Source organism: Callionymus lyra, chromosome 4, assembly GCF_982586985.1.
Source record: "Callionymus lyra chromosome 4, fCalLyr1.hap1.1, whole genome shotgun sequence".
Lineage (NCBI taxonomy): Eukaryota > Metazoa > Chordata > Actinopteri > Syngnathiformes > Callionymidae > Callionymus > Callionymus lyra.
Window position 1 is genome coordinate 25,752,022 of NC_141821.1, and position 144,179 is coordinate 25,896,200.

The 144,179-nt window shown below is 39.5% G+C and overlaps 2 protein-coding genes across 4 annotated transcripts; one reads left to right on the forward strand and one right to left on the reverse strand.

Annotated features, from left to right (window-relative positions):
- Positions 1-224: 224 nt before the first annotated feature.
- On the reverse strand, positions 225-85,927 carry arhgap21a (Rho GTPase activating protein 21a). 3 transcript variants are annotated; one of them, XM_087789428.1, is made up of 26 exons: positions 85,637-85,927; positions 83,790-83,994; positions 41,263-41,451; positions 37,964-37,985; positions 27,314-27,406; positions 26,410-26,488; positions 25,265-25,319; positions 23,859-23,882; positions 18,424-20,299; positions 14,416-14,562; positions 14,052-14,154; positions 13,230-13,266; positions 13,024-13,143; positions 12,315-12,614; positions 11,111-11,175; positions 10,875-11,023; positions 10,673-10,815; positions 9,301-9,459; positions 8,770-8,848; positions 8,624-8,697; positions 8,471-8,560; positions 8,279-8,404; positions 8,165-8,206; positions 7,978-8,083; positions 3,802-3,833; positions 225-2,256 (listed from the first exon to the last, which is right to left on the reverse strand). In XM_087789428.1, exons 2-26 carry the CDS (start codon positions 83,865-83,867, stop codon positions 811-813), a joined length of 5,634 nt encoding a protein of 1,877 aa, XP_087645554.1. In that variant the 5' UTR covers positions 83,868-83,994; positions 85,637-85,927; the 3' UTR covers positions 225-810. The 3 variants fall into 3 exon arrangements, with proteins under 3 accessions (XP_087645554.1, XP_087645552.1, XP_087645553.1); XM_087789426.1 differs by lacking the exons at positions 83,790-83,994; positions 85,637-85,927 and adding an exon at positions 45,681-46,240; XM_087789427.1 differs by lacking the exons at positions 23,859-23,882; positions 83,790-83,994; positions 85,637-85,927 and adding an exon at positions 45,681-46,240.
- Positions 85,928-100,511: 14,584 nt separating this feature from the next.
- Positions 100,512-117,436, forward strand: adgra3 (adhesion G protein-coupled receptor A3). The gene is made up of 18 exons (XM_087789429.1): positions 100,512-101,284; positions 103,812-103,883; positions 106,679-106,750; positions 107,131-107,202; positions 107,317-107,388; positions 107,480-107,640; positions 108,202-108,415; positions 108,497-108,661; positions 109,105-109,306; positions 109,381-109,530; positions 109,902-110,060; positions 110,141-110,308; positions 111,723-111,930; positions 111,996-112,204; positions 113,111-113,359; positions 113,960-114,105; positions 114,248-114,343; positions 115,574-117,436. Exons 1-18 carry the CDS (start codon positions 101,115-101,117, stop codon positions 116,997-116,999), a joined length of 4,011 nt encoding a protein of 1,336 aa, XP_087645555.1. The 5' UTR covers positions 100,512-101,114; the 3' UTR covers positions 117,000-117,436.
- Positions 117,437-144,179: the final 26,743 nt, after the last annotated feature.

Sequence of the window (144,179 nt, forward strand, 5' to 3'; positions counted from 1 at the left end):
AATAATATAGTTTTCACACTTCTTCAAACATTTAATTTAAAATAACTTATTGTTTGTTTAGCTGGTCGACCAGTGACCGTTTTACTGTAGATGAAATGCAACTTTCCTGGAATAGAGATGATGATGTTGCGACCAAAGAAGCTTATTATTCTAAAATCAAATCTGATCCTTAAAAAGCCTGAATAATGAAACATCTGGTTTGGCACAACAACAAAACAGACACGTTCGAAAAGAAGATTTATTTCCAGTGTTTTTTTTTTTATTAAGAGGGTTTTGAACCCATGTTCTGTTGGACACAAGCGGGAACATCGTCTCATGCAGTCGTCTCTGGTTGAAAGGACCTGTGCTTTCTGGCTGAGGGTCTGGAGTAGAAACTGAGTCTAAGAAAGAGGAGATGGAATGCTGTGAGGTGAGACTTTTCTATGTCTTAAAAAAAAAAAAAAATAGGCACTTTTTGATTCGTCAGATAAAAACAAACGCATGGAAAAAGAGTCTTGTACCGAATAGTTGCTCGTCTCTCAGTCCCTCCAGCTAAAGTCTGGCTGCTGTGGTCGTGCGGTGAAATGAGAGGTCGTTCCCACCGCACGCAGCTCAGAAACGCAGCCTTCAATCGTGGCCATTCAAGTACAGGGACAATTGCAGGAGTTAGTCCACGAGGAGGCGACTCTTCCTTCGCTCCGTCTTCCCGTCGGCGTCACTCGCTTGGGTCTGTACAGGGTATTTACAGTAGGTACAGGAAGTAGCAAAAATATTGCGCAGTTAAAATATAGAAACATTCGATGCACATTCATTCTCGGAGGCGCTCGCGGGTCACAGGTACTGGTAGAACCGCGAGCGGACGACGTGCGCGCCGGACAGTTTCTGCGGGTGGGCATCGTCCGCGGGGGAGGGTTTGTTTTTGCCGTTGACCGAAGGAGTGGGAGGAGCCGAGGATTGTCCCGGAGCGACTTCCTGAGTGTCTTCCGGGACGGCGATGGGCGCCGACTCCGAGCCCCGGCACCGCTCCCGGCTGACCCAGTCCCTCGTGGAGAAGTCCTGCGAGGAGCACCTGGGCTTGAGGCGGTCGACGGGGGTCAGCTCGGCGGCCTGTTCGGCGCCGCCCTGCTCCCTCCAGTCGTGGATGACCGTCAACCCGGCGAAGTCCCTCTGTCCGCCCATGGTGTGGCGCCGCCGGATGTTGCTCTTCTTGCTGCGAGTCTCCAGCGCTCGGCTCTTCTGGGCGAACATGTCGTCGGCGGACGAGCGCAGCCGGAGCTTCAGCCGCTCCGTGATCTTCAGGTGCCAGGCCTGGTCCGAGCGCTCGGACTCGCTCCTGGACGAGGAGCTGATGCTGCTGGTGCTCCGGCCTTTCTTCATCACCTCCAGGACTCGAGACAGTCGGTTGGCGGCGTCGCCTCTGCCCTCGCCGCGCTCCCCGACGCAGACGGCGCCCTCCACCGACGACTCGCTGTCGGTCTTCTGCCGCAACGACCAGCGCCTGGACAGCGTGTCGCACTCGATCATCTTGTGCGTCGGGAAAAGACGCCGGGCTTCCATTTTGACGGCGGCGGCGGCCGAGTTGGGTTCCGGACACGGCGTGGACTGGCTGCTGCCGCCGCCGGGGGCGAAGACGGGGAAGTCGCTCTCGCTGTCCGTCTCCATGGGCCGGCCCTCGCTGACCAGCTCGCTGCGCTCGTCGTCCGCCTCCTCGCCACACTGCAGCTCGGGACTCAGAGCGCTGGACTCGGGTCCGGTCAGGAAGGTGATGGAGGAGGTGGTGGAGTAGTCCGAGGTGATGGAGCTCACCTCCGCCCCGATGCCCGTCCCTGCCGGTGGCTCCGGAGACGCTCCTGCCTTTTTCGAAGTCCCGGAGCTCATGGTGCCGAGGTCCGAGGTGTTCCCGTCCAGCTGGGACGGCGGGCCGGACAGAGAGGGCTTTCCCTGAGGGGCCGCCTGAAGCCTCAGGTCGGGGGAGCCTGAGACCTTCAGGTGTCTGGAGGCTTCTCTCTTAGACTTGGGCGTCAACTCCACGGCTCTCCCGTTCTCTTTGCTCTCCTCGGTCCAGACCTGTTGCCTCGCCGTCGGACTCGGGCCCCTGGGCGTGTTGACCTTCTGACCCAGGACTTCTTTCTTGGCAAAAACGGAGTCCAGATCATCATCCGAGCTGCTGGGCTGATGCTTCTCCTTTGACTTCTTTCTTTTGCGGCCCGCTGCAGCAAAGATAGAGGAGACCAGCAGCTCCCGGCTGCTCTGGTCCTTCCCCGAGCCCCAGGAACCCTGCGGGGGAGGAAAAAAAAACAAATCAGCTGCTAGACGTGGAAGAGAGCCCACATCAAACATGGTCACCAGGCTGACAAATCTAGATCTTTGTGACGCAGCTGCTCCTGTGAAGCAGCACACAGAGGAACATTAGAGTCGCGGCGGTCATGCTGGCTGAGGCAGAAGCTGATGACAGCAGCGGGTCGACCGCGAGACACTCGGCTCTGATACGTTTCCTCAAAGCTGACGATGAAGGAGCTGATGATTCAAAACTGTTCACAGCAGGACTGAACAAGCGTCACTTCTTGAAGGTATTTAGAGATTCATGGACACCTCAGTGCACCTGTGAACCTTGAGCTCATGTTTTCAATGTGCTTTTCATTTCAAAGTTTCTTCTCGTCTTCACACCATCAGCTGCTGATTGTTCTAGAGGTGTTTTAGTTGCCAAATATGTTGGGTTTTTTTTAATTCAGCATTTCTATTTTTTTAATCTCCAAAAAATCTCAAATCTGTATTCATAAAAATATTAATTTTGTCTACTTTACCTCAAATGTTTTACTGCATTTTTTTTAAACTTTTTTCATTTCTGTAATTACTTGACTTTTTCTTTTCTTTTTTTTTCCTAAAAAGTCAAACATACTTTAAAAAAATAAATTATTTTAGATTTTGTTCATGTTCTGTAGCTTTTTTTTATTGACATTTAAAATGTAATTCTTCTTGACTCCTTTAAGAAACATCTTAAGACGTTTTTATTTGTTCAGGCTTTTCCTTGATTTTCTGGAACTCCTGTTGTGTTATCAGTTTTATCTTGATCTTTAAAGTATATACTTTATTGAATATTGTTTTGTTTGTTTAAGCGCTTTGTGACCCTGGTCTGGAAAAGCGCTATATAAATAAAAATAACTTACTTACTTACTTACTTTATACAAGATCAAGCTTCACTTTGATTTTGTCTTTCACTAAAGTTAACTTAAATTCATCTCATACTTCTTTAAACTTTAATAATCAAACCACATAATTATTATTGTGTTTTTGGTCTGTAGAACGTTTTTAACCGACCAACTCAAATGTTTAAACCTTTTGTTAAAACACACACTTTCATCTGTCGCACAAGATTTATACATTTAGTAAACTTGATTATTGCTCAAATAAATCTTCTTTTCCTTTGACCTGCTCCCTTCAGGGGTCACCACAGCGAATCAGCTTCCTGCATCTAACCCCGTTCTCTGTATCCCCCTTTCTCTCACACCAACTCATTTCCTCCTTCACTACATCCATGAACCTCTGAACAATAATAATACATAATTGCATTTTTTCACCACGCTGCTTGATTCCGACAAGTCATCCATTAACAGTTTTTTAACTTTGGGAGGAAACCTGAGTTCCTCAAGTAAACTCACACAAGCACAGGGAAGAATAAACCAGCCAGAATTGAACTTGTAATTAAAAAAGTACAGTGTTATAATTGTTATTATTAGTCTATTAGTTAATGATCCTCCTGTCCTGCTGTGATCAGTTCCACTCAAGCTGCTGATCAGCTGACTCCTCCCACTTCACACTCACCTTCGACTTTGCTGAGTCACTAGTTGGAGAATCTGCAAGAGAGAGAGAGGAGAACGGAGTGAGAGGTCGCAGGGAGGTACAGGTTCACCACATCAACATGAGTCGGGGAAGGGGTAAAAAAAAAAGGAAAAGGTGGAGAAGCATGTTGATGAGCAGCGACGCACAGAAGCAGACGACGGCCATGCTGCGCTCACGGATGACGCCGCGTCACTCATGCAGGCCACATTCTGACCCGGCTTAGATCCCTCAGGGGGTTTCAGTTCAAATTCTGCGGTTCGGACGGGTCAGAATGTTGGGCTCGTAAAGTCAGACAGATATTTTTTCCGGACGGACAGAAGTATCACATGTTTCTGGTTCAACACGTACAGACACAGAACAACACAGGCAGCGACAGGTGATGACGGTTTCTGAGATGAGACGCGTGATTATATTAGTGAGTTTACAGCGACACCGATGCTTCTTCCTCAAACTATTGTTCACTTCCTGTCAAGATTTTTTACCTGATTATATTTCAGAATATTTTTTAACTCATAACTTAGACTTCCTGTCAAAGCAATTCTATTATTCTATTAACTTCTATTAAAATGAATCAAGATTAACGTAATTTATTGATTCCACACTGGGAAATAACATCTTATATCTTCATCAATTAAGTAAGTAAGTAAGTAATTTTTATTTGTATAGCGCTTTTCTAGACCAAAGTGCTTAAATAATCAAAACAATATTCAATAAAGTATATACTTTAAAGGTCAAGATAAAACTGATAACACAACAGGAGTTCCAGAAAATCAAGGAAAAGCCTGAACAAATAAAGATGTTTCTTTAACACTTTCTAATATTGTATTTGATTATTCTATTTCTTTTATGTATCCAACCTTGTTTAAACTTAAAAAAATATATTTAGGCTTGAACAGGTTCTGTTTTTCTCATAATTCACTCTTTAATTTTGATCTTATTAAACCTACTCTGCTACATTGACTCAAATCCAACATAATCCACTTGTTCACGACTGCAAGACTTTTATGAAAATAAAATAAACTGAAATAATGTTTTCTCATCCATATTTTAAAAAAAACCTGGCAGATGGTCGTCATGTTATGAGCATCAGGGTTACAGTTTCCCTTCGGCTGGGGATGGACACAGAACGGTTCACGGTGACGGGAGTTGCCATGACAACAGTGACACACGGTAGTGACGATGAACGGTGACAGAGGCGGCTATGGTTTGGTAGGAAAAAGAAAATTAAAGAGAGGTGACAGGGGGGGTCACAGAGGGGCTGGCTTCATGAGAAGAGAGGGCACTACATCAGAGAGTGGACCAGGAAACTTGCACCTGAACTAATCTCTACAATGTGTCATACATGTGTCTACAAAAAATACATGTGTCATGCAAAACTACATTATTATTATTATTGCCAAAGACTTTATCTCTATATACAACTTTTTTTTTAAACATTGAGGGCACGACGTTGACATTTAGATTAGCTCAGTTTGTTCAGGTCTTCAGCCAAACAAGTTTCCAATCTAAATCCTCTTAAACATTTCAAGTGGTTTGAATTTTAGTCAATATATTTAGTTTTATATTTAAAATTTTGCATTTTAGCTCAACTTCTTGTAAACAGTCAAAAGCTGTTACATAATAAAATAAATAAAACTATTGCGTTGCACTCAAAATAGTTATTGACAGGTTTCAAATCAATGGTATAATGACGTTTATTTTGGGGTATTTTAATCTCTATATCTATATTGTGTAAAGTGTGCAAGCTAATGCTAAACATACTAACGTGAAGCTACTGACAACTTTATTGTACAAATGCAAAGATGTCAATTCCTCTTACAGGTAATATTTAGGAAATAATAAATATAATTTATATAATGTAATATAATCTATATGTATAAAGTCATTCTTAACTGGTGGATCGGGACCCGATAGTACTTTTTCTCCAGCAAAAAAATAACCTTTTAATTGAATACGCAATAAATGAATGTTTTGTATGAGGTTATAATCTCAACATATCTTTCTTTAAAATAAGTATAATATTAAACTGTAAAACCAGTTCTTGATTGGTCAATTAACCCTTGTGTTATCTCAGGGTCAACGTGACCCAAAGGCCCGAAAACAAATGTGTTTGTGGTATCCCTTGTGTTGTCTCTGTATACAACCTCCACCACTGCATATCTATTTCTGGAACACACAAAACACATTTGATTTCGGGACTTTGGGTCACATTGACCCTGGGATGACATAGAGTTAAGGTATGGGTATCAAAGTCAGACCAGTTGAGAACCACAGGGCTGATGAGGTCATAACCCGAGGTAGATCAACCAGTTTTTTCAAAACTTGAAACTCAAAAATTGTTCAAATGTATTTTGTGACAACCCTAAAACACACGCGTCAAAGCTCTTTAAACCCTTAAGTTGTCAGTGCAGCTCTGGGAACAGCCTAAATTTTGGCGGGTGTTGACCGAGCCCCCCTATACACCCCTGAACAATACAGATGAGAATGTGCGTTGGGCGACTGGTGGAACCATACCATGCTATCTCTCCCGCCGGGCAGCTTGCGAGAACAGTGAGGAGAGACAGCGAGAGCCTTTCAGACAGAAACACCGGCCTGCGACAGGTACGTTCTGACACAAAACCCACCACGGGCGGGACCCTCGACTGTACCGTGTAGCTGCTCCGAAACATCCCGGCGTCTATCTACTTAACAGAACTGCGGGTTCCTGCAGACTAGGCAGCTACACTGCGGGCAACAGTCCTCCTTCTTCCTACAGTTCCAGCTGTCCATCACGGACATTATAGAGTCCATCAGTGACATCACGGCGTGATAGACCCCGCCCACTTGGCCTGTGTCAAGATCAGTATGTGTGAATGCTGGGAAAGCCTTTAGGACACCCGACAGAGCCTCACTAGAGACAGAGGAATCAGAGGTCGCCTTTCACTGGAAAAACATCTATGTGCTCAAGAACATGGCGCATTAGTCAGAACAGCAGGAGCAGCAGAGGAGAGACGGCAGCTCTGCCATGAACCCTCTGAACCATCGTGCTCAGGAGAATGATATCAGCAAACAAGCAGGACTTTCAGTTTTCAGTTCATGCTTAATCTACCAAACATGTAAGCAATTTAATGTTTTATGCTCATGTCATGCTTACATTTTAACAGTCACTGATATTTTTTGTTTCATTATTCAGACTTTTTTCTGGTTGTAAACTTCTATATTATGACAAAATATTATCTTAAATTAACTTCTTGATATGTTCTGTAACACCAAGTTTTGGTTTTAATCTATCAATACAAATTCTATTGTGTGTAAAAGGATCACCGCTCATTAACACTAGAGGTCGGTGTTTCGGTACAACTTCAGCACCAAGAGATGTTGGCATCGAGTAAAACGTAGTTGTACAAATATTCAACAAACTTGTTTTAGTTATTGAAATAATAGCACTAGTAAACAGGACTCCAAAGTTAAGTGTTGGCTATCTGACCACTTAAAAAAAGAAGTATATTTTCATATTATAATGATAAAAATATCCAATGACAAATTTAAAATGTTGAAAAATAAGTGAGTTTCTTACACTGATACTTCTGATAAATAACATGTTTAAATGTAACAATAAAATTACATTAACATTACTCCTTTATTTTAATTGAATGTTGTTTTAATTTAATAATTATGCTACCAAAATATATTGAGAACTCAACAAAAAAAATGTTTCTCTCAGCCTTAAAAAAAATCATATTAAAAACTGTGCTGTATCTGTAAGTGCACGTTGTTTAAAAAAATTATATTGTGTGAATCGTAACCTGGACAAGTTTTCTTTAACGGAAAACGAAATTCGAATTCTAAGATGCAATACCGATACTGCCCATTAGGTGTCAGTGTTAGCTGATATCTACAGCACAGCTGGAGTTCAGAGGGTTCACGGCTTCAGTTAATACTGTGAAGAAGGGAATAAGATATTTGAGAGCGAAATGAAGAAGCCCAACAATTTATCGCACCACGAGGATGCAGATAAATTGCCGGCCGAGACCCCAGACAGCATCTGAGAAGCGTCTGACGGTCGCGGCCTGAGAAGCAGAGGGCAAGTTTCAGGGGAGGGAGCAGCGACATCATCAACATCTGTTAGTAGGAAGTGACCACGCCCGGACAGGTCACTGGTTGATGACCGCGTGTTACCTGATACTTCGCCCTGCGACGTCCCTGTGCGCCCGATGTTGGTGAGCAGGTGGTCGATGTTGGGCACCGGCTGAGACTCCACTGCGCTCTCGTCGTGCGACACCGTCTGCAATATTGCAGTATTAGTTAGTGTAGGTTAACTAAATAAATACAAATAAATAAACTATATCTTAGGTCAATGACTCACCACTGGGTCACCGTTGCTCTCGTCAGTGAAGAACCAGTCGTACTGCAACAAAGAAATCATTGAGGAGTCAGATGTTTGTTTGTCGTCAAGGGGGAGGATGAGTTTCCGAGTTACGTTCTGTATCAGCGTCTCCACGATCTTATACTGGTCGGGCATGTGCGTCACCATGTGGGTCATGTTGTCCTCGGTGGTCCGCACCAGCGTGGGGCCGAACACGATGGCCAGGTTCCTGGGCTCCATCTGACACAATCAGAACATCGTTGAGACCTTTCGGTGGGTCACCCGAGGCCCGGGGGATGAACGCACCTTGTTCTTCTCGGAGTTCACGGCCACAGTCTTGAGGTGCGCCGACAGGAACTTGAGCGTCTCGTAGTGATGGTCCGGCAGCTCGTGGAGCTGGAGGCGGGGCTTGCGTTAGAGCCGTCGCTTAAATTCGCTGGTTTACACGACGAAACTCACCAGCCGCTTGATGACCTTCAGCCGTTCCACTGGATCTTCCACTCGGTTGGCGTCGATGAACTCTGTGTACTTATCTGCAGCAACACACGCCACATTAGCCTGAAACTCCCACATGTGACCACTAGGGGTTGCCAAAAACCACCCACCGTTCGTGAATAACGGCTCCGGAAGTTTTCTGAAGAACGACTTCAGTAAACTACTGATCACGTTCAGGTCCCTCCACTTCTGCTTGACATGAAAATAATTACACAAATACATTATGTATTAGCAATACAAGAGGTATTATATATTATATACACCATTCATTTCCCCCAGGGGCTCAATTGAATAATGTAAACGTTGGCCCTGGAAAAATAAACTAACATGAAAAGGTCAAAAACTTTTTTTATTTTATAAACACTTTAAAAACTGATGATAATAATAATAATAATTAAAGAAAAAAAAGGATGAAGATTAAAATGTGATGTAAAAGCAATTTATTAGTAACTAAATCTATTCTAAAATATGTTTTCAAAGATGCCCAGCTACTTAATAAAAAAAGGTAAATTCATAAAATAATATTTTAAAGTTAAAATAGTGAAATACTGCATCAAAGAAAAAAGTATGACTATTTTTCTTCTACATCCTAAAACATTTGACTTAATTTGTAGTAAGAATTCTAGGTTAAAGTCGCTCACGTCGTCCTGGACGTCGATGTCGTTCATGCCCTTGTTGTTCAGCTCCTCTTGCATGTTGGAGATGGCTGCGTTGTTGCCAGGAACTCTGTAGATCCCAGTGTACTCGAGTCCACGCTCCTCCACCAGATTACAACAAACCTCCACGATCAGAGGAACAAACTGCGAGAGAAACACGTACAGGTTAACATGAGCTACATTTTCTTTGTGTGTGTGACCTTTAGGCATTGTGTGGGGTCAAAGGTGATCGTGCAAGAGGCTGAAAGTTCAAACTCAACAATAGAATATTTTCTATGTGGCCAGAGGAATTTTGCCACAAAAATACACACAACTACACTCTTGTGTACTTGTTGTTATTGTCACCAATGAAGACGAAAGTGTAAGAAAAGCTAGCAAACATTAAACAAAGAGTTTTTTACTTTTTGTGTACAGTATGTCAATCTTATTAAAACTTAACACAGACATGATTATGCTAAACTAATACTAAACAGATGAAGACGCTTCTGGACACTCAATCTGAAACTTATCGCTTTGAAACCAACATCAAGTTGTAAACTGAATTGGCATCAATAAACTTAATATAAATGATAACAATATAAAAAACTACTGTCTTTGGCGTGCCTTGATTTTACAATGTTGGTTTAAAATTTGGTTTAGGTTTGAAAAAACCTTTTATGACATTTTAATTTGATGTTAACTTAACCCTTGCGTTATCTCAGGGTCAAGTGGACCCGGAGGCCAGAAAACAAATTTGTTTGTGTTATCCCCTGACCCTGAGATAACACAAAGGTTAAGAGACTTTCAGGTTCGTAAAAATGTTATGATTTGAGTTACATTTTTTCTAATAAGCTTTACTTTTAATACTGTTCAACAGCTTTTCAAAAATGATTCTTTAAAGGATAAAATAATTTATAATATTTACCAATCGTGTCAATATACAAGCTTAAAACACCTTTTTATTATTTTATTTCTTCACATTGTCGTAAAATGTATAAAATACTTTTGTGTACAAAAGTTACATGCAAAATGTACGCTATTTTGTCAGCTTTAAACTTGAAATGTAGTATGTAGTTAGGTTATCTTTATTATTTATTTACCCTTATTTTTTTTTAAACACACAAATGGTTTAAAGTGTTTTTGGCTAAATTTTCACATCTGTATGGCCAGACATCTTTTGAGAATGAAAATATTTAAAATACATTTTCTTTTCATTCACAGAATAAAATTACAGTTTTTTATTGAAATGATGTCATTTTCATTTTCTTTATTTTTTTTAATTAACTTTGAATCCATGTATTTAACTGTTCAAGTTGTGACTACACTGAAGATAGTTTGATTTCGTCACCACTGAGAGAAAATGAGAAGGTTTGCGGACCTTGTTGTTCTGAGCAGGAGGACAGTCATCCAGTCGGACTCCGAATGTGACTCCCGGGGAAGGCTTCTTCTCAAAAGGTTTCCTCATCAGTCCTGGAATTCCTTTCCTCCAGGTCCCTTTGTCTTTGGGCGGGCTGGTGTCGTCTGCACACAGTGGACCGGGTCAGGATGATGAAGCAGGATTGTACAAGTCAGCAGCTCACCTTTGTGCAAGCTCTTCCTCTCCTGCTCCGGCCTCGGCGAGTGCTGGTTGGGACTTTTTCCTTCGCCTTTTCCTCCCAGCAGCGTCTGACGGATGCTCAGGGACTGACGGGAAGCTCTCGGCGAGGGCTCCGTCTTGCTGCCGGACGGACTGAGGGCGACACAAAGACAAGGCGAGCTCTTCATCTGCACACCAGTGGAGCCTTCACCTGAACTGCGACCCCCACCCGACCCTCACCTCATTAGAGTGTTGTACTCCCTGATCTTGCGGCTGATGAGGTCATGGCTGGTGAAGGCAGCGTTCTAAAGAGAGAAAACACGATGGTTAAGACCCTGACCCGGCCTCACACCCTGTCTTTTGGGGTCATAGGAGAACTTAATGTAACCGTCTCAGGTGTCGCAGGTAACAACTTGTCGTCACAGGCTCGTGTTTCTGATCACTGTGACGATGACGTTTAAATGACAGCTCAACAAACACGCAGGTTTATCAGGGGGACTCTGCTGCCTCAGCCCGAGGGCCACGATGACAGCAGGCCTGCTCCTGTTCTGCTTATGTAAAGTTGAAATGACCTCACAGATATTAACATTTCAATATTACTTTTTATTTGTTACACATGTTCTTCAATCATGAAAGAAATAACGTTTTAGACTTTAGATTTTATCATGTGATGAAACACATCTATATTATCAATTAAAAACATTGCAATGTAATCATACATTACGTAAATCTATTTAGCTTTTTATGATTCTTTTTTTGAATATTAAATATTTTTTTAATCATGATAATGATAGTATTGACAATTTATTCATGAAAGAATTATTCTTAAATAATAAATATAATTTTTAGATCTGCTCTGTCTCTATTTTTATTTATTTGGAATAATCATGCCACTTTCTTATTCTACTAACTCTTACTTTTATTGCATTTACTGTATATATAGAAACAGGGTTTTTCCATACATTTAAGGTTTTTTAATCACTTAAAGAAATATAGTTATTTTTTTAATTATTATTATTATGTTTCTTTCTGAAACCATTAATGATGTTAAATATAAATAGACCAATATATAAGCCTGAAGTTATTTAATTAATTAATACTCTGGTTACAATACTTGTAATACAATACTACTTTGTTGCTGTTTTTGTTGTTGTAAATCTCTGTATAATTCGACTTTGGTTTCTTTTTTTTTAATTTGGTATTTTCTCTACATTATAATAATTTCATTAATATACATTATATTCTATATTATAGAATATCAAAATTAAATGCAATAAATATTCATGTTTTTAAGAAAATCATTTACATAAAATATAATCATTTATATCCGGTGACGTCATAGAGACTAAATAATGCTGAAACAAATGCCTTCTTTTTTCTATAATACTTTCAAAGTACAGTTACCAGCTCTGATTAAACAATTTCGAAATAACGAAACCGTCACCTCCTCGTCCAGACTGCTGGTCTCCTGGATGACCCTGATCCAGGACAGCATGTCCTCGCGGTCCTCGGCCTGGAACAGGTACTCGCAGTCGGAGGTGGTGAGCCGCAGCACGTTCTTCCTCTTGGTGTCGCTGTAGGAGATGTCGATGAGGCAGGACTTCACGCTGATGGGCACGGGCTCGTCGATGGTGTGGCAGTTGGCGATGGCTTGACCCCCCTTCCTGTCTTTATACAGGCACAGGTAGTGACCCCTCAGGACGGCGTACATCTGCTTCCAGGTGCGAATCCCTCCTCCAACGCGCTGCAGGACAAAGATGGAAGAATTAGCGATAAACTTGGGAGAGAATCATCACTATTGTGGATAAAAAACACAAGAGACGACCGGAGAAAACCCCCCGGCGGGTCCAGGAGGGATCCCTGACACATGTACTGCGATATGTTTCCGAGAACAAGGTGACCTAGTACAATGTCACGCAACACTCTAGTTCACCGCTGGAGATGAAATACTGGAACAGATAAATGAGGTCACATGATCTGCTGCTGGAAATCACAACCAGGAAGTGATGAGAAGAAAAGAAAACGTACTAAATATGAGCATCTCTGACTCACATCAAGGAGTTTATTCATGACGATTGATTTGTTGGAATGTGTTTGGATCAAATCTTTTTCAGTGTAGTCACTTTTCCATGGTGTGGTCCTCGCACTCTTACCTTCCCCTTCTCAGTGTTGAGCTGCTTGAAATGTAGGAATCCTTCCTTGATGGCGTCACAGAACACGTCCGAGGAAGAGTCTCTCCTGGAGCCGGAGTCTTCTGAGCAGCGGTCCACAGCCTTCATATCAAGTCGGAACAGAAATCATCAGCATCGGCACAAGATCTGAGCAAACAGGTCTGTAGTTTGTAACCTTAACTCCTTACCTTTCTGAGACCTTTGAGACCAGGAATCATTGACCTCCTAATATGACAGGAAGAAAACAGATATTAAAATATCTTCTTTTATATTTTGAACTGATGTGTTTGTGTTTGTGCATGTGTTTTCATAACCATTGTTATCATATCATATACAAGAGGTTTGATACAAACAGGTCTTTGTACTGTAAGGTAGCCCTCGGTCACAAAAAAGGTTAGTGACCCCGGCTCTATACCCTTTTATGTCTTGTGTGTATGAATCTATTTGTGTGTCATATGTCCACTTGTGTGCGACTATATGTATGTGGATGGTTGATATAAGGTTTGTGCGTGTAGGTCTGACTCTATCTGAGCCTTTGCCTTTTATCCATGCTTCTCTTTGTGTAGGGTTGTGTTAGATTGTGCACCCTTTTGTGTATCAGTTTATGTGTGGGGTTCTCATTTAGTTGAACTGTTCCATTAAATGTTAAGACTGAATAATGATATTTTACGAGGAAGGTGAAGTACACGTATAGTATTATTATTGAATAGCTTTAGTTTTGTAACACCACCATGTTGAATATACACAATTCATATATTGAAAAATATATATTGTGATGATCATTTAGGAATGTTAACAAGATGTGCTTGAGAAGGAAAAATGCAATATAAAAAAAACCCCAAATGTTATGTAAAACTAATAATAGTCAACAAAAACTAGGTCTTAGAGGTGATTAATACATTTGACATTGCTTGTGTTGCACATGTTTTTTCATTATATGTCAACCATTTTTCCTCATATTAGATCCTCGTTGGGGATTTTGCAGAAATGTTAAAAATGTCAAGACTCACCCTCTGCTTTGCTCCCGGTAGTTATCCAGACCCTCATCATAAGACTTGGATCGCTCCGTCTTCGTGCCTGAATCTGACTCAATGATGGTGAGACGCAAAGAGTCTGTCAGAGGAAAGGGTTTCAAAGTTAGCATCTATATAACAATAGTGTTGAGCCGATGAAGCTTCGTTAATGAGTGTCGTATTTTTAGAGACCAGTAGGTGGCGCCATCAAATGATGTGAGGTTTCAAAAGAATAGCTGTTCAGAGCATTAGATTATAAAGCAAAGAGCGACATCTAGAGGACAATACAAAAGACATTGTTTCATGAAGCTTCATCAGCCCATCATTACATATCAGTGTCCATCATTCCTGTGGAGCGTACCTTGGTCATGTGACATTTGTCGCCGAATCAGTGGCGAGGGAGACGGCGGGCTCGGGGGGATGGTGGTGATGATTGGTGCCACGGAGATCAGGGAGGAGGCAGGAATGATGGAGCTGTCCTGCTCGATGCTGGGACTGGACGGTTCATCTGCACAGGTGACATTTAAATAAAAGCAAGTTCAAGTTTGTCATTAAAACTACAGTCAACATCAAGAGCCATTTTCAATAAAATCTAAAGAAAATGTTGATCTAGACATGAGGAACAAATGCATTTGCGTTTCTTGTTCAACAGTTTTGCCTGTAAAATACATCCGGACGAATACCTACTAATGAAATTACTCTTTGCTATCTAGGATTTTCTTAGTTTTTGATTATTCCGCTATTAAAAGTCACTTCAAGGTAGCTGTATTTGTTTTCTGAATGCCAGCATTTGTCTTTCCCAGACTTCTGCATGCTGTCAAGTTTACCATGTGGGCAAAAAAACGGTTTAATTTTGGACATATTTTACTTTAAATATCATAATTTGTAAAAAAAAATATTCATTGCTTTGACTCGAGACCATTCTGAAAACCAAAAGGAAACAAATAGGTTTATCTTTTTGTTTAAAAGTTTCAAAACTTTTAATGAACAACACAAAAGTTGTAAAAGAGAATCCTAAAGAGAAGCATCTGGAGCATACATCACATTACCATCTGGAACAAGGAGTGCTTATAAGTATCTCTCAGCAGCACGCTCTGCTTCCCTGTGTGCATATTGTGCAAACCTTCTCCTTAACACTTCTGCCATCTGTTGTCTCATCAAGCTTTTAGCTTTTTAGTTTGAATCCTATACTGTCAACAGATAAAGCAATTGTAGGACAATAACATTAGTTTAAAATCATACAAAATGATTATGGCAGTCTAGTAAGGAGTCCAACCAGGAAGCTGGTTGATGAAAAGGAGTTGATTGTGAATCACATTTTGTTTTTGTGAGAATAATCCTGGGCTGCAATGTTCTACATACCACAGCTAGTTATGGGAGAACGAACCTCCCTGCCCTCACGTTAGGGAGGCAAAATCAACTCTGCTTGAGCAAGCAGATAAAATGAAGAATCAATCCCTCTATCTTGATGGAACGCAACTCATAAAATTGGGTCATAAAAGTGGTGCCGACACACATGCAGGTGAGTCTGTGCTTCTCACACAGCAGAACATTACAGCATCTGTTTGAGGAAGACGACACACCTTCCATTACGAGAACAATCATATCACAATGTTGCGCAACAATGTGATGCAACAGAAAGTCCCTTTCATTTCGCTAATGTTTGATCCAAGGAGGCAGATATTTCATTATCAGAAACTATTTATGACCTGCAGAGAATAAAATACCGCTGAGGTCACACAGTCCGTGTCAGTCGTGTCTAGACTTTTAAATAAAAGGCGTAACACAACGATTGTATCACTGATGGAGCTGAGATTGTTTTATCTTCCCACTGACGCCTTCAAACTGCTCAACCTTGAAGTGTCTTCAGTGTTGTCGCTATCATCCTCACCGGCTTATTATCCTCATCAATACTTTCAACACCGTTTAAAAAATGTTGGAGTATCTTCTCCATAACAACAACGTACATTGTCAAATCATTACTTTGTACCTATATAAATATTTAACATTCATTACTGTAAACAAGTATCATCAATATGTTTGATTATACTTCAATAAAAGTTTCAGGGATGGTTTATTATGAGAGAAGAAATGGTCAGGTGATCGGAGTTCTGTAGTTTCATGATGATATAGGAGGTTTTTTCGTCATCGACTCGTATTAGTACTAACCACCGCTGCTTTGTTCACAGCTAGCAAAACAGAGCCTGACACAATTGAACTACTTAAATAATAAAGTTTTATGTTTTCATTAAAGTTAAAGATATAGGAAGTTAATAATTACTACGACAATAAATAGTGGTTTAGTGGTAAATACTGGCATTGGTTCAAATCCCAGTAGAGGACTTTCGTTTAGTTGTCTTTGACATTCACATCACATGAAATGAGCTCATTGGGAGAGGCAAGAACAGTTTCAGTCCTTTTTTTATTTTATTTTATTTTCCATTAGAATCACCATCCTTGTCATTACATTATTATTGTCATTGTTTTTTTTAGCAAAATTACTGTTTATGACAGAAGGAAAGTGGAATCAGTCGGAAAACATGTAAGTAAAAAGAGAGGATAAGGTTTAAAATATTAGTTTACAGTTCCTCTACTGTTTAATTTTAACTTGTCATGAACCAAAACAAGAGAAAGTACCATGATCGGATGGTCCTTATTTTGGCCATGGTGGAAATAAGTGTAAGCACGACTCCCACCCATTGAGTAAAACCATTTTGTGGTCAAAGTTATGAAGTGAGGAGCGAAATAATATCTACTGAGAAGTCGTCTATGCATTAAAGTTCATTTGTTGTGTCAACTGGAAAAATATACTACACAAAACTACAGCTGTCAATGATATTGACAAGCATCACAATTAACAGTCACATTCTAATGTTACACTTTGGATTCTAAACAAGTCTTTAAGTGGTGATGGACACAAAAAGAAAAGGTAGTGACATGAATGGCTTGAGGCTCAATAACAGACCTTCCATGATGAAGCAAACAAAAGAGATCCAACCAACCACTTTTCACAACACTATTCTGAGGACCATAAAAAAATAGCATCCTTGTTTAGTAACTTTATCTGGATCCATTAGTGGTTTATGAAAAAAATCAGGAGGAAATATGTTAAAATGATGTTGATGATTTTCAGATTTCCCTTTATTATCCATTCGACTGATCAAACCACAGAATTGATATTAGTCAACAAATGACAGACAACAAAAGAGTTAAAGGATCGGATCCTGGGTCATCAGACCTGAGAGCCAAATTAAACATGTGTATGTGCGGTAGGAGAATATTTTGGTTTGGAACACAAAACCTCCAGTTTATAACATCTCCCGGGGAGAGGAACTGACACAAAACCCTCTTTTTGGTTCACCCGGCCAACTGTGACGCTATTTTCAGCAGCGGTTCGGGATATCTGGCAGCGGGCGTTCCACGTATTGTTTGGGATTTTGCTACTAAATTGAATTAAAGCAAACTGCTGCAGGAATGTTCCATCTCTGTGTGTTATGTCACAGTCCAGCAGGACAGCGGGTTCAGTTTCTGCTGCCCCGAACAGTGAAAGGATACATGAGAAGCAGCAGAGAGGTGTGTGTGTGTGTGTGTGTGTCTATGTGTGTGTGTGAGGGTGTCTAACCTTCCCTACAAAATAATGAAACTTTTGTTTACATGCAGTTTGTTATTTAAACTTTAGACCAAACTAGATGTTTGGAAGAGAGTTTATTTGGCTCATTGCTTGTAAGACTTTAACATCAAAAATGATGGTTAAATATAAAAAACCCTATAAGTAATATATCAAGTGACAAGTATAATCCTATTGGATTAAATAATATGTTTGCTTCTGGTTTCCTCCAGAGTTCAATTATAAACAGTCTTGTAAATTAAAGAGTTTCTATAGTTTGCTCATTTAACTCTAGTTAAGGTTTCGAGTTTGTTATAAAAACATGCATCTGACTTCCTCTCTCTTCAACCAATCATTTCACAGAGCACTAAAAAACACTTCAACAGGTTTCATGAACTTCATTGTTTTTTAACCAGTAATGTAGAATTTTCAACCTATTTTCCTCGGACTGGATTTTTCAAGTCCCTTGAAAGGGACTTTTGTGGCATGAAGATGGCATAATTGATTTTCTGTTCCACTGCTGGAAGGGTTTCTAAAAAAGATCCGGGAACATTTTAAGTACTTCTAAAAGCAGACGTCTCACACTTCATGTTCATTAATATCACAAGATAAAAATATGTGATCACAATCAACAGTTTTTTGGTTTCGAGTGCAGAAGGTTCAATGTTGATAAGTTGCTCACAGTACACATCAGACAGACAAAACAATTGGAGGGAAATTGGAACTAAAAAGAAAACAATGGGAAGAAATGTAGAATTTTACCTATGAATGGGATGGAATCCAAGGAGTCATTCGAGCGTTTGGTACGAGATTTGCGTTGAGAATCCCCCAACTTCTTCAGATGTGTCTCCCTATAGTTGTCGCTGGAAGCCCAGCTGGCCACTTGATCAACAGAACCAGCCTTTACTAAAAGGGGTGTATTTTGCTTGTCAGTCACAGCCTGAACGTAGGACGGAGGTCGAACATGCACAGGTCCTGAGTGTTTGTCCCTTCTAAGGACCACCACTGTGGCATCAGGCCCTTCAACACCTTCCACAAGACCCCCGTTAGTCCTTAAAGGGGTATTATTGCAGCAACCAGTTTCCTTTGGCTTTTGGTTGGTGGCTCTGTCAGAAGAAGAGCTTGATTTTTGTGATTTGGATGGCCCGGAGCAAGAAGAAGATCTGGCCGCCAACCCAATTCCTGACTTACATTCCAGTTTCAAGCTGTCAGCCCTGTTTCTCAGCTGCAGGTGCAGAGGTGAAGAGTAGCCCAGGTGGGTGCCGATGAAGTTGGTTCTTTGGTCTCTTAACAAGTCTGTGTTTTTGGAGGAGCATAAGGCAGGAGACTGGTCCATGATGGAGGTTTTGACAGGCAGACGAGACGGCCTCATGATGACCCCATCTGTCCTTGGTGGTAAAGGGTCAACTAGACCTTTAGAAATCGCTGAGGATGTCAAAGATGTGTTGGACACACAGTTTCCTAAAGCTCTTGTACCCTGCCTGCTGGCTTTTGCTTCTTCCCCTCGGCTGAGCATGAGTTTGTCATCAAACCCTCCACTATCTCTGGAGATTATTCCACATGGCTCTGTCGCCTGCTGGCCAATGTAGTCACACGACTTTGCCCGAAGCCTTGAGGGCCCTTTTGGGCTAGAGAAAGGAAGAGCATCTTGGGACGAACTCCGAGACCAGTTTCTCGTTACCTTTGTATTTTCAGAACTTCCTCCAAGCCTCTCCTGAGAAGTACTTCGTGAATGATCCATTAACATATTGTCCTTGCTGCTAGCGTCGCCAACATGATCATTGGATGTACTCTTACGCCTCGATTGAGAGCCCGCTAAGCCTCTCTGACAAGAGTCGGGCGTAGATTGTGTGCGTTGTTGACTGTACGCAGAACCAGATTTAGCAGCAGCACGCAAACTGTCTAAGCGTTCCTGGATGGTGCGGCAGCCGTAATTGTGCAGTCTCTTGGCATCGATGTAGTCCTTGTATGTAGTGTAGGTCCTCCAGTCAATGTTCTGGTGTGGTGACGTGCTAGGGGTGGTTTGAGAAGGTGAGTAGTGGTTGCTGTTGGGAGAATTGGCAGTGGATAGAGCGTCTGGGGAAGCGACACCCGGAACACCCCGCACCGGAGAGGAAACTGCGTATGGAAGGATAGGAGAGGGTCTCGTACTGGCAGACGGGGAGAAGGCGGGTGTCTCTACAGGACAAGCAGAAGGGTTCTTCAACTGCGCCACCCCAGGCACAGAGGGAATGATGGGTCTGGGTTTCACTGCTCCAGAGTGCACAACAGGACAGGGCCGGTTCTCCTCGGTCCTGTGGCTGGGACCAGCCCGAGCCAACCGAGACCCCTTATCTACTGGATCAGAGGACGTGGGGACAGTCCTTTCATTTTCACTAAAACACACCACCGTTTGCGATTTCGAAGCCTGTTGTGAAGTTTGTACCGGGACCTCTACCCGGTTTTCAGTTGCTCGTCTTCCTGCAACCTGGCCCGCCGCTCTGGCTGCATCCCTGACTACGGTGGGCTCTGAAGTCTCAGCCATGCCAGGTCCTTTGATTTCTATGCGAGGGTAGCATATGGGAGGGGGCTCTGGGATGTTCTGGGCATTTCCACTGTACGCCTCATTGCCTTTGAGGTATGCATCTTGCGAGTACGCCTGAAAGAGATGACAAGACATTGCGTCAGTTTCGACTGGAGACGGAATCACTGAGACCTTGAAGGCTCCATCAAAGTCATCAAAATGATGTAACCTTAAAAGAGTCAGAATCTTAGGCGTAACAAAACCATAAAATGAGGAAAACTGTCTGCCTTTTTCTATTTATGGCTAAAACCCTCAATTGATGTATATCTTTATTTATCTTCCAAGAAACAAAATCATCTCACTAAATAAATACAATCAATCAGTCAAAATGTGAGATAATCTTCATAAATGGAAATCTGTTTTGACCTTTGATCATGTGTCTGGAAAATAAAAATGACACAGCTGTCGTAGAAAACCAATGAAACAATGTGTCAATCAGTGACAGAGTACCCGGGATATACAGTGTTCATAGATAAGACACAGACAGGAATTTAGGTTCGAACTATTACACTCGCTATTTGAAACATTGTGCCTTGTACAAGGTCAAATGATTCATATTCTTATTTTTACTTGAATTTTATAATTATTTTTTGGTATAAAGAGAGCACTTTTTGATTTCCCAAACTTCACTTTTCCATTCATTTAAATAAATTCAGCTGAACAAAGACTGGAGCACAAGAGCAACAGCACAAGTAAAGAAACCCAGATAACCTGCTTTTCTTCTGCAGGATTATGTAGTATTCATGCATAATCTTTTCAACATTTCATCAACAACTTGTACCTACAAAGGTCACAGCAAAAATCTCAAGTACAATCACAGATCAGCTCGAAAAAGAGGCAGGTTTGCCTTTTGGCTAAGCTAATTTTTACACCAGAGCAACTCCCATATTACCAGGGTTTGGTCCAAGCTGACAATATTCCCAGGGAGAATTTGACTCGACCATGCCTGCACTTTGTCATCTGTTGAGTTCATACATTTTATGGACATCATTTCTCACCGTCAGGGTGGAGAGGGACTTCTGGATTTCATCACTAACTGGGTTAAGTCCAGCATATACATTTTACTGGAATAGCTCATCCATGGTATTCAGCATAAATCTTGAAATACTTTGGAATTATTTTAAAATGAAATTATTTTTCTTTTCTCCTCGCAATAAACACTGCTATAACGAGTAGTGTTACTACTACCAATACTTTACTACTACCCCTTTATTACCCCTACTACTACTGCTACCACTATTAAAAAGTACTACCAGTGGTACGAGGACTATTGGTGCTACAACTACTACTGGTAATACTAATGGTTCTGTTACTACTTATAGTTATACTTAGTTATTTGTGTCTTCTCGTTCAGACTATTGTAAAAGTTTATTTTCGTGTCTAAACAAGAAGGAGCTGTCTCGCCTGCAGTTAATACAAAACTCTGCAACAAGAGTTCTGACCTGCTGTAGTAGAAAAACTAAAAATATTTTTGAGAAAAAGAGAAGCAAAGTCGCAAAGTCTGTGAAGAGCTACAGAATTCCTGGAAAACATATTAGATAAAGCTGTTTTAAATCTAAATGTCTAAATCTTTGTATCCAAAAACAACAAAATTCCAATAAGGTTTGTGGGATAATATGTGTCATGTGGTAAATTCCCTTAATTCAATCAGATTTCAAATGTAATGTAGAGTTCGTGAACGCACCTAAGATCTTCTAATATATACATTTATGTTCATATTGTAAAACACAAGATCATAACATTGAATATTTCCATTAGCTAACACTGACAAAACACCTGCTCTAAGGAACTATGGAAAGTTGGATAGAAAGTGTTAGAAAGCCAAGTCTGTGCTTTTGCTACAAAAATGTGGAAAGTATGGAAAGGGAGAGTCAGATTAGAGATAAGACTTATTTCTTCCAAAGATCTAGTCACGTTCGTATTTTTTTCCACAATGCAATCAGATGTTGTAGTTTTTAGTCTAGAAAAAGAAAAATTCCGGTGCTGAGTAGTGTAACAGTCAAGCACAGCTACAGTAGATGTGAATGACAGCAACTGTCGTCCTCTATTGACAACCTTCTCTGTGAGCAGTGATGAGATTATCCCAAAAACAAACAGCGTCACTCCCTCACAGAAGCCGCTGATAAGCTGCTGCTGGTCTTCCACAAACGGAAAGTTGTTTTTATATATTTGAGGAGCAAAACGTAATGAATATTCCAAATCCACAATAATATGAATAATTTAGATTTAATTCATGTAGAATCAGCTCAGCTGTTTCCAAGTTCACAAGTCTGGGCGGTGACGGATCAGAGAGGTAGGATGTGACCCACCTTCGGTACCGGAGAGTGCGCCCGCAGGCAGGAGAAGGAGGTAAAGGAGGGTCGCCTGTGCTGCCTATGTCGGACGATCACGGCTACCTCTATCAACACGGCTCCACCGCAGTCAAACTCCATTTCTGGTTGTTTAACCACTAACTTCTCAGGAGCTTCGTCCACCTCCTGTGAAGGACGGCGCCAGAAATAAATCCCTGCTGCATATTGATCCGGCCACATCGTCTTCCTCATCCCACAGCAGCACTTGGGAAAATGAAAGGGAGAGAGCCTCTGCGCTGGACTTTAATCGATAGCTCTCAACCCCTGGTGTCAGGTTACGATTGTGCAAACAGGCTGCTGAGAGCCGCCCTGTGGAGTCCACCTGGGTGGACCAGGATAAAACTGACCAGGATTGGAAGAGGATCCAGGAACCCTCACAGAGGATGACATCAAGTTTGGAACTACAGTATGAATTTTATGATAATACTTATGATCATAAACGATGGTTGTGTGGTAAATGGAACTCCTCAGGTGTAAAATACTTTTCATGCTCTTAGGCAGAAGCATCTGAATCAATTACCAAAATACAGCCAAGGTCAGGCACTGCCTAATACTAGCGTTGCTGCAGCACATTATGGGATTTGTAGTGCGATTGTGCATTTAAAAAACATTGTCCTGATGTCACTGTTGTTAAATAAGCTGAAGTTTGAGAGAGAAAAAAAACTCATGAAGAGACTGAGTCTGTAAAAAATGTTATAAAAAATAGCAATTTAGAGTTCAGAGTTCCTTAACAGACAGAACCCAATGAGAAATCACAGCTCCAAGAGCATCACAGTGGAATTGGTGTCAGTGTTTCCAGTAGTGTGTTATCTATGATGACTTTGATCATGGACTAGAGATGTGTCCGGGTCGTCCCCAGAATCTATTCTCCATGGAGGCCATAAGCCAATAACTCACCACCATGTGCAAAGGGACCAAAAGCTGTAATATATGTACTTTCACAGGAGTCAGTATATAGGAGATAACAAAGCATTTAAAAAGACTTCCCACTCTGATAAACCTTTCCCTAGCTCTCCTTTTCTTAGACTGTCACAGTTTACAATAAGACAGCCTCTTCCTACGGCCCGTAGACTCAGTGCTAGAAGATGTAAAACATTTGACTGACGTCCTTAAAACAAGCCCACAATTTTACTGACAAGAACACAAATAAGTAATATTGTTTTATTGTTGTTAAAGAGTCAAACAGTAACCTGATGTTTCAGGTATCTGATCTAATAACCTTTATGATAAATCAAACAGGGAAGTGTGAAGAATGAAAGGTTTAAGATAGATTCCCTTCTTACCAGAGCTGTGATATCCCGGGTAAACTGCAGTCCGGATGTTTAAGAGGCAGGGAGAAGCAGAAAAGAAAAGGTGAGTCAGAAACAAGACAGTGTGAAAGATTGGAAGTGTACGATGAAAATAAAAGAGTTGGAAACCATCTGGAGTCAGCTTTTCTATGTTTTCTCTGTCACTCTCACCTGCTGGCTGTTGAACCTTCACCCCCCGCCTCTCCCTGCTCCTCTTGTCTAGCTTCTTCATCCCCCTGAACACCACCCCTCAAGTAAGACTCAACCTCATCTATGTCAGCCTTCTTCCACGTCAGCCTATCAAGGCCCGTCAGCTGACTCCTCCTGAGTCAAGAAACGCGCTCAAGTTTTATCGTGTCGCAGCTTCATCATCCCTCGATAAATCTGAAGAAACGAGCTGACGATATTCAATAGAAAACAAATAATCAGTGTTGTGTTTTTAAACTATTTTTTTAATGTTTGCGATCAAATCTTTCACTGCAACTGTTATTTCTGGAAATGGAGAACTAGTGACGCTTGTCCGAATGAATCCGGTCTGTGTTTAGATGGTCTACTGTAATGGTTTTCTGCTTTGAAGAAACAACCTTTAAGGATTTACTGCCATTTAATGAAAACACAATGGATGGATCCTTAAGGATCATCAGGAGGATCAGGAACTATAAACCCGGAATAACATTTTTAATTCAATTCCAAAATTGGCGACAGTATGAATCTACATAGACGATTAACTGTGCAACAATTTTGTGAGTTTCAGAGAGTGAAGACGCTGAACTGATGAAGCTGACCGTTCAATGAAAGCCTACATAGTGCTAAAAAAGATCAAGGTGAAGCCTAAGAAGGAAAATGTGTTTAATGAGAAGACCAAAACACACATGTAAATAAGTATACAAACTATTATATACTGTATACCTTCCAGGAGGTTTACACATAAAACACCCTCTGTTCAATGGCCTACTTTCTGCTCATGAATGTCTCAGCTGAATTCTGAAGAATTGCAAGTGACACAAAGAAACATTAAGTTGCCAAACAAATCCTTGTGAGTCCTCCGAGAAGTTCCAATTGCCCCACGGCTGGTTTTTGTGGCTTTTGCTGATCCGTGGCCATGCTAACCGGCTATGTTTGGAATCTAGCTGAAATCTGGCTCCAGGAGGAACATTCCAGAAAGTAAACATACAGAGATGTGGCTCGACGCGGTGATGAACATGGAGCTCTCCGGCTTGATTCGGAGATAAAACTTGAATACGTTTCAATATCTGTGCTCTGACAGCTCATGTGTGAAATGACAATCTCTAACTCTGGCTTTCTTGAGCAGAGGCAGTAAACAAACACTTTCTGGACCACTGAAGCATATTCCACTAAATGTTTCAATTCAACATGTATATGTTTGTGAATCAACTCACCAGCTGCAGAATGTCTTCGTCCTTTGGCATCACACAGAGCTCCAGACAAGCGTCGCTGTCGGACGAGAAATGATACACTCATGTAGCAGATGAAAGAATACTAGCCAGCAATACTAGAGAAGTTGATGTAGCAGAAGTCGTAGAAGTGGAATTCATTTTGATTGTGTCAAAGAGGCGGATGTAAATATAGTCACACCTCAGTTGTTGTAGCAGTAAACTAATGCGGTAATATTGGTTATATAGCACTACTGTAGTAGTGGAAGTGGTGTTAATGGTGATCACAGGTTATCGCATTAATAATTAGTTATTCTTAGCAGTAGTTAGAAGTAGTAGTATTATTCATAATCATATTAGCATTAGCAGTAGGAGTAGTATGAGTTGGATTAATAGTACAGATTACTTTATTATAAGATAAAAGTAATAGGGGTCGTAGTAAGTAAGTAAGTAAGTAAGTAAATGTTATTTGTAAAGCACCTTTCTAGACCAGGGTCACAAAGGGTTTTAACAACAAAACAATACAGAGTTAAAATATATACTTTAAAAGGTGACGAGACATTAAACAAACAGAGGAGAAAATCAGATCACTGTTGTAAGGAGTAGCCTGACCATGAATAGCTCTGAAAGTAAGAACCAGAATTTAAAAGTTGATCCTGAAAGAAACTGGCAGCCAATACAGAGTTTTAAGGAAATGATTAATCGGGGAAATGTGAGTTCTTCTACTAGAGCAGGTCAGAACTCTCGCTGCAGAGTTTTGTCTTAACTGCAGGCGAGACAGCTCCTTCTTGTTTAGACATGAAAATAAACTGTTACAATAGTCTGAACAAGAAGACACAAATAACTAAGAATAACTATAAGTAGTAACAGAACCATTAGTATTACCAGTAGTAGTTGTAGCACCAATAGTTCTCGTACCACTGGTAGTACTTTTTAATAGTGGTAGTAGTAATAGTAGGGGTAATGGTAGTAAAGTAATGGTAGTAGTAACACTACTCGTTATAGCAGTACTTGAGCTAGTAGAACTACTAGTAGTGGAATCAGTAGCAAAATAATAAATAGCACTATTGTATTATTTGTTCTGATTTGAAAGTGCCTTCTTAGTTATTAGAGCAAGTATATTTTTGGACGGCAGCTCTGAGAGTTCATACCTGTTCTGGATCAGAGCGATGACCTGAGAGTAGGTCTTCCCGATGATGCTCTCCCCGTTCACCTTCACGATTCGATCCCCTGCAGAGAGTTAATGGCATGTAGTCAATCCCTTACAGACGTTGACACATTAACTCCACTGAGAGCGCCTCACATGCACCACTGGCTGCAAGCTAACGCTCCTGCAAGCTGCCTCACACGAAGAGGGCCTCATGAGTCACAAATCTAGAGGATATAATGGTGGAATAATCAAGTCTGCCGATCAAATATAGTTAATACCCAGATGTAAGGGTCCATGTACCACCAAAAAGATTTATTTACATAATAAACTATGGATTTAGAAAACGAGCATTTCTTTCCGCTGCTAATAATTGATTACATGTTCATGACCATCAGTTCGAGAGACTTCTTGCTTAATTCTTCACACTTTTCACAGATATTCTTTTTAGTTTTACTGAACTTAAAATATTTTGCTTTTTTTTTGTATGCATGCATTTGTATGAAACTGATGGATGACTGAGATGTCAACTGAGAAACATCATCTCCATCTCAATAACAGTTAGTTCCCAGTTATCTTTCACATGATGTTTTCATTTAACACTTACACACATTGGACAAACCTGAATCATTAGCGATCAATTAAACTCTATTTTTTAGTGTGTGAGTGTCAACAACAGCTCTTGAATCTCTCCAACACTTTCAGGAAGTAAATGAATCGCACGTCAACCACATCTGAGGTTCAACTTTTGGTCGTATCACTCCGGGACGTTTCGGGCCAAGAGACCTCAGTGAAGAGGAGAACCAACAGAACAGTGTTGTACTTTCTAACTTGTGTGTTTTGCCTGGCGGGACTCCTGAGACGAGTGGAGATACCGAGAGACCCCGGCCTCAAGTTTGTGTGTGTACCTGTGCAGAGTCCAGCTCCGTGGGCGGGGCCACCTTCTTTCACTTGCTTGACAAATATAGTATCCATGGGCTCCAGACGGTTCCGCTGTTTCCCTGGAAACAAAAGCACACCCAAGCATTAGTCACATGGTACTTTTAAACACTCAATACTTGATCATTATTTCCAATACAAGAACAATTTACATAAAAAGGAGAAAGAAAGAAAACCGACAAATACCGAGACAGAAAAAACAGATTGAGATAAAAAGGTTGGATTAATTAGATACACAGTATTAGAACTAATGATTACAAGTATTAGAAGATGAAAAAAAGGCTAATTTAAAAAAACGACATTAACTAAAATAAAGTAATAACACGCGTGAAAGAATGTGCAAACATAAAAAGTTATGATATATAAAATATGCATGATATAAATAATAAGATTATAAATACTATTCTAAAAAGGAATATACAATCACAGTTTAAGAGAAAAAAAGAGGGGATTGAGAAATCAATTATTGATTATTTTCATCACTTCATTGAGATATCAATAGCCATGTTAAGATTATATTTTTAAATTTATAAATAATAAATAAATATATAAATACGCTAATAAAATATGCACAATGACAATAGGTTTATTAAGAATGCACAAAATAATTATTTTAAATTAATTAGATGTTAAAAAATGTCAAAATATATACATGTATAGGACATAAAAGAAAAGTTACATGGATAATAAACAGCTAATAATAAAAATTTGAAATTACAGACAATAAAACACAAGTGGTAATTTTACATGAAAAAATTTGTCTACTGAGAAGGCAAAATGGACAGATATAAATACTGTCAAAATTAATATTGGAATAAGTGAACAAAATTCAGAAGTATCTGTAAAGGATAGAGAAATGCTGTAGCTGAGCAGAATGTCCACTAGACGGCACTGCAGTACACATAACTCACACGAGGAACATAATTTATATGGTTTATTCCCTTTAAATGTTCATAAAAACCAAACAACTAACAAGGATTTTTAATACACACATATAATCTTTTGATAAAAAAACAACAACATTTAAGTCATGTTAAAAACAAAATGATCCATTAAATAATAGAAAAAATGATGGAAAATTAAAAAAGCAGGAAACTTGAAGAGTCCAGTACGCATTTATAAAGAGAAACGTTTAAATAAACATGATATTGAAAAGTGAAGTATATAAAATGAAATTATTATACAGTATTTTATGTGTTCATTTTGTTGAGAGAATCTACAGTTACTATTAATGGTTCACTCGAGGTCGCATCACTCCTGACGTATTTCTGACAGTTGTGTCGTCTGTTTGGGTTTCAGTCGGGCCATGTTTTGTTTTGTTTATTGGATTTGACTTTGGCACAAACACCTAATCCCGCCCTCCCCCATATTTGGCCGGTGCCGTTATGCAATTTGGATAAGATTAGAGCGAGCGCTGATCCGATGATTGTTTTGTTGCTACAACCCCCAGTCCGGGACGCTGAGCGATCCAGATACCTGGCGGTCTGAGGTACATCTGATGAGTTCAGGTGCACAAGTGCTCACAGATGTCGACCAATACAGCCGGAAACACGTGCAGATTTATGTGTGTATGACTTTTAATCTGAGCTCCAACTCTGGATTCTGGAAGTCTCCCTGCAGCTGGATGAACGGGATTAAGAAGCTTTGGATACAGTTTAATGCTCCCAACTGTCTTAGTAAAGCATTAACCGCTCCGTGGATTTATAGAGTACATCATCACTACTTTAAACTCCACGGTCACAGCTTGTTGAGTGGGACTCGTCCTGGAGTTTTGACAAACAGATTAGAAATATTTGGTCCCAAAAAAAAAAAAATGTGATTGCAACCAATAATTCTAATTTCCTGTAAGGACAGGCCTTTCTTTTACTAGGCTTTTCTAATTCAATTCGTCGAGGCAGCAGCATGAGCCCAAACTTGCCTCGCTATAGAAATGTCCTTCAGTTCTATGGGTAAATAATGAAGGGGATCCAGGACAACCGAGAGACACCATATGTTTAGAATTCACTTGATCTAAAATAGTTCAATTATTACGAAATATCACCCCACATCAAGTGACCAAATAATTTTTAAGAGTTATAAATGACAACCAGAATTAATTATTTCATCATTTGAAATGTTAAAGATGCCATTTTAGGCCGACTTTTGTCTTCCCAGGGACTTCCTCCCACCAGGAACGTGTCCAGGAGACATTCTGACAAGATCATACTAGTAACTTCAACTTGTTTCCATCTATCTGGTACAGCAGCTGTTCCATTCTGAGTTCTTTTTAGATGACTGAGCTCTTACCGAGACCCCCTGGAGTTTTGGTCACTAAAATTCTGACCCTAGCGACGAGAAGTCTACTAGTAAAAGAAGAACTTTAGCTCCTAAGTCTTCAAGATCCACTAAAATAACAGGAACGTAAACCTGAGAGAAAATGATATTTTGTGTACTGATGAACGACTGTGAAATGTAAATGTAAACACATCTACATCACGGATAGTCAGCTTTAAGCATCCTAATCTCGCAGTGGTCAGTGCATATTTGTGGTTTGGCAGCCATCCCCGTCGGCGCAGCTGGACCTGGTTGTGTGGGCCGACTCCCCCTCTTTGTTTTGGGTTAGATAATGTTATTCTACAGAGGTCCAGGCATGCTGCCCGCGCTCCTATTAGCTCTGGAGTTACGTCTTTCCGTCCTCTTTACCGTCAGCGTCGCTCCAGCATGCGCAGGCCCTTTTTTTACAGATATACGAGATTATAAAGATGCTCTGATAAACCAATACGCTACATCAGCATCTTTTATGAGCAGCTTAGCTCTGGAGTCTTCACAGCAAACATTTGTCACATGCACAACAAAGCCATCCACTCCGAGAGGAACTCATCAAGAACCTTTACCTCCATGACTGTGAAACCCCCTGCTGAGAACACCGGACAAGAGCTGTTTGGACCACCTGAGCTGTCTTCTATGTGCAGCAGCAGATCTACTTTTATTTTGGCCATTATCTGTCTAATAAGCCAATGAAACTGCAGGACTAAAAAAGACAGGAGGAGGTCAGAGAAGAAAAAGAACAGAGAACAAAACAAGAAGAAGAACAAGAACATTTAGAAGAGAAAACAAGACAAATGACAACATGGACAAGAACAACAGAAATAAATGCAGGAGGAGAAGGTGAAGAACATGAAGAGATGTCAGTAGGAAAGATAAGAACAAGAACAAGACCGTGAAGAACATGAAGAACTGGCAGGAGTACAGACACAACAATAATGAGAGGAACAATGTGATGAGCCAGAAGATGAGGCAGAAGAAAGGGAATAACAAGAGGAATTAGAAGAAGAACAGGATGAAACAAAATTACAAGAAAGTCAACAAGTAAAAGAATGAAGTTGCAAAAGAACATGAACGAAATGAAAATGAAAAAAAGGGAGACAACACAAAGATTTAAGAATGAAATGGAAAATAAGAATGAGAAAGTGAATGAAAAGAACAAGGAAAAGAGAGACAAAAGACAAAAGAGGAATAAAACAACAAAAAGAATGTTGATGGGTTGATGAAGCCTCATAAAGCAGCTGATGATGTATCATGATACAGTTGGAAAGACCACTAGGTGAAACCCTGAGTGAATTAGTAGATCAGAGCAAGTTTAGAAAGCAGATAGTGCCATCTAGTGGTCTATTCAAATGAAGCCACCGTGGCAGCAACAACCAATCACAATAAAAGAACAATAGTAACGAGAATAATAAAATGGACACCATCCAACCGAACCGACCTCCATGACCATGAATGTCTGATGAAGGCAGCAATTTTCGAGAGAAAGAAAGGTGGTCATAATGTTTCACGAACATTGAATATTTTCTCCACTCAGGTCACATGTTTTGGCAACTTTAATAAAGACAACGTTGCTCAGTGGTCTCCCGGAGAACATGTGAAGCCAGCAGATCAAGACCTGCTGATCGTGGGAGGGCGGCAGAACAACACTCACTTAGCATAAATCCACAAACTCGATCATCCTTCAAAAGCACCGTGTGCTGGAGCTTGCGTCAAATGAGCGCCGAAGTAAAACACTTTTGGTTGAACATGGCAGAAGAAGCGGCTGAGAAAACAGATCCTGTAATTCGGTCTCGGATCTTCTTTTTCCCATGAAAGCCTGGAGACCATCCAAACACCACTTTTCTCTGAGAACCTGAGAAACTCGGGTTGGTCAGACACCTGTAAAGCCCCGTCCTTAGTAGAACAACATACCCTTAAGATTAAGGACGGTGGACCATTGTTCCACAACCGGAAATATTGTTTAAGAACACGATGATTTCGCTGAAACAACATTTGGGCTGCATGCTATCGTTCAGTCAGAAATTGAAACAAACACAAAGGTCAACTTTGGATTAAAGTTTATCAAGAATGACTTCTGCAACTGGCCAAATTGTTTTCCTTTCCAAAAGATCCTTCAGGCATAGCTTCAAAATCGTCTGCCGAAGACAAATCTGACAAGTATGAAGCGATGTGTTTAACAAGAACAAGATGAAGAACAAGATCTGGAGAAAATCAAAAAACACAATAAAATAAAAAGGAAAAGTAAGAATAATAAGATAAGATAGAAAACAACAACAGCAACAGAAGGGGGAATTGTAACAGAAAAAAACAAGAAAAACAAGCAAGAGCTAAAGTGAAGAATGAAAAGAACGAAAATGAGGACTCAAATTAAAGAAGTCAAAGAAGAGCAACATGTACCAACATTGAAAAAAATCAGGCAAAAGAAAACTAACAAGAACAACAAAAGACAAAACGGTGTGATTTTTGAAAAGAGAAGAACAATAACACCAAGAAAACTAACAAAAGGAAAGAACAACAAGAGAACAGAAAGGAAAGAACCAACAAGGGGAGAAAGAAAAGGATGATGATGAGGATAAAAAATGATTAAGAAGGAGAAAACTGAACAAAATAAAAAAGTACAACAAGGACAAGGCAAATATCAAAAAGGAAAAGAAGAGAAATGAGATATTAAAGAAGACTAATAACAGGAGGAGAAATGAAAAGAGTTAAGACAACTTCTTAATTAAGTGTCTTTGTATAAAGAAATGTCTGTTTATTCACATAAAGGGACACCTTAAACAAACCTTTATTCTCCACCATCAATAAATGAATCATCCAATCTTGACAAACCCTCAATCTGATAAAGCAAAAACATAACTAAGGTAAATCCTGATATCACAAGACACTCGATCAAATGTGATCAAACCAGTTCTAACTGAAAGAGAAACAAGGAATACATAAATTGTCCAGTGACCGGTCGGTTCATTCAAACCCCTCACACTTCTTTTACTTGCGAAGTTAGGCAAAGTGGGCTCCTTCTAGCCTTTAGCTCGACAATACTTTCAAGCTAAATGCTATGTTAGCATTAACTCAAAACTATGAGCGAGTTCATGTGCAACAGCCCAGCTATCACCATGGTAACGACACAAACCAAAGAGTATCTCCGGGACTTTAGCATTTTTCTCTAAACCTCAAACATCCATGTGATATCCATACACTACATGTTTTGTGCAACGTCCAGCCGGGGCCAAGATTCCAAACCGGCTGAGATCATGTTCTTGACGCAGACCTACGAATCAGACAAACATCTGTCCGCTCATCAAAATAACGCACAAACATACACAAATGAATTTTTTTTCAAACCACAGGCGGGGATGTTGAAGCACAGAAATTCCCCCTCAGGGGCCACAAGTTTAGCGCTACACTCTCTTTGTTGATTTAGAGTTTTGTTTTCCGACGTTAAAATAAGCTCGACATTCTTTCAAAAAAAGGGGTTTGATTACATCTGGTCGAGAGGAGGTGATTAACATCTGGAAGCAGATGAGGAGACTTTGACCACTTGACATTTAATAGCAGATGATTCAAGAGGCCGAAGCGAGAGATAAAATACTAACCAATTATAAAAGTGAACTACACAACTTTATTGTGGGTAAAGTTTCTATGGAGCCAAATAAACATCATTACTCACCTGTCCAGGTATTTTATGGGCCGCTTATGACTTAGTCTTTAGCGTGTCTTTGGTGTGTCAAGCTTTTAATACGAAGTAGTATGTTGCCAAAGGGCCACACGTGACCCATCGGCTGTATTTATGTGCACGTCGTGAGTGGAGAGAAAAACAAAAAAACTATTGTAGGAATGTTTCTGAAAGCCAACAAACTAACAAACTTAAATAGCTCATATTTTAATTGCAGTTATTTCCTGGCCCTTTTTACCGCTTTAGTGCAATAAAAAGTTTTTTTTTCATGGTTAAGGTACTTAGCTTGGTTATGCTAATGGATACACTGAATAGATACAAGCCGTCTGTTCATTGACGTTGATTTTATCCGTTTTAAATGCATTAGTTCACAACAATTCTCAGGGAATGACTTGTAGCTGAATGTGAAGCGGACAGGGCGACATAAACACGGGTAACCTCGTCATAACATCGAGCCACATCATAGGTTGAATGAATGAACCAGGGAAGCATTTCTGAAGAAGGTCGTGAGGGTCGTTGTCGGGAGAGGGAAGTGGAAACAGGAGAAGAAGCGAGTCAAAGTAGGGGAATGATGCAAAGTGGAATTCTTTGGACACAACTTCATTAAAGAAGGTGGAGTTCTCCAAGAAATCCCACAGGAGAATTACTGGGAATCTTATTTGCTTTTGCTTCTTTCCATCCAAAATCTTCAAGAGAACAAACTGAAGTGAAAAAGCTTTCAGGGAAAAGTCCTCCACGGTGGATGAAAAACAAATATTTGAACAGATGGGGACATTTTTATTTAGATTTTCTCGCTGTGCTGAGGTAACACAGAGCTCTGACAGAGGATTTATACCTCCATAAACAAGAGAGGAGGATGAAACTGGCAGAGAGGAAGACAGAGAGGAGAGGAAGTGAGATAAAGAGGAAGATCTGGGATAAGAGTGGCTTGGTATGTACACAAGCTCTGAAAAAGGAAATAAACAGTTTTGAGACGCACCAGAACTCCCGATTCATCTACGTAGTGTACGTAGGCTGTTTGTGCTTGAACGTCAAGACCACGCCGGTCTGCGGGGGTTTTTTCAGGGGGTTTTGGGGCAGCAACACCCTGCTAGTCAACATGTGGTCAGCACCGGAACTTCACCCAACACCCAGGGCTGCAAATAAACCACAGCCAACAGGAAAACATCACATGTAGAAAGAACCCTGGCTAACCCTTGAAACATCTGACACAGAGGTTCAGCCAGCTATTTTTAAACCTTTTAAATGACAGGCATCAAGGTGAGGGGAAGGCCCCGAATACAAATGTGTTTGTGGCATCCATTGTGTCGTCTCTGGGGCAAGGTGAACGACCTTGAAAGCCTCTCCTGATTAGTGAAGCTTCACACGTCAACAACAAAGAGGGAAAAGGTGAAAGCATGTGCGACCTGACTTGATTCCTCATTAATGCCAGTAAATGTGAACCAGATGTTCAATTTCAGCCCTCAGATATGAGCTGTGGTCGTAAGAGAAATTCCTGTCGTTCCTGAGATCCGCCTCCGCCGCACTAGGACCTGTCTGCATCATCACGGCGATGAGGAGCGAGGACGGATTTATTAGAAGCTGGAGAGGAGCCAAGCAACTTCCTGTGGCAGCACAGAGGGGGGGTGTATGGGGGGGGCAAGTTGGATTTCACCTCCTCTGGGTCATGAATGCATCTGGAGCATTAACAACTCTTTATTTAATGAAAGTGCACACAAATGATTGTGATGTAAGTCACGTCGGGCATGCAGATGAACCCCTGGAGTGCGAGCGAGGGGTTAAACCCGGGAGGGTCGCATGAGGAATGCGAGCCCCGATGAAGGACACTTACAGGAATCTGACGGTTTCCCACAGAGAGATGTTTTTAAAAAGCTCTAAAGGCTCATTTTCAGAGACCCTACACTCAGAACATAAGAATCCTCTGAATCATAGACGGGAGGGTCGAGGTGGAGAAAAACAAATGGAACTTCTCCTCACACCAGTCTTCTTCACCTAAGAGAAATGAACCACCCGTGGGGTCTTACTGGTGTTAAGCGGCATAGATTGGGATTAATATGATACTGATGCCAAACATGTGCTTTTAAAACCGTGTCCAAAACATTACATTTCTGCAATATTTCTAGAAGTACCATTGAAGTGTTTCCATCTTCTGTATTATTTTGAGCCAAATTGTGAATGTGTCTGAGACATTGCCAGTTAAGTTCAGTTGCAGAGGGAGAATGGGTTCTATGGATCACTGGTTCCTATATGACCATTTTTAAATACATGTTTACTAAACTTCAGATAAAGATGTAATCACTAGTGCTCATGGTTGACATCTTCCCTCACTTGAGTGAGTAGACGATGGATTTGAACACATCTTCATTTAACAATTGAATTGTAGAAATAAAAAAGCTTTAATCACAATAGAATATTGACTTCAAGCTTTGTAAACATGTAGTATAATTATCACCGACGAAATTCAATAATAGAAAGGATCAAAGTAATAGAGTCTGCAGAACAAGCCCCGGTATGAACGATAAAGTGAAAAATAAACATGAATCTGCAGGAATCTCACACCAACTAGAGAGTATAAATGTAAATAATTATAATTCTCTGGCTCTTGAATATGTCAACATGTGGCTGCGATCCACATGTAATTGTGCAGTGCTGTTTACTGTCAAACACAACTATGAGGGATCCTCGGCTCACTGAATGTGCAAGTGGTTGTTGTTGTTGCTTCATCACTTCTTTTCCAGATCCAAAATAGTTTCTTATTTGTCTTTGTTTGGTTACCAACACCGTCAACAATGAGTTGAATTTCTCCTTCTCTCCCTCTCTTTCTCCCCTGTCAATTTGAATTAAAAAAAACACCCAGGCCTTCTCAGGACCCTGAGACAGAGCCGTGTTGTTGACCTTCACAGGAAGAATTGAAGGTTGATACACTAGTATTATTTACTGAATAACTTTAGGGAAAACTACATTTTAGTGGCATCTTGCAACTGTTCTACTCTCTTTCAGTTGAATTAATAGAAGGCAAAATATAGCAGACATCTCTGGGACCTTGCAGGATTTTATCCATTCATTTTCTGCGTAGATTAATCCCTTATGAGGGTCAGCTATCCCATTTTCTGTGGGTGAGAGGTAGGGGACACCCTGGAAAGGATGCCAGCCTGTGACAGGGCATACAAAGACGGTCAACTATTCACACACATGCTCATACGTATGGACAATTTCCCCAAGTTCCAAATAAACCTCTGTATGTTTTTGGACTGTGGGAGGAAACTGTGTGAGTAAACTGACAAAACACAAGAATATAAAAACTCTGAACAGAAAGGTAGGCTCCCTCCTGACTTGGAAGTGAACCGGCAACCTTCTTGTTGTTAGGCGATTGCGCCAACCACTGCGCCACTGTGCACCCTTGTGGGGTTTTATTTTTCTTTTATCTGCAAAGGACGTAATGACTGCTGCCATCTAGCGGACCGAAGTTTTATTAAAACACAAAAATGAACAAACAACGTGAATATTTGCATTTTGATAATTAATGAAAAAAATGATAAAGATGATATGAGGATATTTAAGGTACACTTTATTAAGATCGAATCCATAAAATAACTGTGATGAAAATAAAATTTGAGAGAAAAAAAAGGAGTTAAAATTAATTATTTTTATTATCGACAGTAGTGTGAAAAAATATATAATATAGTTGTTAATATAACACCACAAAAGGGCTATGTTGCATTTATAACACTGGCGATGAAAGTTTCTGATCCAGATTTCGATATAGACGTATATTGGTGTAAAGAATTTTTTCTCACTCCCTTGGTAAGGCACATACAATTTGTGTCGATCCACAAAAAAAAGTGTGAAGCACAACGAAGATATGCGTCTAAATAAAGAGGTGATTCACATTTATCTTTGCAAGAGGTGCAAAGACATTTAGAGCACCTCAAATTGTCACCATTTACCAGTAATTCTGGGCTGTAGGGCGATCTAGCAAAATAGGGCCAGAAGTATGGACTTTCAAAAGAACATAGGTCTAAAAAAAATTAGGCCCTTTATTCTAAAACTGAAACACTAGGCAACATCCCTCAGTCGAGACTCTATTTTTCTGACTATATTGTCCTTTCCCACAAAGTGTGTCATTCTCTGCAGAATGAACACAAACAGACAAGATTAAGAAGTATTTAAGAATCCTGATGAAGTGCAGCTGAGCGTCCGCTCGCATTCATGCTGAGCTGCAGACGTGCGCAGATTACTGAGACGCTCAAATGACGAGCCGGATGCTCCCAGGAATGTTAACACTGAGCCAAGGGAGCAGATCCAGATTGTGAAGAGGAAGGTCGCCAGCTTAGAAAATCACGACAAACTTCATCTGCTGCATCAGAAAAAAAAAAGAACCTCCAGGGAAATCTTCAAGAGCCCTAATTGTCTGAACACTATTGAGAAACAGACACATCCACGCCATTTACGTCCATTGACTGCTGCACGCAGTTTTATTAACGGGCTGTCAATCATAATCCAAACACTATTGTCCAGGATTACTGAAGCGGAGAGAAGCAAATGGATTCTGTCACAGTGTTTTAGTCGACATCCCAGAAACACCTGAGGTCCCACATTAAAGTGGGTGAAACAGAAGTAACAATAACTGCTTGCTTACCTCGACTGCTGTTGTCTTCATCCTGCAAAAAAATAGATAAAATCATGTTATTTCTTTTGACAGAATTGAAACAACAAATCTGCACAGCCAGGTGTAAGAAAGGAGGTTAAAACAAATAAATAAATCAACACGCAACAGGAGATTTTCCTGTAAATTAGGATATAATTAACCCTTAATTAAAGATCCCATTGAAGCCATAAGGATTTCATATGCAAATACAAATATTCCTGTCATTCTTGTCAAGTCCTACCACACATTGTACTTATTTGCTAACAGAACTGAATAATAATTATATTAATTATTATAAGTATCCAGGAGTCAAAATTGTGTTATGTAAAATATTTGAAATAAATAATCTAAGTTAAATCTTATTCATATATTTTTTTAAAGTTTTGACAAAAAATATTAAAATATAGTTGTATTTTTTAATTTAAATTAAAAAAAATAATAATAATATTTAAATGTATTATTTAAAACTAAGAATTGTATAACTGTAGTGATAAATAGGTTGAAGAGGTCAATTGTAAAAAAAAATCGTTCCATTGGTACTTAGAACCAAAAAAGTTGCAGTTGAAATGTTTTATTGATTAAATCACTGCAGCCTCATGAGGTCAGAATCTATAAAAATGTACAGAACTTGTGACAGACAAACTCACTTGTTGCTTTTGAAAATAATTACTTGTTCAACTCTTTATTAATAATGTCATTTCTTTTATTCAAAATGAATCAATAGATAATTGAAAAACATACAATAATGAACCTTTAAATTGTATTGACATTTTTTTTAAGAACATATCGTGAATATACAATTTCAGATTAGTTTTGTCATTCATTTCTGTGTAATTCCTTCTTTTGTTTTACAATCAAATTTAGCTCAGATCTGATGCTGTCTTCCACCTGCTGATTCACCTGAATTCAAACACACGTTGTCCTGGGTGGATGAAGACAAAATCCAAACTCCCTCAACTCTTGGTGAGACTGATGCACGTGTTCTCAGGCGCCCCTGCCCCCTTAAACAACCCCAACTGGACTTAGTCCCGATCAACAAACCCTCAAACTGAAAGTAATTATGGCATTATTACGGGATTTCTTGACCCTCGAGAGTGTGCCCGAAGGTTTTGACTTGAAATCTGACCTCCTCAACGAGGATGAGGATTTGAAAAAGTCCCAGAAAACGGTCTTAGTGGAGGAAGAGACGTCCTGCCAAAGAGCGCGGTGCCACTAATATTCCCGCCAAAGCTGTAAAGCAAAACTAACTTTTTAGAAAATCCATGCGTGCGGGGCAGAGAGGTCGTCAAAATACACTTGAGAGAAAGGAAACACGGCCCGTCGGGATTTATCTCTTATAAAAACTCATAGACGGCGACACGCGATAAGCTGAGATAGAAGAAAGCTGCCGCCATGTTTACCTCCAGCTTCACTCGGTTATCTCGGCTCCATTAGCGAGGAGGACTGTGAAGTCTAATCAAAGGCCAGATTAGGGGGGATGTTATCGCGGGGGGACGCTGGCTCGCAACTCAAGTGGGATGTGCTGCGTGTGAATCCTAACACCAGCGTCAAGATGATGTAAAGGTCGACGGATGGAGCACGTTATATAATAAGACTGTTGACTGACGAAGTGGAAGAGGCTCAATATGATGATGGTAGAACTACACAATAGAACCAGAATAAGCTTGAGTTGTCATTTAATGGTCAATTATTGAATTATTATAATTATATAAATTTTATGAAAGACCCACTATAATCAGAAAATAACTGTGGACCAAACATGTCAAAATAATGTGAAGGGATTTCTTGAAAAAAGTACATTTTCCATTTTTATAGGTTAAAAAAGTAGAAAATACTGTTACATTAATTCACGTATATTATTAGGACAAAGTGCCTCAAGTGCTACACTTTGATCAGGTTTGCTATATTATTATATTATATTATATTATTATTTAAACTGCCTGTTTAGTCGAGTATTTCAAAGAAAATTCAAAGTAAATTCATCATTCCTGTTCTTATTTCTGAATTAACATGAGTCATAAGGGGAATAAGTCTGTATCACGGTTTCCTGTATTTTTTTTGGATTGGTTAAATGATTGAATTTGACTTTGCTATTTGTCACCAATATTTTTGCAACTGTGAACTACTCCAAGGGCAGCATGTGATCTGAAGGGCAAGGGTACACACTTCTGAAATAAATGAATTATATTTTATTGTGGATTTTAAATGATACTCCTCCAATACACCAACCACATTATTATATTATTATTATTATAGGAAAATGTTGTCGGAACATGATCTGGAGCTTGTAATCCATGCGTTTGTTTCTTCTCGTCTGGACTATTGTAACAGTTTGTTTTCATGTCTTAACAAGAAGGAGCTGTCTCGTCTGCAATTGATTCAGAACTCTGCAGCGAGAATTCTGACCCGCTCTAGTAGAAGAACTCACATTTCTCCGATCCTTAAAACTCTTCACTGGCTTCCAGTTTCTTTCAGGATCAACTTTAAAATTCTTGTTCTTACTTTCAGAGCTATTCATGGTCAGGCTCCTCCTTACATCACTGATCTGATCCAGCCTTACACCCCAGCTCGGGCTCTGAGGTCTGTGGATCAGAATCTACTGATGGTTCCACGCACACGGCTCAGGACCAGAGGAGAGAAATCTTTTCAGGCTGTTGCTCCTAAGCTTTGGAACGATCTTCCTCTCTCTTTGCGCTTGATGGATCTACTGACTCCTTTAAGAAACACCTTAAGACGTTTCTATTTGTTCAGGCTTTTCCTTGAATTTCTCAAACTCCTGTGTTGTTCTCAGTATTATCTTGATCTTTAAAGTATGTACTTTTTTGAGTATTGTTTTGATTGTCTAAGCGCTTTGTGACCCTGGTCTCGAAAAGCGCTATATAAATAAATATTACTTACTTACTATTATTGATTCTTCAATAATTACCAATGGGGCAACAATAAAGAAACAAAATCCAACATAACATAATGCTTATTTATTGTTTTTTTTAATACTCCTTTGTGTTTTGTGGGCAACCCCCGCAGACTTAGCCTATTCTAGCTCCAAGAGTTCAGTGAAGTGTATCATCCGTCATTTTATCAAGCCAATAAGTCATGCTCTATAATCCTTTGCAACGAACAGCTTAAGTATCTGAGGTGGTTGGAGCCAAAATCTACTGCTGCAGATAACCATTGCTTTATTTAATGTTTCACAACATGCCCCTATTTTTAATCTTGTCCTTAAAATGGACGTAAAGAAAATTAAAATGAGGTCTCCTAAACACAATCAAAGAAACACCTTCTCCTCCCACCTTCAGAGAGTTGTTCACGGCCGACTCGGGCGGATAGACGATGAAGTGGCGCAGCGTGAATCCGAAGCCTTGCGACGTTCGCCGCAGGTTGAGCGTCTTCGGGCCCGGCCAGGAGAAAGGCTCCTCCTCCACGCCGGGGGACGTCGTGGCTGACGCTTCACTCTGATCACGGACATCTTTCTGCTTGGCCTGAAACGAACAAGGACGAGAATGTCAACTCCCAGATGTCAAGAGCAAAATTCACCAAAAAAGCCATCTTGGTGCTTTGAGGTCAGAGATTAAGTTATAAACAGTGAAACAGTGAATGTCACCAAGAAATTGTATTTTTTGCAGAATCAATCTTGTGACACCAATAATCCTCAAATTATTTTGTTTATTTGAAACATGAATAATAAATTCAACAAGGACAAAGCAAGTTAAGAAAGTAACACGTAAAAATTTCACTGACATGTTATCACTATAGAATTTCACGAAAACCTTCCTTTTTTTTCCCCTATTAAGACTTTTTTCCATTTCAACGCAAACAGCCATAACTCAAAACATAACTAAATATGTGATGTACTTTTAGAAGATGCTTCTATCCATAACTACTCAGCAAATATCATCAGCAAACAAAAGTTCCAACCTCAGGTTAGCTAGGCAATACAGTAGTGGAAGAAACCGTGTGTCAGGGATGAATGAATGAAGTATGAACAAGAGTTTCCTTTAAAATATCAAAAGTACAATCAAAAATAGATGATAATGTTATACTAGATGACTGACAGGTAACCCTTACAATGACATGCAGGGCAGTTACTGTATATATTCATAATTACTATCCCTTTCTCTGAAGTAACTGTGCAAACTAGATCCTGGAGGTCCTAAAATTAAGTAAGGTCGGGGACAACAGAGAAACAATTTCCAAGCACAGGATCAGGAAATCTGCCGCCTTCATCATCACTGACGCCACGTCACGCGACAGCACATGTGGCTCCAGTTACAGAACATTTGGTGGCTTGCGAAGGCGATTTGGCGAGTTTGCATGACGACTGGCTCATCTTTCACATTCCAACTGTGACTGACACACACACACACACACACACACGACTACATTCTATTATTTCTGAAAAGCTCTGGCTCTTTCGCTGTGTAACCGAGACATGTGTGGAGCGTCCAGACCAGAACCGGCAATGTTTACGTTGACTGACTCGGTAACTACGGGTGAGTCAGTCCAGACTGAAGTCATGAGGAGGGAAAAACAGCACGTGCGGCAGGCGTAGAAGTGATGACGTCTCTCACCCAGCAGGGAGGCCGTCGTTCAAACATTCAAACTTCCCATTCACTTTCTTAACCGAGGAGGGTCTTGAGAAGGGATGGGTAACGTTATTCCAGTCCTGGGGAATGTATGCACAGCCATCATGAGTGTGATCATGAGGAAATGTGTGACAGCCTCAAGTTTTACCTTCAAATATTTCAAAAGTCTTTCTGTTAACATAAATATTTGTTGTACTTGTTTAGTTTGTATTCATTTTAATCCAACATCTCTTTGTTTTGAGTCGGTTTTCTCATGTCGTCCCATAGAAAAATGTGTTTATTAAGTGTTAAATGTGTAAACTGTAGCGTTTGTTTAAATATGTATATCATATTATTTACAATGTAATGTAAGTAAGTAAGTAAGTAATATTTATTTATATAGCGCTTTTCGAGACCAGGGTCACAAAGCGCTTAAACAATCAAAACAATACTCAAAAAAGTACATACTTTAAAGATCAAGATAATACTGAGAACAAGACAGGAGTTCCAGAAAATCAAGGAAAAGCCTGAACAAATAAAAACGTCTTAAGATGTTTCTTAAAGGAGTCAGTAGATCCATCAAGCGCAAAGAGAGAGGAAGATCGTTAATGGTAACTCTTCTATTACATGAGGTTTTTTTTACAATCATATGGAAGCTTTTTCTCCAAAACTGTCATTTTTCAGACTTTACGGCTTTTATTTAGCCATCTCTGGGACTTCCTGTCGCAGAATGGCACCAGTAAACATGCAGACCTTAAACATGCCATCCTGACTATACACACTGTATGATTCACACAATATAGCCCCAGAATAACCAGGTGTGTCAAGCACCACCATAGGAAGACCAGCAGAGACTCTTGTCTGAGCGCAGATGTTCCCACACCTACCCAAACACTTGGAATCCAAAAGTAACAACATGACATTTCTGGCGGGCGGAGCGACTGCAGAGGTCTTCTGAGACAGAAGGGTGTGGGGTCTGAAGCTGTGACAGCCACTCGCAGATGATTGGAGCAGGAAGTGTGTCATACTGTAACGGTCAGGAGGAGGTGACGCACAGCGCTTCAGCTGCAGTTTGAGAATAAATGTTTAATGATGGTTGCGTAATAGCCTAGTGGGTTTCACTGAACACACAGGCTGGATACATACATGCACATTCCCTCACGCATGTTCAGTGAGAGTACACCAAATATATATTTTATATTTGCGACTTAATAATCATAAACAAAGAATAAAGAGCAAAGAGCCTATGGGATATATTTACACGCTGTCTTTTTTTTTTTCATATGTTCTATCCACAACTTTTAGCTCGTAGTAAGGGCAGTGAAACCAACAAAAAAAGTATTAAAAGATTTGAACGGAAAAATTCTAGACTATATAGTAAAAAAGAATGTACAAAATACCGGAACATTGCCATGAGATTTAAAATACAATCTTAACATTATAATTTGATAACATTCTGGGTCATATTTATTGTTTTATGTCAAAATTCTCAATATAAATATAAAATGTGTGAATGTTTAATTTAACACATTTTTTAAACCAAATTTCGCCTGAGAAAGCTGTGCACTAAGATCGCCAATGTTAAAATTCTTCCTAGACAGAAAACGATTTGAGTGGTTAACTATTATTTAAAATAATAAATAAATCAAAAAAAACAATTCAATTCAATTTCATTTAAAGTGTCAAATCATAAAAGAGTTATCTCAAGACACTTAACATTTATATGAGAGTGATCGCAATGAGCGATTTTGGCTAAGACAGTTAAAGATTCTTCCATTTAACAGGCAGAAACCTCAAGCAGAACCAAACTTTCTTCTGTTGCGATAGGCTGCAAAACAGTTATGTTGGTTGGGTTGATAAAAAAAAGAATTAAATCAAGTTTGAGAGCTAACAAAACAAATGAGTTTTAGTCCCTGACAGATCTGAATGTCGCATTTTTTTTTTTACAAAACAAAGCAGCTTTGTGTTTACAAGTCTCACTTAAGATCTTGTGAACAAACAAACATCCCTCAGAAATTACACATCAATAGAAACATTCATTAAGGTGATGCTCAAAAACATCATTCTGAGATAGGGATCTTAGAGATAAGATTGATTTAGTTAAAAATAAATTGTGTATTGAATGTGTTTCTATGGCAACAAAACTCAGACTTTGACTGAAAGTGTTTTTAAGTTCTCTTAATGAATAGTAGCCACAAACGCATCTATTAACCAGATTTTATATTTGTCTGTGTTTTTCATTGAGTAACAAACACGGAAGGTTGTTTAAGACAAGCCTTCAAGATATTCATATTAACAACGTATTACCATTAATATACATTTTTAAAATGCTTTCTAGATGTTGTGCATTTTCAAGAGTAATACAATATTTAAAGACTAATAAGAGCAGAGTAGTACAATTGAAAGTGTACAACATTGATAACTCTCATCTTACACAGCCCCCTCCACTACAGAACAACGTGAGGGATACACAAATGTATGCATGCAATCTGTTCATGAGAACATTAAGTGAGCACTAAGGGTCTGATTTGTGTTGCCATATGTTCCAGAAGCAGTGGAGATAAAGCATTTGCATGATAAACTCTACTTCATTATGTAAAAGAGAGGGGCTCTGAATTCAAATGCCATTACTTGTGTACTAAGTGGATACTGGGGGTACTGAGTCAGAGTATTCATCTCGCTTATTCCTTCCAAATTTCTTACACTTTCTTAAAACCACATTAGTCAAACGTGTTTGCTTTACAAACATAATTCCCATTAACCCCACTTTACATAAACAACTGCCAGTTTTAGAAGATCTCCTGAAGTTATCAGACACATGACAGACCTTGTGCACAGAGCAGGAAGAAAAACAAGACAATAGCAGTAGTGCACGGAGCATCCTGTCATCCTTAAACACCTATCGCACATGAAATCTGAAACCCTACCAGACCCTGCAGGAGATATTGGTCAGTGAAGCAGGACAGCCTTTCTGCTGAAGATGACGTACACAAATTCCTTGGGCACACACCAAAGTGTAGCACCCCAAACCTCTCCTCCCATTTGACATGCTTCCTAAATGCCTTCCCAGATTCTGTTTTGTTTCTTCTTTCACGCTTTTTCCTACTGCCTCTACACAGTTGAGTAACCCGAGTAACAATCCTTACCTTAGAACGGACACAGTTCTTTCTGGAAGCTTCCCGCAGTCGAGCCCAGGTGACACTGCGGTTCGGCTTGGTGATTCCCAGTTCCACTTCACCCCAGTAGGCTTTGGCCAAAAGTTGAAACCAAAGACAATACGGCTCCGACAGGCATCCGTCTACGCCGGCCAGCCGAGCCCAGGGACAACTCCCAGTGGATGGCGATGTGGAGAAGGAGCAGCATCCTTCAGAAGCCCGATCAACATCAGCGCAATCCTTCAGCGTTGCTGCCTTACTGCCTGGGGGAAGCCCATTCCTCTGGGCCAGCATGGCATTGCCAAGGTTGGGATACTCCAACAAAGTTAATAAGGAAGAATTCACTTCTTCTGACAAGTCTATTCCGAGCCCATTTCCCTCTCTTCGCCTTTCTGCTCTAGTCTCAGCTCTGACAAAACAGGGCTGTACCTCTGGGCGTCCCACAGACACATGATGTTTCCACTCAGCTGAGAGTAGAGTGCACTGCGGAGAACTCGCGCCGGCTGACGCACCCACCCACTCGCCACACTAAACTCTCTAAAGTATGCACACACACATGAGTGTTTTCCTTCCCCTCCATCTCTGCACTAACTGTTAAAAAGCATCTGACACACTCCCCAACGCTGACTCACATGTCAAACCCCGATCAATAAATAATGAGAAGAAAAGAGGGTTCATGATTCTACCCTCCGGTTGCATAAAGTGTGATTTTACATAACCGAAAATGATTGGCTCCAAACAGTTGATCAGACTTCCTGGCAACTTCTCGCTTGGGTGGCAAGAGTTGGAATCATGGTGATTTACTTTCAACAAATTATTTTTCCAAACAATGGGAGTGCTATCATGAGAACATGAATCCTTTCATAACAAACTAATCCAATTTCTCCGAGAAGGTCTGACTGTATGACGCAACTCACATTCTTGTTCCTGGTTTCAGGCTGTCAGTGACGGTCATGGTGCATGAAAAGTGCCTAAAAAGGTGGAAAAACAGAAAGACTGCATGCCAGAAGACAGCATGGTGGAGATGGAAAGACTGAAACAAAAAGTACTAAGGAAATCCCCATCAGTGCCAAACACTGTTCATGTTATGGGATAACAGTGGCTATCACAGTTCAGGTCATTTCCACTTATCCATGGTCCAGTTGTAAAGGAAAGAGGCCCAGACTTCCCTCTCCTCAGAAACATCTTCCAGCTCAAAAACACAGGTGGCTTTTCACACTACGGCCGAGGTCCTTTCCACCATCTGCTGTGCCATTTCACTCCTCTGCCCTAGCAGCTGTGTCCAACTTTCCAGTACTCAATCAGACCAGCGAGGGGCGGTATGTCCAGAACTTATGCCTGTGAGCCCCTTAAATCTACAAAGAAGATCCTATCTCATCAGTAAGTAGTAACAACCGCCTCCATTTTTTGGCGAAATTAAGACATCCGCATTAGTTAGGTTAAGAGAGAGTAAATCTGCAAGTCTCACTTTACATTAAAGTAATTTATACCATTTATGTCCACTTTTAAATTGCATCTGACCTGCACAAGGCCACAATATTCTTATTTAAGTCTACGACCAAGACTTGGTCAGCGTTTTTTATTTAGGGACCACTGATTTCCAGACTGGGTTTTGGTTAAAAAGACTCGTGTCTCTGTCTGAAAACAACAGTGGAACAAATCACATCATATTTGAGTTCCATGCTGTCAGACGCTAAAAACTGATCAGGCAGAGACAGCAGTTGTTTGAAATGGCCAATCAGAAAGCTTGACATGGAAACTTTGGATAACTCATCCCAATAAAAAGAATAGTGGAAGGTTCCAAAGATTCCAAAATATTGAGTTTTTAGGTGGACCCTATAATTCAGTGTCTGTTGGCTCTCCTCCAACTTAGCCACGGCATGTCTGTCAACAAACGTTGTGGTATGCGAGGTCACTTCAGTTGATACTGCCCAGTAGTTGCTGGAATATCGGTCTATTTTCATTGTGTGAAATATTTGCTATTTGAGACGCGACAGCCACCAGCAAAACAACATCAGGAACGCAGTCAAGAAATGTTCTCTTTGCATTTTGGTTATGACTTATGAGCGTCTGGCTACCACATTCACTTCGCTCAATATAGCATGTGGTCTTCGGTAAGGGAGGAAAATAGCAGAAATAACAAGCGCCACACTGATTCTGGATGCCTGCAAAGCCAAAACAAGGTTCAGGTCATACTGAAAAAGCAGGGTTAGTATTGTTAGATGATAGAGCTAACAGTTAGTTGTGTTCTCATTGTGATGACTTAACAACACCTTTCATTTAAAAAAAATACTTGACATCATCTTCAATAACTCACATAAATCTAAAACACATGACAAGAACTCAGATGTCAAGGGAGGAAACTGGAATGGAAATTCAATTGGCAGCCAAATACAAAAAAGTTTGACATGCCACCCAGAAATATTGTGTTGTTGTCAAGGCAAGAAACCCCACCACAACAATGGATTGTTGCCACGGTAATGGCTGCAGGCGCCCGTCATGTTTGTATGTGGACATCGTATATGTCAACACCGAGTTTCGATGCATCAAATGATGCGAGATGTCGGTAAATTAAATACCGGTCCTGCTATTACATTATTTACAAATGTTTGTTTGGTGGTTTTTCCCAAAAACAACATACTGTAACTCTCCAGACCAATACCTAAGATAACTGACAATGACAACAATGCCATTTGACAGAGAGAGTGGCGAATATCTCTTTTATGAATCTTCAGTAAGAAAAAACAGATTGCAGGTCCATGTACAGTACATGCTGATCCAAAGTCTAGTCAACGTAACTCTTCTCATTAAGCCTTAGTGCAACTTGTTAGCAATGACACTAGGGCGGCACAATATTGGAAATAAGTGCAATATTCGATATTGGTGTCTTGAATTGATGTCTTGCTTATTAATGCAATATTTTTTTCTTTCACCTAAAAATGTAGCCGCACGCAGTCGCGAGTACTTTAGGGGAGGCTCCCTGGGTTTAGAGAAGGAAAACGATCGGTGCGATATTTCCCTTTCGGTGCCGACATGATCGGAGAAAAATATCACTTATAACTTTTTTGAAACTTTGAAACTTCGAAGTGCTCATTTAAGAAATGCTTGATTTATACAATAAAAAATTATAAATTATCGCACATGTTTTTGATATGCATATCGCATGTGCCAATATATGGATATTTTTTCAATATATCGTGGAGCCCTAAATGACACCCAAGATGTTTCAAGAATCTAACTAAAAAGAGATGAAGTTTTTATGCGTTTTGTGTTTGTGGGTCAGTTAAAGTTTTTAAGTTAAATGCTGAGCTCTAATTCTGGTTCGACAATGTATGTATTGGGTCCATATTACTGTACAGGAAATTCGACTGGAATTTCACCAGACCAACAAAATTGTGTCCCACATAGCACTCATCCAGTTTATCTAATATCCTACAAGCAACACTACTGTGTCTTATCAAACATTTGGATTCACTTTTCACATACAAATGGTCAGAATGTTATAACCTAATGTTTAAATGCAAAGTTTTCTCAAGCATTTTCTAGTTGTAACATTAACGCATAGTATTTATACATAAAGACTGCAAAAGTTCTTGTTATTTAACAAATGACTTCTATCATGCAGTACTGATACACAGTTTACTTTTCCTGTATGAAATACAGTCAACGTCAGTGAATGTTTTAATATTTACAGTGATAGGCCTCCAGCTGGAACACAGATACAAGAATTTGTTCTTCAACTCCCTCACTGATAATTCCGCATACGACCCTGCGGCTTCACACAACATCCCGCACATAGCCAAAAACAACACCTCGGCTGCAGCTGTGGTGAAATTACGGCAAGAAAGGGGGAATTTAGCAGCAAAAGAGTTTTGTTTTTACGACCACTCATAATCTGAAATCACATTAGCGGTGGACTTAAACAGCCGGACCCACATCGGTCCGCTCTGTGGTTTTGGCAAATTGATGAGGAAAGAGATCTTGCTACATGGTCTTACAATTTAAAGCACGAAGAAAGTTGAAGTAAACTTCCCTCCTGGCATCTTAGAAGTTGGAAATACATTTTCATTAATTATAATGTAAATTGTCATGCAAGTTTCAAAACAACCTGACAGATTGTTGATGTTATGTTATGTATCACATGTTTCAGAAGCTAACAAAGAAAACCGCAACATCATTTTTCCTCTCCAACTATTGATCCCCAGATTATTAAAAGATTATATCCTGATTTTATGAGGTAACAAGGCCTGGTGGTCCGTGAGTAGCTGATTGCATCTCTGGAAGAGGAATAAACAGCAGGATAATCACATACTGTGTTATTTCAGGGTCTGTGATTTGGGATTGTGTGAGCCTGACTTTTTGCATCAGCAGCTTTGAATGTGTGGTGTTCATAAAAGAAAAGACTTGTCAAGAGATTAGACTCGAACCAGAGGTAATATTAAATGTAATGCTGAATCAGGGCTCTGGGAGGTGATGCTGACACTTGCAAAAGACTGGATAATGAATGCAGTTCCAGTGTGTCCCTACACCACTGCAGACCCACATCCACTTTGAGCAGGAGGTAAAAAGCTTTTCAGCGCGCATGAGGCGGATGCTAAAGAACATTGATCGGGCTTCGAGGTAAGTGCATCAAACTGATCCAACATATCATCCTAACAATTCACCATAGGGTGATTTCCCGACACCCCGAATTCTCAACAGCTCAGACTTACAGAGCCAACACATAGCTGATTATTTGATCAGGATATAACAATCTAATATGGTGTATGACTTTTTGCTGCCAGAAACTTAAAAAAGCATTCAACATGTAGAGCAGGGATGAAAGAATATTTACACAAATTGACAATTTATTGACTGCATCATTGCATCTATTTTTTTTTTTAATTTTCCTGATTGGTTGTTGACATTTAAACCAATTTAAATAGTTTGGAGGTAATCTATTATTTTTTTTAACTGACCATATTGATATTAACCATAGTGGTAGTCCAATAATCATACCAAGTTACTTCAGGAAAGCTTAAAAAAAACTGGATTTATTTTAAATTCAAGGTTAAGACTGAACAGGAAGTCAGGGATTGGAAGAGCCTTTTGCATGTTCTGCAGATTTCTAAAGGTTCTCTAAGAGTCGAGATCTTCAATTTTCAAATCCTGCTCCGGTGTATTTCATTAGTCAAACGCATCTCTTCTCACTCCGTTCACAATTCTGGAAGAGAATACCACAGTTATGATTCGTTAAACTATTTTTCGGATTAGGGGATTGATTCACTTCCATAATGCATTGCACTTGAAAGGACTCTTTTCTTTCAGGTTCAGTATTTTGGTGTGGAGAAAATATCTTGTTACTTGATCAGATCACCACGAAGTAAAGCTCTGAAAGTAACAGTCAGAATTTTGACTCAATTTAAATATCAGCCTAAGCTCAACCACCAACAAGTGGTCCGAGACAAGAATAACATCTAATAACAAAAGAAACTTGAAGAAACAAGAGAAAAAAAATTTGTCCCTGAAAAAGGCCCAACATGGGACCCTTACTATCGACTGAAAGGCAAACCTGTCCACACATTATCTAAAATCCCTTCTGAAAACAACAAAACTAAGGATACAGTGAACAGTTTTCTCCCTCTATTGATATGAAAAAGATGTTGGGATTTCTGCGTTACTCCTCTTAAAAACTATTCAGATCCAACGCAAATGGTGACGCAGAGCTCCAGTTGCTGTGAGTCACAGTGTTCATAAGCCAGTTCATCACATCTATTCCACTGGCAGGAGCTGCAATCACAACCCAGTTTGCTATGGAGACCATCTGAGCTGCACCAAGAACAAATGCATGACACCAAACTTCCACACAGAAACAGGCGTGGGATGGGGGGTGGGGGTGGCAAAATTTGGGGATTTCCTTGTAGATGGAGATGTGGCAGGAGCTGCTAGGCGATCACCCAGAATGAAATGGACAAGACAAAAGACCTGAGCCCGGAGGGGGCTTCGTGGGGACCAGGGTTTGTATGAGGGAGCTTCTGCAGCAAATGAGCCTTGCTTGATGTGCACGATTGTCCACAGTAGTCCCCAGACATTTCCACACAATCGTCTCTGCCAATCACGCATTCAGAGTCCAACCAATTCACTCGTGAGCAGCTGCGACAGAAAAAAAAGAGGTAAACGACAGACAGATCTCAAATTAGACACCTTGGTTCTCCCTGTTGAGACAGATGTTGCATGACTGCGCCGAAGCAAGGCCTGTTTTTGTTTGCATTCGTCTCAATATTTGAGCATTTAAGCATCGACGTGGTTGTTGAACTATCCAGGAATGTATCCGCATCAGAGGAAGAGAACCAATCCAGTGAACTACACAAACACCTGATTCAGCTCCAAATATTCCAGAAAGGAACATTTTCTGTGTAAATTTAGTCACCAGGGTTTTTCCAGTCCGATGAAAGGCTCCATTTAGCCATGTAAGTTTACCGTTAGCCAGTGTGGGCTACATAAAGAGCCTATATAGCAGCAGGGTAAGATGATCTTGGAATTCCAGAGGTTGAGGTTTGTGGTGAGACTCCTGTAAATGTAAATGTTGAGAATTGAGGTGGAAGGTTCAGTGGATGTTGATTCATCATGCTGGATGCTCAGATAAGTAGACTCCTTTATTATTGCTTGTATTGTCTGACATTTTTGATTGTTTTTATCTCTGCAAAGTAGGTTTGTAATATTTAGCATAACTCAGGTGGTTTTGAATAGACAGTCATTCAATTTTGCTAAAAATGGCTTCACTTCTTTTCTTTTTTTATATGAAAGCTGTTCCTGTTTAGAAAACGTTTGCCATGGACCAAAACAATTTTTGGAATTGTTTTGCTTTTATTAATCCATGTGAAAACAATTCCTTGGCAGAGGTATGCACTGCTCAGTGTGTTCATTTGATGGACTTCAGATAAGTTCTCAGAAAACAATTCAGGTAATAATTGTTTATAATTTAATTCTTCCCTCAGATTAAGAAATTGATGCCCTTGTTAACATATTAAAGAAAAAGCAAGATCGTTCTGGCAAAAGTTCTCTTCGCAAAGAAAACCCATGTGCCTGCTGGAATTAAAACTAGTAAATTTTGGTGAACGGTTTAAAAGGAGTAGAACCACTAGACGTAAAGCTTTTCCAACTGAACTTCAATCTGAGACCAAGGCACTCGGAAAATGTTCGAAATTCAGCTCAGCTATTCTGGTCCACTCGTGAAATATTCACAACTTGAATTCATAAGGGACAGGAGAGATGTGTGTCCACTATAAATACACATCCTGAGCATTGAACAAAAATCATTCTGGAACCAAACCATTGTTTGTTTACATCGTGCAGATGATGAGTGTCAAACTTTTTCCTAAACTATTAATAGAAAATCCAGTTTTACCAGCTTTTGAAAGACATCAAAGCCACTCCAATAATAACTGACCAAGCTTACCATTAAAGCAGCAACGTGTCATTTTTTGGCAATTTCTTCTCTTCTTTTTCCATATTTTCTGTCTTCGTTGTTTTCATTTTGAACAGTCAGGACTCACCAACACACATTTTCCATCAGAGCCATTAATATACAGTAAGTCAAGCACAACCTGGATCCGTTTTCTGGAACAACATCTTCCCCAAATAAAGAGCTTATTTCCGTTTGTTTATTTCATAAGTTTAATTTATGAACGGGTCAATTTTCCTTCCCTTGTTGCCGATTTCAAAAATCAAAGTTTAATGGCAGCGGTGCACACAGAACCTGCAACACCCAAACTCCCCCTGACCCAGTTCTTACTTATGGTTTCAACATTACATTTCTCAGGAACTTGGACAAAAGAGTCAGTGGAGACGACAACGTAAGCATCATGACGGCAGGACCGGAGGATTGTAGAGTTCATGTGATGTGCTGCAGACACGCAGACAGACATGGGATTTACAAAGGGTGTGACGGAATAATAACGTCCTGAATGACCCCAGAAGGGGAAAAATGCTAGCCGAGTGCTAACGTCACCTCATGTGGAGTAGTAATGAATCGTTTGATGTCTGCGAGCTAACAAGAGCCTGTGATTTATTGTCCATGGTGAAAAGAGCGTCACGATTCATTAAAAAAAAAGTCGGCGACTTGTGTTAGATCAAAGCATTCCTCCAGTGGTGGCCTGTTTGCCCGAGCAGCGTCTTCTTCTAACAGCTGAGGTTATCGCGGCCACGCCAGCCCGAGGTCTGAGCTTCCCTGCTCGCCATGCGTTCGGCGGTTACGTAACACACTCCACCATCACAACAGACTTTACACACTCGGCAGAGAGAATAGCAGGTTATTCATTAGAATGTTTGTCCAGGGGGGAGTGAGACCCCAGAAACTGTGGGGATGACGAATCAGCTCCATGTGGGAGTGTGTTTTTGGGACTGGCGGTGTGAGTGAGTCAGAGTTACCTGAACAATAAACCCTCAAACATTGGGTGGATTAGAAGTCCAATACAAATATCTAGTTGGAACATTTTTTTTTTAATCAACTTAGAGACTATCAGTAACATTATGATTGTGTAATGAACGCAACATGTTTTTACTTGAATCCTTTTTTAGTAAGGCGGTGCTCTCATTCCTTTCTCAAATGCAACAAATATAGACACTTTAATTAAACATTTAGTCCCCTTAAAATATTAGACAATACTTTTGATTTACAGTGGAATTAAATATTGAGACGAAAATAGAGTGGGAAATTGTTGTCTTTTCTTAACATTTTTACTTTAACCTGTTGTGACACATTGATGTTGAAAAGATCAAAAGCAAAAAGTCATCGAGACAATTACACAACTATAAAATAAGGAAAAAACTGGGTGACCTGAATAAAATGGGAACGTTATTTGGAAAGTTTGCGTCTTTTGGCCGAGTTGCATCACAAAAATGTATTGAAGTGCACATGGAATTAAAATAGCTTACACGTTAAAATCATAATTTCTAAACCTACATTTAAAAGTAAGTGTTTCTTTATTTCAAACTAGAGAAGACAGCAGAAGAGGAATGAACAAGTGAAGGTGAAGCTGAGTCAGTGAGAGGGAAACAAGCACAGATTGAGGGCCAGATGGCATCACAGGGAGAGTCCATTCATGGCACTGGCTATTGTGTGTACTCATGCATGTGTTTGTGCGTGTGTGTGTAAGTGTGTGTAGGGGTGTTTGGCTTAGAAGACGGCTGGTCCTGGTGGGTATGGGCTAAAGCAGCTGATAAAGCATTTAAACCTGCTTCTGATCCTCAAGCAGAAGAGTAAACGTAGGTACGAGACACAAGTGCTGCCGTGAACATTGACCTGTAGTTGAGCAGGTGAGGCTCGATTTCACTGGTATGTACAAAAAGTTTCAGATTTCAGGTTTGGAGTGTGAGGTTAAGGGTTAAGTATGAGACAAGACTTGTCAGGTTCCTGTAAACGGACTCATAACAGGCAAGTGGAGAAATGTAGGCCACAGAAAGAGTTTGTAGTGTGGGAAATGAATTGTATTACTAACCTTAGTTAGTCATTTGAATCATTTGATATATACTTTTTGCGTTGTGTTTTCCTTCATATTAAAGCTCTCTTCCTCTTCTCTTTATTTTACAGCACTTCACAACATTCTTGGTATGTAATGTGGCCAATGAGGAATTTCAAAACAAATCATTTATTCTCCTAAACAGAAAAGACCAATGGGATTTGAAAATTGAATATATCTTGCCAAGGCTGCAACTCTAGCGTGAAGTGTTACACATTTGTTGTCATCCAAATAAGAACACGTGGATCTCGTTTAAAGATTGACCGCATGACATAACCTGTAAGACAGCAAGGAATTATCAGCTGTGACCCTTTTGTTACTTTAGCACTTCAATTGGCAGGAGACAGGAGAGGCATGCGGATGGGATTGAGGACAGCGATGCCGTTCGGTGTTGTTGTTGCACCGATCAAAGGGTGCCAAGGCAGGCTCATATAGGTGCGACTAATCCAGTTAGCGAGGCGAAGATCAGTTTCTAAACTAGGAAAACCACTAGTAGTTAATCCTACTTACACAAATGTTTAGCTGTGTTAAAATAGTACTGATTTATAGACAGTTAGACGCATTAATATATGATTACTATGCGACAGAGGGATGCAACAGGCTATAGCTGAAATGGTTAACATTTGGCCCCATCATATAAGGGACTGTTTTCATACCTTCTTGAGTTGGCTTGTAACTGCCCACCTCTGGCCTACACACAACTCCAAAACAATGATGTCTTAATCCTGATCATTCTCACGTTCCGTCAATCGTTTTCTCACCCTCTGCTCTGATGGGCTCTGCAAAAAATGCTGGATTATGTACGAGGCAAATTTCGCTCTGAATCTGAGAGAAGATCTAAGGCGTTTCCTGCGATGTGACCTTGTGACCGAATGCGAGCGCTGTCAGGAAGAGGCAATGTAGTGGCAGTAAAGTGAGACTAAGGCAACAAGGGGATGAGATGAAGGACAGTAGGAAGGATGTAGACTCCATGGTTACCTAGTAACAGTTCAAACAACAACAAAGCAAGACTGATTGAAGGGTCAAAATATGATGAGTAGCTAAAATCAAACAGGTACCGTTGTTGTTAAACAAGTGTGGGATGGAACGATAGATACCTTTAAGTGAGGAATGTTGTGTTAAGTTAGAGCAATTTACTTCTTCTTATAAATTTTAACACCAGTCACCACACCCAAACTTTCAGGACTTAACACAACATGGAACTTGTAAAAATATTAGCATTGGTTCAAATAAGAACATTTGTCATTTGAGAAACAACAAACCTGGTCATGTTTGTACAGTTCTTCCAAGATAATCCATTTTGTTTCCAATTCATTTGAAATGTTACTTTGGAAAGTAAGCTGCAGTGTCTTCACGCATGATAGATAGATAAATAAAACTTTATTGTGTGGAGAAGAAAGAGCTGTGTAGTTCTATTTTTCTGAATTACTACCATCCTAAATTCACATGTTCTCACAAGCTTTAGCTATTTATAGAAAAGAAGAATAATTAATCTGATGAATGTCTTCAGAGATTCAAAGTAGAACCAGTGTTTCTAACAAGGATGTCTACTGAATAAGTGAGGTGTTTCAGGCATGCCGATTGAAAGGAGGTCAAAGGGCAGATCTAGGACAACATGGAGAGATTATGTCTCTTATTTGACATGAAATGTATTCACTATGGAAAGATGGCATTCAATAACCTTTGCCCAGACTACTTGTTAATCATGATTTAAGGTCTTAGTTGTACTACACATGTAATAACAACATTCAATTTGCTGTCAACAGTTACTGTGCAAATTGGACAGATCACCAGATCAGGTCGGAGTTATTACCCCAATTTATATTTTTGGACCGTGCAAATTCCGAGCAGGATTAAAACCTGAACCAATTTTTCCATGGGGCCAAACACTATTTCACGCAGGCTTCAAAATAGTTCATTTTTAAATAAACCCAGTATTTTGTTAATGTGGACGTGCAATGACCCTCTTGCCCACGTGGACCGTTTTGCTTCCAAGGGAGTAACTGGATTAGATTCGGTCCAGCAAATTCCCCATGGAGAATTTTTACAACTGTAAATATCGCGGCCCTCCTTTTTTTTATCAGCGATTACTTGATAAGGTGTGTGGGAGAGTGTGTGTAGTGGAGTTGGAATGTCTGTGAGGTCTGATTAAATACCATTTTTTAACCACAGACCTGAGACATTCTGTGCTGGTTACCTCAATATTGTGGACATCTGAGCGAAAACAAATGATGTCACTCTTCTTTCTGAAACTGAATGATACACCTCCAGATTCCTGCAGACTGCAAAAAGCACGTCCTGTGAGCATGCTGTCCAGAGAGCACACAGTGCACTTTTCAAAACAGTGGAAAAATGTTTGGTTAGTAAAACACTGCAAGATCTTGACGAACGTGGGTTTTTGAACGCGGCAAAGCCAGTGCAGCAAGGAAGCCGTCCAGCACCGGTCTCTGCGGACAGTGACGCAATAACACTCAGGGAGGGGTGAGGACCGAGTAGAAGGGGGCACAAATATGTTGACTATTACAAGCCCCCTCCTGGTCCTCCGCCAGCACGTCCGCGGCCGCCCCACCCAACGCTGAGGCCCATCTGGAACGCCTCGTGACCCAGCTGATTAAAAGCAGTTGGGTCTTTCGGTGAGATATTGCCAGTGGAATGCTTCGACTGTGGAGAAAAAATAAAGATGTAAAAGAGGTGAGGATGTATAAAATGTGTATGTTACTCTGGAGCCAATGCAAACAGAGGCAGAGAGCAATCCATCAAACACAGAAAGAAACACGCCCCTGGAGAGTTGACGGATGTTCCCAATGGGATGGATGAGACGGCGGAATAGGAGCATCGCTGTACCTGACAAGAGCTCCTCCCACCATTGTTCGTAGACCCCATCAGCCGCAGAGAACCCTTGCATGTGGATCAGGGCTTTGGGATGTTGAGAGAGATCTTAACTGTTTATTTTATCAGGAAGGTTGTGTGCTTACTTCAAATGTGTCTTAACTGCTATTGATAAACAAGTTAATTTTTATGGCATCATTCGACCACAGAGAAACTCATGGTACTTAAAAAAGGGAAATTAAAGTTCTGTGAACACAGCAAACAAGTCACTGACTTCCAATGCCGTCTTTGTGTCTCACTAATAAAGTGTCTGATGTTCCAAAAGATAGTCCACGAGTACAACCTTGAAGTCTCTCATTTGACCTACAAAGACTTTGTTGTTATATTATTATTAATATTATATATTAATATTAAAATGCAACCTTTACTTTTTGTGAAGTTTTAATAACTCAATACGACTGATGACTATACAATGTCTAAACTGTTAGTTTAGTATCTACTGTAGAAGTCTCCTGTTAACAGGACTGTCTTTGTGTTCCAACTGTGTGTAATGTTTTTATATCATTACTAGATTGTACAGGTATTGTCCCTAAATGTTGTTAATACAATGTTAAAGAAAATGAAAAAATAAATGGTAGTGAAATGATAAATGTTCTTAATAGAACAAAAAAGTAGACAAAGAATGGCAACAGAAGTGAAAGTATAAGTGTAAATAACTAAACAATAATAATTTTAATTGATCGTGGAACAGTAAAAATGTTGACAGTGACATTAATCATGAATTTAATTTATTTGACCTTCACAATGAACTAGAAATTCCATTATTGAGTTTATTTTTTTTTTAAAAAACAGATAAACCCTATCAGAGTGAATATTTTATTTTCGTGATAATACTACAGAGTAACTTTATTTAAATAAAAGGCTACTATGAAGTACCCAACAGTGAAACATCAATAACACAAGGCTTCCAAGGATCAGAATGTCATGAACTTTACTTGAATTGTACCATATCTTTTTCTATATGTTGCAATGGTAAAAACCACAAACCATGAAACCACATTCATTCTTCAGTTGACCCAAAACGGAGAACAACATTAACAAGGTCCACCCACTGAGCAGCATCATTGTCTCCTCATGGATGTTTAAATAGAAACCAGGCGGAGAGCTTCAAGCAACTGATGGAGCGTGGTATATGAGCAGACAGTTGATCTTTACATGCTCTTATCCCACTCGGGATCTACCGTGCAGTCAAGCCAAACACGTCTTTTACTACTTAATTGAATAATGAAGCGACGAGAGCGGAGGAATAACCACATGACCAAGAACAACACAGCGAGCTCTGCCAAGTTAGGATCGTGTGGTGGGCAAAAATGTAAGACTCTGGTTTTGCAAGTGGTGATTTTATACGTTCTGTGGCTTCCCGTCTGTCAATGACACTTGACAAAGTTATCTAACCATACAGCAACTGGGAAAATAAGAGCGCTGACCACCCGGGTTCTGTTGTTTCTTAGCCGTTTCAAGTGTACGATCAAGAATGTAATTGAATCCATTCAGGATAATTAAGTTGTTTGAGAATGTGAGCCAAATCCAGACACGTTAACTGGCACTTCTTTTCGCAGAAGAACACATGGCTGTCTTTTTCTTTCCTGTAACTGTTTGGTTGTTCTTTGGACGCATCGGTTGCTTCTTTTCCAGCGTATTTGTACACCGGGATGGATTACATTAAAGACGTGGAGAAACACAATAACAAGGGTTATTTAGACATACAACCCGGCCAGGGTGTTTTTGCAGTTTTAAGAAGGCCAATGGACTAAACACACACGTTTATCACAAAAACAACAACTACTTCACCTTTCATTTAGGAGAATGGCTTTGAATACATAACAAAACCTGTGATAACACATCAGCAGTTTGCACAAATCGCAATTACAATAGAAAAAAGAAAGTGATTAGACGACCCTTGATTTGTTCAATTTCTTGTTGATTTTAATGTCTGGTACAACTAATGCTACATTTGTTTGGACAAACATAATAATGAGAACAAAGCTTGATTTTCAGCCTAAAAAGGCAAATGACTCTTATAAGTTGCATCGTCTGGAGCAATTAGAGTAGCTGATTCTCATCCTATCAGCTTCATTTTTACTTGTAAAGGTCTCAACCTGACATAGCCAAGACGATAAGAGCCTGACGAAGCCAAGAGCATCAGAGACTAAAGTAAACCTCAGGCCATCTCCACGCTGGCTGCATTACAAAGTTACGTCAATACGAACCATGAACAGAAGCACAGCTTTTGGTCACGACTGAACAAAAACCAAATGATTCATACAAGTTGTAAAAGTTTATTTTCTTTGGTGGGGTCTGGACACAAGATAAGGTAAGCTAAGGAAGAGCAACTCTACAACACGAGTAACCAGTTAAGATGACTAACCCGGACACTAGGTTGCGGCGTGGGGCGATGTTGGCTTTTTCCGCCTCGTAAAAAGAGCTAATGTTTTTGAAAGGACTCTGGTCGCACTGCTTAAATATGATTGACTTCCATCTTATCAATGTCACGACACAGCGTTATTTAGTTTATGGTTTATTTAGTCACTTCAACTACAGTTGTAGACAAATCTTAAGAAATTCTGCAAAAACGTGCTAAAATGTGTGGAAAATTGGTGGAAACTCGGCGTAAGTCATGGCAGCCATTTTCTTCCAGCTTCCACACTATTGAACATATGTTCTCGTTTCTCAGTTACCTTTAAGTGCTTCTTCTGTAAAACAAAATAATATAGTCATTTATGTAATTTAAATTATCTGATTGCACAAGAAACTCTGGGAAACATGCTCACACACTTGCAGACACAATACGAATGTACGTACTGATGTAACAGGTGCAAAAAACAATGGAGTCTGGTTCTTTCATTCAGCTAGGCTGAGTTGTCCGTGTGTAAAGAACTCGCGACTCTTTGTCGCATATTGTTTTGAGTCATAAGGAGGTTTGAAGAGTTTGTGACAGCTGGTACTCTGTTTTTCATGAAGTAGAGAACCTGGTATCATTATAGCCATACGTTTGTCATTTCTGTCAATCTGTTTTCCATCTATTTTGAAAGTCAAATACAATTAAATATACATACTGTATATATATAGAAAGAACTAATGATAATGTTACATGTGAAATGCTAGTAGGTTTTAGACGCATCTCCGTCTAGTCACCTGGCTCACCTCCTGATAAATTCTATAATCCATTTTGTGGTTCTTCAAAGGGTGAGTTTGAACCTAAAGAGTTTTGTCATGCTTTCTACTTCTGTCACAAAGATGTCGTCATTCAACCAATATTATATGAGAATACAACGTCAAAACACAGAAAGGAAACAAACAACTGGGAATTCTTTTGACAGATGTGCCGAATACGAGGCTGCGGGGACCACACCCGGCCCAGATGGAAACACTAAAACAAAACACATCGTCCTCATCCTAGCGTCTGCCCCCTTCATCCTCTGTTCCCCATAATACCACCTATACAGCCCCACAGCAACTCCTTTATCAGCGTCGCCTCCGTTTAGCTTTGTGCAGCCCTCGCGCCGTTTTCTAATCATCTCTGGACTGTTGACTACAGAGGGAGTGTCCTCTTTTCGTCTCCATCACACCAGTAAACACTCGGAACTGGTGAGCCATTCTCTCTGGCATGCACGCACAGGCTCTTTTAAAAAACAAAAGCCAAAGAAAATAGCGAATGAGACACAGATGGATGTCATTTATAGACAGACAGGCGACTGGAGATGGATTTCCTTCAACTGGTGTTTTGATCAAGAGGCGAGAGGGAAAATTATTTCAGAAGTGACCAGAGAAGAACAACTCTTCAAAGTGACCTCTGTAAACGTTTTCACAGTAGAACAATCAAGCTCAACCATTTCTTTTGCTGAAATCTATGACAGTTATAACATTTTTTTTAATTATTTTAATGTCACTTTTAATTAATTGGTGAAAAAGCTCTTCCTAAATAGAAATAAACGAATACGAAAAAAAATGTGTTCAGCTCCTTCATCATCTCCAACATCATTTTCATTGCTCCTGTGTAATGTTTATCACACACTGGGCCCGTACTGAAGCTTAAATGAATGAAAGAACATAAGTAGGAAGAAGAAAATTGGACAAAAATAAATCAAAATGACCAAAAATTAAAACGAAAGTTACTTATGTAACTATGGTTCCATGAATCCTGGACGACTGCCAGAGGCCGTGCTTCAAACACTGAATGCATCTATCTTGCGCATGCGCAGGTCGAGTGTTTATACAGACAAAGGTTTAGGTTACGCCGTGCAAGTGGGGGTCGTAACAACCACGCCACCTTCAGAAAGAGGGGCACTAGTCTGTGGCACCTCACTGTGTCTTTATCCACCCGAGCTTTCGCGAGGAAATGGCTGCCACATATAACCTCAGAGTAGCAGGGGACGGGCCACTGTCCAATAGTGACTGGGGGAACTCCAGAAGAATGTTTGAAACTGAACATCGCAAAGGGTCCTCATCCCTGTCCCTGAAGCTGGGACAGGTGATCCTTCCTGTCGGGGAGGCACCATGGTGAGCTGCTGCAGAGCCTGCGCAGCAGTGGAAACCATAATCTCCCTGGCCAGAAAGGGGGCTGCCAACAGCAGCCTGTGACCCTGCTGGAGTACCCTCAGTAGTGTTAGAAAGATCAGAGGCAATCGGGGAAACGCATAGTGGTGACCCTCTGGCCAGTCGTGCAATCGAGGGCATCCTGGCGCAGAGGGATACTCTCCTCTGACAGGGAGAACCAGTGGGGGCAATGGGTTGACTTCTCTGTGGCAAACAGATCTACTTCTGCTCTTCCAAAGATGTCCCAGATATTAAGCGCTACCTCTGGATGAAGCCGCCACTCCCTTGGCGGAAGCCATGAGAGAGCAAGTCTGCAGCCTGATTCCGGTCCCCGGGCAAATACTGCTTAGGCTGGCGAGGCGTGGAGCCGCCCACAACAGGAGGTGCCGGGATGCTTGCAACAGCTGTCCAGACCTGGTGCTCCCCTGGTGGTTTATATTAGAGATGGTCAAGACATTGTCTGAACACACAAGCACTTAAAGAAGAACGGGAGCCCGCCACGGAGGCATGGGAGGCTACATCCTGTTCCACCTTGGAAGCAACCCCAGACTCTTTAACCTTCTTCCTAGAAGGGTGGCCTGTAGCCTTAGAAGCCCAACATTTAGATCGGCCGAGCTGGAGTCGGACGCTGGGCTGAGGTCAACTGCTCAGGCGACAAAACTTGGCCCAACAGTTGTCAGACAGTCTGGCAGCCCTCACTCCCCGGGGCATGAAACTGCAGTTCATGCAGGGAACTTCTGAAAGACCCTCCCTCAGATGCTCCAGACCAAGGCATGAGGGACACATATCATTGCCATCTTCAGGCTTCAGAGACACCAACAAGTGTTGTGAGACGAATTTACAAGTAAGCCCCAGCGGAAAAGCTGTTACCAATAAAGTCACACCTTTGCTGGGAGCGGGAGCGAGAGCACTGCCTTCACAAGCTAAGGGTAGGTGCTATGCTACACATAAAAATTGGGACACATAAAAATTGCCACTGAGTTGGCACCAATCAACGTAAACAATAAAATGCCTAGCGAAAACGCAGGCAAAAGGTGTTAAACAAATGCGAACAGAGCTACAAGTTGCATACACCAAATAGCTAATATGTACCCAAGTCGAGAGCACTGCCTTCATCAACAAAGTACAACGAGAGGCGGACACACAACAGTGCACCGATAAGTAATAAGTAAGGCAAGCGGTCACAAGGCTAACCGCTAATACATGTAATGAAATAATAAAAGTAGCACAGATGCTGGGAGAGGGAGCGAATACGTTGCCGTCTCCAACAAAAAATATATATAACCAAAAGCGAGTGCAACAGGTTGCACCGGTACCGGAACGATAGCTGAATATCAGAGGTACAAATGCCGGCAGAGGGAGCGAATACACTGCTGTCACCAACAAGAAATTAAAATACAATCAAATGAGAGTACAACAGTTTGAACCGAACAAGATGTAATAAGAAAACACAAGTAAACTTATCACTAAGTTGTGTACTTAGCCAAACGAGGATGATGATCCGAGGCAGAAGTGTCCACGGCAAAGTCCAAAAGGTTGCAGGTTCAATCCCAGCTCCAGACAAGCTTGTGTCGTTGTGTCCCTGAGCAAGACACTTCACCCTGATTGCTCCTGATGGTGAACTTGGCGCAAGTGTGCATGCCTACTCACATCAGTATGTGTGAATGGTTGAATTTCCCCTCGCGGGACTAATAAGGGATTCTAAAAAAAAAAAAAATTAAAAAAAAAACCACTACAACTTATCTCCGTCGTAGTTCGTTGCAGCCTCTGGAGGGCGAGCGGCTCGCAGCTCCAACAGAAGTCACAAGGCTACCAGCAACGAACAACAATAACTAGTCCTTTGATCTAGCTCGGTGACGCGGTCTACCTGCGCAGCGAGAGGATGGACAGGAACAGATCCTATGATGTCACTGGAAGATGTAAGTAAGTAATTAATTTATATTTATAGAGCCCTTTTCCAGACCAGGGTCACAAAGCGCTTAAACAATCAAAACAATACCCAATAAAATATATACTTTAAAAGATTAAGACTTATAAGACAAACACAGGACTCTCAGAGAATCAAGGAAAAGCCTGCACGAATAAAAATGTCTTCAGATGAAGTCTATTCTGGTTCATAGGTGACTTTGTTGGTATAAACACTCGACCTGTGCATGCGCGGATGGATACATTCAGTGCTTGAAGCACCGCCTCTGGCGGTCAGTAAAGGATGAAATAGAATTGCACTTGTCCAAGGTATTATGTAGCAAACCTCTGTGGGAGGCCACATTAAAAGAAATATGCAAAAATAAATTATTGGAAGTATTTTTTACCATAAAGATTAATCGCTTCTTCAAAACATGTAGGATTTCCCATTCCTACTTGTTTTGTTTACAGATAGACAAGTAACATTTATTATCTATAGGTAGGATGTCGAATTTTAAACACTTTGTTAGTCACAGTAAGCAGCCAAGATTGAATTTATTTATATTCATTTACCTAATTTAGATTTATTTTGATTTCAGCTGAAGATTGAAGATTTTGAACGCAGCGATTTTGGAACAAACTAGAAAAATTATTATCTCAGAACAAAAACTCCAGATGAAGGAAAATAATCCACAAAAATGAGGGTGACTGGAAAAAGAAAAATATATATGCAATAAAGGAAATAAGTCCATAAAATTAAATCATGCTCGAACTGCACTTCAGCTGAAGCGACGAATCACAATCTTTGGCACTGACCACAGAGCCAATTAACACCTCTGTTACTGCAGTGCCTTGCGGTGTGAGTGAATTAAAGAAGGGCATGACTTCCTGAAACATATTTGACTCCTGCATGTGCGTGAATGAATGAAGACATGAAGGGAGGGAGAGAGTCGAGGGTCAGTGTGACCGACACACACCACTGATCTATAGATCCTCTGTCAGTTGTCAACAGGGATAATCCAAGTCTCCCCTTCCGACTCTCTCCCCAGACGTAACTGCGCTCGAAAAGGTTAATCAAGTTGAGCAGAACCGTTCTTCACGACTGTAGAAAATGAATCCGGGCGCACCACTGACTCCGACATAAATCATCACCCCTCGAAACACACCGCAGCTCCGCCCCCACATCACAGCTCCTCCCACCTCGGTCTGCATTGCACCAAAGACATCTGCATCTTTGCCATGACAGTTTTTCCCTCCAGAAGAGTCGGAACATTCTTCTTCCTCCTTTTGTGCTTTGACGAAGAAAAGAGCAGACCAAAACTGTGTTTCCATGGCAACGCCGTGATCGAGGTTTAATTTTAGAACATTATTGCTGTCACTTTTGAGCACAAAGCTCGATGTCTCTGCAGCTTTGTGCAGGATTATGTGTGTGCTGAGGGGGGAGGAGAGGGGAGTCGCGGTTACTGTGACAGGGCGAGGTGAATCAGCATTCTGTTCACGCCGCCTTCCACTACTGCTGGAGCCAAACTGATGTAAGCTGCAGTGCTGCAGCGAACACTTGCTGCCACAGGCGGGAGAGTAACGCTCGTGCACAGAAGCATCCAAGGACAGATGCGCTGGTTCTTCACTTACCAGTGACTACAAGTCACAACCGAGAAATGTACACTGGACCACTTATGTGAACATAAACATCATGTTTGTATGTGTGCTTCATGCACTTTATTTATGTTTTACCTTCAACATGATTTGATATGCAAGATATCAAGTGACGATTGATCCCATTGTTCCACCAAAACAGTCAGCTGCACAAATGTCAGATATACATTAGTGAATGTGTGCACAGACTTTAACGCACACCTCTACAAATTGCGTTCAGTTAGTCAAACTATTGATAGTGATTATGTAGAAATGTGTATGACTAGTGACCACAACCACTATATAATAATGCTTGTTTTATTATTATAATAACTCATTTCTGAATATTACTTAAGACTTAATTCAGCCTTTTTTGCAGTTAAAAAAACAAAAGTTATATATTAATTTAATGAATTTGAAAATATTATGCTAGCGACACCGTTCTCCGTGTATCACAGTGTTCTTTTTAACCTTCATCATGTCATGTGCTAAATGCATCTTTAATACTCAATGCAATATAACTACAGAGTGAATTCACAGGTTAATTTCTATGACTTGTCTGCCTACTTATTTTTCTGTGATACTCCATATTCCTCTTCAGAGTAGGGTGGAATAAAAGAGTCTGATAGAGGATTACAGCGCCCTTGATGACAGCGGCCTCACTTCCTGTCTTCCTAAAATAGCTTCCAGTGATCTATTTATGCTGGTATCGTCAGAGAACTGGATATTTCTTCACCAAGAGAAAGCCTCAGAACAGTTCAGTGATCATTACAAAGACTGCACGGATGATTATTAGGTTACTTGAAATTACAGTTTCAAAGTCCAGTCCACAAATAAATGAATGAACAAATAAGCTAAACACAAATATAGGTGTATTAAACGTTGATTTTTGGTTTTCTATCGATGAACTAGTCTCAAAATCCTATAAATTTGCTGTGTTAAATAAGGCTACTTGTTGTTAGAAACATTTTTTTCCAGTTTCAGGAGAGGAGAAACAAATCTGCCACATCAGCACATGTGCAAATTCCAATCTCATTAAAAGTTTTGATTTGGGAGTTTTATTACTCCCCTCTCTTCTTTCCGCCTCACACTCTGGCTCATGGGGCTTTCATATGCTAATGTCCACAACATTGTTTGGGCCAACAGTCTGGAATTCCTTTCGACAAAAGAGAAATGGAGATGGAAGGAGAGAAAAGGGAGTTTCTGAAAGCAGACAACTTTAGAGCACATCAGACTCAAGACCAAAAAAGCAAATAATAAGCGTTTATATATTTGTTAGTGAAGTTTTTTAAACAGAGCTTTAAGATTCAAGCAATACATTTAGGACTGTGAACGTTACTTTGCTAAATCATTATTATTCAAGTAGTATTCGCTTTTTTTTTTTCGCTTAAGGAAGACATTTAAACCCCTTCAGCTGGCAAATAGGCCAAAACATCCATTTTCCAAGAGAACTCAAGTAGCTAACGTGACAAGATATTAGCACTTATTCAAAGAGACATAATATCAACTTGGCAAGGTGCTTCCAGGGAGAATGTGGATCAGCTTTTCCCAATACATAAGCAAAGAGTAGTAGTGGTTCTTCTCAAAAGGTTCACATCCCATGTTGTTTTTCATTAAACTGCTTTAGAGCAATACTCATGTTGTTCTTGACGTTTCATTTTATTTTATGCGTTTCTGTTCATCCGTAGTTTTCTTCTTTGAAAGAAGGATGACAAGAAATGATTAGATGATGGGATGAGATTAAGAATTCAAGCGCTTACAAATAACTATTACTTACTTACAGCATCCTCTTACCAGAGTCGATGTTTTAATCAGTTGGTGTTGTGACTCTAAAAGACTGTTATTTATCATGAAATATGGTTTAAAAATTTTTTTTATTTTTTGTTCCAATCATTAATAACTGCACTGAGACCCGCTCATAGGCAGCTGATTGGTCAAATCTTTAGAGAATGGACAAGACAACCATGCAGAAATTTAACATTGCAAATAAACAATGGATCGTCAAGTTAAATCTTCACCCAGACTGGTTATGTCAATGAACCGATGACTCTCTACACCCCACTCATGGTTCCTATCCTATATGAACTAAGCTATCCTCACAAGCTCACTCTCAGGAGATACCATACCAAAGCACCCCATAGCTCTGTACTCACAAAAGGGTCATCATCTATGGAGATTCATCCAGTACATCCAATGCTGAATATTTTGTCACTGATCTTTTGAAGTACAAATGGGTAATTTTGTCTTCCACTTACACAACATCCAAGGGTGTGGTTGTACACCCAAGGGACATCCCACGCCCCCACTAACCCTGAAACAAAGACAAACACTGTCACCTCCAACCACCCATCAGATCCAGAGAGCAGGTGCAACCATTAGGATCCCCGAGGTCTCGAACCGTTCAGACGAGTGCACGACTTGGTTTAATTGGTTTGCCTGCCTATGAATTATTAATGCAGGATTCCTCTTTGAGGGTTCTGACAGAGTGAGGTCATCGTGTCATACGTACACGATCCAGTCTGACCCGACTGTCATGTTGAAACACCTCACAACGAAGCAGAGGGCAGCTCCAGCAAAGACTAAACACAGGTTTTTAAGGCTTGCTTTAGAATTAACAAACCAGTTTCAATTAGTAGTGTACTTTTTCAACCACAGTTCTGGTATTTTAGGTATAGTACATACATTTTTAAATGATTCACAATCCGTCAGAAGTTAATTTGAGAGCAACATGTATCGTCGCTCAGCTGGTATTCCTTAAATTAATATCTGATGAGTTTCACCCAACTTTACTTTAGGTACTTAAGGGTCTTGCAGTCTATGTGAAATTACTATGTGATCTGGCAACAGAAGTTTTGCAAGTGTGTCGTAAGGCATTTCTGTGTTTGTACATCAGTTTCAAGTGACATCATATTACCAGCGGCTTTGTTATTGACGGTCTTTCGTCGCGGCTAAGACCAGGTGTTAGTCTGTAAATATTTCATGAGCCCTCGGTGTCACTCTACAGGGAACACAAAAGGCCGTTTTCAGCGGGGCAGACAAGCACTCTAGGAAACAGAGGGCTATCAGTTCGCTTTGGGATGCGAACAATTTTCAGCGTGCTAAAATTGAATCAAGAGGACGGGGGAATGCCAGAGAGCAGCAGTTGCCACATTGCTCCACACGGAGGTTTTTACTCCTCACATCAGGAATTTCAGGGCCAAATGAAAAAGGGGAGCGAAGGAAAAAAGGGCAACAATGAGCTGCCTGTGCGACTTTCCAGTGAAAAAGCCAAAACAGCATGTCAGAGATGAGCGGGAGTGCCGACTTTGGTACATATGGGCTCAGACGACACAAAGAACTCAGTATGTCACAGGACATCCACATAAAAATGAATCTAATTTAACATCTTTGAACTTGCGCCAGAATGATCCAATTCCTTCCAACAGTCAACGACTCTTTGTAATGAGTGAATGACCATTTAGATTTTACTTAAATTAAACATTTATTTACAGAATTGTTCCTTACACGCCAGATAATCAACTCATGCCATCAACACTGCTGTGGATCTCTAGCAAGCTAGAGCGGATTTAAATTGATGCTACTTACGACGCTCTAGTAGAAAAGAAAAGATCGGAAACGAGAATATCGAAGAAGCCTGTGAAGAGCTATATAGACAAAGTTATGGAGGACAGATGTCCGGACACATATACAGGAGAAATCACTAAGAAGTTACAATATTTGTAACTAAAATTGTGATGTGTTCAAGGACACCTTAAAAACTGGGTCATTCTGCATTTATGTGAAATGAGAACAATCTCTTGTTTAATAACTGGCTATGTTCAATTGTTGTGTTTTGTGTTTGTTGTGCAACATAGCCCCTCATGAGAAGCGTATATGGACTACTAGTGCTTAAAGATTATCAATTGAAAAAGGTTGAGGACTTACAAAGGTGACTCCTAACCGAAAATGTGGAAGGATGTTTCTTCAAAGTTCAACTAATGTGTTGATTTAAGTAATTCTTAAGTAGATCTTGGACTTCTTTTGTACTCATCAGTATTTGTCTGTTTGTACAAAATCATTTCGTTTTTCTGGAGATAAAATCTTGTTTACCATAACCACACCAACTTTGCAATGATTGCTCAAGCAACAGGGTTTGTCACCAATTGTCATCAATTCTCAGAAGTCCCCATCTCCAAGGTACTGGTAGTATAAACAAAGAATACAGTATTTTAAACATGTGAGTAAGTCAGCAGAGTTGGAGTTTGACATTAGTTGACCTTTAATAAAACAAAAAGCTTTAAATTATCGTAAGTCACTGGCTCTTGTGCTTTCAATCAGTTGTTTGGACCTTGATGAGGTCGGAGAACATTAAACTAATTTAATTTCTCACTGTAACTCGATCATAGTTTGCCGTCAACATAATTTCAGAATTCCTTAAATCAACATGACAGGGCTTACAGGGACATGACTGGGTTGGAGGACGTGACTACCAATTGAATAGCACACATTTGTGAAAGCATTAAAGCGCAGCTACTCAAGGATGGACGAGGCAACAAGAGCCAGGACAATCCGAGGTCAACATGCCGAGCGCACCATCGTCTCCAGTTCCACGTGGCACTGCTGAATGAATGGCTGCTATTAATACTGGGGATGTCAGGGATGCCTTTCCTGGAAACCTCCCGACAACAGAACGACTCAAAAAACAAGGGGAGTGTTATGATTTACATTTGCAACATGGATGTTGAATCGAGTAAGACAAAGGTTGATGGTTTGCTTCCATCTTGAGGCAACCTGCATCCTCTGGACACTCTGGTTTCCTCCAATAGCCCAAAAACATAAAGAGCGTGTGTTTGACTGGTTGTTTGTCTCTGTCCAATTTAGGACATTCCCACAGCTTTTCCCAAGAAGCAGGGATAGGTTCCAATCCTAATAAGTGAAATAACTTTATATGTATTGATTATCATATTTTAGAAAAAGAAAAAAGAAAATTCTGAAATAAAAAATGAAAAAAAATTCAGAAACAAGATATGATTACCTCATGAGAATGAAAAGATTTGTAAAGAAGTAAAAATTTCACAAAGTTTTTGAAAAAATGATCGACACAATTCATGAAAAAAAGGAAATTTTAATTTAGTAAATGTAAAAGAAACAACACATATAGGGACAAAATATAATGAGATCAAGAGTAAACATTTATGATCATAGCAAACAGAAACCTATGCAGTAAAGTGTGTAAAAAGGCAAAATGCTTTTCAAACTTCATTACTCTTAAATTAAAATAATACTAATATTAATAATAACAGCAACAATAATAAAATAAAGCGAATAAAAAAACGTTAACGAAATGTGTAGTAAGTGTGTAGCTACAGACCTTTACAACATGAGTTTACCAGAAATATTCTGTTCAGATACTCTAAAAATGAAAAATACACAGTGGAGTTCAGGTAACTCTCGTGACTTCCCACTGCTTGGTCTGTTTAATGTAATCATCATCATCGATACGATACCTAAAAGAGACTTATGACGCGTAAAATATATTGTGAATATTTTTCACTTCAGAGATGCAGTAACGGCCGTGGGCTGCTTCTGCTCAATAACTGTCATGATATTAGAAGTCTGTGACTATAAGTTTGATGTTTAATTCTTTACCATATTTTCATATATCAGCTGTTGCAAGTAAAGTCTATTCCTTCTGCAGATATGCTTAAATCTCTGCTAGAAACACAGCTTTATATCACCCTGAAGTGAAACCTTCTCTGTGTTAGTTAAGCTTTTATATACATCTAGGCATGTTTGGTTGTTATTTTAGTGGAAGAGATGTTGATTTATACCCATTTATTTGCTGTGATATTTCATATCTGCTAATTGTACCAGAGATAACAGCTGTGTGCCATTGAACTTTGATAAGACAAATATCTGACCCTTATTGTGATTCTATTTTTGTTATAAGAGTATATTTATAGAAAAGTGTCAATCATATAAAATGAGTATGAAAAAAATTGGTGCTGGAGTAAATAAAAATATTGCGCACACTTTTGACGATTACAAAACTAGTTTTGAAGACGTCATCGAATATTGACATCAGGTTCAAGCTTCTCATATTCACGCCCATTTTTTCTATCACATCAGACGGGGCGGATGAAAACGACATCTTTTAAAATGCAAAAATTCAAATGTAATTAATAGTTCCGTAAAAACATTACAAAGCTATATTAAATGTTTTTGAACCAATACATTATATAACAAGTATGGTTTAAAAATACCATTCACCCGGATTTTAGATTTTAATAGAATCAAGGGGGGCATTTATCTAGTGGGTTGTTTATTTGTCCGCAGGGAAGCTTCTCCAAAATGATCAAAGTGGAACCATATCAGAAATTCATACATTATTCAACTGCCTGCTAACACATATTAAGGCTACAGGTCTTTGTTCAAATGTCACTGCATTTTCTAACCTTTTAGTGTCGCTTGTTCTTATGTGAGGTCTTAAAAGCTTCTTCTTCCACTGACAGAAGACATACAAGTGAATAATGACTCCTTAAAAAAAAAAATCAAGCCAAATCCAGTGGTACTCCAGAACCAAACCCAAAATGTAATAATTTTTTTCTTTCAGGAATAACAATATAAAATAATATTTTGCTATCATTCCCGACCATCATGTCTACCAAAACCGTTACAAGATGGTTTATATCACTGAGCGATGGTGGAAGGAGTGCCCTGATAAACATGGAAGGATAAACGTTCGATCTTATAGAAGAAAAGGTTGATCACAATTTCAAGTAAAGTAAAATCAATCAAAACACAGTCCAAATTAGTTATAAAAAAATAAAAAGATTTGAAAAAAAGACATTATTCCGGAAATTGGCGGATCAATAAGAAAATCAGAAAATACACAAACATAATATTCGATATAAAGTGCTTCAACATTCTCCTGGTCAAGCAAAAATAATGAACAACTCAGCAGCGCAAAATATGGATTAACATCATCAGTGTTGTTCGGAATAGTCGTTTCTTACATGTGAATGTACTAATGATTGAACACGCAGAGAATACATAACATAACAAATGTATTTTAAATCCAAGTTAAAATGTTGGACCTTACAGCTAAAAATAGATACTAAAATAAGAAACGCATCTTTAAATAAGTGCAGCATCCAAAGTGAAAAACTGACCTGGTTGCTCCAGGCACAGTACAGATCACAGATGAGCCTCCAGTTACTGTTCATCATGCAGTCCAGAATTTTAACACCAGACATAGTGGAGCGAAAAGATGCTTCTTCTTAGGTGTGTAGAGCCCGTCTGAAGGCTACATGCTGACGGAGAGGCTCCGCGATTATGCCTCGGCAGGATGGGAGGAGGCATGAGGGTGCAACTCCGTACACCTCAGACTACTAAGATTCTGCTTTTGAATGCTTAAAGGAACCCGGGGAGTCGCACGTGCCAAAAATAAGACCAACAGACCAGGACTGAAGGTTTCCTACGGTTGTCAACACGTATGTGCGGAAATCACTATGGTTACCTAGCTGACTGGTTAGAGAAGTCTGCAACCCGATTGAGGACCGTCCTTAAAGATTTGTTGTTGCAGCGCCGCCGTCCTGTTCGTGCCTCCCTGTGCCCGTCCCTGCGGCAGATCCTCAATTCCGTCCTCGTAGGCGAGCACTGCAGGCTCAGAGGAAGAGATTCGCACCTTCCGTGGACAAAAGCAGGTAACTATCGCTACTTAAATCTTGAATGGAATAGAGCTAAAGTTATCATCTGAAGAGTCACCGGAACAGATCTTTGAAAGGAAGCAGCCATACAACAGAAGTTGCTGCAGCTTCACGTCACATCGTATGAAATTTTCAACAATTTGGTTATCCATATACCCCATTTGTTTGCTCAAAAGCTTCTTTCATCGCCTTTATTTTCATAATCAGACCTGATGAAAAAAACTTTGAAAGAATTATTTCTTTTCACAAATATATAAATAAGAATAATGTAAAGAGGTAAAAAAAAAAAAGTATCATTTTAACCATTTGTTGACGATGCTATTGCTAAATAAGAGAATTTGACATGCGTCACCTCAGCAGTAAGACCATACATTTATACATCTGTGATCAAGTTTTGTGAAGCACTTCACTTAAAATAATGTTTCACTTGTCAGAAACTTGGGAAAAAAAGTTAAATAGTTGTGTTTTTCTATTTGTTTAAGCATTTATTTTTATTCTAACTATGTTATAAAATTTAAAAACCCAGGGTTTGTATTTTGTCCCTATTTCAACTAAAACCAAAATTTAACTGTTGATTAATATTAAAATTATATTTAATTGATATTATGGCTTGATATTCAAAATGTGATTTATCTCGGGAAAAGGCACGAAACAGGCATTCACAGCACATTTTTACAACCAATTTCTACCGCCATGAACAAACCCATAACAACTGTTTATAACTCCATTGATAAAAGGGTAAAAATGTTAAGTACCGGGAAGTGACCTTCTTTCACTTTGCAGTTACTTGAAGATATCCTGTAGTATCGAGTCTCAAAGAGTCAATTTGTTGAATCAGTCCTCTGTCTCTGCACTACATTTGAAGGATCTGAGACAACTTGAATGACGTGTCGACACAGCCACCCACCATCTTTGGTCAGGTCAAGGGGCAGCATTGCCTGTTGATAAAGGTCAGCATAGTCCCACCAAGCCAGACAAACCTGGGCCCCACCAGACAGTCAACAAACCATTGAGAGGAGAGTCACTCCCTCCATGCAACACACCACGATACACTACTTAAGGAGCTCTTGTTGGAGTTGGACTGTAACATCAAGTGCATTAAAATGCTATAATGTATAGCATTTCATAGTAGCATATTTATTAGCCCAAGTTACAGGAACTGCCAGCTTAAAAAAAAAAAAGGTAAATTGCTAATGGTAGGTCGACAGCAACTAGTAACATGGAGTGACAATTTGGTAATCATGGAAACTCTCGAAGGCTCTTACACATTAGTGTAGCTAAGGGCCCATTGAACATATTAATTTGGCTCCATGAGGTTATAGTTAAAGGATTGTTTCAGTTTCTGAAAGCGACTAAACTATTTTATTTAGAACTTTTACTTTTTGGCTTATTGTGTTCCCTACACCAATTTTGTCGACATTTGAAGAATATATACATACACACAGAACAGTATTGAGAGTATTAATTGAATATAAAAATCACTAAATAAATGGTTTAATATGCCCCTCACAGGTCATCGACAGTGGTTTTTTATAAGGCACAGTCTGCAACACAATTATTCCCTTAGTTTCCTCAAGTGTATAATCTCTTGAAATGATTCCAAGACCCCGAAATAAATATCACAACCTTGGTTAGAAAACGTAGGTTACATAAGTCAACACCTAACCTCACACAACCTTAAACAGTTGAAAGACTTTTATGGGAGTTTAAGCATAAATGGGCTGATCATGAAGTCCTCATTTGCCCGATCTGTGGATAGAGCCTGTAAGCTCTGTTACCATTCTAAGACTTGGTTAACGGGATTATAGTCGTAGTACGAACAAAATCCTGTAGAAAATGTTCTTATCCTTGAATAATGAATCATTTTTACTCCCATTAGGACTGGGGTTGAACAAGGTGAGCCACATTTAGTGTAAAGAAAAAGGGAAGATCTCTGAGATCTGAGATGGGTGTCCTGAAGATTAACAGAGAAACACTTTAAAATGAAAGTCACACTTCTAAGAAGGAGAACTTAGTTCAACTTTTGTGGTTCTCGGCAACATCTGCACTTCAGTTGCGAGAAGTCACCGACATTCCTACGTTTCAACACTCAAGACGAAAGGTTTTAGCCAACTTATAATTACAGATGACTGTTACACAGCTCCAGAGGACCTTGAAGCATGGGCAGTACATCAACACATTCAATAATATGATGTGGGTCATCGTGTAACAATGCAAACTACTTCTTGGAAAGAGCTAAACGTTTCTATTGCTTCTCGAGATCTTATCTTCACATAACCACAGAAAGGTTTGGAGATGACATCTTGCCAAATGTTCATGGTTTTGATAAAAATCTAGACAACTAGTCCAGAATAATTCATGTAGTTATAGCTCAAGAATCCTTGAAAGCCACAATAAAACCGTGACATCATTCAGTGTTGTGTGTACAGCTGCAGCCCTGAAGCCCACCCACCCGACCACAACAGGATAATCCAATCAATCCAGGGTTATAGATCTCATGCCGCTCCCGCCGGACACACACATCCGCACGCTTTCACTGCAGAGTGCATACTCGGACAGTAAATAGACGATAACTTGGGAGCGAAACAAGTAAATCCATGGAAAGTCACATGGTGTGTGTTGATGTCACTGACGTACGAGTCACGTCATTTACTACCGAATGCATTTATGGCCATTAGTGCGTTTCTGGCTGGATCGATTTCCATTGCCATACACGATAATTCAAAGATTTTCTGAGCCTGTTGGAATTACTGACTTAAAATGGAACAAATACTCAAATACAGTCGTCAATAAATGTTCTGTCCACAAAGAACCACAGGAGTTTAAGAGGGTTGTCCGTTTTTTTTTCCATCCAAGTTAACTCATCCATAGTTACACATTTGATTTAACAATTAGTTACGAAATCAATGGAATACATTTTATATATTTCCCAGTCATACTCTGCCAAAGAAAAGTAGGTGTTCCCTTTCCTGAAAAGATATCAGTTCTTCGTGTATATTTAGTTTGTCAGTGGCATCTTCCCAGTTGTGTACCCCTTTAAAACAGGCAACCAGGAAGTATGTTAAGAAGTAGCAACCAGGAAAAAGCACAGTATCAAGAAGTATCCATATTTCCAGATACTGACTAATTTCACAGCATGAAGAGAGAGTGAAATTAAAGTCGTTATTCTGCCATCATGTGCAAGCATCAATGAAGGAGATAATGAAACAGCAACAAAGAGATGTATGATTACATCAGCAGCAGCAACTACTCTACTGCTTCTGTTTACATTGGGATCTGCTGTTTGCTTTTGCCCACTTTATTCAAAATATTATTTATTTTTCTGTCTGAGCTGAACCTACAGCGCCAACATACATTCCACCTTCTCGTGAACACCATGTTTCCAACTGGACTACCGAAACATGCACTGCGAGCCATTTGATGGATCCCCATTCATGAAATCGCTCCTTCATCACGGTGTCCTTGTTCATTTCCACCACTGACGTGAACAGGAAATAATGCGGCTTCCTGCCAAGACCTCGGAGCCCACACTGTAAGCCGTGATATGTCCCGAAAGCACCTCGTTATGTAATGTTCAACCATCGGCGGGGAACTACTGTGATTATTGCAAACACATATGTTGTTGGTTTTTATTGTCCGCTGAGGTAGAATTCAGTTTTAAGTCCCTTCATGGGGGCGCTGGACTGCAGGTTATGTAAGCCAATTATTATGGAGCCTGTGGCATGTTGAATGACAGTGTGAAGGGGAAAGTTGTACAGCCTGGAGAATTGATCCATGAGGCAACACGGATGCTCCACACAGGACTACAGCGACACTCTTCCCTTCCGTTGTAATGGGTATGGAACACCTAGAACCTCCAGTTGGCATCCTGACAAGATTCACAAACAACCTCAATAAGCTTATCTCGCTGCTATGTAGTGGTTTTACTTTGAGACATTCCTGGATTGCCGATCTTCTCACCCTCTCTTAGAGGGTATACATCTCTCAAAGTTGTACGTTAGGTATGGGTTAGTGGTAACAAAAAGTAATAATTCATTTTATAAATATAGTATAAATAAAATAGGATGAAGAAATACATTCACTACAATGAGCATGACCAGCTAACCATGGAAAAGCATGGTTGTAATTATCCCAATATTTGAAATTGATTCCCAGTTTTTCCGTTTCTTACTTCACAGTGTATTTGTTACACAGAAATCCTAAATATTTTCTTTTAAAATATGAAATATTTTTGCTGTAAATTACATTAAAAGTGGTCCAGCCTTCATTCATATAAATTCACTGCACACCAATCGGTTTGATCAAGATATAACCTCATCGGCAGAAGTAACAAATAACCCCACATCTATTGAATGCAAACCATCAAAAACACACATATATACAACTATATTTACACACCCAACACACAGAGGCAGGCCTTAGACCAAAACCTGGCTTGTTTGGGTTCAATTCTTTAGGCAAAACGAACACAGTTTGTCACAGGAAAATTCTTGGATGGTTCAAATATTTCCAACCACTATACAGGACACAAAGTTGTGGAGTACTGTTACATTAGATCAGGGCAGTGTCGTCTCAATGTCCACATAAAAACGTCCTTCAGCCTCACAACTACACTCGTTTTACATCACTCTAACACCCCTTTCATTCAGTACAGCTCACCATCTGATTTTTCATCCGCGCCGTGTTCTTTTTTTATGCGATAAATAGAGGGGGTATTCATGCAGAACAGCCAGTGACATTGACCAGATGGAGCAGAAAAAAGGGATTTTCCTTCCAGTGGTTAAACGGCCTGTGGACCCTATGCCCTCCTTCTCTGCTCCCTCCCATCCTCCATCTTTAAATCCACCCATCAATCATCATCCACTGAGGAATAATGGCATCCAATGTGTTGGTGGATTTTAGAATAACGGGGGACGACATGCGCCGGTACCCTGCTGGGTGGGGATGTCATCCCCACAACCAGAGCCACAGATAAAAGGCACGGCATATTTTTAGTGACCTGGAATCAGAAGTAGCAAACATGCCACTTCCCCTTTTTCAGCTTTTCCAGAACAAACTACATGTAGCGGCAGGTCTTTGATGCCAAAACAAACTTGTGTCAGTTTACAGATATAATGACCAACCACACAGCCCTGTTTGTCGTTCCCACCAGATTAATCCTCTACGACTGTGTATACTGGGACAGACGACGGGTCAAGTCCAGGGCAGACGCTTATTTGCCAAAATCTGGGAGGGGGGGGGGGGGGCTCACATGAGAAGCATTTGCTTTTCAAATATATGCTAATAAGAGTCACATACAAGTCATCTAGCTCTCACCAACATTGTGCATCCTCACAGAACTTAAAACAAACTCTCCAGATTCTATATATATTCTCACACAAACTACATGATTAGAAGTACATACCAGGTAGCAGGGCTGCATGAAAAAATATCGATATCGCGATAAAATGGCAAGTGCGATATGCATATCGAAAACATGTGCAATAATTTATCATTTTTTAATTTATAAATCAAGCATTTCTTAAATACGCACTTTGTCCAATCAGTGTTATGTTCTGTAAAGTTGTAATTTTTTACTTCTATGTCTCATTGTTGTTTATGTCTCGTCTGTCTGTGAGCCGTGCGGCGCAGCTTGCTAGTAAGACGAACTTATGAGTTCATTTTCAGAGTTTTTATAAGATCGCAGAACTTCCAAACAAGTGTAAACCTGTCCATCGTCGCCGAATAATATGAGCTAAGTTGTTAGCGTCAGTTCATTTATAAACTGTAATGTCTGTGAGTTCAAGGTGGTGGGATTCACTTTTGAGTTAGTGATATCGCGACGCGCCGGCAGCTCCTCTCTGATGTCGCGGGAATTGCATCGGGTTTGCCGCTAAAACTGAGCTTTATAAGTGATATTCTTCTCTGATCATGTCTGCACCTTATCGCGGAAATAAACGAAAGGAAAATATAGCATTAGTTTCCTTCACTAAACCCAGGTCCTCCCCTACAGTACTCGCTCCTGCGCGTACACACAGCCACATTTTTAGGTGAAAGAAAAAATGATCGCATCAATATTGATATCGCAATTTAAGACACCAATATAGAATATCGCTCATATTTCCAATATCGTGAAGCCCTGCCAGGCAGCATGAGAAACAAACTTAACTTTAACTAAATTAATTTAAATTTCAAAGTATGCCTCATAGGATGGTATGCTATAAAGCAGTATTAAGAAGTTTATGTTAACAAGTCAGTACATCTTGTGTCTCTGCTACTCTCCACCCTTATTTACGGAACATATAACAAATCAATGAATGCGTTGTGCCTTGGACTAGTGCAAACAACCTTAAAAGTTGGTTCTGTTTAAATGCTTGTATATATGAACGGCATGAGCTCATATCATAGCAGCTACGGTGACATTTCCAACACACTGATGTCTTTTTCCCTGTTGGACGCTCGGAGTGTTCGTCATTCCACGGGAGTTAAATATAGCATCAGCTTAAACACACGGGAACAGAGGACATGGAATCATGTGTGTGCTGGAGAGACAGAGAGAAGGGCAGGGGTTTATAGAGAGGGGAGGGGCTATTTTTAGAGCTTCGACGGCACCATGAATTATTGATCCGATCAATATGACCCGGGGGTGGTTTCACCGTTCGCTTGCTCAGTTCTGTTATTAAAGGACAAAATATATGAATAATGTATCCAGATGTATATAAGAAATGTGATTTCAAGAAAAAAGACGGGCGTTAGAAGTTAAATTCAAGGTAAAAAAAAAAAACACATTTTAATACAATTATTGACTCTCATTTTTGAGCAGAATTGCACTATTGATTGCTCAGCAGATTTTTCCACGTTTCATGGATTAATTAATGTTCTGACCAGTCGGGTACCTTGGCGGTCCGGAATACGCTCCGTATCAAACCAAGTTAAACGATCCTTTAAACTTTTGAAGACAGACGTGTGCAACCTTTTATATCAATTCATTTAAAATATAGAAAACTGAAGTATTGTTCTCCCGGCTCCTCCGGGAGTATTCTGAGGTATTCCACGGAAAATCTTCCTTCCTGTGCTGGCCTGTGGCCTCTCTTCTATCTGGATCATTTATATTCTGCACAAACCTGGACATTTGCAAAAGCACATTATTTGGTTTCCAATACTAGAATGTAGGTAATGGACCACGACAGGTCACAGTATATACAGAATAATGGTAAACATTTTGCCAAAAGTAGAGATTTGAACTAAATGGATACTTAATATACTGTTGTTATACGTCTGAAAACGCATTTAAACAAACCAGTACTTGCATGTGTGTACTTGGTACATTGACAAGATGCTCAGACAGTGCACAAAGATATTTTTAACATTTTGTAATCACCTTCTCTTGTGTGTGGGGAGACAGCCAAGCAATGTTTAGGGGCTATTTGAAAGTATAAGGTGCGGTATATATCTTAACAATAAATTGAATCATGTACCACAACATAAAGTCTGCATCTGGTATATTTATCATAAGTAATACAGCGTACAACAATATCCCCAAATAGGTTAATATTTCAATGTTTTAAATAGTAAAAGTGAGCTTTGAACTTGAACGTGTTTTACGACCCAATACTCATCTTCAGCCTGGAAGTTTTAAAAGTTGTAAAAGTACACAATGATGTGTCATCTCCGTCAGATGTAAACTAAATGTGCACCAAAAGATTCATTGAATGAATCAGCGCACAAACAAACAGATACCCTCCCTGACTTTAAGCCTCATTGCTCATCAGCTGGTGTGGCCCTTGGTGTCTAATGGGACTGGAGACCCCAGGCGAGACCCCCCCCCTACCGCACCCCCCCTCAAGTTTGCATCATCTCGCCTCACTAATGAGGGATATCGCACGGGGTTTCTTCTTTAAGCAATCTCACCGCACACACACACACACACACACACACACGAACCACTACCGCCAAATCTGTGACAGCGACCCTGGAGTAATTTAGGCAACAGCTGCCCCCACCACAGTGGGAAAAACACCCCACATGCACAACAGTCTGCTGCTCTCTGAATCTTGGCGGCGCACACGCTCACAACCTCACTTGACCTGCTGTCACACAGATAACCAGTTAGCAGGGGAGCAGCTGCAGCCTCCAGACCAAACACGTATCTGTTTAAAACTGGATGATATTTGGGAGAGGGTCCGGATGAATCAACTAGAGGTGATTCTATTAACCGGTTTCTTTTTCACTGTCACTAAACTTTGACAGGCATTCGTGAAATCATGGATATATTATAGTTCGTTGAAGAAAGACATCTTAGGCACTTCCAAGTGTCGGCGTCAGGCTCCTTAACCCTGACCCTGAATTATGGCTGGACCATACAAAGAAAGGTCTTATATAGTCTATATCCGAGCATGGAAGTGATCAGGTGACTTGCTAGGCTAATGCTCGTCTGTCAGGTGACGAGACAAGAGATGCTTTTCGTTGTCAACAATAGTACCAGCATTTCACAAGTGAGAAAAAAAAAGAGATTATTGTCTTCTAGGGTTACTAGATTAAATCAGTGCTTTTCGATTATCCCTAAAAATCCAGAACAATGTATTATCTGAGGAAATAAAATAACTCTATATATTCATTCAACTATTTAATATCACTCGAATGTTATGCATTTTCAATACCTGATGGTGGAACAGATTTTTTTATTCATTTCAATTTTACCATATACACTTTTTTTTTTTTTATTATTATTTTAACTTGCTATAATGTGGTTAGCTATGGAGCATTTTTTAAATGTAATCATTTTAAGCCTCCCTTTACAAATGATTGCATGGTTTTATTTCAGACAATCTCAACTGCCATTGGCCCTGACCTGCACCCTACACTTGCTGCCAAGAGGAAAGGTTAGAGATTCAGTCCTGAAAAGTTCGGAGTTTTGAAGAACATTTACGCTCCTATTAATATTGATAATAATAGTAATAGAAAGTTCTGGTCAGAAAGAGTCGACATCGTCTTCAAGAAGGATTCAAATATTTGAAGTCTTTTTACTTATAAATTCACCCAGAATTCATACTTCACATTAATTTTCTACTCACCTTCACGCCGACTAAGAGTATTTCCTTTCCTTTTCTAGAGTTAGAAGCAAAAATGTACCCGGAGAACTTCTGGTTAATATCACTCGTATCCATATCAGTATGGAGGTGATGTTTTTAAGTGTATTTTTAGTAGGACGTTCGTCCACTGGGCGCCAGTTGCTTACATTTTGTCTATAACTCCAAAAAAGGAACGGATTACTCTGAAAATAATCCCAACCCTGAGTCGACATGAGGGTGAGTAGAAAATGAGTGAAGTTGGAATTAAAGGTGAAGTATCCATGAAACTGATATTATGATGAAAATGCATCACTCCATCTCATCCACCTGCAGCTCCCAACTTCCCCGTCAACTCCTCACTACATCCTCACAAAGATTTATGTCGTCATTCCTCAGCTGGTTCCGACACACTAAGAGGATTACAGAACACACACACACACACACACACACACACACCATTTTCTGATGATGGATTAATCCAAAACATGCCACCGCTGGCCGGCCAAGCATCAAGCTGGACTACGAAGATGATTAGAGTGATGTAACCATTGACTGTACGCTCCCCAAGACTTGTGGCTCAAATCCACAATGTGCCCTCCGTCCGGGGGTCTGGCCTCCAGACCTATAAAAGACTCTGGAAGATTAACACCGGGAATGTAAGAGTCTCTTTGTGCGCCGTTTGCACTTAAACAGTTGTCAGAGGGGAAAATGAACCGTGTCACCTCGGACTCTGGCAGATGTCAGGCGCAGCAACACTTAGCTCACTCTCGTTCGTGCCTTTCGGAGCGCGAGGCTTGTCACATGTTTTCAGAGTGATGATGACTTCCAACCAACTAAAAGCAACGGTCGTCCAGATAAGAGCGAAAAAAGCCCCCCAGCGGCAGATCTGGGTCTCACCTCGCGGGTCGCGGTCGTGGCTCTCTGCGTGTCTTCGTCATGATCCTGCGGTGAATCGCTCCAACGTGCCGCCATCATTTCATATCAAACCGACGGAAGACGAAGAAGTCCATTAGAGTCCACATCGGTGGAGGTGAAAAGATTTTAAAAAAAAATGAAAAAAATCCTAATCCACTCCGTCTTCTTTCGTCATGTCTGCGTGAATCTGAAACAAATAGGAAATCAACTTGAAAAACCTTGAAATTTAAATTCTAAACTAATTACATTTGCGAACATTTATTATTATTGTTATTACTAACCTCTGTATGTTTTAGATTATGGAATAAAAACTAGAGTTCATGGAACACATGCAAGCATGAGGAGAGCGACGCAATCAAACCTGCCATATAGTTTTATTTAAAACTTAAACACAGGTTGTTAATACAAGTCGTAGATCGACAAATAAAGATGGAAGGCAACACTGCTTGTACAAATTGTCACATTCATGACGTTCTAGATTCTTTCTCTCTCCTTTTAAATGAATGAAGTCCATTTTTAGCATATTTATTGTACTGTGCATTATCAAAGTTTTTTTATTTAGGCTTTCTGGAAAAACAGCCTGTTGGACAACATAGTGTTACAGGTTATTGTATCACCTTGCATTTAGTATTACATTGTGTTTTAAGCTTTTGTGGGTCAAGTTTGACACATATATTTCAGATTTTAAAAAATATATCAGACTGAAGCTTCGTTGCTTGACACAGCTAACTTTAATTGACATTACTGGAACATATGGAGAAGATAATATCCTTCCAATAAGAGGTGTTTCTGATGATGTTTTCGGATGATATAGTGATTATCGTTGAACATATGCACACACTTGTTTGGACTAGTAGCCTCTTTTTGTACCTTTAAGTTACATTGCTTTTAACTTATAAGATACAAAAAAGTTAGTTTGATCATCACAATATGTGTAATTTATAATTAATTATTTTAAAAACGTTTATTTACATTATTATTGCCACTGTAGTCTATTTTTCTGCCATAAAACCTTTTTTTCCAAGTCATTATTTTACTATATAATCATATTTAGACCAAACAGAACTTGGTGTTAATAGTATTTATAACTTGTAAAATAAATGTTGTGTTATCGTTTTAAAAAGTATGTTCTTTACTTTTCAATTCCCCCTTTGAGGGACTAAAAAAGTAAGTTAGTAAGTAAGTAAGTATTTTTTATTTGTATAGCGCTTTTCCAGACCAGGGTCACAAAGCGCTTAAACAATCAAAACATTATTCAATAAAGTATATATTTTAAAGATCAAGATACAACTGATAACACAACAGGAGTTCCAGAAAATCAAGGAAAAGCCTGAACAAATAGGAAAAAAAATCTTATCTTATCTTAAGAGTACGAACAACATTTATAAGAAGAGTAAACAAGAAGGTGTAACAGAAACATGGTTAAATAACTTGAAAGACAGCTGAAGAAAGAGTAAAATCAAAGACTCATTGTGGTTAAAAAAAAAAAAAAAAGAAAAGCTAAACCAAAAACCATCATAACTCAATAACTACACGATGTGTATTTTTTAAAGAAGATTTAAAGTAGATTTTATTATTTTTTAACATCACAATTTAATGTTCAATTTACTAATTGAGTTTCTACAGGTTGTTTCTTTAAAATAATGTCAGGTGACATCACGGTGTTGTTGACTGAGCTGGAAGAGGAGAGAACAAACGAAGGGATGATAAAAAACGAAGGGATGTGAACGCACCACCCTTCCTTCTCCAGCCACCTCCAGTCCAACACACGCCGAGGCACGACAGGTTGTTGCCGTGGCTACACGCTCTTAACCATCAACCAACCCTACCTGTTACAAATCCAGAAAAGTCCCCCAAAACGAGTGTCCGGACCCCGCATCCATGCCAGGCGTGTGTTGGCTCGGGTCCTCGGCGGGTCCAGGGAGACTGTCACGGATTACAAAAGCGGGATCTTCACTGACTGACTGACCGCTACCTGTTCGGCGGAGAAAGCGATCGTAGACGCCCTTCAGACGCGCGCATCTCCACCCCCTCGAACGGACTGTCTCCCCCACACTTTCTCATTCATTCCAGCGCCTCGGCTCCATGGAAGTTGTCGTGTAATCCAGCCTACTAGTCCCCGGTTGGCGGCGCGACAATTCTGAGGAGCGTCCGACGTATTGACGGCCGCCGTCCTGTCTTCGGTGGAGGCCCCGCCCCTGACACCCGCCCCCAGCCGGGGAGAAGGACCAATCAGAGCGCTATTTTAAATTTGGAATTTTGAAGCGGGCCAATGGTAGCCGCTGTTACATAACCATTCTTAAATAGACACTCCATACTATTCCTAAATGTTGTGGTTAAAAAAAAAAAGGTGTAAAACATGAAAATAAGTTTAATGACTGTTTTAATGATTCAAATATTTTTATTTCATTCATTTAGATATTGTTTGGATATTTAATAACGTTAAAACACGTATATGATATTGTGTATTAGGTTGGGTCGTGGAGGCAGCAGTAGATACAAATATTTTATCATTTTTTTAAGTAAATAATCCAATTTATTTTCACATTTTTACCGTAACACGTTTTTGTTCCTGTTTGAGCTAATAATACATTCAATTTACATAAAATGTTAAGATTCTATTATATTGAAAATCAGAATTTTTATATTATTTTGACATTGTTTTTTCTCATATGATAGGTTATATCTATACCTATTGTACTTGCGTTCCGTAAAATTAGCCTTTTTCTTAGTTTTTAATGTATTGTGTATCTTGAATCTTTTTTACTTGATTCGGATTTAACATGATTAAAAAATATATGTTTCCACTAATCCCCTTATAGGTTATGCTATTCGATTGTATTTGATTTCACAATTTTATTTTATAATTTCTATAGAATTATCTATGTGTTATTTTAATAATACTCTTGCATACGTACATTTCTTTTGTTACATTTTCAATTTCAGTATTTTGCACTGATTAATTTTGAACACCTGACTAGTTGTTTAATTACTAATTTCTTTAGATGGTGATAAATGTTTAATCTTAAGATTGATTTGTTTTCAAATACAAATAAATGTGACAAAACCTGTTTAAGGTAGGAAAACTGTTTTTAATTATATTACTTAAAATCCCTGTCAAACATCTGGTATTTAAATGTTAAGTCTGGCTTTATTCTAAAACAAAAATAGGGGAGTGGGGTTGGGGGGGATTATTGATACCAGCACTAAAAAGCTCTTGAGTACTTTGGCGTCAGCTGTTGATAAGGCTACACTGCTGCAATTACACTGGTCTAACAGTGGAGGGAGCCAGAAACAATAATGTTCAATCCTTTTTGTTGCTGCTTTAAGGAAAAATTATGTTGGAGTATCAACCAGCTAGCTCATGTGTTCCCCTTTTTGTAGGTGGTCCTGAATGCTCTTCTCAAAAAAAAATTGCACCTATTCCTTTCATCTGGACCAGAGTGAGCGTGAAGTGATGCACACCAGCTCAATAAACAGCTCCTCTTCAGAACGACAAGGTGTGCAAATGTGTGCATGAGATTTCAACCCATGAACACGTCTTGTTGCCCTCAAGCAAACAGGTTACTAAGACACAATGTTCTCGTGTTGACTCATTAAACCTCCAAAGACAGCGAATGAAACCACAGAGAAATCCTTTTGGACCCCGAGTCCTGAACACATGTCCGCCACTTCCATCTCCAAACACTGGAGCGGTGGAACATGTTTGCCTGCCCTTTATCATTTGTTCTTAACTTTATTACACTGACATGTAGGGCATGGCGTCCGCATGGGACTCCTCGAAGCGTTTAAAAAAAAAAAAGGACCCGGGCCAGCTGATCCAGACCAGACAAAGGCTGACAGTGTTCTGTTTGCCGGCTCCTCCAGCGGCACAATAGGAGCGAGGACAATAGCGCTCTTTTGACCCGCACAGTGGCGAGGTTTCCCTGGTTGCGGTGGAGAGCTATTGTCTGGCGAGCTGCTGCACCCCAATTCTCACAATAGAGCAGTTAGTCTGTGCGGGGTGATGCTCCACACTCCGTCCAGGAAGTCTTAGCAAGAAAGTTTCTGACTTTTTGGTTTATTTCTGTGATGAACCAGTGTGTACTGCTGCACTTGAGTTTTCTCTATGAACTCTGGTTTCCTCAGATAGTCAATGATGTACTAGGTGATGGACTTATTTATTCCATTTGTGATGTGATTGAGATGCGTTTGAGTATTTAAGAGGATCACTCGCCACTACAGGTTGTGTATGTGTATTTGGCAGTGAGCTGGACCACTGGCCTTAAATCCTGCTGGACTGACCGTTGGCAGACTATCATACTGCGGAGGATGTTCTTTCTATTTGTGAAGATCGATGCGTCACAGAGGTGATGTTCACTCACACCTCGTTACAGGAAAATGTAAAGATTAGAGGGAAATAGAACAAGAAGTCTCAGCTTTTGATGAATGACTGACTTAATCATGAATAAGTGCTTGAATTTGTCAACAAACGGTTTAAGTTGCCGTTTAGCTCCCAACAAAAGCTGGCTTGTCCGCCGCTGTGAAACCGAAGCCTTCCGATCGTTGAGTGAGCACGAGCGTCAGATGTCAAATTCAAGTTTGTGTGGCCATTTACATGCACAATTCTGGTTTTGTTCCTTTTGTGCGGTCGCAGTTTACCTGTAGCCTACTTTCTGTGGTCGGCCTGTTCCTGTGTTCCCTCGACGCAGCTCCACAAAGACGTGCCATGTGAACCAGGTCTGCTTTTTGTCCCGTCTGGCTTTCAGCAATCACGGTGAGCAACAATGACCGGCAGGTTCCCAGGGCAGAGCCAGGAGGGAGGTCAGGTTGATCGCCGACACAGCAAAGTGCTAAAGATCTCTGATAAATAGCTGCAGGTACAAGGTCCCTCTTTGTGGTCTGGACTTGAAGAGATCCAAGTAGATGTGTATTTTATTTTCTTATCTCACTCTTCTGAAATTTGGTTTTCACAATCTAGTGATGGAACAGAAGTTAGCATTTCTACGGAGGGTGAAAGTTTATCAGATTAGAGTCCAATAGGCTGGACTGTTTTTCTTTTACAAAAAACTTAACTTGGGTTATAACCATTTTTTAGAATTATATTTCTTACAATTACTTTTGGGGCTTTTTTTTAAAGAAGGTTTGTGAGATCAACAGATTAATGATGCTTTTCCTCATCACAGTTCCAGCTCTGCGAAAAAATCCCTTTGACAGTTTGAATGCGACACAAAGACTGACAACCCACTCAGGGCCACTGCAGTCCTTGATAACTAGGGAGTCACTTAATAGTTTTTTGCCTTCTCTCTACACTGCTGGGAAGCCCAAGTGATACCCGTGGTCTTCAAGTAACTTTGCAACCTCCTGGTAAATATTTTTAAGTTTTGGGGGGTTGCCCCACGGACTCTATAGTGACGTCACTCACTGTTGCGTTTAGAAAAACTGTCAATAAAGGTTTCTGATTCTGATTCTGACACAAACAGGGTTGAGTTGAGTCGTGAAGACTAGTAGGGCTTTTAGGGAAAAAAAAGAGCTGAGCCATAATACAAAGCTTTCGATGTCTACGCAGGTATACGCCCCCACTGTCCTGTGTGGTCATGAAATTTGGTTAGTGAACTAAAAGTTGTGGGTGCAAGCAACAAAAAATGTATTTTCTCGGCAGAGATAAGGTAATGAGCTCAGTCATTCACTCAAAATAGAACCGCTGCTCTTTCATGTCATAAGAAACAAGTTAAAATTGGCCAAGAGCCTTAACTTTGTAGGTGTTCCAGGCATGTCTAGCTGAGGGAAGACCCAGGACACCTTATGGAGATGATGTCTCTTGCTTTGCTGCGCCTCAGTGTCTGTCTATATGAGTTGGAAGAGATTTCTCGGGTGAGGAACATGTGGACCTTTTTTTCACCCTGGCTCATGACCCTGCAACCTTAAATAGGAGGTACAAGAAGAATTGGATGAATGGATGGATGGATTGTGTATTTCAGATGTCACCTGAGAGATGAGAGATTGGTTCTAAAAATATTACTCAATAGAAGAAAATTGCTAATGACTAGCATTACTGGAATGACGAGCGTAGCCATGCAAAAAAAAAATGTATAAATTAAATTCATTCAATTAAATATTATTACTTATTATATATTATATATACTTTATTTAACCAGGAAATGTCCCATTGAAATTAAAAACCTATTTTTCAAGGGAGTCCTGGCCAAGAGGCAGCAAACGATACGACTACAAGTTACATTAAGTATTTTATTAAGAATTCTCTTTTCTGTTTTCCACTCTCCATCATATTACCTGTCAGCATTTGGACAAATAAATCAACTAAATCCAAAATAAAACTCAGCAGGTTAATGTCACATTTACAGAGCTGCAACAAGTTAACACACATCACACAATGTATGTAATCCACACATGAAAGAGCCAACTCTCATAATCTCTCCATCTGTCACCAACTGCCTCAGCGGATGTCGGAGACCACACCATTATTACTTATATGGTTAAGGGAATGTTAAGTTAGAACGACTTTAACAAGATAACGGGATGAGCTTGCAGGCGTGTGTAATTAAAGAAGCTGGACAACTATACTCAGACCTTTTACTTGTTCTACCCATTGTTGCTAAATGCAATACCATTATTTAATTGTTGAGTTCATTGTGAAAATCTTAGTCTTGACACCTGGTGTGATGAGCATTGTGACCATTTCTGGAGAGTTAGGGTTGCAGGTTTGCGCAGATATGCTATTTCATTAACCAGGTTTTGATATTATTGACTCGAGTGCTTGAGCTTCTTCGACAACTGGGAGAGACTCAAACTAGAACAGTAAGTCAGTTAAGGTGACACAGACGTATTTACAGAACGTCTCGTGGATGTCTCACATGACCCGGGAACACCTTGCTTTTCCTCCAGAAGTTATTCATCCAACATTTGAGTTGTGGTGGATCTGGGAATAGAACCTGCGGAGTTATGACAGACTCGTTAATCTCACGCTGAACATCCTGCGACTCATATTTTTCAGTGAAGGATTAGAAACTATATCTGTGCCTGATAATGAGATCTTGACCCCGACATTCCTCAGCTACCCTCCCTCATAGTTTGATAATAAATCGCACCCCGCCCCCCTCAGAGACACACTTGTACTGTAAACCAAACATTCACACAGAGTTATGGTGTTTCTGGGCAGAGTCAAAGGTAAAGTTGAGTTCACGATCGTTATGTTGACGTCTGCGAGTCTTGACCAGACAGCTTTATCAGTCTTAATAACATTAGTATAAAAATGATCGGTATGATCACCGGCTCGTCTGACTCAGGAATGTTTCGTTACTCATTGACGTGAATCCACATCAGGACCAATTCAGTTGCTCTTTATTAAGATTTCTCCTTTTAGCTAGATTTTCTTTTGTGTTTTTTATTTCTTATTGGTCATTTTGTGCATGAGTTACAGTCACAGTTAGTGACTTTAGTTGGAGAACATTTTGTCAAAAACCCCGGTTCGGATTTATGAGAGCCACACTGGCCGGAGGCACATGAGGTGGATCCGCCTGGAATGGACCGGCAGATAACAGCTTGGAATTGGGCGCGATGAGAGGCAGGGAGTTGCGTGTTGATGTCCGGCCTCTGACCAGCGACAAGACAAAGATGACCTTAGACAAGTGCGTCTCACTTATTTACAGAAGGGGATACATTGTTAGAAACAGCAAGATGGTGCATGACTGGCCCTCATTTGACAGGAAGTCTTAGCAGACTCAGATATCAGTCAACATTCTAATCCGCTAACATTAGCATAAAGCATCTGTGTGTTGCATCAAAACAACTCGTAACTTGTAACACAGAGGACATTCAGCTTCTTCTCAAAGCTTTATTTGTACTGTCTCACTGTATTATAGATTTAAAAGAGTCCATATTAATTGCTAGTGGAAGAATAAACTTGCCTATGTGTGCCCACAGTTTGTAAATGATACGCTGACACTCTACGTGCGTTCATACCAGACCTATGTGTACACAAGTTACTCTGATAGCAGCCAAGCAGTCATTAGTTTTTGGTTGAACAAAATTACTGAACACTGTTTCTCAAATCGTATCTAAAAGATAGAAAGATCGCGAACAGTGATTGAAAACCTTCAGGTGACAATAATAAAATATAAAATGAAAAGTAAATAGGTCATCCTTGAGTCTCCTCAATAAGATCCAGCTGTAGTGATGATGCACACAACCCGTCATCATACATCAGGAAACATGACTTCCACATGAACCATCTGCTGTGGAAGATTATTTCTTCTGTGCTCTCAGAGGAACGAGCCACGACACCAGAGAGACTGTGCACCAGAGATATCTCCCTCATCTCAAGCCTGGTATTTCCCCCGATAGACCAGTGAGAAAGGAGAAGCCCACTCACCCAATAACATTGACCATCTTTGGTTCAAAGGTCTTCCCATGCTTCAGAAGAGCCTTGATGGTCTTTCCTGGTGGCCTGAGGGAAGGGCAGGTCAGGCTACAGAGTTCAGGGTCTCACGCTGCCGCTTGAGACAAAGGAGAGGCGCTTTGAGGTGGAGTTTAGGGATTGAAAATTGATATTGATTAGTTGTTCAGTGCCTGAAATCCTTGCTTAAACAACTCTCCCCCTCATACATATGGCTCCAGTCGATTCAATATTAAATATACGAATTATTCGCCTTTATTGTATTATTAAATTTGATTCCCCTGTATTCCTTTAAAGCATGTTGGATTTTTTTAACTTTCCCTTCTATATATATATACAGTATATTGACCCTAAACATCTTGCATTTTCTTCTCATGTTTTTTATAACTTTCAAAATTGTTGTATAATTCAATAATCATTTCCATTACAAATATTTTTATTTTATCAGTTTTAATGTAATTTTATTTTTGGTTTGAAAAAATTAAATTAATTCCTAAAATTTGAAGGTAATTCTATGCAAAAATATGAATTTATAAATAGAAAGAGAATGCTCAAATCACATACTTTAGCCAAAGAATAATAAATAAATAATTTTGGGTAACTTTATAAAACACAACTGAACTTACTTGATCCTCAACTGGATATGACCACAGCTTTTTTATCACCAGATCATGACGTGGTCTAGCAGCTGTCCATGTTTTGTTCTATAGAGCTTAATTAGTAACCCAAAAACTATTTCATTTATTTGGTCATCAGTGTCATAAATTCACATTTTTTATGTGTTTTGTGCGTTTTAGAAATTAAGATGTTCAATTCTTCACAGATGAATGACTTTAAAGAATTCCGCAATCCAGATGCGACTCAAGAGCACTGTTCCATTATTAGTTATCTAAAATTGAAATCTGAAAATCAACTTTTTCACAAACAGACAGACAGCTAGACAAGAACCATTATTAAATTGAAACCTTGTTGGGGAAGGCGAGAATCCTAGAAAAAAATTTTGCACTACTTTGCTTTCAAAGGTTTAAGAAAGGTACGAATTATATTTTGGTGAAGAAGAAAATTGTTTATTTCTATCTAGAAAATGTACATACTTGGTATGCAGACCACTTCCTCCTTTAATCTATGAAGGCTTAGATTTGCATTGTCAATGAAATATCTTGAAAGTCCAGGTTTCTTTACTTCTGACTTCTGAAAACAACAACTGTGGTAAAAGAATCACGCTCTGAAAGAAGGCGAGAAGAAAACATCAGTAACCTCTGAAACTTTATCACGCGTGCTATCAAAACAGTTAGCTGTTTCCATGGCAGCAATCGTGGCTTCGTTCTTTTACTATTGAAGAATGGATTTGTTTCTTTTCTGTAATGAACATCTGTGTTTACAGAAACTGAAGAATCACAGTGAAAGCGTCAGCTCCCTGTTCATCTGTTGCCAGGTTTCAAATGACTGTGTTCTCTTGGATGTGTTTGGGGCTCTTTGTGCCGAGTATCTGTGGTTTGGAAAATGCGAAACTTTTCGCCAGAGTTCCCTCTCCACACCTGAACCCAGTTATATAACGACTGATAAAAAACATTTTGTCTTGACTATAAAACGACTCTTACTTGTAGCTGGATTTCTTGTATCAATATTTAACTGTCTACATGTTTTATTCAGAAGCAAAAGCTTCCATCAAAAATGTCTGGATAAGCTTTGACACAAACTTCACGCTAACTAGCTTTGTGGCTAGCAAAGAGTTTTGTTGTTTACCTTGCAAATATGATCTAGCTAGCTTCTTGCACAAGTAGGTTGCTCAGTTTATTGTATTCTTTTGGCATTTGTTGCAAAAAGAAAGTTGTTAAAATCCTTTTATCTTAAACATGATGTTCGCCTATTTCTCTACACAGCCTTTCCTGTTGTAAAGTTGTTTCTTGTTATTCATCCAGAATATCTGGAAGAGATTTCAGGCAAAAGGACCAATCGTGGATAAGCTAGAAACTGGATGGATGGATGGGTGGATAGATGGATATCTTTCATTCCATTTTTGTCTCAATATAATATAATATAATATTAATAGTCTCTTATTACTGGGGTGGGCAGTTCTATTTCCAGAGAAGCTTTATCATACCATGTGACTTTTTTCCTAGTCCTGTAAATCAAAAAGAAAGAAAGAAAGAAAAAGAAATGGTGGAGAAAATAAATAAAAAAAATACTTAAGTTATATTTTTAGTGAAGATAAAAAACAGCAACAATTTGCTTCAATTTTGTCTTTATATAATAAAGCTGAATAAGCTCAAATTGTATTTTCAGAAAAATAAAGCATGTCTTATTCATCTTGTTTTAATTCATCTTAATTCATCGTACAGAAGTTATATTTAGTATTGAGCCTATGCTTCTGGCAGAAAGGGTGATCTGGGTCACCAGTTGGTGATTCTTAACATTTCATCAGCTCATACGGGACCACCTATGGTGGAGCTTTTCTAAAGTTTGTTTGGGGGAAAACCAGCAATGGAGCTGTACCATTTTGTTAATGGTGGTATCAGACTGTAGACCCTGAGGTATTTGGGCTTGGTCACCTGGTGCCGGTGATAACAAATTCCTTTCTTTTCTCCCAGAAAAAGATTTGGGCAGAATCCTTTCACATCTACTTGATGAAGGTAGATGTTTCACATCTGGGTGAAAGGCGGGAGGAACCTTTGAAGGGGTCACCAGGTCATCATGGGACACATGTAGACAGACAACTGAGTCATCAATTGACCTGGGCTGAGGGAGGAGTCTTAGGAAAACCAGGGAAGCACAAAATGACTCAGGACTCACTCAAATTACAGTTTTCGTTGTGCGGTTGATGCTCCTATCCATCTCTTTAAAGATTGATATCTCGGTCTTTTCTGCCAAACATTCATCTTTCCACATCATCTGAAAATTCCATCAAATGCTTCCCTGACATGAAGGCTTCCGGTGATGAGCGTCCAAAGGCAGACGACTTGGAGAGATAGATCTTCTCTGTGCAAATACCCTGTCAGCGTTTTTGTTTTTATTCATCCTGACCTTCTTACCCACGATGCAAATGCATCTCCGCTAATAGCCGGTCGTGACAGCTCTTCTGTCCACATGAGCGGATCCAGCCACGGACCTGCTGCTGCAACCTGCGTGAGGACCACGAGGTTTTTTGTCTTAAGCCTGATCTTGATGAATAATGTAGTGCAGGGGGATAATTCTTGGGGATTCTTGGGTTTGCTAAAGCCCACATGAGCTCCGAGGACGGTAAATCAGACTGGTCGCGACAAACGTTTGCATGAAACATGTGATTCATGGTTGGGATGTCGAAGGGCAAACCACTTGAGTACAGTGACGCTGCAGCTGAGAGCAAAGATGCGTTTATGCCTTCACTACGATTTTTAAGTCAAACCTGGATTGCTGCACGTGAAAGACATCATAAACATGGTCATTTTAAGAGAATGTGTTTTTCAACACTTTTCATCTCTAGGTTGACCCACTGCTGCCACAGAGGATCCACCATCCTCATCGCCCAACAGGACATGACAATCTGTTACAATGGTAACACGTAGGTATAGTAGTTTGTCAAAAATATTTCATTAAGAGCCATTTTTTAAAGCTTAAAACACAACTTGCATGTATTCCATAAACACTTTATAGGTGACACTTCGGCGCCAGAATAAGATAAATACATAAATAATATACATCCCTACTTTTGTGTCTAGTCTTTTATTACCTGATATGAATAAATAAAAAATTAATTATCTGAAGTGATTCAAACTAATAATGCATTGATAGGCTCCAGCCCGCTGCAATTCTGTTAAGGTTATGAGTGGTAGTCCCACATAGAATTAGCAAACACCAAAAAAAATTAGAATTATAACATTTTCACTGATATCATCATTTTAATAATGTCCTTGATATATGTCATTTAAATCAATTCTGATCTTAGTGACCTACCTGTAGTACACGTTTCTTACAAATACATCCCAGGCATAAGATTCCTTCACTTTTAATCTCACAGGATTTAAGTGGGAAAGTTTCCCAACAAACTCATATGACTTGTTTGCTCATTTAGGCATATTCATAAATCAACTTTACCGCTATGAAACACATGATGGAAACTGTTACAATTATGTTTTTTATAAGGGCATTGTGATTAGTGCCACCGACTCACAGCAATGAGGTTGCGGGTTTGTTTCTAGCTAGAAGCAACCGGCAGCTTTACTGTGTGGATTATTGTATGTTTGCCCTGTGTTTTTGAGGGTCTTGTCTGGGAAGAGTCAAAACATATTCAGGGAAAAATCAATTGATGAATAAAATAGTTAGAGGATAATTTAATATGATTTTTGACATCTGGGACATTAATACGGTCTTATAACTTAAGTAAGAAAATATTTTGGAGGTGAAAGTTTTTTAAATGTAGAGTGGGAACCAGAGTATGACCAGAGAGAGTTTAACACAACTCATCCTGAAATCGTTTTTTTTTTTTTTACAAATCTGTATTTCAAAGATGTGCAGGTCTTTTGTGGTGTCAAAAATAAATACATAAACTCATCAGCATCCATATATCTGATAAACGAGGGTAAACACAAAGGTTTACCGTTACAGGGTAAGGACCAGGATTTGTGAGCCCTCAGGCAGAGTCCTTTGCACTTTTACCTCTTTAAAATAGTGCGCTGAATGACATTTGATAGGAGTTCAAAAAGAAGGATAAGAAGGAATGCCCGACCCCAGGCAGGCCACATAACTCCAGCATGTGACAATGGACATCACTATTTCTCTACAAGCTTCTATAAAGAAGAGTCATGACGACAACTTGAGATAAAAGGTCAAACTACTCTGACATGATTTTAGTTATAACGACACTATTCCACCTGTCGTTTAATAGGTCAGTATCAGAAAGAATAGGTCAGAGCCTCGATTAACGCTTCCCTCCCTATTGTCTTACAAAACATGAGCAGCACTGACATCTAGCGGTCACAATGAGGTTGCGTGCAGATGTTTCATTGGAAAAGTTGATTTATAAAAGGTAATTTAATAATAAACTTGTTCAACGATGCTGCGTTCAACGATGTATTCGAGCAAACATGAATGTTTATTTTTTAAGGTATAATTGTGTGTTTTAACTCAAACCGAGTTTTTATGTTAGTATGTCTATCTATATATCTATCTATGTGTTGGGTTGGTAAGTAAGAAAAGGTTATTTGTAAAAACACTACACAGTTAATATATATACTTTAAAAGGCCAAGACACAGGAGTCCCAGAAAGTAGTTTTGTAGTGTCTGTGTTTTAAAATGTTTCGGTATGGGGTTTAATTTAATATATATATATGTATTTTTAAAGTGTGTGTTTGTATGCGTGCATCTCTTTTGTTCAGAGATATCAGTAGATTTTACGTGATATCTAGTTTTGTCTTTTGTAGAGTGTAAATATGTGTGTATTGATGTGGTCTTATTATTATTTGGTTGTTATTATCGGTCTGTTTTAGCTGGTTGTGTTGTTATTTTTGCTTGACATGTGACTTAAGCGAGGCTCCCCTGCCTCTTGTCTCAAGCAGCAATTTTACCTCCAATAACTCAGACTATGGTTTTATTGTTCTCATCGAGCTGGAGCAATACCAATTATTTTAAAATACCCTCCTACAAGACATGCAGATACAATGAATCTATATCCATATTGATAGTCTTTAGAGAGATGAAAATACTGAATCGATTTCTCTCTTTGCACTTGTTACTTATTGCTAACAGAGAGACTCAGGAGACATTAACTCAACAGATGTAACAAACAAAAATAATGTATAGAAGAGTCATCGTTTTTTCAGGCCAGGTTCGAGTGAATGAGCTTCCAGGAATGTCTGTTAATGGACTCGAGGCTGACATCACTCTCCTCCACCCTGCCTGGCCCAGAGAATCTGGAATGTTGTTTGGTACCAGGAATTTTGTTATGGAGCCAATCAACCGTTAGCAAATCTGTTTTCTATTAAGTTGTACTTAGATGGATGAAAAAAGCCTAATATATGCACTGGGCTAACAATGAGAACAACATTCATTTAAGCTAATGTGAGAATTAACATTGATCTTTCGTCAGGAAAAAAAAACTTTCTTTTATCCACTAAGAAAACTGGGCAAGTGGTGTATGCCAGAATAGGGGAGAGTACATCTGGATTGTTTCTGCAGGAGTTGCCTGCGATATCTCACAAGGAGTCACATAAAAATAAACATAAGCATGTCGACTTTATATAGCACTTACAAAAAAGTCATCACAGTCATCAGTCTTTTTGACACAAATGCAGAAGTAGTAACACACATCTTTATGGATATGGTGAGCTTTCAATCAGCATATACTTTCTTAGGTTCACACAATTCTCACATTCCCACATGCATCAAATACAATTTAGTATTTTTAGAAATAGCATTGACAGAACTAACAAACTACTCAATAAATTCATTCCAATCCGTGAAGAAGCCGAAATGCTCTATCATCTGCACCAGCAAATATAATTAACATATATCAGAGAAAATATAAATATATTGATTATTATTTCAAATGATTAAAACAAATTTAATGTTAATTTAGGTCAGTCAAACTGTAGCAATAGAAAACATAAACAAGTTGAACTCCCTGATCAGAGAAGGATCCTGCAAAAAAAAAAAAAAAATCAGGTGGATAAAGAAGTGGATTAATCACAACCCTCCATGATGTTAAATTGACTGACATGAAAAGATTCATTAGTATCAACAGAGTAATTACAGACAGGACATGTGAATTTTTTACTTTAGGATTCTAGATTATGGGGGAGTTATGATTGTAAAACATTTGAACATACGACAATTTAAGGTCAAAACTCCTATTCGAACAAGGTGTAATGGGCATACTTCTGGTGCAAGCTTTGACTAGTATATATAATCACATGCTCTTTACCATCCTGAAGCTATGCTAGCACAGCCCCAGGCACATCATTTATTTATTTAAAACTTTACCGTCATGTCCACAATAAACGAAAGCAACAAAATCGAGTCATTGCCTTCTTTCCTTTCCCACTTCTTACCAGAAATGGTTGATGAGCGACTTTGGCTCATGGTTACTAATAAAACTACTATACTAACCTGCAAATCCAAGAAAATAAATCAGACCTCTTTAAAGAATGTTAGCGCCGGCCAATCTATAACCACAAATATTTATTCTGGGTCCACACCAGCCTAGTAAACTACATGCTCCGGAGATTTCACTTGGCACCAAAATGATTTACATGTATCTGGACTCAGTTTCTGTAAACTTTTCCACACTCGAATGTGCTCTATGTAGGACTGAAAATCAGAGGATTAGACAATCATTTCTTTCAAATACACTAATACAGGCCCAATTAATTAAGATGATGGTATGTCAGTCCAGCTGCGTTTTTCGTTTTTTTTTTTTGCGTATTTTCAAGGGCCAGATACTACTCTGCTCTACTCTACTTTATAAATGTAATCTTTGTTATAAACATACACACGCACGTAGTTTACATGTTGTATTTTATTAATGTATTGTATTCGTGTGTGTGACCCGCTCAAGTAGAAGAACTCACATTTCTCCAATCCTTAGAACTCTTCACTGGCTTCCAGTTTCTTTCAGGATCAACTTTAAAATTCTGGTTCTTACTTTCAGATCTATTCATGGTCAGGCTCGTCCTTACATCACTGATCTAATCCAGCCTTACACCCCAGCTCGGGCTCTGAGGTCTGTGGATCAGAATCTACTGATGGTTCCTCGCACACGGTTCAGGAACAGAGGAGAGAAATCCTTCCAGGCTGTTGCTCCTAAGTATTGGAATGATCTTCCTCTCTCTTTGCGCTTGATGGAGTCTACTGACTCCTTTAAGAAACATCTCAAGACATTTTTATTTGTTCAGGCTTTTCCTTGATTTTCAGAGAACTCCTGTTGTGTTATCAGTTTTATCTTGATCTTTAAAGTATATACTTTATTGAATATTGTTTTTGATTGTTTAAGCGCTTTGTGACCCTGGTCTGGAAAAGCGCTATACAAATAAAAATTACTTACTTACTCACTTGACGTGATGAGCGGCGGCGTTCTAGCACCCTCTGGTGGTCAGCCACCACTAGTGTCCTGGACAGTGTGGAAGCGCTCGCTAATTCATTTCAATTGTGTACGCTTAAAATTGAAATAATTTGTGAAAGTATCCTTTCAATGACTTTTACATTTCAATGTCATCGCTTAATAATATTATTTTTTAGACGAACTCGAGTAGGTCGGAAGTGTAGTAAAAATAATGGCTTTATTTTGAAAGTATACCGGAAACAGAAAAGGAAAATTAGAGCCTTGCCCCAAAGCCCGGAACGAGACTAAGGAGTTAGAAGCTCTGACTAAACTAAAAGTATATCGAGGTACTCGATAGGAAAACAAAGCTATTTTTGGACGTTACCTTCTTTTATTCCTTTTATTGTCATCCACACATACGGGGACTTTTTCTGTAACCAACTCAATCCAAAAAGTTACGAGTCTTCGGTCACAACCGTTTTGTTTGTAGAGAAAACAAACGTAGTTTGTATTGTTTTGATTTCACTTCGAGCTGGAAAAACAGTTGGAAAATAAGTCCAAAAAACTTTTTGACTTCGAGTCCGGATGAGCCGAGCCGCCTCCCGGGAGAGAAGCATTCCTGGACCCACGCTATGGGACACAAAGAAAAGCTCCAAACTCTGAGAGAGGTTCTCTGACAACCTGTGGCTCCATTCCTCCATTTTTTTTCTTTTTGTGGATCTATACGTGAGCTTTCATGGTCCTGGAATAGTTTACAGATGACAGGAGTCTGTCGGCGAGAGAGGAGCGAAATGGAGGAGGAAGGAGCAGCGCGAGCTAGGAGCTAACTCCTCTTTTTTTTAACGACACGGTTTTATTGAGACACGACTTCAACCAGAACCAGCTCGAAGGTTCGAAGATGAGTCTGTGGCATGTCGTCGTGTTGTTGTTGCTGCTGCTGCTCGGAGGCTCTCGGGTTCTTTCGTTGGAGTGTAAGATCACCGAGGAGCACAGGAAGGTGGTCTGCAGCAACATGGACCTCCAGCAAGTAGCACCTCTGGATCTGATCCCCAACAGAACAGTCACGCTGTGAGTACAAACCCGTGATCCTTGTCTTTTCCCGTATCTCTCTGATCGATCTGTAGCTCTTGATGTTTATTTATCTGAACAAAACTCCTGTTGTTTCCAAATCTCTGTCTTCACTCTTTAGCTCCCGAAAGATCACGATTTAGTCCGAAATAAAAAATGAATCGTATCATAAAAATAAACATGATCGATGAGCTCATACATGAGATCATATAAATAATATTTTTCACGTGTCCTTTGATTTTGGTGCCGCTCAGTATCTATTTCCAATAATACTTTTTGTCCAGTTCAAAATACTATGAATATGAAGCTAAATTAAAAAAAAAGGAAAATACTCTCTCGCCTGCTGGTCCTTATATTATTGTTTATGTTCTCTGAAAATCACTTGCATTTTGTAGAATACAATTTTATATATCAAAAAACATTAGTCAGTTTTTTTTCAAAAGAGCCTTTTCTTGATTTCCTGGTAGTGCTATTTTTTCCTTCCATATCAAACGTTGTGAAAAATGAAGGAGAAATTGGTTGATCAAATCTTAAAAATCCATCCATGACAGTGCTTTGTCAAGAATCAAATTATACATGTATTTCTTAAAATCAGATTATCCTGTATGACACAGAGATGTCTCCAACTGATGGTTCGGACATTGTGATTAAAAAATGTAACTACTTGGTATTACAAAGTGTAACCTGGGTAAATACAATATAATGTGGTTTAAGATGGATTTGAAGTGCGTCGAATATCATATTTTCAGTCAGATTAGGTATTTATTCTGATTAGTGCGGTTCATGTAAACAAAGAGACTTCCAGCCAGACGTCAGGAATAAAATGTATGTGCACCCAGCGATACTACTCAGAAATAGTAAGTAAGTAAGTCATTTTTATTTATATAGCTCATTTCCAGACCAGGGTCACAAAGCGCTTAAACAATCAAAACAATATTCAATAAGGTATACTGTATACTGTAAAGGTCAAGATAAAACTGATAACACTACAGGAGTTCTAGAAAATCAAGGAAAAGCCTGAACAAATAAAGTCTTAAGTCTTAAGATGTTTCTTGAAATAGCCCAGTGATAAGACCACCAAGCCTGCTTTTAACCGCAAGAGAGTCTGAGAAGTTTCCCTAATAACTCTGATGTTATTTCTGTTGTGAAGGATCACCCAAAGTTAGCCAAAAATAGTGGTCAAACTTGTTTATGATCAATACTTTCATATACGTAGGATCCAAGTGGAACTTGGTAAAACTTGTTTCTTAAGGACTAACCTGCACTTGGCATACTCTTTGCCGAAGCTCTTGCAGACATGCTTGACAAACGCATCACCCTGATGATCAGGAAAGATTGCGGCGCGTGACAATTCCAATCATTTCTTCTCCCAGTGACATATTTCTGCTTTTGCTTCAGTGTAGAATAAGTGCCTAGAGTTGGGTGTTGCAATCTACCGGGACTTTAAGTTAATGAAATAAAAGTGCACTGCTTCTTTTCAAACAAGTACTTCAATGATTTGTAGTTGAAATTTTCTTTCAAAAGTTTTCCATGCACTCGTATGGAAATGTCAGCGACAAATGTGCAGCTCAACAAGGAGAAATGCACTCCAACATTCCTTAGATTTCTGTGAGAGGAAATGACACATGTGTTTACAGCTGTCCGGTCCATGTCCGCCTGGTATGGAGAATAACTTAAGTTTCTGTGCATTGACTGTCTAAGTCACTCCAGATCCAGCCCTCTATATTTAACATGTTCTTGGCTCAGGTTTCTGTTGGAGCCTTTTTTTCAACACGTTTGCAACAAACTGCACCTGGTTCAATCCCAAAGAGCTGCCGATGGGTCACATGACGTCGAGGATGTAGTGGCAACACCCAATCGTTGACATCAATTTGATTTTTGTGGCCTCTTAAGAGTGTCGTGAACCGAGTTTCACAGTTGTGTGTCTTTTCGCATTGAGTCGGTTTACCGTACTCACCGTCGATTCATTGCTAAGTTTACATATAGCATTCTTATTTTCTTCTTCCACTGACTGGCAGTTGAAACACAATCATCTTGACTTGCTGTAGTAGTCAAACATTAGGTGATACAAGTTGTTATATTGTGAGTTATTATTATTAAAGTAATGTTCATTAATTTCTTCATATCGTATCTAAGAACCCTCGCTTTATTATCCACTTGAGTTACTTTGGAAAATGGAATGAATGACTAGGTTAAAAAGTTTTACTTTATGATTTTATATTGGGGATTGTCATAAAGAAAGACTTTTCCAATCCGAGAGTGTTTTTTCTTACCGTAAGGAAACAGGAGATTTCTCCCCCAGGGTGGATAAGTTATGTGATCATACCTTTTATTCTTTTGACATTAGGGAACTTTTCCTCCTGCAGGAATGATATAGTGAAAAACTGTCGCCAAAGACCACAAGCATATGTGTTATTTTGTCATTCATCCGTCTACAAACAACAAGGCCATTTAGTTAATTGTGTCCATGCACCGATATTGTCATTTATATTTGTCTTTGTATTAATATATATTTTTCTCACTGCAGAATATTAACCAACAATAAGATTCAAGAACTCAAGAATGGCTCTTTTTCTGGACTGGTGACCTTGGAGAAACTGTGAGTATTGTTCCTTTTTATTTCATTCTTATAAACATTAAGTTCTTGAAATAAAATGATGCAGGGGAGATGGTTTTTATTCCCTCCATTTCTTCAGCAATCAATATTTTTACCCCAGTTTCAGCATCGGATGTTTGCAAGTCAAATGCAATGTGGTCCACCAATAACAAGATATAAAATACTATTGTCATTTTCAATTTCATTTCCTAATGTAACTGAGTTTTACTGCTTAACTCTTGCGTACATGCAAGTCATTGTTTAACGCTTCTTGCTGTAGTAGTAGTAAGGTGTCTGTCTAGCCACAGTTATTTGGTTCAGTGTATCACTTGACAAAAGTCAGTAACTCATCTTGAATTCTTCACCTATCAGGTGTTTCGCCAGAGAGCTCCTCGTTCATCTGCCTTAAGCTCAGAAATGTTCCCACATGTGACTCTGACTACCAGGCTTATCAACGAGCCAAGATGTTGTGCTTACAACCCTCACTTACTGAAGCTGTTTTGTAAGACAGCAGGCATTCTTGTGCACCGCTGACTGCTCAGTGCTTTAGTTTATTCTGAAAGGACAGGAAACTTAGAATTCAGTCCAAATGGTATTGAAAAATCAGACATTGATGTATTTTTTTTTTGCATGTTTTTATCAGCTTGCCAGCAAATATTGGTTCTTTTGACAACCCTGATGAAGTCTCTTGGAAAGAAAGACTGGCAATTTCTCTGTTTATTTTTAATAAGCATGTTGAAGCCTTTATTATATTTAATTACATGTGCTGGCTGTTTAATAAAAAGAATGTTTGACAACCTAGTTCAGGTTAAGGCAGATACATATTTGATTTAATTATTTATAATAACTGCTAGCACACATCTACAACGTGTGACTCGTGTTTTGTTTAAATAAATTTTAATACAGCAGTAGTTTTGATTTTACAAATTAAAATACTTTTTACAAAAGTGAAGTTTGAGGTAATTGAGAAAATATAAAATAACTAAATAAAATGACACAATCTTATTTACTGACATGAACTAAAAAGGCCAGCAGCCTACACAAAAGACAATAAATCTGTTGTTTGAACCTCTACAGGATGGTGGCGTTGTCTAGTCTCGGCTCAGATAAATCTCAATGTCGTTTGCAATACAAATCAATTGTTATGTTTGTTGAGTAACAAGTCTAACAGTTGTCTCAGACCGTCTCTGCTTACATAGCTAGTAGCACGGTGCTGACAGTTTAAATACTCAATAGGTCACGGCGACACCTGCTGTCTAGGATTCATCACTATCCAATAAATTATTTAACTGTACATTTGATATAAATTAAGAAAACTGACTTCTCAAAGTAACACAAGGCTGCTTCCCCTTCAGAAAAGGTATCTTAGAATTACACACACAGTATATTTTAGGCTGATTCTCTAAGCACACGCAAATGACCTAAACCCCCTGATATAGAAAGGCCAATATGTGTGATATGTGTGATAGTGTACAGAGCCAGAAATAGTACCTCTGGACACTCTCCAAAGTCTATTTGAACTAACATCCGACGAAGGGAACCAAAGAAGAAGAGGCACTCAGGCAAACTAACTCTCCAATAAACCCTGGCAACCGGTGGGGGTTTAACAACATGTATCTGAACCTAAGACTGCTCTGAAGAAAGGTTTGAACATCAGTGGGAGAATCAACTGAGCTTAAAAAGTGATACTGGAAAAAAACACATCAAAGTTCAGTACTGTGCAATTAAAGAAGAATCAACTGGAGAATTAAGTAAAGATGTGAATAAGGGACAGAAAAAAAACACTTTGTAAGATGCAGTTATATTATTGGTATATAAAATGCAAATCCAATGGATGTTTGTACCTGTAAGATCATGAACCTGTCTGACTCCATGCTCTTCCCTCAAGAAGTCCAGATTTATTTCCTCTTCCTTTTACACATGGACGGTCTTAAAAACATCCCTAATGTTTCTGTCTCCTCTCTGTCGTGGGCCCGTCATTTAACAACATGCCTTCTAATTCCTCTTTCTCTCTATAACTTCAGGCATTGGTTGCCTGGTGTCAATTCTGAGTAAGATATACAACAGAGTGGCCATTATGAACAGGCTTAAAATCCTAGCTGTGGCTCTCCCCTCTCACCTTTCTCTCAACAAGCCCCAACATGAGGCCCAATCTCCTGGTGCACATCAAAGCCTTGACAACAGATGAAGTATTTATCACATACCCACAGTCAAAAGACAGTTCCTGCACATCAAACAAAGTCCCCTGTAGGCCTTTTCTTGTGGGCTTCGATGTGGACGACGTAGTCTCATGAATATGACTGTGAAGTCGAGCTTTTGCCAGTGTGGTTGAGCAAAGCAGGAATTTGGTGATACCTTTGAACCCTCAGAAGGGTGTCAGGACATGCCTGTCTGAGGGAAATTATTGTTTGTCTTTTTAATTCAGTAGTGATGTCAGGCTGATGACAGAAGAAGAAGGAAATGTATACATTACCAAAGTACTGTACCAAGTACAGTGTTCAAAAACTGTACTTGAGTACACAACATTAAATAATTCGATTCCCAAAAGGCAACAGCTTGTTGTGGTGCTTTAAATACTTTTAACTCGCAACAACCTGGCTAGATTTAAAGAAAGGGTAAACAAATGGTAATATGTAGAAGTGAAATAAAATGTCAGCTTTAAAACTCCACATCAACTGTTTCCTCAGGCAAATATGTGTGCTTTGGCAGTTCTGTATTTATTTATTTTTAAAATATTGTTGGGAAATTCTCATGTTTCCTTTTGAATTATTCTGACCTCCATCTTTGTTGTTTTCCAGGGATTTGCGAAGTAACATGATCAGTCGTATAGAACCAGGATCCTTCCTGGGGTTACCAGCACTGAAAAAACTGTGAGTACTCAGTGACGGTATCATTGTTTTTTTTAAAAGATGGAACACTTTATCAAACTTTTCCCCCTCGGTTCATCCTTTCTACAATATCTTCAATTTGTGTTTATCATCCAGATACATTGAGTTTATTATTAGAGTACAGGATCAGTTCTTTGATCATATTTTTAAATTCGTTATTTCATTTTTATATGATTATTTCTAGCCATCACGTTACTTTGAAGTGTCAGCTGCAGCCTATCATGCCTATTTCCCTGGTTTGGAAATACCCCACATGTAACTTAGCTTCAGATGAGCTATCGGAGCGCTGCTAATTATATCATAGCCGACTGCTATATGTAGAATGTCTCCTTGTCTGACATCCATTCTTCTGTGTCACGCAGTGACTTGTCCAACAACAGCATTGGCTGTCTCAACGCTGACATTTTCAAGGGCCTGAGAAACCTGATCAGACTGTGAGTCTTCCTGCTGTTGCACCTTCAGATGATGATGATCATTTGCTTTAAATCTGTATGTGCTCATGAAGTCATAAGTCATTAATAGATCATTCATTGTGTTTGTTTCTCCAGGAACCTATCTGGGAACATGTTTTCCTCAATATCTCAGGGAACCTTTGAGAGTCTGCTTTCTCTAAAGTCACTGTGAGTACGATGAGATTGAATCCCAGATGTGTTCTCTATTTTAAACGTAAACATGACAATTTCAACATTATTTTTGTTTACGTTTCTGCAGTGAGTTCCAGACTCCCTATCTGCTGTGTGACTGCAACCTTATGTGGCTCCTGCAATGGATCAAGGACCGCAGCATCGCAGTCAAGAACACCAAGTGCTCCTATCCACAGTCTCTTCAAGGCAAACTATTCACGTCCATCAAGCTGGAACTCTTTACGTGTGGTAGGTTGGGATGGATCAGATGTTGTGGCTGTTCTCGCGCTATGAAGGCCTTTTAATTTTCTTCTCCTTCTTAAAAGTAGAAGGGGTTCATATTTGTTTCACCTGATGATGATGAATCATCTAATCCATGTTCCATCCATCCATTTACAAATTCTCATCCAGGAGATTCACGCAGGCTAACTTTGAGTTAGGGTTGATTAAACTACCCTTAAATCTCTTTTCTGAAGCTTAAACCTCCTGGTATAAGTGCTCAGAGTTTGTCGACCCACAGCTGGTTTTAACACGGATAATTGTTAAACCCGCTTCTTAAAACAGACCCCTGTACTATCAGTACTGTTGATCATGGCTGTGGGTAGTGAAGTTTGAAGGAAAATAACTTTCTTCGTGGTTGGTTGTTTGTTGTTTAAATTCCTTCTTGGTCATGTTTAGTCCAGAAACAGATTTAAAATTGTACTGTACTGATACATTGGAGCTGACTGTTGACTTCACTCACTATTCAGTGTAGCTCAAGATAACGTTCTGGGTTTTTAATTCCATGTTGACGTATGTATTTGTGTTTAGATGTGCCCCTGGAGCTGCCCTCCTTCCAGCTCACTCCATCCCAGCGCCAGGTGGTGTTCAAGGGGGACAGCCTGCCATTTCAGTGTCAGGCTTCCTTCGTCGCCAAGGACATGCAAGTGTTGTGGTACCAGAATGGTCGCATGGTGAAGCACGACGCGTCCCAGGGTATCTTCATTGAAAAACGGATGGTTCAGAACTGCTCCCTCATTAGCAGGTCTCTTGGTCAATTATGGATCTTAAGATCGAATGTTTTTTCGAACGGCAATACTAAGATTATGATTCTCCATCGTGCCAGTGCGTTGACCATATCCAACATCCAGCCTGACTTCACTGGGAACTGGGAGTGTCAGATCCAGACCAGCAGAGGAAACACCACAAGGATGGTCCACATCATGGTCCTGGAGAGTTCTGCAAGATACTGCGCTCCTGATCGCGTCTCCAACAACAAGGGAGAGTTCCGGTTGGTGCACACAGTACACAACACATTAATGATTTTACATGTACGACATTTAAAAAAAGGGTAAATGTATAATGAGGACATTCTTACATTTTATTTTCTATTCTATATTAATTTAGTCTAAAATAGCTGAATACATTTATACAATTAACATTTTCACTAGGAGTAAAATGATCTAGTTGCTAAAACAGATTGACTTAAAACATTTGTTCTCCTTAAATCTGTTTTTTTTAATCATCATTTTCAAATATTAATCTTTAACTGTCTTCCTCAAAGTCATTCTTCCACCTCCTCCCACTAGTAACAGTGATTTTTAGGGAGCTATTTGTTGCGAACACATGAGATCCTGATGGTTGGACCCAGACAGTGGCACCATCATTTCTCTTATTTTAAAGCTCTGACTTAAGTTAATAATACATATCAGTAACTGGAGGATCTCTCTCCAGGTGGCCTCGTACTTTGGCGGGGATCAGAGCCTACCTTCCTTGCAACAAGCTGCAGATGGGTGCCGGTACATACTCCGGCAGCGCTGCAGACGAGCAGCGGGCCTGGCGCTACTGCAGTCGTGAGGGAGTCTGGACGGAGGACAATTACACCAACTGCCAGTTTCAGAAGGACGTCACTCGATTTCTCTACGTGTTTAACGAGGTATTTGCTCCCAACATCTGGACTTTGGGAATGTTCACTGTCTTTTTTAAACAGTTTTACGTCTCTTTCACCAGATGCTCTTGAATGAGAGCAACGTGGTGCCCAGAGCTCGTCGTCTCCTGGTCTACACCTTCGATGCTGCCAACTTCTCCGACAAAATGGACATAATCTTTGTGGCCGAGATGATTGAGAAGTTCACCAAGTTTGTGGAGAAGATTAAAGATGTGAGTAGCTAACCACCTACGAGACGTTTGTTTGAAATATACATTTTAACATAAGACTAATTGTTGTACAAGCATTGAAACATATGTTATTAATTTATTGTTTTAAAAAGTGACCTCACTTAAAAATGGTTTCATACCAGCTATTATGTGATAAACAAAAACTTTTTAGGTTTTTAGATTTATTTGCACATTATCTTTTGTAGTTTCAACTTGATTAACAAAGAGTTTTAGGGTTTTCCAATGTATTTGTATGTCTTCTTCACGCCTGAAAAGCTTTTACAGCAGATCTGTCTAGCTCAGAGTCTGTGCAGGATTTAGTTCCAACCACAACCAGGTGAGGATGTGTTAATAGTTCACTGTTTGTCTTTCAGCTGGGTGAGGTGGTGGTGAGCATCGCCAGTAATTTGATGCTGGCTGATGACAGGGTTCTGTGGATTGCTCAGCGTGAGGCCATGGCATGCTCCCGCGTCATAGCTTGCCTGCAGAAGATAACAGTCTGCCGTCTGACCGCAGCGCAGGCCTTCTCCCTGGTCCGTCTTCCTATCATCACAGTCCACTCTTGTATCGTCACCGTCACAGTTCTGATGCTTCACTCTGGTCCTCCACACAGACGTCTCCCAACATTGCCCTGGAGGCTCATGCCGTCAGAGCCCAGGAATGGAACGGAATGACCTGCATGTTGTTCCAGAGGCCCAGTCCAGAGCGCACGCCGGGTCAGGACCGCCAGTTGACCTTCAAATGCAACACGACCACCATGTTTTCAAGCCTTCTGCACAAGGTCAGTCCTCACTCAAAGGTTAGATCATCTGTCTGTAGTATACATGTTTGAACTAGCTTGTGTTAAGCATCAGCCATTTAAAACGCACTAAATACTACTCGTATTATTGCTGTTAACGTGTTTCAAGTCCGTAGGAAACTTGTTCCTCAAAAGAATGAAACCCTTTTTACAACTGAACCTTTGAATAATTGAAAGAAAATATTTTTAATGGTTTTCAACTTTCCTGAATGCCGTAAGAATAAACGTGTTCTTCTGAACAAAACAAACGATAAAACGATATGTCACTACATATTAATATCCAACTGTATTCAAAACGTGTTCGATGTCTTTTGTATGATATGTTTCTGGGTTATATTGGTAATTACAAATATTAAAATGCTTAATCCTTACAATCTAGAAAGGCACCACATTCTAATGGTGAACTTTAAAGTAGTACTTTTAGATCTAAACACTACAGTAGTAAAATGTTATTTATTCTGTTCAAAGCATTAAAATATGTTTGTTCAATTAGACTTTTAATGTAGATCTATACAACCAAACTTGTGTAATGTTTCTCAATTGATGTTCAGGGACAAAATACATTCCAGTCTTTTTGCCATCGTAGAAAAAATAGAAAAAAGTGAAATACTGAGGTCAACTTAGCACAAAAAGTAAATTTGAAGGTCCAAAAATTGTTACCTAACTCATTTTCCTTTTTTACTGTAAGAAAATTTTCTCTCTGCCACTATCACACTAACTAGAAACTGCAGATAGGAAAAGGGGAGGAAACCAATTTATCCATATTATGCTCACACCACCTTTGAGGCACATGAAGATGTTTAACTCACCTCCAAGTGAGACAAAATCTCTGCTAGATATAAGTAATTTCTCAATACAGGCAGACAGAGTTGATGAAACACAGATTTAAACAGAGCAGTTGTTTCCACCGTCAGAGATTACAGTTCAGTTAGTATAGACTCTTGCCAACAATAAGCACCGCAGATATGTTTGCTCTGAGATTATGTTCAAGGCAAGTTAGGTGCAAGTCAAAAGGAGCTATTTTACTCGAGAGGAAGTGTGGTACTGTGAGAAAGTCACAGACACTTCTGATGTGCTGGGGTAAGAGGTGAATTCAAGTGAGTGTAGGTGTCTCGCACAATGGACAATAATGTTTTCTGATGATTAAGAGTTGGATTTGAAGGATAGAACCATGAAGGTAGATTTACATTTAAAAGAGGAGACAATAGAAGCAAAAATATTAAATACTTTTTCACGGGGACCTTTATACAAGTCTCTGCTTTCTTTTTGGATTGACAATGAAAGAATTGAGATGGTTTCTTCACTGTGTGTGCACAAATAGTTCTCTAATCTTTGATTTATGTTGTATTAAAGTGGAAATGTTCTTGGTTAATCTTCTTGTTGCTTGTCTTTGCAGAGCACTATTGTGGAGGCCTCCCTGCAGCTCCCCCGCTCTCTCTTTAACCAGCCTCCACTGCCAGTCCAGGACGACGACTTGGTCTTCAAGCTCTACCTGCTCGGCTTTAGAAATGGAAAACTGTTCCCTTCAACAGGGAACTCCTCTCACCTGGCTGACGGGGGGAAAAGATGGAGTGTAGCTACTCCCGTCATCATGGCTCAGATCGGTGTGTTGAATGGTTTTATTCCTTCCACGTGGACATCGGAGTGTGACTATGACTTTGCTTTTCAGATGGGATGTCGTTGCGTCTACTCAACAGCCCTGTGAATGTCACCCTGCGGCGGCTAGCCCGGGGCTCAGACGCTTTGCCGGCCTGCTGGAACTTTAGTCTGACGAAGGGTCAGGGGGGGTGGCAGAGTGAAGGCTGCAGCATCCTGGCTCATCATGACAACTTCACCACCATCTCCTGCAACTCACTCAGCAACTATGGTCTGCTCGTGGTAAGATCTCTCACACCTTGAGCCTACAGTCTTCAATTAAAGATAGCTGCTGATGACAGGAAATATTATACACACAAAAATCAATATAATAATGTTAGTGGTCACCACACTTAAAGGCCTTCACAACGGATAATATCTATTTTTATAATTCCTGTTTGTTCCCACACAGCTCTCAGTCTGTTTCTTTAAGCCAGGGGTCGGCAACCTTTACACCTCAAAGAGCCATTTGAACCAGAGTTGTTTTCCACAGGAAAGAAAACACTGGGAGCAAAATATGATGGGTCTCCCCTCATGTCAGCTAAGAGTTGTGATTATTTTCAGAATAATCAGTTTTTTCTTTCCAGAGTTATAGACAAAGAAATATATTTTCATTTTAATGTAGCGACTGGAGCTCAGTTTTCTTCATTTCCCTCCAATAAGACACTTAAAAACATCCAAATATGAGGAATTGTTCCCAAGAAAATTTAATAAGTCTATATTTTAGGCTTGTTGTTAGTGGATGACACCAGGCCCACAGCCTAAAGCTCTCACGTCGAGGCTTTAATACAAGATGGATGTTACAGAGCAGCAGTATGGAGGTATATGGATGTTTTTAAGTGTCTTTTTGGACGAAGATGAAGGCGAAGACAACTGAGCTGGAGTCGCTACATTGAAATGAACAAACAGATTACTCTGAAAATAATCTCAACGCTTAGTGGACATAAGGGTGAGTAGAAAATGAGTGAAGTTTAAATTTTAAGTGAAATGTAACTATGAGCGTTGATAATATAATGTAAACTATGCATTTAAAAGCCTGAAATTACCAATATATGAGACTTTTCAACACCATTTATTTTTTATTTAACCTGTGTGAATCTTTTCTGCTGTTGGCTAAGTTGCCATTATTCATCCCGCCTCCTTATTCAGGACCTGAGTGGTGTAGAATCCTTCCCTTCCACTACTGAGCCGCTGCACCCCGTCATCTACGCCACAGTGATCATCCTGCTCATCTGCCTGTTGACCATCATCATCAGCTACGTTCACCACCACCGGACAGTCCGAGTCAGCCGCAAGTGTTGGCACATGCTGGTCAATCTCTGCTTCCACATTGCACTCAGTTGTGGTGTGTTTGTCGGCGGCATCAACGAGACTCGCAACGCGAGTGTCTGTCAAGCAGTGAGTGTGATCCAAACAAACATACACATATGTGCTTTTCGATCTGATTACTAAAATCTATGTTAGTATGTTACCAGTATTCGGTACAAAAGTATTGATTGAATAGAGATGGAATTTGAGCAGAATAAAGACTTAACTTCTGCTACATTCTTACAATATTGTCAATGAAGAAAGTAGACAGATGGATAAAACTTTATTTAACCCTCTTCGAGAAAAAGTTTTTCCAGCGAGCCAGCATATGATTCTATGAAAATAAGGATATAAATGTTAAAAGACAAGTCAATAATGAAACATGACACTAGATGCATTCATGTCTTATATTGGTACTTAATGTCCTACACTGTGATAATGTGGTCAAACTAAAACATAACCGTTAAACTTAAAATTGTTATTTTACACAAGGAAAACTAAGAGATTGTTTTACAGTGGGCGTTGCAAAGTCCTGGCGTCAATCATATGTAGAGTTTGTAGCCAGAGCTGAATACGTATGTGTGAGACACGCAGCCAACACTATTCAGGCAAATGCTAAAAAAAACAGTTATAAAAACAGACCAAATAAATGCCAGCTAAGAGTCTAAGGATGTCATGTGATCTCAACAGGTTGGCATTTTGTTGCACTACTCCACTCTGGCCACAGCACTGTGGGTGGGAGTGACTGCACGGAATATCTACAAACAAGTTACCCGTAAATCCAAGCGCTATGAAGAACTAGAGGAACCTCCACCACCGCCGCGGCCCATGTTGAGGTACATCCTGTTTGTAAAACCACCTCTCGTGACTTCACCATTTTTGTGAATCTATTTAATAGGAAACGGCTTTACATGAACGACTTCATGATGACATTGTAGAGATTCTGAGCGATTCCTTTTTTTTTTTGTTACCTCACAGGTTCTACCTCATCGGAGGTGGAATACCCATCATCGTTTGTGGCATCACTGCTGCGGCCAACATCAAGAACTACGGCAGCCGAGCCCAAGCTCCCTAGTGAGTAGATTATAGAATGTTGACACATTATGTTGTATTTCAATTTAATTTTTAAATTTTACTTAATTATTTGAAACAAAAACGAACACATCAAGTTGATTAAATAAGACTGTTTGGGATATTTTAGAAAGCCAAGTAACACGTTGTCCTAATGGGCATCATAAGACCCAGATTTCTAAGGCTTCAGTGGTCATTTTCTTATCAAAATTTGGCAGTAATTTTGGAAGGAATTTTTCTCTGCTCCCTCTTACAAGACCCCTACAAGGAACTAAAGTGTCCCATCATCTGGGGGAGGGATGACGTTCTCAGGGGCTCCTGTAGGATTTTAGGCCTAGATCGGATGATGATCACTGGATAAATCATATTTATAATTCACTCCACAGAAAACGTTCATTTAAGAACGTTGTCACGTTTATGCTTTGAATACAAATCCACATAGTTTTTGAATGCAAAAAATCTGACCAGTGATCAGAGCTGGTGCAGTGTTTGCTACATGGTAATGGAAGTTGCCTCGACAACAAATGCATTGAAGAGTTAAAAACCTTAAGCTAAATTGAAATAAAGAAACATTTACCGGTTTTGTTGTATGTACATCATTTTCTCAGAAGTGAGGTGTTCTTGTTCATTATATATAAAGAAAAACGTTTGTAGACATTGATTTCAAGTTTAAATTAATAATCATAGGATAGTTATTCTGCTTTAAATTGTTTGTTGTTGCAGGCATAAGTCTTTTATCTACTGAATAATGATATATTTTATGTTACTGTTGTCGAAATTAAAAAATAGTCAGTAATTAATAGTAATTAATTATAATAAATTGGTAATCAGGACCTCAATAATTATATTGAATCAGGAAACTGGATTAGCATTAAGCATCAATCAGACATTGTATTGGGCTCGCTAGCCAAGCAAGCTAACTCTCCAATCAGCTAAACGTTTCCCAAAAAACTCCACAGCGTGTTGAGGATTACTCATGTAGTTTTAATGGTAATTTCGTGAAACTGTAAAGACAGTACAAACATAAGGCAGGTATTAATAAAGCTAAACAGTGAGCATACAAGTATCGGGAATTTAAACACATCAAGAGATCCACTGAGTTTGTTACATCATCAGGATTATACAATGAGAATTTAGGGGTTCCATACGTTCAGAGTGTGATTGTTTGATAGTCTGATGGTGAACAACTGATGAAAGATTTAACCCTAAATGTGATTTCTGTCTGCCCTCCAGCTGCTGGATGGCCTGGGAGCCCAGTATCGGAGCCTTCTACGGACCCATGAGCTTCATCATCTTCGTCAACGCCATGTACTTCCTCAGCATCCTGCTGCAGCTGCGCCGACACCCCGAGCGGCAGTACGAGTTCAAGGAGTTGACGGAGGAGCAGCAGCACCTGGCGATGTCCAACGGCGAGGGAGGCCACGACGGCGCGTCGAGCCACCTCCAGCCCCTCACCCCGCAGCCCAACCTCCACGAGACGACGCCCCCCAACTCCGTGCCTCTGTCGGCCCTGGAGAACGAGCACACTTTCGCCGCTCAGCTGATGGGCGCGGCCGGAGCTCTGGGTCTGTACGTTGCCCTTTGGGTATTCGGAGCCATGTCCATGTGCCAGGACAACCCGCTCAGCTTGGCGTTCACCTGCCTGTTCGGCGTCACGGCGCTGGCCCTCGCCGCCTTCATGGTGGCGCACCACTGCGTCAACAGGCAGGACATGAGGTGCTACTGGGCGCGGGCCATGTGCTCCAGCAGACGCTCCTATTCCACCCAAGAAGAAGTGCTGTTTCCTGGGGCGGCGTGTGGCAGCGGCGTGGCGTTCACCACCGTGTCCAACAATGCCGCCGGCGAGACGTCCAAGTGCGCCCACAGCAGCGCCGACTCCTCCCACACCAACAAGAGCGCCATCAGCGTGCGGAACTCGGCCCAAGGGTGCAAGCTGACCAACCTGCAGACGGAGGCGGCCCAGTGCAAGTCCGTATCCACGCCGGTGCCGGTCAACGGCTCCGCCATCCTGGAAAACAGCCTGACGGAGCACTCGGTGGACAACGAGGTCAAGATGCACGTGGCGCCGGTGGAGGTCCAGTTCCGTCCCGTCAACAACATCAACGGCGCCATCCCGGTGCCCAACACTCACCCCGGGAGACACCACAAGAACCGGGCGCGAGCCCACCGGGCCAGTCGCCTGACCGTCCTGAGGGAGTATGCCTACGACCTGCCCACCAGCATGGACGGGAGCGTTCAGAGCGCGCCTCAGAGGCGCAACCACCACCACTACGACGTCGCCGCTCGGAACAGCCGGCGCGCCGCCTACATGGCGTACCGCGAGCAGCACCAGAGCCAGCTGCAGCAGGACAGCAGCGACAGCGCCAGCCTGCCACGGCGCCCACGCTCCGCCGCCAAAGCGGGCGGCAGCGTCGCCAACAGGACGCTGGGGACTCCAGATAAGGTTCTGCCGGCTTCAGGGTCCGGCTCTGGGAAGGACTCTGGTCTTTTGAAGCCCAGTAACTCAGAACTGCAAACGCTCCCGAAGTCGTACGGGCTGAACTTGGTGTCTCAGAACCACAGCACTGTGATAAAAAATGGACCAGCAGCACCAGTTGTTCACGCGGAGAGCAGCAGTGCCATGAAGACTGGTTTGTGGAAACATGAAACTACTGTGTAAAGAAAACGATCTGACCCAAAGACCACTGACCCAACTGTGAACTTATTTGTACAGATTTTGGAACTAATTGTTCATCACTTGCCAACTTTTCTACCACTGATTTGTAGATTTTGTATATTTTTAATACGTGGAATCTTTTTCTATTGAGAGTTTTGTATATGAGGTGCTGTGTCGACCATTTCCTTGTTAGTCCTGGCAGCAATAAAACTAAAGTTTGATCTGTGAACGAGTGTTTTTTTATTTTTTATTATGTCAACTTCCCTCCAACAAGCGAGGGTTGGTGAGTATCTTCACATCTGTGAGGTATGGTGGCGCTGCAGAGGTTCATTGAAAACCTCATTTGAAAATGTGGCTGCTTGTTTGAATTGAACAACAATTGCTTTTAATACTTTGTTGTAGCAGTAATTAAAACACCATGTGAATTTAGAAACTACTATTTAGGGGTGTAAGAAAATATTGATATAACGATATATCACTGTATTTTTATTCCTGATGCTGTCTAGATATTTAAAATGACATAATTTTAATAAAAAGTTATTTTATGATTTATATTTCAATAGTGTGTGTATATAAAATACAGTCTTTAGATGTTTTATTTTAAAAATCAACACTGAAATATTCATGGCATTTATTCATTTTTGTGGTGCAATTAAAACTCTTAAAATTCGTCATTTCCTCTTTGTCAAAGTAACAAAAACTGGCGAAATGGCAGCCATGAGTGAAAAAGAAAAGACACACCAGGCTCCAGCAGCATACAGCTGATGTTTAGACCCCTTTTGGCTTTAAAACTAAAGTTTAAAGTTTACATTTTTGTTAATATTTTAAGAAACACTTTATTACAAGCACTTTTACATTTGATTAGACAAAGTATTTGCTCATTTCTTTGTTGTAAAAGCAAGAAAAGTGTTCTTGTATGTTAATGTTACTACAGTAACAAATATCTTATCGTCACATATATCGTGATACGCCAGATTTTTGCCAATACACAGCCTACTACTATTAAGGTATTGAAAAGACCACATTCTAAGTATGTTTCTCAAATGTTTTCACATGGCTTGTCACATTACATAGTGTATTAATATATATATATATATATGTATATATATATAAAATAGTTATGCCCCCTGTTGGCTCTTGTTGGCAGGGCGTAGAATAGTGCAGTGACTTTGGTTATAAAAAACCAGGAGATAAATAAAGATTTATTATTCAACAAAAATAATTAGAACGGAGGGAAAACCAAATAATAGGACTTTAACTGTACCAGCAATACAAAAATAAACACACTGAGCTCCAGCCAGAGCGAGACAGCACTGAAGACCAGTCGTCTTAATGGATGTGAACAGGTGACGTCAGGTGTGCCACTCCTGTGGAGTAGACAGTATACATACTTCACCCATCAGAAAATGAGTCACAAGGAGAAGATCTTTCCAGGACTCCAGTAATACTAAAACGTCGAGGAAGTGGGTTAATATCGTTTCATCTTCCCAGCTGGTTGCCTGAGTTAGTTAAAGGTTTGCTCAGCGATTTAGTATCCATCCCAAGAACCAGACCCAGTAAGTTGTTGGGACATCAATACATCAATATGCCCTAGTGTAATAAACACTGATGTAGTTATTTATTTAAAGATTCTATTCACATTGATATTAACTTTGAGGGAAACTTTCATATCCACTAAGCAGCTTTATCATTTTGATACCAAACATTGAAAATCTATAGATGGTGCATCTGCATGTTGATTTAAAGTAAACCTTGGCGGTTAAATTCTATCCCATAGTCAACAAAAACATGTTATACCTTTTGACTTTAACTCAACTAACTTCTTAGTTTCATTTTGTTTGTGAACGAAAACAGATGCATGGTGTTACCGAGTAATAAAACATTGAATCCGAAAACAAAATAATCCAAAAACTGTGAAAAAGAGAAAAATGTTGTATTAAATATGAATTTCTATTAATTTTAAATATGTGTTTGTGTGTGTGTGTTTGTATACTGTATATACTGTATATATACATAAGATACTAGTGTATATCTGATTCATGTGACACTGGTAATAGACTCTCTCTGTATCCATCCATATATCAGGTGTTACAGTAGGCATGCGTCTTACTCTATTGCTGTCTACCACATGTCTCCGGTTACTTCAGACGGCGATCGTATTGATTCCAGGGTCATCTTCAGTAAATGAGCGACCTTTGTGTCCCCTCGGGGCGGCGTTATACAGCTCTCAGGGTTTAACATGACAATGGAAATGGAGCTGTGACTTTACGATGAGCCATAAACGGCATTGTTAAATACTGCATTGCAGAGTTTTCCAGCCTCAGGTCTCTCCTTGGAAACACGTGCAAACCTGTTTGATGAAAATGTATCCGGATAAAGAAAAAAACACAAACATATCTATTGCAAGTATTTTCCCGAAATAAATGTTATCGATATTATGACATTTTTTGCATTTCATTTAGTGACTTACCTTCACACACACAAATCTGATTCATAAAAGTAATTATTTCTTAGTAAAAGTGGGTATTATTTCCCCTTTTAAGTAGAATACGGCATGAGTAATATAACAAAATAGGAGGAAGAAGAATGAACGAGGCAGATGGAGAAAGAGAGAGTAAAGTAGGCGATGTGTTTAATGCTTCATAGAGGGATCATGACATGAAAGGAATGAATAGTATTGTGCTTCAGGAACTCAAGTGGAAAGAAAGAAGGCCAGGGATGTTGAAGATGAGTGAAGACAACACATTGCAGGATGATTTACGGGAGACAAGAGGCTCATAATGCGCCTGATGGGTTCAAGATGAATGTAGTCAGGATATCAGCAGGAGGAGAAAAAGGAAGATGTGGTGAGAGAGAGGGTCTTATTTGAAAGGCTCTTCTCCACGAACAAAAAATAATAATCACACTTTTCTGATGAATACTGTAGTCCTGATTGTATTCTATCCTGATTATTACTAATGTTCATAAGTAAGTACGTTTTATTTTTAACTCCTTTCACAGACCAGAGTCACAAGGGTACACCATACATAACCTATTTACATACATTGAATTTATACAAACCCAAATTCCCAATAAAACAACTACATTCTACTTGATAGTGGAACATGTTGTTACACCTCTGGACAAAAAACATCCTCTTTTATACACGTGTGAGACCTTCACAGTAGCAGTGTTCTCTGGCTTAGCTGTATCATTGAAAATGTATTAAAAGTAAAACTTTTCCATTCATCCAACTGTACCATTCACGTATGTGTATTAGTGATGGGTTGATGAGGCTTCATGAAGCAGCTGATGCTGTATCATGATACACTTTCAAGGCCTCTAGATGTCAGTGAAAATGATGCCATGTTTAATTGAATTAGTAGATCAGAGCCAAACATTATAAAGTAGAGAGTGACATCTAGTGGCCTTTTCAAATGAACATCAGTATCATTAAACAACTGATGCTGTATCATGAGGCCTCATCTTATCATGAGACTTATCAATAAATATGCTATTAAAACATGCAATCACGACACGTAAACAACTACAGAATACAGATAAATATTAAGTCATAATTTGTATTTGCACATGTTCATCAGATGAACTCCTCCTCTGCTTGTTCCTCATACTTCCCTCCCTCTCCTTTCTTCTCGATGAGCTCAGACAGGAGCTTATGTTTGGAAACCTGAGGATCACTTTCAGATCGGATGAAGCGGAGAGACCGTTTGTCATCTTCGACTACAAGGTAAGATGATGCTCAGACAGATGGCGGATAACTGCTGTGTTTTTCTTGTTAACAGGGTATTAATGGATAAATGAATGACATTTAAAACTGTAATACTGATGGTAAACTGTCAGAGATGTGTGGCTTGGAAACTTTATCATCAAACTTAGTTCTAAAGTGATGCAACACTGACTGAATAAGTTGTCGATGTAAACTTAAGAAATACACAGATCAGATGTCTAAACTAATACTGAAGCTTATGATTACATTTCTTGATTATAAAGTTCAGAGTTTCTTTACTACCATGAATGTTACTGTAATAGTGTACTGTAGAGATGTGTAGACCAATCATATTTCACGTGTAGACAATTGTTTTTTACTACATAATGTTATTATACAATTATATTATGCACGTGCTGAAGATTTATATGTACACACATCAGTCTTAATAGTGAGTGTTTGGTTATATTTTAATGAAATATTGGAATTGCTTTTGTAGTAAAAAAAACTTTTTGATGACATTTTTCTAAAACAATATGAAGCTGTTTGAATGAGATGTAAATCCTCGCCATGACATGTATTAACACAAAATATCTGGAGGCTTCAACTACCATGAGCGCAAACACACTTTTCAAGATTGAGAATGTGTGAGGAAATATAAATACGCACGTTTCTGATGTTGTTGACTCTATAGCGGCACTTGGTGGTAATGCTGGGAAGTGCACATTATGATCCGCAAAAAGACACCCACGTGTCCTCAATGAAATCAATGGATCTCAAAGTCAACATATAGACACGTTTATTGGTCCCTGATAGAAGTCTCCTTGACTGTGACCACAAATTCATGTTGTATATGTAATGTATTAAAAATGAATTGTATTGTTCATCCAATCCATGCACACATTTACAACAAAACCTTGTAATTCATGATTCATTTAATGAAATTCATATTTTATCTTGAAGTTGAGTTGAACTCAGAGAAGAATCTCAGGTTCAAGTTCATGTAAAGTTTATTTGTGTAAATAAAGATTAATTCCAAACAATTATTGGCCAGTGAAGCTCCTGTAACCTTATTTTACTCCAGTTCTTTAAGTATATCCAGCACTTTTACAGGCTTCTCTATTTGTTCATCTCCCAAACCTCCACTCAACAGGAGCATGAGGTGTCTGATAGAATCCCAATAAACCTGCTGCTCATCTCTATATGAAGAACACATGCATAGTTGTCGATGCATACAACCGTAGTTACATACAGTTAACATTTTTATGATGTATATACCTTACAATTAACATTAAACTATATATATATATATATATATATAAAAATATGGCCCAAAGGATGGTTCATGTTATATTCATTAGTGTTAATGTTGAACTTACCCATACAGATACCCAAAACAGAAAAACTCAAGTCAAAGAAAATAAAGTTTGGTGAAGGAGTACAAACAGGCTGATAAATCAAGCCTCCAATAATGAAAAGGCAATATTCCATCAGTCAATGACGCAGCTGATGCTGTATCATGATACAGTTAGAAAGGCCACTAGATGGCACCCTCAGTGAAAATGATGCCACAAAGGCTTAAATGGGTTGTTATGGAAAGACCGAGTCACTTCTTGCGCATTGTATTGCGAATCCATCCAGCTGGAAACACACTTTAGTTTAATGCAAAAACAGTATTTGATGTTGTTCCTGGACCTGAATCATATAGTCAACATTGATCTGTAGCCTTACCCATATGACCCGGAGGCCCGAAAATAAATGTGTTTGTGGTATCCCTTGTGATGTCTCTTGTTCAAGAGTAATGACCTCCACCATTGCATATGTATTAATGGAAACCAGAGTTTGTTGTCCTTGACCCAGAGGCAACACAAGGGATACCACAAACACATTACAGCAGTGTAGTGACTTTAATGCAGGTTTTAAACAGGTCATTGAACTTTTTCCATTTTATATGGAGACCATGGAGCTCTATATGATGGAAGCCGATAATGCTTCTGAAAGTCTTCTTTGTCTCTGAAGAGGATTTTCAGGTCTTCCATCTTAAAGAGTTATCATGTTGTATAAATCCCAGAGTTTAGACTTCCCACTCTTTCTTAGGACGCTGAATGATTACTGAGTAGAGCGTAGCGCAGGATACACTCGGTGATGGATTGCAGCCCAGACAGAAGGAGCAGCAGGGGCGAAGGAAGATGAGGAGCAGGGTTAATGGGATTATAAAGAGGAGTGGATTTCTCGGTTACAAGGTTGTTAAAAGACGCCGTCTCGGCGTGCCGTGAACCGCTGGTGAAGACCATTAGCAGACAAATCATGTCTGAGCGGGAACAAACCAATCACTTGTCTATCATATAACACTATTAGATTAGAATAATGACAAAATATGCGGTGATGGAAATAAAAAAGGCGTATTTGTCTTATGCAAAACAAGTGCCGTATACCATTGATTTAAAAGAGGTTTACCAGGAATAACACTTTATAAATCTTCACTAGAAAAAACTAAACATAAACTACAAGTAAGATTTCTCTTTGGGAATAATATGATGCAAAAGGAAGTGAAGAAGGTCTTCGCACTGAAAATACAAACTACATACCATCATGCATTTTTAAATATATGAGTAGTTATTTGTCGCTGAACTGATGATAACTCATGTCTTTGTTAGCCTGCAGAGTCCGGACATGTGTTCGCCCATAAAGCCGAGCCAGTACATCGAGGAGCTGCAGCAGCTCCGTAAGCAACATGGATTCTCTAAGAAGCTTCTGTTCAACTGCTGCCTGGTGCGGCGCTTCATGGCCTGGGCCTTCCCCGTCAACAAAGGTACTGAGATCAAGTGTTGCCTGACTTTAGTTGTGTGTCGAGCTTGAATTTTTAAATTAAGACGAAGATTAGTATGCATGCAAAAAGAGAAATAATGTAAACGTGTTTCTCATTCTGCACTACACTCTTTATTGTCCTTAAGATCAACAACCTGTTTTGATGATGCAAACAGTTCATAGAAAAGTTATATCTTTAATTAGTTAAAAAAGAGTTGTTAGTTGTTAGTTTTTTCTTGGATTTGTCATCATTTAGAATGCATTTATTAGGTTGTGTGTTCATTTTCAACTAACGGAAGAGCCATGATTGACGGTGTTCCATTTTCATTCTATCTCTTCTTTTGATTTCTGAAATCGTTATAACTGTAAAATACTTAAGTGTGTTGTTAGCATTCATATAACCCAGTACTCCCAGACTTGTTTGACTAGATAAGTCCAGTTGCTTGCCTGTAGATTCCTCTCGAGGGCAGCCATCTTTGAATTGAATTCTATAAATGGTTGAATTACAAAAAAATAATATCAGAGTAGATAACAAGATTAAAGTTGTATTCTACCGTGATCTTGAGCTTTATTTTGTATTATCTGATGTAAATGTTTAAAACGAGTTGCCTAAACTGTGTGTTATCTCAGGGTCAAGATGACCCGGAGGCAGAAAAAAGAATGTTTTTTTGGAAGCGAGGGAGGTTGTTCTTCTTGACCCAGGGGCATCACAAGGGATACCACAAACACATTTGTTTTTGGGGCCTTCGGGTCATCTTGACCCTGAGATAACACAAGGGTTAATAAAACTATCGTAATCAATCTCAAATATTTTATATATTTATGCTCACGTTAATAAAAACAACTTCACAATAAAAGACTACTAGAAAGATGGAGTACCTTGTGTTGGACGGTAGAGAGCACTGTTCACCCGTTTAAACAAATGCTGCGGCTTGCATAGGTTTTATTGTAACTACTGCAGATGCGGCTGTTGATGAAGAAACGACTCTTGGGGATAAACTCAGTTTGTTTCCCCAACCTTGTTTTCAACATGAGAGAACATCTGTAATCAGTCTTATTTGCGGTCAGTGAACTTGATTTCATTGTTTTCCCTTTTTTTGGAAGCCTTAAATTATAATATTGCTGCGTAAACAACTTATATTAAATATTAATTTGAGCTTTAATTTAATGAAAAACCCAAAGCCTGCTAGACTTACCATTGTAGATTCAAGGTAAATGGGCTGTTTCTCAGTTATTGACAAGCACAGCAAAAAATGAATTATTGAATCAAATGGAGAAACCTTGGGTGCCTGTATCCAAACCCGACTGTTTATAACTGGGGCCACAAACCTCAATTAACCGAGGGACTGCCAGAGGCAGAGTCTTGCTGAGACTGGGCTGCAGACTGTGGAGATAACCTTTTTTTTGAATAGTTGATCAGATCTCTGGTGAGCGCACCACTGCCAGAAGGTTCATGAATGTTGGATGCAATGGAGACTGGGCACCTGAAGGAGACCTCGACAGTCCAACGGATTGTTTTCTCTCAGGCTGGAAAGCCCGAGTTTTTAAGCGTGGCTGAGAAGTATCAACTAGATATCAGTTGGACTCACCTCGACACACAGTTACTGCTCCGGTGCTGATCTATTTGGGAGGGTTTTGACTCTCTTCCACGATTGAGTTTTCCAAAATGAGAAGCGATAAACTTGAGTGTACTTTTAGCCCCCATGGTTGGAGTTTACTGTTGGGGAGTTCATACTATTTGTAGTCACTAGATGGAGAACTAGAAGTGCTCCTCCTTGTTCAATGGTTTTACTTTTCAACACTCTTGATAAAATTGGAAGGATCCAAAGAGTGGGTTAAGGTTAGGTTTAGGGTTTAGCGGAATTTAATCTCAGAAAGATCTTTAACAAATGCCTGCTGAACTTAAAGCCATAAATCAAGGCAGGCATTAGGGTTACAGTTCATAAACAAATGTCATCCAGAGTATTTACTGGGAATTCCTGCTACTACTAAATATCACACATTGGTCTAATGGTCCAGAAAGACCATTAGACCAATGGCCTTCCCTTTGATTTTTTTGAAAAGTATAGTGAGTAAGTATAATAAACCGGAATACATTGGTTTAGATTGAACTTTATTTTTATTGCAAGTCCAGAGCAACAGAACGGTTAACATTCAACCTGTTCGCTCAGCAGTTAACTAAATAAAAATGTACAGTATAAAGACTGTACTGTACCAGAATGTGACATGGTTGGTAACAATGCTATCTGTGTAGAAATTCACCATAAGGTCTGAAGGGTCTGATGTGGTTTTGCGTCCTGTAGGACCTGGATCATCAGGAACCTGTTCCACTGTCACACGGTTGATGTAGTGTGACCGTAATCTTCCTGAAGTCCACAATGTGTTCTTAGGCCATTGACCAAGTGACTACGGTGGTGTTGTCCTCCTTTTATTTCCTTCCTGCTTTGACTAGTCATTGGTCCAATCCCCATATGCAAAAATTAAAATCAAGCAATTGAAACAGGCGTGGGAATGTTAAAGTTTTTGTATACAGTAGCAACTTTTCCTACGCACAGTTTTATAAATGAGGCCTCCAGTCACTAATGAAGTGTGGTGCAGATGGAAAAAGGCAGTGATGGATGAGCAGGGAAGCCATAGAAAATGTGCATCCTCTCACTTTGAAAGAGTGATGGTTAAAGAGGCTCCGCCCGACTGAGATGAAGATTTATTCTTGTGGTGTCAAAGAAAGGATCCAGTAACAGTGGGCGCCTCCATCGTGGCAACCTGTTCTGCTTATTCTCTGCAGACGCAGTCAGGAAGTTACGGAACAAGTTTATTTGTAATGAGAAGATTCACCCTCATGAAGACCAGAAACCTGCCCTGTAAGAATAAACAACACACTCCCTAGGGATTGAACTACAGCACAACTGACCAGAAACTGTTTCCTTCAACGGAGAAATAATCTCTAAATTTAGGAAAATGTTGTCACAACACGATCTGGAGTTTATAATCCATGTGTTTGTGTCTTCTCGTCTGGACTATTGTAACAGTTTGTTTTGGTTTCTAAACAAGAAGGAGCTGTCTCCCCTGCAGTAAATACAAAACTCTGCAGCGAGAATTCTGACCCGCTCTAGTAGAAGAACTCACATTTCTCTGATCCTTAAAACTCTTCACTAGTTGCCAGTTTCTTTCAGGATCAATTTTTAAATTCTGGTTCTTACTTTCAGATCTATTCATAGTCAGGCTTCTCCGTACATTAGTGATCTGATCCAGCCTTACACCCATCTGATCCATCTGGTCCATCTGAGTGATCATTCTCTTGTCTTGTTTAACCTGGACTTCATCCCTGAAACTAAGCCTTTGAAAGTTAGGTCTCAGAGGCGTGTCATCTCAGCCGATACTGCAGACAGTTTTTCTGCTATGTTTGACGCTCTTTCCTTTGATGACTGCCCAGACGTGGACAGTTTGATTCACTGTTTCACTGGTCATTGTGTTGAAATACTGGATCAAGTGGCACCTGTTAAATCGAACTTGAAAATTCAGAAAAAACGGTGCCCTTGGACAAATGAAGATCTCCTGAGTCTGAAGAGACTTTGTCGAAACTGAGCGTCTCTGGAAGTCCACTAAACTTGAGGTGCACAGACTTCACCTCAGGGATCTGTTGACTTCTTACAATGAGATGGTAGAAACTGCTAGATCTGATTACATCAGAAAACTGGTAGCAGCTAATAAGAAAAACCCCAAAGTTTTGTTTGACACGATTAATTCTCTTGTGTCTCCTGCTCCTCAAATCACGCCTGTCTTCTGTGAAGCTGACAGCAATGCATTGTTGAGATTTTTCATTGAGAAAATTAAATTGATCAAAGAGAAAATCTCTCCCCCTTTGTTTGGAACCCCTACTGTCTCTGAGCCCATCTCCCCCTCTTGGTCCTCCTTCACTGCTGTATCTTTGGGTGATATTTCAGCACTAGTGAACAAGATGAAACCATCCTCTTGCTCAGATGACGTCCTTCCTTGTTGGCTTTTTATCAAAGTATTTGATGTAATTGGCCCCTGGGTTACCAATATGGTGAACCTCTCCCTTTCCACAGGGGTTTTTCCCAATGCATTTAAACATGCCATTGTGGAGCCTCTGCTCAAAAAAACAGGCTTAGACCCAACTGACCTCAGTAATTTCAGGACTATTTCTAAGCTCCCTTTCTTGTCCAAGATCTTGGAGAAGGTGGTGTCTGAGCAGCTGTCTTTGTTCCTGGATCAGAGCGACATTCATGAGAAGTTTCAGTCTGGCTTCCGTAAACATCACTCTACGGAGACAGCTTTATTGAAAGTGTCCAGTGACATCATGATGTCGGCTGACTCGGGTAAATTCACTGTTCTGGTGCTCTTGGATCTGTCCTCAGCCTTTGACACAGTTGATCACCAGATCCTGCTGAGAAGACTAAGGGATGAAGTGGGACTGTCTGGGTCTGTGTTAGAATGGTTCTCATCTTACCTTTCTGGGCACAGTTTTAGTGTATCTGCCAATCAAATGAGGTCTGAATCGGCAGATCTGTTGTGTGGAGTCCCTCAAGGTTCTGTTCTGGGTCCTTTATTGTTTTTGCTGTACTTGATTCCCCTCGGTAAAATCATTCAGAGATTTCCAGATGTTTCTTATCACATTTTTGCTGATGACATCCAGCTCTACTGCTCTTTTGACCCAACTGAGCCCCAAAGGTTGAACAGCTTAGTCAATTGTTTGCTAGAAATCAAACAATGGCTGAGTGAAAACACTTTACAGCTAAATGTGGACAAAACTGAAACTCTGGTGATTGCTCCTGATGATAAGATTCCAGGGTTGAGTCAGTACTTGGGTGACTTAGGTCAGTCTGTCAAACTGAGCCTGAGAAACCTGGGTGTTGTATTTGATAAAGACATGTCTCTTGTTCGACACTGCAGAAAACTGACCAGAAACTGTTTCCTTCAACTGAGAAAAATCTCTAAACTTAGGAAAATGTTGTGGGAACATGATCTGGAGCTTGTAATCCATGCGTTTGTTTCTTCTCGTCTGGACTATTGTAACAGTTTGTTTTCATGTCTTTACAAGAAGGAGCTGTCTCGCCTGCAGTTGATTCAGAACTCTGCAGCGAGAATTCTGACCCGCTCAAGTAGGAGAACTCACATTTCTCCGATCCTTAAAACTCTTCACTGGCTTCCAGTTTCTTTCAGGATCAACTTTAAAATTCTGGTTCTTACTTTCAGAGCTATTCATGGTCAGGCTCCTCCTTACATCACTGATCTGATCCAGCCTTACACCCCAGCTCGGTCTCTGAGGTCTGTGGATCAGAATCTACTTATGGTTCCACGCACACGGCTCAGGACCAGAGGAGAGAAATCTTTTCAGGCTGTTGCTCCTAAGCTTTGGAACGATCTTCCTCTCTCTTTGCGCTTGATGGAGTCTACTGACTCCTTTAAGAAACACCTTAAGACGTTTCTATTTGTTCAGGCTTTTCCTTGAATTTCTCGAACTCCTGTGTTGTTCTCAGTATTATCTTGATCTTTAAAGTATGTACTTTTTTGAGTATTGTTTTGATTGTCTAAGCGCTTTGTGACCCTGGTCTCGAAAGGCGCTATATAAATAAATATTACTTACTTACTTACTTACTTACCCCAGCTCGGGCTCTGAGGTCTGTGGATCAGAATCTACCGATGGTTCAGGACCAGAGGAGACAAATCTTCCTGGTTGTTGCTACTAAGCTTTCGTATGATCTTACTCTCCCTCTTTGTTTGATGGAGTCTATTGTCTACTGTCTACTGCCTATATTCTTATTTGTACAGGCTTTCCCTTTATTTTCTGGGACTCCTGTGTTTGTCTTATGTGTCTTGGACTTTTAAATTATATATTTTAACTGTGTATGGTCTGGTCTAGAAAGACGCTTTACAAAATAACCTTACTTACTTTTATGAAATGGGACTATCTAAGTGAGTGAAGACCAGGGGTCGGCAACCTTTACCAGTCAAAGAGCCAACTGGACTCTTTCCGACGGGAAAAAAAACCCTGGGAGCCGCAAAACCCCTTTGACTTTAAAATGATATATAATTCCATTTATGTTCATTTTCTCTTCTTGCCTTTATGCTATATATAAATAAACTTTATTCAAATCATTAGTGATCTCAAAATTCAAACTTCACTATTTTCAGAGTAATCTGCTCCTGTTTTGAGTTATAGACAAACATTTTTGTTCATTTTAATGTGGCAACTGAAGCTTTGTCTTCATCTTCGTCCAAATATACACTTAAGAACATCCAAATACCTCCAAGGTGCTGGCCTGTAACGTCCATCTTATATCGAAAGCCTCCACATGAGGAATTCTTCAGAAAAATACTTAATCAAGTCCATATTTTAGGCTTGTTTTGAGTGGATGATACTAGGTTGTCAGCCTAAATCTCTCATGTCAGACAGTCGAGCAGTATGGAGGTATTTGAATGTTTTTAAGTTTCTTTTTGGAGGAAGATGAAGACGAAGAAGACTGAGCTCCAGTCACTACACTAAAATGAACAAACATTTTTGTCTATAACTCTAAAAAGAACAAATTAATGAGGGTGAGTAGAAAATATGTGAAATTTGAATTTTGGGTGAACTATCAATTTAAGTATTGATTATTATCGTAACAATATTTTGTACTGTATATTTACTGCAGTTGTTTAACTTAGTCATGGTTGTTTTTCTCTTTCTTTTGTAAAGCACTATGTGACTCTGAAGGATTATATATACATTAATATACATCATAATAATTGTTATCATCATTATTATCTTATTATTATTACCATCCTTTCAACAATGCAGATCACAAAATAACAGGACATGATTTCATATCCAACTTAACCTAATTTATGAGAATGTGTAAGGTTTGCTCGCTTTTCATGCATCATTGATAAAACGCTATGAAACATTTAGACTTTTTTTTCAAAAACCTCAGTGAGTCGCATCAGAGGGCGGAAAGAGCCGCAAGCGACACTGTAGCCTCGGGCTGCAGACCCCTGGTCAAGACTCTTTGCCTCAGGCTCAGCTCTACCTTCACCTCAACAGAAATGAAAACAGACCTCATTACTGAGGATGCTGCACCGACCTGTTCATCAACCTCCATCTCTCCCTCGATGGCAAACAAGCCCCCAAGATACTTGAACTTCTAGACCGGGGGGGAGGGAGAGACGATGGTCGTCAGAGGAACTGATCCTTATTCCAGTTTATTTATAATCAATCGACACGTGTGACAGACCCTCAATATCAAGAGTCTACTGTAGAGATACTTTACGGAGAACAACTCCTGAACATAATTCCAGAATCCCACCTCGACTCTGCCGGAGCAGTTCTCGCTTTCTCGATAATTGGAAATTGTAATTTGTATAGCAGGGAAGGATGAACAATAGTTCAAAGCATGTGTTGTGGGAATAGTATGTTAATAATAGAATGTCCTTCAGATGTTTTGTGTTCATACGTGTGTGGTGTAGACACTCGCACATCTGTGCTTGAAAGGGAAAGTTGAGCGTCACAAAATTAAAGGCTCTTAACCTTCTATGGTAAATGACCTGAATCACATATAACCCCATTTATATTTCAGTATTCTTTACCAAATATCTTCTCTCTGGGGTGCATGGCCCTGGAACCATCGATGGAAAGCTGTTGGATAAAATCCCAATTGTACACCCATGTTTATTTTAATAAAAAACATCAGTACAAAGTCATTTTTCTACAATGCGACAGTAAAAGCCTCATCCGTGTTTGTCCTGGTTTACTGAGCGACTGCTTTTGTTCACTTTATTGGTCCCTCAGCAGCACAAACCCTCCTTCAATCACTCTCTTCTCAATGGCACTTTTGGGTTCTTACAAGATCTGGAATTTCTAAACCATGTCGTACAGTTGCGTGTGCACGTTTGTGTGTACCTGTGTGTGCGTGCGTCTGGCGAGTGTGTGTATCCACGTATGAGAAATTGGGTCACCCACGCACAGCAGTCGTCCTCTGACCAAAGCAAATGATGTCATGGAAAGGAGAAGTGGTCTCTGCTGGCCCGCCAGGCTTTTTATCTCCGCACAATATATGTTTTGTTTGACAGTTATTTCCATAACACTAAAATAGCTCACTGCAATCAAGTCTGGTTGGCTTTGAGGAGCCAGCTGGGTTAATGGCATACGTGAGATAATGTCATACATTTTATATGTCAAGTATATTTCAATTGTTTTGTGCCCTTGTTTGAAATCTATCATCACAGAATTAGGAGTGAAGTGGACCATATTCAACATTGTTGTAATGATCCAAGTAAATAAATGGCCGCTACTGCTAATACCTAAGAAATAAATAGACTTTATTAATCCCTCTGGAGATCTCCTTCAGGAAATTGGGTTTTCAGTTCACAGCAGACGATAGTTTCATAAAAACAAAAATAGGAACAAGGTGCAAATAAAAGAACCAAATGCAAGGGATGACAAATTGCAAATATAAAGAACATGGATCAAAGGAAATAATGATTAAAGAAAAGTAAGTAAGTAAGTAATTTTTATTTGTATAGCGCTTTTCCAGACCAGGGTCACAAAGCGCTTAAACAATCAAAACATTATTCAATAAAGTATACATTTTAAAGATCAAGATAAAACTGACAACACAACAGGATAAAAAGATTAAAATAGAATATATCATAGAATACTTTTAAATTGAAGCGTTGTAGCAGTTTAACAGATGGATAGAAATCTGGAATCCCTATTGAAAAGGTGATTTTATTTAGCCATACTTAAATTTCAGGTTAGATACCTTTAAATACGTGTGAAGTAATTTTTGAGTATTCTCACTTACTACCCAATGTTTAAATCTCATACATACACACTGACACCCTCAGAGACTAAAAGGTTGTGCTAGAAACCCACTTAAAATAGATAAATAGATATATAGATAAACTTAATTAATTCCTTCTGGAGAGCTCCTTCGGGAAATTGGTACGAATATTGAATATATATATTTTTTCCAAGAGAAATGGTCATGTCGAGGCTTCAAAGACAAGTGAGCTCTTTATGCTGCGTCAGCATGGACATGTATATCCGTATGTTACTCCAAAAGGACAAGGATTACTCTGGTAATATTCCCAACCCTAAATTGAGTATAAATTGAGAGAGTTTTTTAATTTTCGGGTGAACCATCCCTTTAAGGATTTCAAGCGACATGTATTTTCAGGATTCAACTTTACAGCACTGCTCACACATTCCTCGTGACACTGAAAGTTCCATCCGATATATTGCTGCTGCTGCTGGGTTTGTTCCCACTACTGTTAGTTGCTGAAACATCACTATGGACCCTCTGTCGCTTCTGCTGCCGCCGTAAATGTGTGGGCGAAGATATGCGGAGGAGTTAGGGTGGCACTACAGAGGGTGGATGCACAACTGCATATCATCGTGTGGGCAATATTGAAATCCTTTTTTAAAATACCAAAATACAATAATGAACAGTACAGTATCTAGCATCAGAGCTTCTATGAATCTAGATCTTTCAATATACATAATTATGTCTCTTGGAGTAAATACAAGAATTCAATAGTTTCCATTAGATTAGCAAAAGTAAATAGAAACTGCAGGATTTGTCTTCTTTCATTACTGACTCTCTGTGAGCAGATCTATTTAGTTCCACTAGCAAAACACCTTCCACTGAACAACCTCCTCTAAAGTCATTTCTCAGCTCCAATGTGTTTTTTTTCCGAGCTGGCTGATGGCCTATTTATCTTCATTATTTATAAAGCATACAATACATTATCTTCCCCCAAATGATTATCCAATCATTTGCATACATGTAACAACAGATATATATTTAAATATTAATTCCTTCCTACATCTCTGACGGCACAATGTTTATGCACATGTCACTAGTGAGTCTATTGAAACAAATGACCTAGAAATTAATATGTTCCTGCCTTCATCCTGAGCTCAAACCATCAATCAATCCTTAAACATTTCTAAACCTTTCACCACTTTTTTAAACTTTTAATATATATGACTAATAATAAACTGTTTAATTTCAGTATCAGTAGAATTGGAATCGAAGAAGAAAAGCATAAATAAACAACATTTTGTAATCAGTTTTCCTAATAGTTTGCATCAGTATTACTTGCGCAAGAAAACTGTAACGCTAAAATAATCTTTATCCATCTTTTCAAACTTAACCCTAGCACATTTCAATCAGTATAATAAATAGTGTAAATAATGAATATTATTTCTTTGTAGCTTCAGCTCTCAATGTAGTCAAGGACGAAATCTGCCATTTTTGACCTGACCCCGAAAGTGAAATGAAAGATTCCTCAAAATTCAAATGTTTTTTCTGGCTGTCCATGAAAAAGCAACATATGTGTCACACTCACCAGTATTGTAGTCACTACTACACACTCTAGTTTCACGTGTGTGAAAAATCGCAGCAATTCACTTATTTTTAACCTTTTTTCTGCGTGATGATGAAGGAAAACATAACATGGAGTTTTCCAGGGTTGGTTTTTTTCCCCTGTATAATTAAATATAACGAGAAAAAGACATGAAATCCAGCTATATATGTGACTAGCTTTTGGCAGCATCAAAAGTGAAAATATGAATGAATCTGAATGAAAAAAAGAAGGAATCTACTCTGAGTAGCAATGAACGCTTGCAGAATAATACATTCAAAAGATACTTCCAACCACTAAACCACACACCATGACAGGTCTCACTAATGACCTATAAATCTTCAATCTGATTCGTAATCGTATTGTTCTCCGGCTTTCTGGAACAAAAGCTCCATCATCTGAATGGTCAGAGAACTGGACCAGACATCTTCAGCTGATAGTAGCATGAGAGAGAGGACACAGTCCAAGTGGCCATTCACTAAAACCTGCCGGACTGAGCTTCAACTCCACTCCAGACGGCTCTTACACCCCAAGTACTATTATTCTGATTCTATATATAGTTTGACCTTCCTTATCTTTCTTTTACCTCCATAAGAAATCCTGAAACTCTGGATGGTCTTTTTTTTGCTCATAACAAACCATTTTATTTTCCTGGCAAGGAATCACAAAGAAGGTTAGCAAGTCTGCACACGCACACACTGGGAGAGGACATTTTTCTGGCCACATTTTGACATTTGAAAAACGCTGCTGGGATTAGAAGAATCAAAGGCAAAGCTAAAGACTCCATGGATTGATCCATATTACCAGTTGAGTGTTATCACGCATATGACATTTGATTTTATTTCGGATCTCAGTTTTATCGAGGATACATTGACCCTAAAGGCTGGAATAAGGTGACGTGTTGAGATCGGATGTTGTGTGATGTCAGTGATCAGCAGATGAATATTCAGTCCAGGGAAGAACAATCGATGGAGCTGGCGAGGGATGTTTTCGAGCAGAGAGAGATACAGTAGCTTCACATCCACTGAACACATTGTGACACCCTGACCACGCTAGAGTTACTGTACCTGTGGTTCACAGAGATGCCTCTTTACGACTCATTTTTACTGTATTACAACTGACAATATATCTCCACCTCATATTATTTACAGTTTTTTTACAATAACTTTCTCATATATTTTGAAATCTCTTCACACAGTTTGCACAACATCAGGCTGTTTGGCCTAAAATATTGAAACATTTGTTGTTTGCTCGACTCAGAGACACACATTTACCAAATGTTTAGACTTATTCTACAAACAGGCTCTAATGAGTACAAAAACTATTGACTTTTAGTCACAAATTTACTGCGGCTTTCACACAGTATTTCAGAACAGATCACCTGATTTTCTGAATGTAAACAATAGGCTAACGTTGTAGTGAGAAGCAGTTCACTTTATAGATAAGATGAACTCTTGTTTTTTATAATTGTCTTTGAAAATATGATGATTAAAGTTTGGGGGTTTGGAAGTTTGAATGTCCCGATTTTTTGTTTGTGTGTTGTCGGTGTGTTGGAATTGGTGATATTTATTGGTCATTGTGTGTACGACGGCTGTAAAAAAACTGGATTAGTCAGAATTATGGGATATTGCGGGTATTATAGAGAAATTGAAAAGGAGGAAGTGACAAGGGAGGCTTTGCAGGTGTGAAGGTTCCATGGTTGTCTCTCATATGGACGATGACTTGTATTCTGTTGTTTTCCAACTAGATTTTTAGAGGCACCCATGTTCTAATATGTGGCCTTGGAAAGATTACCCTTCGCATCTTTACCTCTTCAAATCTTGACAACATTCATTAATCTTCAACAGCAAAAGCAATTTTTATAGATTTAATATGTCATTTAGCAAAAGTTAAAGGGTTCCAGGACAATGACACGTGTCTGCTCTCAACACAGCCTCAAGGATTTACAAAGCTTTATTTAAAAGCGGACTTTAGACAATGCAGATTTATAATTAACAAGATTCAAAACAAAAGGCCCTGATATCAATAAAAAGTAGTAAAAGCAGGGCTTCTGTTCACACTAAGAAAATGATGTTGATAACAAAGTTATTAAAAAACACCCTATACAGTTATTTCGTATCATACATATCATTGGGTATGAGAGAGAGTCAGCTGGCCATCCATTGCTGTTTTAAACCATTGACCTCCAATCGCTAGCAGGCACAACATCTTGGCCACGCCCCCTTGTTTGCTTCCAAGAATGGTTGCGCACCTTCTACATATGCTGGCGAGAGGAGATACAGATGATTACTTTTCAAAGGAAAAAGAAAAATGGACACATACACATTAAAAACAACCAGAAGATGTAGACATTCCACTCTCGGTTTCCAAGATTGGTGCAGATGGTGATAAAGTGAAAGCACCATAATGCTGCCTCAAAAGTGACAAACAGTTTGGATGACACAGTCCCTATAATGATGGTCTCTGTGTTGACGGCATCACATTAGATCTCATTCATCACCATGCCAAATGTTTAAAATGACCTTGTTAATCCTGTTGTTGTTGTTGTTCGTGGCAACGTTTCCAACATATTGCATTGGCAGCAGCAGCATGGAGACAGCGTTGTAATTACGAGTGTTTTATGTCATTACTGCCCTTCAACATGGATTAGGATGGCTTGAATTTGTTTGTTAATGAAATGCTCTTCCACTGACTTTTTAATGTTAATGATCCTGGAAATAGATGTTATTACCAAATTTCAAATTGACAGGAAATGTATTATTAATGAAGTTTAATATGGCACTTAAATAAAGTTTTCGAAGTAGAGGTCAAGGTTGAACGACCTCCTCCACTGCATATGTGTTTAGGTCGTTCACCTGGACTCGGAGACCCTGAGATAACTCAAGGGTTAAACTTAAACTAATGTCAAAATCAAAATCAAATGCACTTGTTTATTGAGGTCGAGCTCTTCGCCAGCAACAAAATAAATAAATAATTTTGTGCGGGGGCTGAAACGGCGATATAGCAAACAATTTCTTATTGAATTAAACGACCGCGTTGCTTTCACATCACTCCAACAGCTGCGAGAGCTGTGCTACCATAGCAAGACAAGAGTCTTCCCCTAAACAAATAAATAAAACATGCTTCTCTGTCAACCAGGAGCAGGTTTGTATTCCACTGCGTACTTTTTTGAATGAAGATGGAGTGTTATTATTGTTTTTTATATCAAGCACGTCAACACTCATATTAGTTTTGAGAACTTTTTTCTCGTAAACTCAATAACTTGACTTTCTTGCTGATTAGTTCCTTGAGGACCCAATTCCCAGTAAGGAGGTAAAGTGAGAAAAGTATATCAAAATAATCACATTCCTCCTTTATTAACGGCAGCTGCTGCTCTTCATCGGAGCGACTGATGTGTGTGAATACTGGATAATATCCTGGATGAAACACTAGGGAAATGTTAACGACACTTTTCACAGAAATAAATCTATAAACCCAGAATGCAATAACATTTAGGACTGCTGAACATTGGTATGCAGTTGAAAAGTTAAAAACAAGCCGAGATTCATAATGAAGTATGGCTGGTTCTGCTGTGACCTTTTAAAACGTGCCTTTTCTAAATGGAGAATGGATAAACCGTGTGAATGATGTACGACTGCAGCCGACTTTCTCGGCCCATTCGCTCAATATCAATGCGATGTGCGAGCTTCAAGGAAAATACAAAGGAGAGACAGATCTTATTGTGATGCAGCATCTTCTATGCAGTCTTAGCAGAGCCTGGAGGAAGCACTCTGTATCTCCTTGGCTGTGCCTGACACTCCACGCAACAGCCCACACTAGAGTCATGTTTTAGTAAACTCCTGAATTGGGTTATTGGAAAAGGTTTGCAACAATCTAGCCAGGGGGGGGAAGTGGGTCCCGTGTCTGCATGTGGGGGAACTTTAAGTCTATTATCAGCCACTGCAGGAGATCCTTCGCTGCTGTGAGAAGGTAGTGTTCACGGTGCTCTCTAGGTCAGACTTCTATTTCACCACTTGTATTATTTATCATAGTTTATTACGCCTCAGCAATACGTAACATTTTGACATTTTTCCAATATAAAAGATAAATACCATGGTTTTGTGGGACCTCAAGCTGTTAGTTTTTTTTCATACACTTCCAACCTCGCAATGCAATTGTTTATATGGATCTATAATAAAGTGCAAGAGTTTAATTGTGTTTTGAAAAGTGTATTTGCTTGTCATGAAACAACACATAAAAACACCCTCATGATGGAAAACATACAGAGAAATGTATATGATGCAGCTTCTTAGTTAAATGTTTGATGAAGTTACTACATCTGCAGTTTATTGACTGGTGTGGTATCTATGTTTAAACAAATGTTTATTTTTTAATGAAATTTAGCTGAGCTGGGTTGATGCTGATGCTGTATCATGATACAGTTTAAAGGCCACTAAATGGCACCCTCAGTGAAAATGATGCCAGATTTCATTGAATTAGTAGATCAGAGCCAAAGATGATAAAGTAAAGAGTGACATCTAGTGGTCATTTAAAACTAAGCCACTGTATCATTTATAACTGATGCAGTATCATGATGCCTCATCAACACATCACTAGTTGTTACCATTTCTAGCATTTATTGTCCAACACATCCCTTGTCTTATACGTTGGTATATCTGCCTCTGTTTTCACTGTATCCTCACTAATCCAATATTATTTTTTCCACATTATTTTTTTGCTTTACCTGAAGATTTTTACCTTTAGAGAGGTTCAGAGTGTCTTAAAATGACCATCATTTTAAGCTGTTATTGCTCTCGAGTTGTTGAGCTGTTGTACGTCATGCTGCTTTTGGAATCGAATTAAGCAACAATAGGTGGGATTCATCATTTAGTTTTCTCTGTGGGAAAATTTCCAGGCCTGCATGTCCAGCTGGGACGACAGAGTGGATATGTCCTCATGTGGAGGAATATTATTTCTGTTATATATTAATGATATTTTCTTTGACTTTGGTGATCAGGTTGAAGGAGGAAAAGCATATTCTGATTCTCTCATTACAATTGCTGCTCCTGCAGTACATCCAGCAGCATATTAGTAGCTTGGAATGATGAGGAAGTGGTGTCTTGTTGTGTGAATGGCAGGATTTTCTTATGGACTAAGCACAACATTAGGGAGACTATAGGGATGCCTGGTTTAGGAGTTTAATTATTTTATCTTCTATAAAATTAAAATTAAATTAAAAATATTCTATTTTCTATGAAAGTGTGGAGTTGCCATATTAAAGAAACACTCTCGCTCTGCCTGGCCTTGGATTATAACAACTATTTTACACTGTATTTCTTCCAGAGAAGTCAGTAGTGTTAGAAATACAATGCAGCAGATGTCATACCTAACATTTACTATATTGCACTTTCAAGAGACACTCAAGTCAACACATTATTTTCCTTTAAAAACTTTGAGTGAATTGTTAATACTACTATGTAATTACAACTAACCTACATTTGTTTTGTTCTGAAGTGATGTTCCAATTGTGAATCCTAGTGTCAGCTACTATTGTATTATCATAATTTGGTATTGTTATATTAAAGCTCTACCACAGGCTTCAGACATTACGCTTCACACATCTATCATTAACATTTCTTATACATCAAACTCCTTTGTTCCTTCAGTGAGTTTTTAAGTTAAATAATGATCTTTAAGCTGAAGTCGTTCTGAACTTTTCTGAAGACCACCTCTCCCACCATGCAAAGATGAGGATGCTGACGTAATATTATTATTATTTATTAATATTAACTTATATTATTTTTGCAAACCAATATTGCAAATCAAATTCAATGTTTGATAACTCTGCTATGATTTGACACTTTCTCTGACAGCTGAATGTTTAAATAAAACTATATAAGAAAATCGAAATCTAGAAGCAGAACCAAACTCAGTGTGAACTGTCTTCTGCTGTGACTGTCTGGGAAGAAGAAGAGAAACAGGAGGATGGACAGAGAAGGAGAGGGGGAGGAGTGACAGGGAGAGAAGAGTCTAATGCAAGGTAGAAAAGAACAGAGATTCTGAGTTGGATGAAGCATGCAGCCTTTAATAATCCTCTTTTCCTGTATTGCCGTTCACTCGTGAACAGTTGAAAATGTTTATTGAGCTGTCTTTGTGAACCAAACCCTTTAAAAAATCCTTCATATTTTACAAACAATGAAGCTTACAGACTCTAGTTTTTTCTCCAGCACTTTGCACCTGTTTTATTCGAACACAGTCTTAGGAAATCACCACGTGGTGGCCGCACATCAAAATAAAAGCATGCTGAGCTTTCAAGCAGCAGGCGCTCTGGAACACAAATAGTCAAGAGAGAAGATATTCTAGAGGGTCCAGGATGACTGGCAGACCTAAAAATAGTTACTCTTCTGGGAGAAGTTTGTTTATAAGAAACAGGGATGGAAACCACTGACCATGTAAGCACACAGACGTTCACATATGTGTGCGTCCACTCGCCAGACAAGACAGCGTTCTTTGAGATTTTACTTTTATCTAATTTTGCTTCTCCTACATATATATTGTCGAATTTTGTATTTGACTTCCAATAACTTGAGGTAGTAACCCTGATGAGCTGCTGATTCTTATGGCGTAGTATCAAAACTAACTAAGTGTTTTAATGTATATTTTATCTGGTTATCATTTCATCATAGGTTAGTAAAACTAATAAGTTTTTTTGCTTAAAAACTGCTGAAGTGGATCCCTGGGGGTACGGAGGGGAAAAAATGGTGTGTTTTTACTGCACAGGTGATGAATGAAATGCAGAAAAATAAGGAAACATGGAGAGAAAGATCTGTGTCTAAAACTCTTCCAACAATCTAAGCCTATAGCAGCTAAGAAAAAACAAAAAGGTTCAGGCCTGAATCAGTCCTAACTATAGGCTTTATCAAAAAGTAAAGTTTTAAATTACTCATAAACATTGAGAGAGGGTGTCTGCCCTCCGGACTAAAGCAGGTAGTTGGTTCCACAGCGGAGGGGCTTGAAAACTGAAGGCCCTGGCTCCAAATCTACATTTAGAGATTTGTGGTATAACTAATAGATCAGAGTTTAGATAGTAAGGTCCTACAGGGTTGATAAGTTTGGATTAGATCGTTAATATATATTGGTGATTGACCATCTAAAGCTTTATAGGTTAAGAGAAGTTTTAAATTGTATCTAAATTCTACTGAAGCCAATGTAAAGAGGACAGCACAGGGGAAATGTGTTCGCGCCTCTTAGTTCTGCATGAGCTGAAGAGTTCTGAGAGACTTTTTCAAAACATCCTGAAAGAAGAGATTCACAATAGTCCAGCCTGGACGTAACAGAAGCATGGATGAGTTTCTCAGCAGCGTCTAAAGGAAGGAAGTGCCTTATTTTTGGGATGTTAGGAAGGTGCAAGTATGCAGTCCGTGAGATTTGCTTTTTGTGTGAGTTAAATGATAAGTCCTCGTCTAAGCAGACGAATATTCTTAACAGTGATGCTCGCAGCAGGAGCAAATCATTAGTTAGGGATGTGTCTGAGGAGTCTTGGAGTTCAGGATTCTAAAGTTCGGGAGATCGGTTGCAAGATTGACAATTAGTTACAATTAACAGCCATAGACTTAAATGGGCGAAAATACTGAAGTAAGAATGTAAAGCAAAAGTTTTATGCGGGTGAGAAAAATTCCAAGACAGAAGAAAACATATAATGGAGAAGACACTCTGATCTACATTAAGGAGTTGATGAGATCTGAACTAAATCTTGGCAAAGCAGTGAACAAAACAGATCTGTGCGGATCTTCCTCAACAAGCATCCATACTGCTCCTTTGATGGTGACTTCTCCTCTTGAGCTGGCCTCCACAACTTCATGGCGTGACTCATCAACTTGATCCCTCTGTAGTTGTTACACTTCTCGGCAGCCTTCATCTTTTTCAACTCACTTCCCGAACACTTTTCCTCCCTCAGTTTGAAGAAGTTCAAACGTCTGCTATTTATCTGCCGCCTTCCTACTTTTCACTATCTTCTGAGCTGCACTCACTTCCAACATATTCACTAATCATTATGAATAATCTAAATATTTTCAACCCTTCCCTCTCTCTCGTTCTCGTCACATATCAGTGTCCTAAAGCACTCATTCAAGCTCTCTTCCCAGACACACATTCACACACACACACACACGGGCGTGCACACAAATCGCACACAATCGATAAAGTAATTGTTTCCCCACTTTAGGTCATCCTTTAATTTATTTTCTAAATAAGAATCTGTCGCTCTGCATGTCTGTCTTCAAAACACAGCGGATCAAAAGTCGACATAAATTAACAAAGAAAGAGAAGTTTTGACCTCAAGTTGTAGCTGATGAATACAGTTGCCATGCACTCCAATAAAATCTTATCTTGGTCCATAAACCGACCAGAGTGTTTGTGAAAATGAGTGACTGTCCATCACTCAAGCGGTTCAAGTGAAAGCGTGGAAATTGCCAGAGAAATGTACACACCCGCCCCCGAGTTCATAGCCTGCCTCGGAGGCTGCCGGCGAATGATGCAGCGTAATGGACCGTGTCGGAGTTTAATTGACAGTGTGACCATTTTCTCTTTACTACACTCAATTCTAAAGACAAAATGTTTAAAATTAAGCTAATCAGACTTCTTTGCTACTTACTTAATGTGTTTTACTCTTTTCATGAATATACAAACACACTTTTTAAAAGGTCAAATATTGGGTTATGTTTAACGTGGAATATATTAGTTATATTCGAGTTCTTAAAGGACGTGCACAGCGAAGCAAACTAACATTAGCTGGAGTTAATAACAGGCTGCTCAGGAGGGAGACTCTGACAGTGATGGATGACGGCAATTGAGTAAGAGTGTGAACTAATTAGTGAAGAGGATGACGCTCCAGGATAGTCGTACTGTCCCTTCAGATGCCGAGTCAAAAGCTTGTCAGTCATGATTAATGCCGACCTTGACCTGCCGATAAACTTGATACGAGCATCTATGATTTCCTCGTATTTCTCTTAATGCATGTATCATTGCACACTGAAGCCTCGTGTATCTCACATTATCACATTTTATTTTCACTGGTGTTTTTTTAAATTGTACTATAAATTAATAAGACAATGTTTCATCTGGCGACTGGATTAACTGACAGGGTTTTCAGTCAAATACTGCATTACTAAATTAATTTAACGTTTTCTGTTTGAAATTTGTATTTTCCGGTTTCATATCTTTAGACCAAACTTTTAACTGTAAGGGCCACGTTACTTTTCCCTTCTCTGATGAGGGGCCGGGGTCACTTCGTAACAGAAAAATAAATGCATTGTATTCCAGAAAGCCACACATAACCAAATAACCCCCGAAAAAGTCAGGAAATACATAACAACCCTATTATTTAAACCAATAATAATCAAAAATCCTCTTCTCACTGAAAAGAAGGAAGGAAATAAATAACCAAATTTATGAAATAAATAATAACCTTATTACCATCTTGGTTATACAGAAAAAAGCCAGGAAATTAAAAAAACAACAACTCATGACTTAAATAATAAACAAATCTCTGGAAAATAACATTTTAGGCCAAAAAAGTTTATCTCACTACATTATTAAACTCTATCATCTAATGTATCTTTCAAATCAGACCATGTTAGAGACAAAAAGGGTGGGACAGTGTAGAAAATAACAACAAAAACATACAGAATATATTTAGCTACTCTAAAAAATAATTTACCCCCTTAAAAATGGGTGATTCTATATTTTTGTCACCACCTGTATATGAGAAGAAAAACTATGCGTCCTTATGAGTCTGTTTTTTTCTGTTTTGTGAGTGTGTGTGTGCCTGTGTGCCCTCGGTGCAGCTGCAGCTGGGTTACACTACAGCTTCACTGACAAGGGAATACATGTAAAAAAAAGTAATTAACAACTGAATAGCTGCAGAGTAAAAAATGACTACTAGATCCTGTCAATGATGTTTGAAGGAACTAAACTGTTTTACGGAAGACGGAATTTGGACCAATAATCTAAACTGGTTTCTCTGGATGGAGGAGCCGATGTTTGAGTCTCTCCTAAAGGAGTGAGCTCTATGACCTGCCTGTGTGGCGAAAATCCATTTATATATATTGTATACAAAACATTATAAATTACAAATAAAATAATATGATTTACATGTTTTTTTTATACTGGATTAGGGAGACTTTTTGATTTGGTTCTCAACCGTTTCACAATAACTTTGAGAATGACTGGTTGTAACAGAAAGTGAGGAAGTTTGCAGATTTTTCATTAAATTATTTATCTGTTGTACCATTTATATCCTCAAATTGTAATATACGATAAAA

What these genes read in the sequence shown, in the direction of transcription:
- arhgap21a (XM_087789426.1), bottom strand. Translation starts at nt 45,983, where the DNA reads ATGCTGGCCCAGAGGAATGGGCTTCCCCCAGGCAGTAAGGCAGCAACG. An exon ending in GGATTCCATCCCATTCATAG is followed by an intron (nt 14,563 to 18,423) that starts GTAAAATTCTAC and finishes TCACCTGTGCAG; the next exon opens with ATGAACCGTCCAGTCCCAGC. An exon ending in TGGAGACGCTGATACAGAAC is followed by an intron (nt 8,207 to 8,278) that starts GTAACTCGGAAA and finishes TCTTTGTTGCAG; the next exon opens with TACGACTGGTTCTTCACTGA.
- adgra3 (XM_087789429.1), top strand. Translation starts at nt 101,115, where the DNA reads ATGAGTCTGTGGCATGTCGTCGTGTTGTTGTTGCTGCTGCTGCTCGGA. An exon ending in TTCTCTACGTGTTTAACGAG is followed by an intron (nt 109,307 to 109,380) that starts GTATTTGCTCCC and finishes CTCTTTCACCAG; the next exon opens with ATGCTCTTGAATGAGAGCAA. An exon ending in ACGCGAGTGTCTGTCAAGCA is followed by an intron (nt 113,360 to 113,959) that starts GTGAGTGTGATC and finishes TGATCTCAACAG; the next exon opens with GTTGGCATTTTGTTGCACTA.